Source organism: Oryx dammah, unplaced genomic scaffold (genome assembly GCF_014754425.2).
Source record: "Oryx dammah isolate SB20612 unplaced genomic scaffold, SCBI_Odam_1.1 HiC_scaffold_9, whole genome shotgun sequence".
Classification (NCBI taxonomy): Eukaryota; Metazoa; Chordata; class Mammalia; order Artiodactyla; family Bovidae; genus Oryx; species Oryx dammah.
The window spans coordinates 52,157,021-52,301,199 of NW_024070193.1; the positions used below are offsets into that span (position 1 = coordinate 52,157,021).

At 41.1% G+C, this 144,179-nt stretch overlaps 1 protein-coding gene and 1 pseudogene across 2 annotated transcripts; both read right to left on the reverse strand.

The window, feature by feature from the left end:
* Window positions 1–17,081: 17,081 nt before the first annotated feature.
* Window positions 17,082–87,942, reverse strand: LOC120867851 (programmed cell death 6 interacting protein). 2 transcript variants are annotated; one of them, XM_040246287.1, is made up of 18 exons: window positions 87,459–87,942; window positions 74,724–74,778; window positions 73,297–73,366; window positions 62,532–62,659; window positions 60,158–60,311; window positions 58,894–58,994; window positions 56,494–56,610; window positions 47,299–47,521; window positions 45,895–46,018; window positions 40,740–40,917; window positions 35,503–35,614; window positions 34,234–34,403; window positions 29,825–30,073; window positions 29,328–29,462; window positions 28,114–28,208; window positions 22,830–22,953; window positions 21,473–21,681; window positions 17,082–20,567 (listed from the first exon to the last, which is right to left on the reverse strand). In XM_040246287.1, exons 1-18 carry the CDS (start codon window positions 87,665–87,667, stop codon window positions 20,393–20,395), a joined length of 2,628 nt encoding a protein of 875 aa, XP_040102221.1. In that variant the 5' UTR covers window positions 87,668–87,942; the 3' UTR covers window positions 17,082–20,392. The 2 variants fall into 2 exon arrangements, with proteins under 2 accessions (XP_040102221.1, XP_040102220.1); XM_040246286.1 differs by having other exon boundaries at window positions 56,494–56,625.
* Window positions 71,162–72,578, reverse strand: LOC120867853 (annotated as a pseudogene).
* Window positions 87,943–144,179: the final 56,237 nt, after the last annotated feature.

The following is a 144,179-nucleotide window of genomic DNA, read 5'->3' on the forward strand; positions in this document are numbered from 1 at the left end:
TTGTCTTTGTGTATAGTCGGGGGAAGAGTGTCTCTGCAGGCACCCAGCCAGGTGGAGCCCCAGTGTTTACTCTGGTGAGTAAGCATCAACTCAGGCACATTCTGAAAGAGCAGGGACAAGGCACCAGGAGCTGTCGGGTCAATCATCCTGCCACGATTCGCTACGGAATCTCAAGCCAGTTAGGCTGCCACGTGTGGCTTCAGGCTCCCCCTGCGGAAGCAGGGGAGCAGACCAAATGTGCGGGGAGAAGCCTTTCGGCTCAGTGCCTATAGTAGCCCAAGAGTTACTGCAAGAGAGCATACCTGGACTCCTAGAAGGATATCCCTGCTTTGGGTAGCATTCCTTTTGGGCTTTGACGGCTGTACAGGGTATGAAGGAAAGAACCACGTGCAGAAAGAATGAAGGTCATCCTAAGTCATGAACACCTGTCCACCAGCCACTCTGACTTGAGCACTCTGATGAAGATAGCCTAAAGAGAAGTTGAAGCTCCATAGCTGGGCTACAGCTGAGCTCTGTAGTTGCAGCTCCACAGCTTCCCCAAAGCCCTTCCCACCTGGCCAGCTTAGACTCGGGGCCTTTCTTCCCGTTTCCCACACACATGCTCCTGTCTGGTTCCCAAGCCACCCACAGAGTCCTCAGCCTCTTGTGATACTCCACACTGCCCTCTCTCTCATCCAGTCCCACCCTCTCCCTGCAGGAGATGGCTTCCCTTTTTGACCTGGAAAACTCCCACCCATCCTTCAGGGCCCAGATCAAGTATTTTGAGAAAAAAGAAAGCAGCCCTGGGAGCTTTCAGCTAGTCACTGTCCCAGCTGCTACCAGTTAGGTTGCGATGTCCCCTCGATAAACAATTTCATAGAATATCAACACCAGTTGACAACTCTGACAATGATACCACGTGGATATCATACCTGAATAGAGGGAGGAACAGAGACACTGTGCAACCAGGAAAAGGACCACATCTCCGCTCCTGGGGCTGAAGAGAGCTGCCATGGCTTCTTTTTAAGAACGTCTCTATCCCCCACTCCATTCCTCCCGTCTCCTAGACGAAAGGTATTAAGACGCCCAGTCATCAAACTGCCCCTCTTTCTAACAACACTATCCCAGAATAGACCCCACTTCCTCGTACTCAAATCGCCAAACACAAGCCCAAAGCCACTGTGAAGTCCCTCCGAGCCACTCTTACCCAGCACTGCACAGTTCCCTGGGGTGCATGTTCTCTCTTCACGCAGCAGCTTACGAACCCAAGTCCAACTCCACGTGCATTCCTGGGGCCCTTGGCAAGTGGTTGGTGACAATCTCTTCCTCTTCGATCTGATCCAATCCAGCAGAGCTAATCTCCCCTCCCATTGACATCTACTATCTGGAACATTCTGCTGTAACATTTCTCCTCGGTTCCACTGTCTCACTACCTCTCTCCCAAAGGGCCTGCTCATTCCCCCGTGATGGGGTCCACGTCTCCCTCTGCACTGAACAGGTCCCTTGGGTGTCTTTGGAACAAATGCCCCAAGACCAACCACCACTGGGAGTTCCCTGGCAGCCCAGTGGTTAGGACTTGGCACTTTCAATGCAGTGACCCGGGTTCAATTCCTGGTTTGGGAAGCAACACCCCACAAGTGCCACACATGGCCAAAAAAACTTTTTTAATAAATATTCTTTTAAAAGACCCCACATCACAAAGCAGCATGGCTAGGCCTCTAAGAATCTCAACCCTAAGCACCAAAATGTTCCTAACTCTTCCCCTTTCCCAGCGCACACATCACGTGGAACCACAGGACGGGAATATTAGAAAGTCTTCATCAGCACTTGCCCTGCTGCTTCTCATTTTTGCCGTGTGCGCTCTTCTTAAATTTGCAACCTTGCCATCACTGCCGATGGCCCATCGAGGCCACGTCTGTGACTGGAACCTCCCCTGACAGCGAGATGCCACGTTATTGCAAGAAGAGGATTGCAATGGCAGGCAAATAGTAGGAGCACAAGTTAATGAGTTGAGAGCACCGAGCTCCTTCAGCAGCGGAAAGAAAGGAAGAGTCCTGAGAATTAAATCACATCCATAAAATGTCTGCAAAGAGCTGTCAGAGGGGCTGCTGGCAGCCTAGGGTTGAGGTTTACCATGCACCAGTAGCAGTCCCACGAAGCAGGCTTGTGGAGCACAGCATTTGCTGAAGTGCCCCTTTCTATTTCTTTTCCAGTTTAAACACATGGACATGCAGGCCAGCTTCACTTCTCCTGGCCCTGGCTCGACAGGACACCTCCAGGAAAGGCGGCCACAGTCCATCTTCCAAGGTTCTCTGCACGAAACTGCAACTGCTTTCACAAGGAAAACATGATTTTGCTCAGCCTTATGGAATGTGGAGCAAATTTTTTTTTTCAAAGACAGCTTAGGTACGGGTTTTTTTTTTTCCCCTTTCTGAAATGGTTCCCTATATGACAAGGGTAGTACAAACAACACTCACTCACCAAAATTTAAAATGAAAACTTCTTAAGTCAGACAGAGAGACAAATATCATATGATATCGCATATATGTGGGATCTTAAAAGGGTGATACAAATGAGCTTATATGCAAAACAGAAAGAGGCTCACAGACATAGAAAATGGACTGTGGTTACCAAGGGTGAACGGGAGTAGGGGAGAGATAAATTAGGTTAAGGTTAACAGATACACACTAATATATATAAAAATAGATAATCAACAAAGACCTACTGTATAGCACAGAGAACTCTATTCAAGGTCCCATAATAACCTATAATGGAAATGAGTATGAAAAAGAATATGACTATATACCTATAACTGAATCACCTTGCTGGATGCCTGAAATTAACACAACCTTGTAAATCAACTACACCTCAATAAAATTTTTTTAAAAAACAAAATGTCTTCTCTGCTCCCATTTCCCCACTCTCTCGTACAGTATCAGACCCCACAGCCCAGTACCTTGCTCTCATCAGAAAGGAAACAGGGTCACAGACACACAGGAGAGAAGGGGCTCAGCAGGACTCTCTGGAAGAGAAGAGACTTTTTCTTGTCGTCTCTTTTGCCATAGTTGAGGGGAGGTTGAAATAGAACAAAACGGCCCCTTTCTCTTTTTTTTCCAACAAAAATTAATTCTGCAGCCAGAGGAAGGGTTGTAAACCCTCAATAGTTTAAGAAACATGTGACCTGCAGAATCACCTCAATTTTGTCACCTGGAAAGTAGGGTTCTCTTACCTGACCCTTAACATCAAAGAGATGTTATAAGAAACATTCATACAATATCTTTAAAGTCCCTGTGATTTCTCAGAGGAAAAAAAACTGAATATGAGGTGAGACTGTCAAATATAGTGTAGGCATGTCCGAAAGTGAGTGAAACAAGTCTTAGCTCTCACAGCACCACTTGCCTTGCTGCTCAGAATGCCAGCCCAGCCAGGAGCGCTGGTGGCGGGGGCAACACCTGGGCTCCGGACGGGAAACTGCCCGGTGTCGTGTGTTTCTCTGCACCTGACCTGCACTGGAATCGGGGGCACACCTGGTTCCTGAACTTGGTCCTGTTTTATCTCACAGCACGAAGGGCCTTCAGGGAGTCAGAGGGAAGGGTTGGCCCTCCCACCCCACCACGCAGTTCTCCTGGAGCCTGAGCACCATCGCTGCCAACCCATCACCCCGCCATCATCACCAGCTACTCTCCATCACTCAACTCATACCCATCACCACCCACCGGACCACCATCACCCTCCCACCCCCACGAGCACATGCTAGTATTACCAACCAGGGTTCCTGGCCTTCCTCAATCAATAGAAATTGATCGGAGGCCAGACAAGAAGTTCAGACGAGGTTCTACTGGGAGCCCTGCTGCAGAAGAGGTGAGGCAAGAACCAGCAGCAATCCCTTGCTCTCTCACTCCCTTGGTGGGGCGGCGGGGTGGCAGGGGGAGGCGAGCTCACTCCTTACATGGCGTGAGGGTAGGGGTGTGTCCAGGGGTCAGACCAGAGGGGTGCTTAGATGGTTTGCCCACCCTTTAGGTGGTGTGTGCAGGGGGCATGCACAGTACCTGCTTTTGCTCCAGGCTCTTCAAAAGTGGCGGTTGGGTTTTTCCGTCTCTCTGTATCTTTTACCCAGAATTTGCCCTAACTGCAGGTGCGACACAGTTATTTTTAGCCCCACGTAGTTTCTTTGTATTTTGATGCTGGAGGAGAGGTGTGGCCAGGTACAAACGTGCATGTGCGCTCAGTCGTGTCCGACTCTTTCCAGCCCCGTTAACCGTAGCCCTCCAGGCTGTTCTGTCCATGGGCTATCCCGGGTAAGAATACTGCAGCGAGCTGCCATTTCCTCCTGGAGGTGATCTTCCTGATCCAGGGACCAAACCCGCATCTCCTCCTGTAGGCAGCTTCGTTACCACTGGCGCCACCTGGGAAGCCCGGCCAGGTGCAAGCACTGCAGCAAAGGGTCCCAGGCCTGTCTCCCTGTTTCAAAAACTAACCTTATACTCAGAGGGCAGAGAAAGACCAAGGAAAGAGGCAGCCACTCCAGGTGGGGAGGAGGCAGGCGTGACAAGCCAGGGAACTTACACATGAGGCGGGTCTGGGGCACCGCAGTCGAGGACATCTCCCCGCCCACCTGCCAGAATCTTCCAAGTTTAAACAGAGGCCTTAACATACACCATCCAGATGATCCCAATGCCCTACTCTCTCTCAAGGCTGTGTCCTTGAAACTGGCTCCCCTGAGGGGCCGTGGGTGGAAGGTACATCCCAAGGACAGGGGAAGATGGGAGGGGTCAACCTGTGAGGAGACAGGGTCCACGGAGCTGACTACTAGTCTAGACCGTCCAGTAGATCCATGCAAACCTTTATATTTGTCATCAGAGAACATTTAGCAAGTCGCCTAGGACAATAACAGTAATAATCATAATAGCTCATAATTCTGAGTACTCACTGCATACCAGAGACCATTCTAAGAGCTTTTCATGTGTCAGCTCATAATCGCTTCATGAAGGAAGTGTTACTGGACCTATTTTCCATCTGGGGGAGCTGAATCACAGAGGCCAAGTGATTGGCTTCAAGTCCTACAGCTAGTAAGTGCCAGACCCACCCAGAGCCCATGACCACCGTGTCACATTGTTATCCCTCCAAATAAATACAGGGCACGTTAGTGAAGGGCACTGGTTAAGTTCCCTGGGTTACTGGGGTACCCAGGCCAGAAAGACCAGCTGAAGCTGCAATCATTCATACTCTGGGCCATTTGCTCACCCCAAGTACACCACACACTCGAGGACAAAGCTATGGTCCTCAGTGATAACAGCCAGGCATGGTGCTAGCCACGTACACCCTTGGTTTTCTTCATTCTTACAAGAAACTCCTGAGGTAGGTATAATATCTTTCTCATTTTATACAAGAGGAAACTGAGGCTTGGAGCAAATATACAACCTGTCTGACTGGCATGCGGTAATACATCTGAAAGAACCATGTTCAGAGTGGTCACCTGGACCCAGTGTGCAGAGCTCTGTACGAAACTAGAAGCCACAGCCCTTGGGTCTCTGCTGTGGCTTCAGCATCCAGGATGGAGCCTGAAAGGTCAGCTACAGTAGATGAAGACACCCCATGCACGCCTGAAGGAAGGAATGACTGAAAGAAACAGCGGTGCTCATAATCAAAATAACAGCCAAATGTATCCAGGACATGGAACAACAGACTGGTCCCAAATAGGAAAAGGAGTACGTCAAGGCTGTATATTGTCACCCTGCTTCTTTAACTTATATGCAGAGTACATCATGAGAAATGCTGGACTGGATGAAGCACAAGTGGGAATCAAGATTGCTGGGAGAAATATCAATAACCTCAGATATGCAGATGACACCACCCTTATGGCAGAAAGTGAAGAGGAGCTAAAAAGCCTCTTGATGAGCATGAAAGAGGAGAGTGAAAAAGTTGGCTTAAAGCTCAGCATTCAGAAAACTAAGATCATGGCATCCAGTCCCATCACTTCATGGGAAATAGATGGGGAAACAGTGGTTGACTTTATTTTTCTGGGCCCCAAAATCACTGCAGATGGTGATTACAGCCATGAAATTAAAAGACACTTACTCCTTGGAAGGAAAGTTATGACCAACCTAGACAGCATAGTGAAAAACAAAGACATTACTTTGTCAACAAAGGTCCATCTAGTCAAGGCTATGGTTTTTCCAGTGGTCATGTATGGATGTGAGAGTTGGACTATAAAGAAAGCTGAGCACCAAAGAATTGATGCTTTTGAACTGTGGTGTTGGAGAAGACTCTTGAGAGTCCCTTGGACTGCAAGGAGATCCAACCAGTCCATCCTAAAAGAGATCAATCATGGGGGTTCACTGGAACGACTGATGTTGAAGCTGAAACTCCAAAACTTTGGCCACCTGATGCGAAGAGCTGACTCATTAGAAAAAACCCTGATGTTGGGAAAAATTGAGGGCGGGAGGAGAAGAGGGTGACAGAGGGTGAGATGGATGGATGGCATCACCGACTCAATGGACATGGGTTTGGGTGGACTCCGGGAGTTGGTGATGGACAGGGAGGCCTGGCGTGCTGCGATTCATGGGGTCGCAAAGAGTCGGACACGACTGAGTGACTGAATTGAACTGATACCCAGAGACACATGCACCCCAGTGTTCACTGCAGCATTATTTACAAGAACCAGGACCTGGAAGCAACCTAAATGTCCACAGACAGAGGAAAGGATAAAGAAGGTGTGGTATGTATAGACAATAGAATATTTCTCAGATACAAAATAATAATAATAATGCCATTTGCAAGGACATGGATGAATCTAGAGATTGTCACACTGAGTAAAGTCAGAGAAAGCCAAATATCATATGGTATCACATATGCAGAACCCGAAAAAATGGTACAAATGAACTTATTTACGAAACAGAAACAGTTACAGGTGTAGAAAACAGTCTTACCGTTACCAGGGAGGAAACGAGGGTGAGGGATAAATCGAGAGGTTGGGACTGACATATACACGCTGCTATAAATCAAATAGGTAACTAATAAGGACCTACTGTATTGCATTCCACTGAATACTCTGTAATGACATTTATGGAAAAAGAATCTTAAGAGTGGTTATGTGAATATGCATAACTAATCCACTTTGCTGTACACCTGGAACTAACACAACATTGTAAATCAACTATCCTCCAAAAAACATTTTTTTTTAAATCGTGCTGATATTGAACCAAAAGGGATGGAGTACCCATATTCCTAGAGATTATTCAATATTGTGATATTAAATAAAGCTAATATTTTATAGGGCTTCCCTGGTGGCTTAGACAGTAAAGAATCTGCCTGCAATGTGGAAGACCTGGGTTCGATCCTTGGGTTGGGAAGATCCCCTGGAGAAGGGAAAGGCCACCCACTCCAGTATTCTTGCCGGGAAAAGTCCATGGACAGAGCAGCCTGGTGGGCTACCATCCATGCGGGGTTGCAGGGAGTCGGACACAACTGAAGCGATTTCTCACAGAACAGCAATATTTTATAATTTTAAAATGTAATAACAGCCAACAATCCTTAAAGGTCAGAAGGGCAGGGAGAGAGAGCGAGCAAACACGTTAATTTTAGAGTCACTGTGGCAGGTCGCTGGAGCCCAGAGCCAGCCTCTGCGGTAGGGACCCCACCCACAACATCATTTTCCTCCAGTCCCACCCTATTTCTATGTTTGGGCAAGTGAGGGTTCACGTAGCTGTTCCTCTGACCCAGGCTCATTTGTAAAAGTGGCTGCTGCCCTTTACAATGAGACACTCTCAGACCTTCATTCTGAGCCCTTAAATACATCCAGTGACCTATGTGCTGACGTGTGTGGTCAAAGGACGTAGTGTAAAATTGTTCCCATTAAAATCAGCCCTGGGGTAACCACCATGTCACCAAGTTGCAGGCCTGCTGGGTCCTGGGATTTGTTATAGAATCATAGTCTCTCTGTGCCTATAAAGTTCCGGTTGTATAAAGCCCCTCCCAGAGTCTGGGGGAAAATGGATACACGTTTATGTGTGGCTGAGTTGCTCTGCTGTGCAACTGAAGCTATCACAACATTGTTAATCAGCTATACTCCAATATAAAATTAAAAAGTTTAATAGTAATAAATAATAAAGTCCCTCCCTCCTACTCCATCTGCCGCCTCTGCCCTCCGCCCCACACGGACAAGTGCAGCCACTTCCGACAGCCGCCGACTTAATGAAAACCCTTCAGCTTTGTTTCTGCCCTAGGAGGGTCTGTTCCTACCAGAACAACAAGACAAGTATACTCTCTGCTTCGTACATTTGGTTGTGTGTTTTGTTTTGTTTCGTTTGCAGGGTTGGGAATAGGGAGAGACAGCAAACAAGCTGTGGGCATTAAACAAGTTCTCATCTGTAGGAGACTCGGTTTTTCTTATCACATCTTCCTAGACTCAGAACACCTAGATGCCTCAGCTCATGGCGGGATAGCAGCTTTAGCACCTCATCACGGGGCCTCAATTACATTGTTAACAGTAACGAAAAAAACTGGAACCAATTTTAGAACAAGAGTTAAACGAGGAATAAGAAAAATCCCTGCTGGGATCTTTTAAAGCATTAGTTGGGAAATAGTTCCCTCCTGTGGTCTAAGTGGAAATTGCCGCTCTTACCCAGAAAGCTTTCCATGTATCTAGAGGTTAATACATTTTCTTGTGCTGCTGTGAACCAAATGGGCAGTCAGGCAAAGCCTATGGACCTCTTCCTAAATTCATAAGGCAAAATATATAGAGTTACAAAGGGAACCAATTCTATTTAGATTTATTTTCCAATTATTATAAACAAGTGGGGTCTATACTAATATTATACGTGCTTTTTTGACAGGAAATAACAAGACCTCATGGCAGGTCTATTTATCATAAATGCAAAGTAGTGATGCGTATAAATGATATTTTGAAAAATCAGTGGCAACTGTAATGCGATATACAAATACCCAGGATTTCGAGAAGAGATATATCACAGGCACCAGTAACACCATGCTGGTCAGGATTTGACCTTTTGTTGTCATTTGTAATTGGAGGAAATTCTGTATTTCAGTTGTGTGCACGCTCAGTCGCTCGGGCGTGTCCAACTCTTTGCTATGTTATGGACTGTAGCCGCCAGGCTCCACTGTCCACAGGGTTCTCCAAGCAAGAACACTGGAGTGGGTTGCCATTCCCTTCTCCAGGGGATCTTGCCGACCCTGGGATCGAACCCCATCTCTTGCATCTCCTGCATGGGCAAGTGGGTTCTTTACTATAGTCACCTGAGAAGCCATATTTCAGTGAGAGCTTAGTAAATACAAAGCTCCAAATTTTTCCCATTCTAGTAGAGGATTCTACTTCCTGAATTCCATCCCCTTGAGGACCCGACCCAAGTAGTTTATCTACCTTAATTTATTCATGGAGTGGTTTACCCTCAGGAGGCATGGAGTTTACCAGTTTTGTAGTATTTCAAGGGGAAATGCTAGTGTTAGCTCCAGGATGTGAGAACTGAGGAATCTGGATGAAACGGCCAGTGAAACAACACTACTCTGAAAAGCAGGACGCCAAGCTTCCTGTTGCATCCTGGCTAAACATGCCAGAAATGGAAGTGAATTGCAGCCAAATGGAAATAAGCCTGAAGCCATAGAAGTGCCAACACTTTCACCAAATTCTCCCCAAATGATGGAGAGTTTGTGCTCGAAACCATTACAACAGCCAGCAGCACCTACCCGAGCAGGTGTTGGGGACGGTGTGCTCCTTTCCTGCCATCAGGGAGGCAGAGGCTTACAGCCCAGGGTCCCGCCCAGAATCACACAGGACCCAGCCCAGGTCAGGCTGCTTCTACCAACCAGTCTTCAACCTCCGCTCAGTGCTGCCAGTGGTTTGTAAATTGGGGACTTTCGGGGTGAAATCAACAGCCACTGTGAGAAGGCCCCTGACCCCAGGAGACCCCAGTGAATGAACCCAGGGGTTAGCCAAGGACCTCAACTTGGAATGAAAAGTTGAGGGGGAAGCCTGTCCTCTGGGAAGGGCAGCTGTGAGCAGGACCCAGGGGTTAGCCAAGGACTACCCCCCAGTCGTGGAGAACGACCCAAGAGCATAACAACAAAGGACCCCTAGCCCAGAGTGTCTGACCCACTTGCCACAAGGCTCTCATCTACCAAGCAGTTCCACAGCATGTCCAGATGCATCCCTTCTCCCTGCTGGGCTCCCCAAACCTCACGTGGCTGCCCCTCTCCTACCCAAACCTTCTTGGGACCTCTGTTGCTAGCGGGGCTCTCTCGCTGCCACCCTTTCACACCCCTGGACTCCCCACACGTGGCCTTCGTCTAAACACTTCACTGCTGGGACTTCTCTGGTGGTCTAGCGGTTAAGAATCCAGGCTTTCCGTGAGCAACAACTGCTGAGCCCCTGCTCTAGAGCCTGCAAGCCACACCTGGTGATCCAGAGTGCCTAGAGCCAGCGCTCTGCATCAGGAGAAGCCACCACAGTGAGAAGCCTGCACAACACAACAGTTGTCCCCTCTCGCTGCAACTAGAGAAAGCCTGAGTGCAGCAACGAAGACTCAGCGCAGCCAAAATCAAAAAGAAAACAAAAGAATTGTGAGGAATAATATAACTCAGAAAGGAATAAAGAACATCTGAAAAAAAAGAATCCGGGCTTTCATCGCACAGGTCATGGGTTTGATCCCCAGTGGGAGAACTAAGATCCTGCATGCCACCAAAAAATGAATAAATAAACACTTCACTGCCCAACCGGCCCCGCCACTGCCCCCCTGCTACACACACACAAACACACAGGTGAAGGGGGGTCTCCTTTGGACATCTAGACACAGCGGGAACGGGGGGAGGAGATAAACTGGCTGATGGCAAGACTTGAGCTCATCTGCTGTCAGGAAAACCCCCAAGTGACAACTAACTGCAGAACCACCACAAACAACTGCTGAACAACCACAGACAAAAAAAGCCTGGAACCTACCAAAAAAGATCCCTAACTCCAAAGGCAAAGCCACGATGAGACAGTAGAAGGGGTGCTTTCACAATATAATCAAATCCCACACCCCCTGAAAGGGTGACCTGCAAACTGGAAAAGAATTCTGTCGCTGAGGTTCTCCCACAGGAGTGAGAGTTCTGAGCCCCATATCACACTCCAGGGGACTGGGGGTCTGGCATCGGGAGGAGGAACCCCGAGAGCATCTGACTTTGAAGGCCAGTGCGGTTTGAGTGCCACATAGGGCTAGGGGAAGCAGGTTGAGAGACTTCATTGGTTTTTTGTGGGGATTTTTGGTTTTGCTTTTTATGGAGGTTTTTTGTTTGTTTTTTGCCACACTGCCTGGCTTGTGAGATTTTATTTCCCCGACGACCAGGGCAACCAATGGATTGAACCCACAAACCCCTACAGTGGGAACAAGAAGCCCTAATCACTGGACGGCCAGGGAAGTTGCCAGAGACTCCACGCTTGGAGGGCATACGAGGCGTGTTGTGCTCTGGGACTCAGGGCAAAAGCAGTGACTCCAGAGGAGCCTGGGCTGCGCCTGCCTCGGGTCTTGGAGGGTGTCCTGGAAAGGCGCGAGCAGACACTGATGGTCGAGCCACGGGGAAGGCTCCTCAGCGTGAGCTCTCCGCAGGCCTCCGTTTGGGCGCTGCGACCTGGCGGGCACCCACAGCCCTTACTTAGGCTCCGGTGCGGGACCCTTCAGGACCAACAACCAACAGGACGGGAACGCAGCTCCATCCATCAGCAGACAGCCTGCCTAGAGTCGTCCTGACCCCGCAGCCCTCTCTAAACAAACATATCTGACGTCCCGGCCCAGCCCACCAGAGGGATGAATCCAGCCCCGCCCACCCGGAAGTCTGCAGGCCCCGGACCACGCCCACCCACCAGAGCCAGAGGAGCTACCATGCTGCGTCCTGCAGAACAGAGACCACAAACACAAGAAGTGAAGCAGAACACCACAGTTCCTGACAAAGGCACGGGATAAAACCCCAGAAGAAGAACTAAGTGAGGTGGAGACAGGCAATCTATCTGACAAAGAGTTAAGAGCAATGACCGTAAAGATCTGAGCCGAGATCTCGGATGAACACAGTGGAGGAACCAGCAGTGGTGTCCCATTGCCTCCACTCTGCAGGCTCCTTCTGGATTCTTGACCATTCCAAGCCCTCCTCGGCCATCTCACCAACTGCAAGCTCTGTCTATGGCTGAAAGCCTGTTTAATGTCCCAGGTCTCCCCCACAGCATGCAGTGGACTCGTCAGGACACTCTTTCTCAAGCAGCGTGTCCCTTACCTGCCTCACCTCGCTGTTCTTCCTAAGCAGGTCTCTCCCCAGGGTGCCCAGGCCACCCCATGAGGATGGGCCGAGGGTCACCCTTACACTTGGGATGCAGGCTCCATCCCGTTTCCGGAGGGTCTGAGACACATCCCCGTGTGTTGGCCTCTGGCAGAGCCTGGTTCCCCTCACTCACTAGTACCAGCTTTTACAGCATCGGTGCCTGGAGAAGGGGTGAGGGTGAGGGTGGGTCACACAGAGCTTGGGATGGGAGGTGCCGCTCATGTCTGTCAGCACCTGTCCTGAGTGTCCAGGTTCGTCTGTGAAGTCCAGAACTCTCTGCGGAAGGCCTTTCTGACATCTCCTGACCGGTGGGTGTGGACACTTTCCAGCAGCCCACTGTGTGTTTGCAAGGGTGCAGCCTCTGGAAGCTGAAGGGGAGTCCGCCTCGCCCACTGAGCCTCCTTTGTTCTGAGAGCACAGCCCTGGGGGCCCTGGGATTTCATTTACACCTATGGTTTCTCAACCACCAACCTGCTGCCTCACAGGAATGAGCCACGAGGAGATGCAGACTCTTCTCCTGGGACCAAGTTGGAGCTTCATCCTTCAACATCCACCGCTTCTAGTAGGCTCATTTCTACCATAGCATGCCAGGCTTCCCCACAACTGAGGCAGCCCCTTGGCCTGGGCCTTACATGGCATGACTGGGCTGGGGCCACCTTAGGATTCAAGCAGAGAAACATCAATCTCCTCAGCACTGTCTCATGGGTGCTTTACCTTCTCTCCATCCTGCCAACTGCGTATCTGACCAGCAGGTGAAAGCATTCAGATCACTCTTTTGAACACCAGTAGAGGCTTCCAGGGACTTGCCCAGTGACTCACAGGTAAAGAATCTGCCTGCCGGTGCAGGAGATGCGGGTTCGATCCCTGGGTCGGGAAGATCCACTGGAGGAGGAAATGGCAAACCCGCTCCAGTATTCTTGCCTGGAGAATCCCACTGGACAGAGGAAACTGGTGGGCTACAGTCCAGGGGGTCTCAAAGAGTCAGACATGATTGATCAAGAAGCTTCCAGGAGCCCTGCTATTTCTCCTCTCCAGTTCTCCAGTGGGGCTTCAGCCAATCCAACCAATTGAATGCAGTGTTGTTAGCAGAAGCGCCTTTCTAGAGTTCTAGACTTCACAGACAAACCTGGACACTCAGACCATGGGTGCAAGTATGAGTGGCATCAACATCCTTTGCTCTCCCAGAGATGGCCCGAATGCAGCAGGCAGCTATGAACTGAAGCTGAGCGGCACAGGTACAGAAGAAATACCTATTGACTGAAGTCCTTCATTTCCGACTCTGAGGCCCATCCCACAGGGTGATGAGAAGTTCAGTCTCAGCCATTACTGACTTCCCACACTAACACCCGAGCCAGTGGCAGGTCCTGGGTTACCTCTCCACGCTGTCCAGCCTCACGGTCCCTTCAAAGACGGAAGCTTCGCCTCATCTAGAGCATGACGCCCTCTGGGCCCGCTGTGACCTTCTAAAAATGCTGTCCTAAAACCTACCCCCTTGGGGATGTTGCCGCTTCCTTTAACTCCTGGCCCCAGAGACTGCAGCTTCTGCTCCCCACCCAGCAAACCAACCCTGGGCCAGAAACATGCAAAGTATTTAAGCTCCTTGTGGCGCTGAGAGGAGGAAGGAAGTGGGGGAACTCCCACAAATTCACACTTAGACCTATAGTTGTTCCCAGTTCAATTTCACTCTCCTAGAATATGAATTTCTTGAGGGCACAGCTGTATTCCCAGCACCTAGTCAATAGCCTTTTGATATTTAATTTTTAATTATTGGGGAGAAAAAAATGAATAGGTGAATGGATAGATGGGTGTAAGAAATGAGAGCAAATGCCCTATAAAACAAAGACGCCAGACTTCCCTGATGGTCCTGTGGCTGAGACTCTGAGCCCCTCCAGTGCAGGGGACCCGGGTTCCATCTCTGGTCAGGGAACTAGATCCCGCAAGAAAGCCTGAAGACCCTGAGTGCCGCAACTAACACCCAGTGCAGTCAAATAAGGAAATTTAAAAATAAAAAGACTCCAAGGGACAGGAGAAAGTCTAGAAAGCCTTTAACTTTTTTTTTTTTTAATTCTTATTGAAGTATATAGTTGCTTTACGATGTTGTGCTGGTTTCTACCGTATGACCCAGTAAACCCACTACTGGGCATATACTAAGAGAAAACCACAACTCAAAAAGATACATGCACCCCAATGCCCCAATGTTCACAGCAACACTATTTACATGGTACCATGCCCAGGACATGGTAGCAATCTAAACATTCATCGACAGAGGAATGGGTAAAGATGTGGCATGTATATACAATGGAATATGACCCTTTCCGTTTTTGTGGATTGTTTTGGTGCGGTTTTTTTGCCTTTAACTTTTCATCTCAGTGAGATCCCAGCTCCATCACCAGCCAGCCCCAGGATATTCAATCCTTCTGTGCCCTGTTTCCTCCTGCCCTGCGAAATGTAATTAAATTAGTGGCCACCTCAATATTGACTGCTCAACTAGAATAAGTTGCTGGATCTGAACTGCTTAGAAAAGGGCCTGGATCGTGGCGAGCACTCAGCAGACGTGAGCTCTTTTTAGCAGCAGTGACAGCACAGGGAGAGGCCGTCATTAGTTGCTCAGATCACAGGCGGCTGCTCAAAGAGCCCCAGCTCAGCTACTTGGCAGCCGTGTCACCACAGGCAAGCTACCCACCTTCTCCAAGTTGACTTCCCTGTGTAGAGTGAGTATGAATAAAAATACCAATTTCACGGGGTTCTTCTGCAACAAATGAATTCTTAAAGACTCAGTACAGTCCTTAGAACCAGTAAGCACATAGCTTGATGCTGAGCAAGTTGATACGTGAAATAAGAGGAGGCAACCATGACATCGATGAACACAGCAGCAGTGGACTAGAAACAGAAAGGTGAATTACTAAAGAGTGCATCAGAAAGAAAGATGAGGTTTGAAATGACAAAGTTCCCCAGACTGGAGACACAGGTGAAGACACAGCATCACAGGTTACTGGGAGCAGAAGCCACTGGAGCCAAAATTTGGGAGGAAAACAAACTTGAGCACAAAACAGCTTTATTCGTCATCATCAAAAACCAGAAGCAACCAAGCTAACAATCCAAAGATCATAATGTAAGAATACTACTACATTAACACTAAGTCCAAACACTGTTTACAAACGTATATTTAAAAAAAAAAAAAAATCTTCCTGGGGATGGGAAGGAAGAAAATAGTAGTAGTGTTCCAAATTACTAGAAAAAGAAAACACAATCCAAGCAATGAAAGATTGGAAAAGGAAACAGAAAAAATACTCAACTCCAAACACACAAAATGTCAGAAGATCACATAACCATATTAATAACTTTAACCAAGTTGTAAATTAAACTTTCCTCTTGGACTGCCAAAAAAAAAAACATAACTAATACATCCAGAAAGAAAAAACCAGCGGTATTAATAGTAAACTATATTAAAAAGTGAAAATGGAAGATGGTCATTACATATGAATTACATGGCTTAAAAATGTGTAGAGACTAAAACAGTTATAAATACAGGAAAACTTAAAAAGAAACACAAAGGTAATAGACTTGACCTATTTACCTGCTTCACTTGTTGTCATTGATTAAAAAGGACATAAGCAACTTTTAAGCAAAAAGGAAGGCTTTCAGGAGCCACAGAGCTGACACAAGCCAGGGTCCCTTGTGGGCAGAGTGCTAAGGCAGACAACTCGGATGTGACCCAGATGGATAATTAACTACAAAAGCAAGATCAGTCAGTGGATGAGGACCCTCATTAGCAGGGGCCAGGCGCTCTCTGGGGCACTGGCTCCAGCCAAGTTCCTGTCTGTACTCAGGCCAAGCCCACCCGCCCTGCAGTCATTAACAGCCCCAGCGCAGAGCTGCTTGTCGTTCAGCTGCAGGTGAACCCCAGTTCCAGGGAGGGTCCGTTAGATCCCCACTGTCCTCCCACCCCACGCACCTAGGTTCCCAAGCCCCTCAGGGAGAACTTGGTAGTCTCCAACCTAGAAGCCAGGTAAGTGAAAACCAACCAACAAAGATTTTACACGTATTAGGGATTCAGCTTCTCAACTCATTCCTGGAGCTAGTCTGTTCAACTCCAACATACCTGAGACATACAAAATCAACACATCCTCGGATAAACTGCGTATTCTGAGCTACACAGTAAAACAGCTGCATCTGATCTTGAAACAGGGAAGAAGCAGGAAGAAAATAAGAAAATACAAATGTTTTCAAAGATGACCACATTTCACCATCCCCTTTTCCCTGACCAATTGACTGTGGTAATCTTGCCAAACAATTCCAAAAAGTAACCCCCAAAATGACACCTGAGGAAGAGACTGCGCCATGCTGCGCTGAGTTGCTCAGTGGTGTCTGACTCTTTGCAATCCCATGGACTGCAGCACGCCAGGTTCCTGTCCATGGGGATGCTCCAGGCAAGAATACTGGAGTGGGCTGCCATGCCCTCCTCCAGGGGATCTTCCCAACCCCAGGATCAAACCCACGTCTCCCACACTGCAGGAGGATTCTTTATCAGCTGAGCTACCAGGGAAGCCTGAAGAAGAGATTACTCATCTGAAAGATCTGGGTTCAATCATAAGGGACGTTTGAAAACCATGATCATCTACAAGGTTGACAGCTGTAAGAAAACACTTAAACACTGTCGTCTTTTTTATAAGTCTCATGCGGTTAGTTCAAGTGGGTTATTTTTTTAATTTCCCAACCCACTGTTCAATGAAGAAATTAAGAGAAATATAAAAGCTGAAGGATAAATATTTTAAATAAGAATTCATACTACAAGGAAGTAAAAATCTTTCAACTTTTATTTCTAGGATACATTTCATCTGGACCCTTTTCTTTACAATTTTCCCCCTAAGAGAAATGAATACAATAAAAAATATAATCCAACTACCAGCAATGTCTGTAACCAGAAAAGAATCTAAAATCTCTGGTGTGATAATATAGGATTTCTTTTAAAAAATATAAACTTCATACCAGAAATAAAGCCTGAATATTCTCTTTTTCTTTAAAAATATAATTTTTCCTTCTTTGCCTTTCCATTTAAATCTTATAACCAACCATTTAGTTCTAAAGTCTATTTTTAAACTTGTAATTAAAATGCAGTTTTTCTCCTACTTTGTATCCTGTTCTGTACTGTGAAGCAACTAATAGCTGCAAAAGTGTCACACACACAAAAAAAGAGATGGCAGTAGGTTGTAGCCAGATTCTTCTAAGACATACTGATCATTAAAAAAAAAAAAAAAGCTCCCCATTAACAAACTGAAACCTACTTAACGAAGTGCATTTTGCCATGTTTATGAAACTAGAAATTGTATACAATGCACTTTTGCAAACTGTAAAGCTCTAATGGAAAATATTTTTTAAATCTGACTAGAAAGGTTGCTGACTGACACAGAAAATCAGTGACTCTTTTTCTCTAACTACTTATATTTGGGGAGAGGAAGACTAGAAATTGCAAAGAAGTTGGATACACAGATCTCACAAAGATTGACTGGCTTGCAATGGCATATGACTATTATTCTTAAATGAGAATAAAGACAGAGGGGCACAGGAGTACACCATTATTTGACACCAGACTCAGAAATCAAGCCATCTGTCTCAAACTAAGAGTAAGAAATATTAGTTTTTTTCCCCACTTCAGACCAGCTTTTCAGATCATTACTTACAGTCCATTTTAAAATAGCATTCCAAAGCCCAATATAAAGAAATAAAACAGCAAGAGTGTGCTTTAGGAAATCAAATAGCCTAACTATAAACACAGGTACAACATACCTGAACCAGAGTGACACTCTCCTTCCTTTAAATAAAAAGCATTATCCATAACTTTGGAGGGTTATTTTCTGGAACACAGAAAGCAAAGGATAAAAATGTTTGGCAACAAAAATAATTCCAGTGAGGGCTTCCTTGTTTGTTAGGATGAAAAACAGACGAAAGAAAAACTTTCCACATGTCACCCTGATGGAACTAGACAGCTCCATGAAGACACATCGAGCAACGAAGGACTGTGAAAACCTGGACACAGGTGGCCCGAAGAAAGTATCTGCATCCTCTAAAGGAGGAGGGAACAGACAAGAGGGAATGGGCAGGGAGCTGGGGAGGCTGCCACAAGGGTTTATGGAGACGCCTTTCCTAAAGTTTCTGAACCATCTTCCTGTGGCTCTGAGAACAAGCCCAGCCCAGCACAGGAAATGAGCTAAACAGCTTTGTAACTTCTTTTGGCCCTCTGATGCACTTACTCTTTTCTAATAGTGCCTTCTTTCCCCAAGAGAATATTCAGGCCAATTTTGTTTTTTGTTTTTTTCTGTATTAGTGAGAATTATAAACTAGCAATTTGGGATACCACTAATCTGAGTATCTCCTGTTGGTGATGGTACCTTGAATAATAAGGAGGAGGAACTTAAGTGCCATTTACATAAGAGTCAAACAAGTCCATGTCATATTCTGATGATTCCATATTAATAGAAGTCAGCTATGATATGTAAGAAACTATTTTGCCAAGGTTTCAACTACTAAACTTTAAAGCAATTTCAGTATTGCATGTAAAAGTTATTTATACTGAAGTAACATGCCTTCATGTTTTCTACATACAACAACAAAGTAAGATTTTTTTAAAATATACATATATTTTAAACCAATTAGCTCCCTTTACAATCACACCTTCAGCCCCACATTTAAAAATATAAACCCAAACTGTCAAATGAAAACAACAATGGACCAACTGACAGCATCATTTAAATGAAACAATAATTCAAGAAAAGGTTAGCATTAAAACTTTAAAAATAAGCATAAACAGATTCACTGGAATGCTGCTCGGATGGCTGGTATGTTCAGACATGAGCCTCACATAGAACAGACCCCATTGGGATATCAGACAACCCCTTCCTTTCTCACTTTCTCATTCCACGATGCACGTCTGTGCATTCCACCAGGCAAGTCTCACTGAGGTTTGTACAGCACTGAGTTATCCGAACAGCACAGACTAGTATTAAATACACAGCCTATTCCAGAATTGGCATATGCTCCCAACAATTGTTTTGTGTGCTCCGTGAATTATAAAACAGTCCAATCTTTTAGGAGCATAAAAATGAAAGGGCTTATCATATCTATTCATACACATTGTGCATTAAATGTTACTAGGTTAAGACAATAAGGTGGAAAAAAGGACAGAAGGGTACAGTAAGTTTTCTTTAAACAATTCCATTACATTAGACAGTACTGTTAATGACATGTATTTATTTTAACCAGATTATGAAAAAAAGAAAAAATTTTTTACCAGAATTTGTATTGATTTCTTGGAGAAGTTAGTAATAAAACATTAAATATACATATTCACTTAAATATTTGAAGAATCTTTGGTAGCAATTGTTTCTTCCAAATTATAAGATTTTTCAAAATAAATGTCAAAATTAATTTACTAATCAGCATATGAAAGATAAATTATGGTTATTATTCTTTTGGTTTTCCTATAAGATATATTGAACCTGACTATTAACTTGCATTAATCATGCACTTAACACAGGATCTGTTTAACTTATGTACACATGAAATCAGAGACTAGTACCAGGAAGAAATTAGACAGCAATGAGAATCAATGACAAAACATAACAATAACAACTGTTCTTAAGGAATTTATTTTTAAATTAAAAGATTTACAATGTTTTGATTATGCAAAATAGCGTAAGGAAAATCAAACCAAATCAATAAACCAATAGAGAAAGATAACTTAGTTTTCTTGTATATCCGTACTTAAACCATCGTTGTAAGCATCTGATGTTCCAGTCACGTACTTAAGTGTAATAATTTCAAATGTTTCACAGGTGGGTTTAATCTCTCATTTTCAACTTTTATGAACTGTAATGTAATTTAATTCAAATTCTATTATACTTAGTGTTTACACTGCAACAGCAGCAAATCGCCCAAGTACAATCAAGTGTGGAACTGGGGCACAGCTTCTAGCCGCAGACAGAAATTATACACTGCATTCAGTACAGTAGAGGACGTTATAGTAACCAGAGCGTAGAGTTTAGTACACTTATTGCAGGGTTGGTATTTCTTTCCCTTTGAACTGAACCAGCTGAGCTTCTGAGCTGACATATTACTGCTGTGGATAGTAAGACTGCTGTGGGGGCTGAGGGAAGGGGTATGAAGGCTGCTGGGGTCCCGGGTACGGAGCCTGCCCAGGGCTCTGGTGATACACTGGTGGATACGGCATATTATACTGGCCATACGCATAAGGATTGTAGCCCATGGGCATGGGCATTTGGCAATACCTGATGGGAAGAAGAACAAAAAAAAGCTAGATTGGTAAATCAAATACTAGAAAATGAACCATACAGTAATTATTCTAAAATGTTTTTTTCAAAACCACATTTTCCTCTATTTCTCAGTCCATTAGAGAACAGTGGAGAGAGAAAAAAACAGCTGTTCCTAGGTACTTGCTAGAGAAGAGTTCTATCCTGTTATTAACTGAAATGAAAGAAAAAAGTATTTAATACTACCCAAGTAAAGACTCTTGAAGGAAATAAGATTAAATATTCAACCATCACCAAGAATAAAAACAGAGACTCTTCATTTTACTGTGGCAATCAAAGTCCATTTCTGTTTCACAAGATTCAATGTTTACTGTGATGCTCATAGATTTATACTGGTTTCACAGGCTTAACATTTGGAAGATACAATTTACTTACTAAGTCTGGCAGACATCTTAAAAGGAAGTTAAATGTCTGGATTTTTAAGATTACAAAAATAACAAAGACACCTGATCTTTAAGTATATGCCATAATTAGGCAGATTCCTGGTTCAAGAGTTGATAGGAATGTCAAGACATCAGAGTACAGGTATGTGAAGAAGGCCTTATCAGTCTTCCTACGTCCAGAAAAGGCACCTATCTGTTTATCACCTAAATAAAGATGACCAAGGAAGCACATTCTGAATTCCATACCAAAGGTATGTTTACTGTAAACCCAACATGTAAAAACTAAAAACAAATTAAATAAACCTGGGAAATGGCTATTCAATGCTCAAAGTGACTATAACTTACTGTATTTCTATGTGAGCTGACAATGTAGCCTATGTGACACCTCCATTCAGAGAATGGGTGACCTTGTTTTTAAAAGACTAACCAGAGTTAGAAACATTAGCCAATTCAGTGGGACATACAGAGTTTCAGTCTTACCCGGGATACCCTGGATAGGTGGGGTACGGGGGTCCCTGGGCCTGAGGCAGGGGAGCTGAACCAGGAGTCTGTGATGGAGCTGGTACAGTGGTCCCAGTGCCTGCCGGAGCTGGGGCTGGAGCTAGAGCTGCAGCCGGAGCTGAAGCAGGAGTTCGATTTGCTGGCAGCACAGGAGGTGGAGGCCGGGCTGGGGGCTGGGGCTTAGTAGGCTGTAAGAAAAAGTCGGCACTGACTACAACACATGTCAGCTTTCTGTCAAATTGCTATCAATTAAAATGAATGAGAGCGTACGAGAAACTCTAGAATCCAACCGAATGTATTTCTAATTCCCATTCTTAAATGTGGGCTCACCACTCCAGGAATGTACCGTAGTTGAAAAATAATTCTCCAATTTGTGGATATTCCATAGCACTGCTCTTTTCCTGATGCCCAATATTTAATCATTTACTGCTCCCATCTGTGGTCACACATTTGAGGGAGGAGGAAGGAACGGGTCAGATAGTGTTTTTCTCTCTTATCTCCTCCTGGCCCCATGATTTTTCATATTAAAATTTCAAACACCAGAAAACTTAAAAGAGTACTATCATAATAATCACATAATTACCAATTAAATTCATTAATTATTAACATTTGGCCAATTTTGCTTTACCTATAATTATATTCTTATATTTATCTCTACATATTTGCAGGACCATTTGAAAGTTAAGCTGCAAACTTAAGGACACTAACCTTAAAGATTTCAGTATACAAGTCCTAATATTCTCCTATATAATCACAATACCATTTCACCCTGAGAAAATTAATAGTTGCTCCAAAATTAATAATTATTCCCTAGTATTACTGAGTATCCACCCTACATTCAACTTTCCTTATTTTTCATAAAAACACCTATAAGAGTTTTAACCAAGATCCAATTGAGGTTCATGTACTACATTTGATTATTAGGAGTCTTTCCTCTCTTTTAATCTAGAAGCCCTCTCCATCTACCTTTTCTCTTTCTATAATATTCGCCTTTAGAAAACCAAGACAAGTGTCTCAAAGAATGTTCCTGTTGTAGGTTGTCCAAGTGTTTCCAACAGCATGATTTAATTTATGGTTTTATCACTGTCTTTGCTATAAACTGGAAGTTGGTTCCAAAGACTTCATTAAACTCAAGGTAAACATTTTTTAGCAAAAATTCAGAAGTGATCCATGAATAAAAAATGCATACTCTTCATACTGCAAAACATCAGAAGGCTGCTCACCTGATCAAAGTGGTGCCCACCAGAGCTCTAAAGTCTGTGTTACCCTTCACAGCTAGCAAAGTGTCACAAACACGTAAAACTTCAATCTTAAAAGGTAATGGTTGCTTACTGACCGGCATGGTTCTTGGTGCTGGAGTTGGTGGCGTCGGTGCGTGCCCCGCAGCTGGAGAGGACTGATACGTGGGTGTTGGGATTGAAGGAGCACTAGGTTCTCTGGCAATGCTTTGTTGCAAGTCCCTTATTAAAGACAGAAGCATTAGAAATTAACACAATTTTGAAAACCAGCACCTGTAAAATACCAGATATTTTTCTTTCTTTTCTCCATGTATGAAACACAGAAAATAAAATCAAAACAATGATAGTATTTTAAAATATACTATGTATTTCTGTTCTTGGCAAGAACTAATTGAAATCATCTTTCTTCCTACTACCGAATAAAATAAAGTTAGTTTTTATTCTATTTCTGAAGATAAGGGGAAAAGGTAAACTTTTCCAGAGCCCATAATTATAGCCAGAGTAAGGAACATGTTAAACTGAGCAAGCGGTCCTAAGAAACTGCCCTCTCTCTAGTAAGAGGTCAGCCCCTAGACGAGAAACTCCTAACATAAAAATCTAAAAATGATCAGAAAACTACAACTGTTTGCAGTCTCCTACCTAATATTTTAATCACTGTATATCAGTGTTTACAGAAAACAATGAAAATTTCTTGATGAAAATTTTCTGAAGATATCCAAAACATGGCACTGAGAAACCTTATGTTAAAAGATACCTCACATAGGTAATCTCATTAAAGACAGATGTTGAAAGCACCACTAAAATACAGTATCAAAATTTTTTTAAAAATTTAAAGACTCCTCTGACAGTAAATTGGAATCTATCCCCAAATCCCGATAAACAGAACCCTAAAGTAAAATACACTCTTATGAAATATTTGGTACTGATCTACTTCTCACTGTGCTGATTCACAAGCACGGAACAACACAACATGCCCTCAAGTGTCTGCAGCAGGCCCTGCCGTCCTGATGGAACGATTCCAGCTAGTGCCCCCACATCACACTTTCTCTCTCAGAAACAATCCCAGTTGAAAGATAAATTAGACACTCCATACATAAAGAAAACAAACACACATTCATCAAGAAATCACAAATACTTCTTAAATGTTTATAATCCATAATAAATGCTTACAATATAAACTACAAGCTTTTAGCCCATATTAAAATTTTAAAAGGTCAGATTCTGAAACATTTAGTATGTGTGTCTGTATATGTATCCCATATATAGTAAATATAATACATTTAATAGTTTAAGTATTTTACTCATCTATAATTATCTTAATAATTACCTAATTAGTTGAGTATATTTAATCATAAATACAATATCTAACATGAATATAGATATAAAACATCTTTCTTTCCTTTGAAAAACCAGACACGGTTGCAGTAAATAACACATTTATAGGACAAATGAGAGTTTCCTAGCCACTAGATGAATTTCCTAGTCACTATATAAAACAAAGCTAGTAAATCACAGATCCATCTTTATCTGTTTCATGAACTGAGCTTCTCTACTAGACTGAATTTGAACCAAGAGTTCAACATCCTTGGGGGCCAAGGATAGGAACACAATCTGAAAAATAAAATTACAGACTACTTGATGGTGACTATAAAAAAAATTCAGAATCTCCATAATTATTTAAATTTGGTATAATTTTACAAAACGTAAATATATTCACTTGATTCAAAAACTGACAGACCACTATCTACAAATTCTCATTCCACCATTCACTCCCACAAACACACAGACACTATACTATTCTTTTTTTTTTTTTTTTACTTTATTTTACTTTACAATACTGTATTGGTTTTGCCATACATTGACATGAATCTTGTGTACACCCGTGGTGGATTCATGTCAATGTATACTATTCTTTCTTATGAACCTGTCCAGAGCTTCCTGATCAGAAATAAACCAATCCAAATGTTCATTTTTATTTTCTCCCTTTTTACACAAAAAGCATATTTTACACTAGTCTGTAATCTTATTTTTTTAACATAAATTATTCATCTTAGAGATTTTTGTATATTGGTAAATAGAAAACATCCTTTAAAAAAAAGTTGGATTAAATAATGTATGGGTCTGCAATTCAGACCTTACCGTGTCCTACAAAAGGATTGCCCCACTGTGCACTCCCACAGCAGAATGAGATTTGCTCCCCAAAGTGTGCCGATAAAGCACGCTATCAAACTTCCAAATTTTTCACAGTCTGAAAAATGGCATTTCAGAGTAATTTTAACTCATATTTATATTGAATGAGGGGAGGTATTTTTTCATATGCTTAACAGTCACTTTTATTTCATCTGCAGAATTTCTGTTCACACCCTTTGCCAATTTTTCTATTGGGTTTTTTCCCCTCTTCATTAGTATCTCAGAGTTCTTTATAAATTTAGTAAATTTGCCTATTGTCCCGGGGAATAAGTTTCAAACACTTTCCGCCAGCTTATTACATTTTGACTCTGCTGATCATGTTATGATGAACTTACTCTTTTTTCTTTAATGGCTTCTGGATTTTATGTCAGAATTACAAAGACCTTTCCTATTTCAGCTTCAATAAAAATTTCTCTTTTTCTTTTCATTTCATTTTATACATTTCAAGTATGATCTGTTTGGAACTTATTCTGTTGTAAAAATAACTTTCGTTTCCTAAATGACTAGGCACTTGTTTCTTAACTTCTATGATTTAGGATTCTTTTTTCTTCAAACACTAAATTCACTTAAGGATTTAAATCTCTTCCTATCTTCTGTCTTTAGTCTAATCATGTGCCAGTACTGTGTTTTAATTAGAGACAATATTACATATATTAAAATCTGGTAAATTAGTTTCTATTACTGTTATTTTTATGCAGTTTTTCCTGGCTATTCTTGACTTTTTTCACCTTGAGCTTTAGAACAACTTGTCTACTTTTAAACAAAAATGTGTTTGTTTTTTTTTTAATCAAAATTATGTTGAATGGATAAATTTATTTAGAACGGACATCTTCATGAAGCTGTCTCATCCTATCTAAGGACATGATATGTCTTATAACTTGCTCAAATCCTCTCGTGTCCTTGAATAGTGTTTCAAAGCTTTCTTCATACAGGTCTCATATATGACAAATCTATTCTTATGTATTTTACTTTCTCGTGACTATTTAACTGAGGTCTTTCCCTCCACTGTACTTCCTATGTCTTTACTTGTATGAATGCTATTGATGGCTACAAATTATTTTCGCAATCACCAATTCTTTTATTATTTGCAGAGTCTGGCTGCTGATTCTTTTAGGTTTCCAAGACGTACAATCATAAAATCTGTAAATAGTGACAGTTGACAATTTTTGTATCTCTAATCGCCTTTTGCCCAATGGTGCTGGCTGGTACTGCCAATATAACACTGAATAACAGCACTGACAGGTGGCACTTGTCTTTAGGGGGAACGTGTATAGTTTCTCATGCTTTTTCCTCATCTGTGAAGACCATCTTTTTCTCCTTAGATGTAAGAATACTAAACCAATCACAGTATTCATGGAATAACCACCCACTCCTTGGTCATGCTCATGTTCCTTCATTAGTTAATATCCTGGAGAATACGAACGGCAAGCATTTTATTTAGAACTTTCACATCCATATTCATAAATAAAACTGGTCCGAAGACTGCTCTGTTTTACTCTTTTCAGATTTACTTACTACTAAAACTAATTTGGGTTTCTTTTTAACCTCTAAAACCATTTTTAAAAGATTTTAAATATTTGCTTTTTAAAGGTTTAGTAGAAAAGCTGATAACAAATGGCCCGGCTCTGTCTTGGGGCTGGAAGGAAGTAGCTCTTAAGTTCTCCCCATTCTTCTACAACAAACTGTTTTAAGCATGGACAAATGAGAATAATGGTGAGGTCATCTGAGGGGCTCAAGAAAGGCTCCTGAGTAGTAGTCTCTGGGTTCTTCATATTCATCACTAATGACCACCTGACTTTGAATATACCTGAAGGACAGGCTGGCCGGATATAAAATCTTTGTCTTATATTTGCTTTCCTTGAGTTTGAATAGCAATCATTCCATTCTCTTCTAGCATGCAGTGATGCCAGCCTAAGTTTTTTCACCTTTTTATAAACTGAGCTGATCTGTCTGCCTGACTGCCTTAATAGTATTCTGCCGTTTTCTTTTTTAAATAATATTTATTTGGCCAGACCATGTGCACGTGAGATCTCAGATCCCCAAGCAGGGATCAAGCCGATTCCCCCTGTGTGAGGAGCACAGAGCCTTGACCACTGGGCCACCAGGGAAGTTTGGTCATTATCTTTGAAGGCTAATAATGTATATGCCTTAATACAAATAAGTGTTAACAGTTCTTACTCGTTTTTCCTGACCAAATGACGTATACCCTTTCAACAGGACTTATTCTAAGAATATTCTTGAGTAGTATCTTTAAGTATTTGTTCTGTTCACTGTTGGGGATTTTTCTTCTTTGAAGGGAATTCAGTTTTACATATGTTAGATCTTCTTTGCCCACCTTCTCTACTTTTTTTTAATCCTGTTCCTTGCTCTGGTTTCATTTTCTTTGATTTCTTCTTTGCTACTCTTTGCTCCTGTGTTTTCTTCCCTGTCTTTTCTTGCTTTGGCTCCTTCTCATTTCATCTCACATCTGTGATGGTTCTGTCCTCTTCCAATTGTGTCCTGATTCCTGACACTTCGTATTTGATGACCTCTTGTTTTCCTACCATCTTCCTTGAGTACTGGCTTTGTTTGTGGTAATCCTTAGTGATTGTTTCCTAACCTTTTTTTTTAAATTCACAGTAAAATTTCACCTGTTCTGTGACAATGTTATTCTGGTGAATGTTTTTCATCTATTAGTTTTGTTAAATTTTGCTCTCTTTCTCATCTTAATGGGTATCAATGCTGAGTCGGCCCTCCATTACTCCACACAGAGTGAGTCCTATGTTGCTTGCCCAGTAGGCCCTATAGAAAGTGCTTTTGCTGACATTTTCTGAGTAAATCCCCTCTCCCTCATGCTGTGCCTGCAGCTCCATTCAAGGACCCCATCTGCCTCTTCAAGGGAAACTGCTCGTGTTTACTGGCATTCGCTGAGATCGTCACATGAGCTGTGCTGCCATCACTTCTGTGACATCACTATTCTCCCTTCATCTAGAGTTTGTGCTCCTTTACATCCTGTTGTTCTTGAATCATGCAGCCGGTTGCTTGTTGCTTTGTAAACCACCACAGAGGAAATGAAGGAAATTGCTAACTCACACTGCCAACCCACCACAAGAGTATCCACATGTGATTTTTCTAAAAGAGGTAGCAAGACTATGATTTTTTTTTTAAGAAAAATACTTCAAAAGTACAATTTGATACAGAAAATAAACTTACTTTAAGAGTTCATCCCTTTCTGTCTTCCGTGCAAACACTATATCACTGCATTTGTTCTGGAACCTGACAAGTATTTCAGTCAGCTCATTGTAAAACTACAAGCAAAGAACAAACATAAGTGATAAACCAGAACAATTTATAATCTAAAAGGAACACAATTTAAAGCTCATTTGTCAATAACAGTTAAAGAACTAAAACCCTCTGCATGAGAGACAGTCATACCACTTAAGTCCAGTACCTTATTGTTAAATATGACCTAAAATATTTTGAAAAAAATAAATAAAATAATTGTTAGAAAGTGCTGTCACCAAAAATTCAGTGACAAGTTTCATGATCGTGAACAAGTTCCCAATTCCTAGAAAAAAAATCTACTACTTAATAAAAACAACCTATTTAGTGGAAATATTAGATTTGCACGTTCACTTCAGAAACGCAGGCATCATTTCAGAAACTTTTCAAAGGATTTCCAAAAGCACTCTGGAGAGTTTTCTCAGCTTACCTATTTCAACAAAGCATTTTAAATCAAATTAAAACGCCATTTTACTATCCTCTCTCTTTGGAAGGTTTTGGCAGTATTTCTATGCTCTCTTTAGAGGGTTTTACACTATACCTACTGTATTAAAATTGAGATAACTTTATTCAGTCATCATTGTGGAGTTAAAGTACCAAAAGGAATTACGTACTTGAAAAACTTAAAAAATCACTTGCTCCCCAAAATTGGTCAAACCAAATATAAGCATTTCCCCAAAAATATTTAAAGGAAAGGCTAGAAAATACTGAAACATACTCAGTAAGCACTCTAAGACACAAGCATATCACAAATCTATCATCACCTAAACCATCAGCAGAGACTGTGAAAGTCACACCAACCCCCTTCCCCATCACGTATCGGCTCTGACTACTCCTATTCCCTCATAACTCACTCAGGTTGGCCGACTTTCTATCATGGAACAAAGTATTGCTGATTTTTGCTAAATCCTGCTACCTGAAATGAATGTCTATGCATACTCATTCTGCAAAGTTCCCATGAAATCCACTGCCTTCATTAAGCTTTCTCCCACTTATAACAAAGCTCTCGGGGGCCAAAGTCATGAAAGCAAAAGAATTCAAGATGAAGAATGATTTGGTCCAATTGGAAATACCAATTAACTTCTCAAACTATATCCTCATGTCCACACTGGTCAGTTAGCTCTTATTTTTTGTGTGCTTCATACCTTTGTGCCCTCCTTCAAATTAGCCACAAGTTCAACAAAGTTGTCATACGCAGCAGCTAAATTCTTCAAGACTTCTTCTCTTAAATTGGCTTCATTGTTAGATTGTTTCATTTTTGAAAATTCCTGGTGTGAGACCTTATGAAAAGAAAGATTTATGCAGTTATATACATTTATGAAATTAATATCGCTCATGACATTTTTATTGATACTTTTCCAACTATGAAAATCACCTATGATTACATTGAGTTATTATTAGATATTTACCTAATATATTCCCTTTGGAGTAGAAAAGTACTTTATAGCTTTCCATTAGTAAAATTACCCCAAATTCAGCAGGCATGAAAATATAACCAACAGTTTACAGGTTTCTATTAATATGGAATACTTGCCAAAAACACAATCCTCAATTGATTTAGTCCAGATTATCCCTCCTGTATACAGATTATCCCTTCTGTAATTTTTTAAATAAAAATCTTACTGAAGTACATAAACTTTACCTGAATATTTTTAAGAAGTCCTTCCTGTTTCTTTAGAGATTCCTGGACTTTAGTTGTGAGACCCCCATAGATTCGATCCAGTTCAGTAACAGAAATAGCTTCTTCATTTATCACACCATCTTGAGCCAGAGCAGTCAGAAACTTGCTCGTCATGTCAAAAGTCACTGATTTCAGGTCGTTCTCCAGCCCCTCTCTTTCCTTCTTTACTTCATCAAGATTTGTCAATAAGGATTTTAAGACATTCACCACCTATACAATTCAAAAAACCAGAAGCCAATTATCAGAAGGGAATTACACTAAGGTTCACCAGGGTCAGGGAGAGATGATTTCTCAGAGAGCCAAGTATAATTCAGACATCAGGTTTACTTACATACAGACACTGCTGTACCTTTCGTGGTTCAGCCTGCAATGGCAGCAGCAATAATGAAAACAGATTTACTGAGCATTTATCATGCACCAGGCATGATCCTAAACACGTCACAGATTTAATTAATGTACTCCTTACAATATCCCGTAGAGTATGTATTTATTACCTCTATTCCACAGATGGAGAAACTGAGTCTCAGAAAAATTAAGTCACCGGCCTGAGGTTACACAGTTACTAAAGGAGCAGAGGTGAAACCTGAGACCTAAGTCTGCCTGACTCCAAACCACTCTCTAACCACGTTTATACTTTACTGTGTCCTCACGATGATGTAGAGGAAGATGTGTTTTGTCAAGAGATACCCTATTTTGCCAACATAGTGAGATTGAGAGAGGGAAACATGGAGATAAAAATAGAGATAACGAGACATGGAGACAGCACTCGAGAGGGGGAGAGAAAGAGAGAGACAGAAAGCTCTAAGTCATACACTGATTTTAAACCCTGGGAGAGAAAGAAGGGGTAGGTCCTATCTCTCTTCACATCATGAGTTCTGCCTCTCATTCAGTCCAGGCGGTCTCTGCCTAACAGCCACGATTCATAAATGCCTAACACCCCTATGTGGTAATAGTGTTTCAGGGTTCAAGTGCCTGCCCTCTAAGACCCTTGTGAGCTGCTCCCTTTCACTCACAGCTCTTCACACTTCACCTGGGCAACCCCAAGCCCCCATTCTGCTTGACCAAGAATGCTCAGAGCAAGAAAGTGGGGACAGTCCAAGAACCCCATCTCCACCCCTGACTCGCTTCTTACCAGCAGCAATTTCAGCTCCAAAGAGCTCCTCACCTACTGCCCGTGCCTAAGAAGCTGTCCTGCTCTGCAGTCCATGGCCTTAGTCATCAGCTCCTTGACAAGAGGGTCCAGAGCGACCGTCCCATGTGAAAACCAAAACCTGAGGAAAAGCCTCAAGTTTCTTCTGCATTTCAGCCTCTGGTAACCACCGTTTATCTCCTAGGTGTCCTCTCTTAAATGCAGAGTCTCTTAACATATTCTAACGTGACTCCCAGAGGTCTAAGAAGCATCAAACCACACTCTAAAAGGAAGAAGAGGGCAAAGAATCACAGCTGGATGGGCACAGCAAAGTCTATTAAAGGGGCCTAGTAGAATCTGACGTTAGACAAGCAGGTCAAAGTCTTGCTTGCAAATAACTTCCAGGACATATTATTAAATGAAAAAAGGTACAAAAGCATATACACTGTATGTCGCGTTTTCAATGAGAAGGGAAATCAGAATATAAAGCTATACACACACATAATATATTATGTCTGTCTGTGTGCATATGTATTTCTCACAAATACAAAAGCACTAAACACAGGCCAGACCCTAATGGAGACTGTTACATATACAGAGCAGATGGGAATAAGGTGGAAAGAACAGGGCTGAGAGCTCTCTACAGGAACCTCTGAACCATGAACACTCTTCCACCCATCCAAAACACAAAATTCAATCAAAACTGCAAGCCAGAAATGAAGGAATCTAGCTGTCCAGCGAAGTGAAACATGATGACATAGAAAAAAATATTTCAACTCTTTGATTATACTCCCTTAGTGAGTATCATGGGCTTTGTTACTGTATAACCAAGGACAGTTTACCTGGAAAATTCATCTGCAAAACAAGAATAATAATAGTACCTATATGTCAGGACAGTTGTAAAGACTGAAGTCAGTCCATATCAGTGCTTAATGTAATTTCTAACACAGGCTAAGTGCTCCATAAGTAGGAGCCATTATTATTAACTGTTGGTTATGTCTCATGGTTTAATTCTCTACTTTGCATGCACTGTGGACTAAAAAGGCTTAAGCATATAAGCACTCAGACAAGAACAGAGGAAAAATGAGGAACAGACCAAGAATTAAAGTATCCTTTATTCTGCTGAATTATAAGGATTTCTATAATCATGTAACACAGTTTGTGTTGAGGGATACAGTAGCATATATATTCGAAAAGGTTTTAATAGCTTTACCTCTTGATAAATTTAAATTGATAATGGAATCTCAACCTTGACTTTAACCCTATGTGAAGGTTGCTTGGCCATTAGGAAAGTAAGAAATGTCATTTTCTTCTATACGTATGTTATGCCTAACAGAAGTTCAAAAATTTTATAGAAGTCAAGTGAAATAAAGCTAGGGGAGAAATAGGAATATGCAGAATTAATTTTTTAAAAAATAGTCTAGTAAACAAAGCTGAAAGTCAGGACTATCTTGAAACAGACTGTATTATATAGTATAGAAACTAACATCCTCTCAGTACCTAAAAACAGCTGCCCAAACAGAACAAAGATAAATAACTAGATGGTTGGCCTCTTCAGAAAGAAAGAAAAAACAGGCCTAACCATTATGCTTTGAACTCTTAATAAAACAGGTACTTTGTATCACATTAATAATCAGCAATTCAAATGGCTGGGTGTTTCTCATAAGAACTCTGGCTAATGTGTCATCACTATGGTGACAACTATCTGAAGGAGCTTTAATAAATAAATGATGCTTGCCTTTTCTGATAAAGACACATGATGAATGAATATATACAGCACTGAAAATTGTTGCTTACCTCCATGCAGGAAATCTAGTTTCAATAAAATAACTTCATATTGATTGTCAAACTTTTCTTCCCCTATGTAATACTGTTCTGGATTAACAGAGCAGCTATTACAAATTAAAAAAAATTTTTTTTTTCCTTTTCTATAGAAAGCAGAATCAAAGAATGAAAGCAATTTAAGTTCTGAGTTGTGTATGTGCCACTAAAAAGAAAAAAGGGGGGACATTAAAGAGAGTTCTAATAAAACGAAAAGAAGCCAGAACATGCTGCTGTTCTATGGGTGTGCAGTCTCTGCTTTACAAATTTAATAGTTCAACCACCTTCCTTTTCTCCTTGACATCCTCAAAGCATCTGACTTCACAGTGGTCGTTCTCTCTGGCCCCCAACCAGAGATCCAGGGTCTGGGCATATCCCCCGACGCCGTCTTCCCTTCACTTCAGGGGCCGGTTTCCACTCAACCTCTGGTAGCTGCTCTGCATACACTCACTCAGTATTCTCGGATCCTTCTCCTGTTCTCCTTCCTGCCTGTCCACTGTTCTCATAATGTGCCAATGTCCTAAGAAGCCTCCTAGGCAAGGGGCTCCAAATGCTGGAACGTTGAGAAATGCGTCACCTAAAGCCCCCACACTTCTCAGTTTCTACCTGTATCCTGGGTATCTCTGTGTATGTCTCCCCTCCTACGCCTGCTTGTGAATGGGGAGTGAGGGCTGGCCATCGTGTGTACCGAGCACAGTGCCTTACACAGAGATGCCTGTCCATTAACTCTTGGCTGAATGAATACATGAAATGCTTCTGAGCAAAGACAGATGAGAAATGACAATGATAACTTGTGAGAACTACCGTCACAGGAAATTCACCTTTTTCAAGAAGCTTTCAGCAGTATCTCTTGCCCTTTGGCTTACTTTCCTGTGTGCTTCAGGGCCCCTATCTCACCTCACAGTGATCAGTCACACCCATCCCCTTAGGGTCTCAGCCAATCACGCTCCCATGAGCCTGTAACCAGTAGAAATACCATGCCAATGTGATCCACTTATTAACATGCACACCTTGACAACCCTCCCTTCAGAGGTAGTCCCAGGGAAATATGGTCGAAGGTGGCATATAGAAAGATGCAAGAAACAAAGAATGTGGTCAGAGGAGTATCTGGCCAATCCAGTCCTTCCCCCTCAAAGAAGTGCCTTTACTTCCAAGTTGCTCCCTTTTATCAAATTTGAATTAAACACTGTGAATATATACAGTACTGAGCTCACAGAGGAAACATTCAATAAATGGATAGTAATATAACGTTTACACAGTGTATATATATATCATGTCGCTCTAAACACAATCACCTCAGTGTACGTCATTTTTTTAAAAAAGGTCAGTAAGAAAAAAACTGGGCAATTCACCGTGTGTAATGGCCTGAACATAGCTGTCAGAAGCGGCCGGCCACCAACATCAAAGCGCACATCCTCACCTCACTGCCCTGCATCGTCTTCGCCGGGTTAGCAGAAGGGATGGCGGCATTCAGCTCTGGCTCTGGCTTACACAGAAGCGCAATGGTGTCTCGGTGAGCCTGGTAACGCTCCTTCACCTGTCCATCTGCTTGCACGGCTTTATCCAAAACGGTTCTGAAGTTGTTTCCCTCTGTAGAAGAAAACAATGTTACCAGAGCACAGTAATGATTTTAACAGTGAAGTACATAAGCTGGTTGTACTTTCAATTTTGTTCTCCAATTTTACCTGTCTCCCTGCCAGCCCCAAAGCACCAGATGACAGAAACTGAGCTCCTGTCAGTCTTTGCATCTTTAGTGTTTTATAACCTGAAAACACCTTTGTGGTTACAGTCCACTAAATAAAAGCCAATTGACATTAACCTTTTTCTACAACTCATGAATATAGAAAGATAACATTCACTCCAAAAACTGTTACAACTTATTTCAAAAATGTTCCTGTCTCAAAGGATCACTCTTTAAATTTGACTTATAAGAAAAGCAGATACATTTTTAGAAAATTCATAATAGTATTAAATACTTTTTACAGAGAAATAAAGCAAGTCTAGATATCGTTTATCTGAACAAGCACAAAATCTTTATAATCAAAGTCTTAAAAATAATAATTTGGCCTCAGGTTAATTTAAAACTCATCTTTTACTACCTGGTAGTATCACTACAATGGAGAAGGCAATGGCACCCCACTCCAGTACTCTTGTCTGGAAAATCCCATGGATGGAGGACCTTGATAGGCTGTAGTCCATTGGGTCGCTAAGAGTCAGACACAACTGAGTGACTTCACTTTCACTTTTCACTTTCATGCACTGGAGAAGGAAATGGCAACCCACTCCGGTATTCTTGCCTAGAGAATCCCAGGGATGGGGGAGCCTGGTGGGCTGCCGTCTATGGGGTCGCACAGGGTCGGACACAACTGAAGCGACTTAGCAGCAGCAGCAGCAGTATCACTACTAAATGAAATGAAATCATACCATATATTTATATAATATCTCATTTATCTTTTTTTATAATATGCAGAAAGCTTGGAACAGGAAGTAAGAGTTACAGGATCATTTTAATATTTTCACTTTCTTAAGAATCTGAACTTATCCTGTGAACATCCTTGTTATTTTTTATCTTACCTGGAACTGAAGCAAAACACCTGGATTTTCATATGGAGCCTAATTCAATCAAGCAAAAATTGTGGATACAAAATGAGAACTTACTCAAGTAAAAGTCATTTAGGGACACTTTTACCTGTTCTTAAAGGCTTATAGAGTTCATTGGATGGCGTTCTTTGCCAACGTTCCTTGAATTTTGCCCTTAAATCATTGTCAGTCGCTTCTTCTTCATCCAACAACCTTAATGACTTTTAAAAAGGAGGCAAAGCAACAGTGAAAGATCATTTCTGGTGTAAAAACCTTTAGAACATTTTTTAAATGATCATACTCAGTATAGGGGAGAATTAGTGAGCTAGGGCTATTCCTACAGCACTGGTCAGAATATAAATTAGTACAATAATTTCCACTGCAGAAATCCAAGTCATAATATACTGAACAAGACATCTTGTAAAATTTAAGGCTAAGTTAGCCATTACCTTACTCAGTGAAATTAAGATGACTAAGAGATTATGTACATCCATATACCAAAACTACTTTTAAATGAAGATTTTTTTCTAAGATTAAATAAACAGAAAGCCTTTAGAACTTTGAAGCCATAAACAAAACAAAGAGAAAACTGATTAATTCATACCAATAAAAGATTTAGACGTCAACCCAATACAACAAACTGAAAATTAACATTACAAAAAAAGGCTTTCAAATGCAAAGCTGAGAAAACAAGACAGTAGAGGCAGAAACCTAAGAAAGTGCTAATCCACCAATGGACTCAAGTGCTAGAGTCAACGGTAGCTGTTAATGCCTGACCATTTAGAGCAGAGATCTGCAAACTGTGTGTTAAACGTTAGAGTAAATATTTTAGGACTGGGGACTACAGTCTCACATATTCTTTTTTTTTTAATAACAATTTTCTAAAAGTGGTAAAAATCATTCTTAACTAGTGAACCATATAAAACAGGCCACAAGGTGGAGCTGGCCTACTGTCCATAGTTCACCAACTACACACTCTCTAGTGGCTCAGAGAGTGCATTTAACAGGAGACAAGAAACACAGGTGAGGCTAATATGAGTAGAAGATCAGATCAACGGCACTATCTTCCCTCAAATGGGGACTTCCAAATAGAAGACACACAGTGGATGAGTAACAAAAGGAAAACTGACCAACTGAAGGGAATTTGACCATCTGAACCCTGGCTCTATATAGAAAAGAAAAGAAGTATCACCTCAAGATTCCTAATCAAAAGCCTGGACTTAGGACTGGAAATGACTACCTGTATGACACAAACTCCTAAAATGAATTTCAAAATAAAATATTAACCACACATACACACACAAAAAACCCTCCAAAAGAGTTTTAAAATACAGGAAACACACAAACAAAAACACTGAAATAAGAGGAAACAAACCGGTATGAGAAAAAAATCAGGAAAAAACAACAAATCACAGAACCAAACCACAAAGACTACTGACCCTGAGATAAGATAAAGAATATAAACTAAACATATTTAATATGTTTTAGAGTATTAGTATGACAAGAGAAAGAAAATGAGAAGAACTGAAAAAGAGCCAAATAAAATTTCTGGAAATTAACGAAGTTATAAAATTAGGAAGCTAACTGATAGCTAAAAACCTGCTGGAATATAACTGAAGAGAACTAGTGAACTGGAAGATAGACCAGAAGAAATCAGGCAGAAGGAAGCACAGAGCAACAGAAAACACAAGTGGCTGGAAGATCCAGAAAATAAACTGAGAAGATTCAACATCAGAGATGGAGAAAGACATAATAATGACAATTGGGAAAAAGCAATATTCAAAGAAGTGAAAACTAAGAACTTGCCAGGATGGATGAAAGACACAATTTCTCAAATTCACTGAATCCCATGGAATATCAAGCAACTTAAATAAAAGAAAACCCATACCCAGACACATCATAATAAACTATAAAAAAGAAAACTAAGTATACAACTTTCATGCTGTTAAAAAGGGGGAGGGGGGAGAAAAAATGGAGGGAACTCAATAAAACCATAAAAAGTGAGGGTGAGGAGGAACCAAAGAAAACAGAAACCAAAAGAGAAAGACAAGTGTTGTAGAAAAATATGGTTCTAAATATATGAATAATTTAACCCTCCAGAAAGAGATTGTCAAGCTAAAAGTAAAGGAAAAATCTTATTACCATATGGTATTTACAAAAGACACAATCACAAAAACACACAAGTTGAAAGTCACACACACAAGAAAACTACAGACCAGTATCACTTATGAATGTAACTGCAAAATGCTCAACAAAATACTACCAAACCAGATCTAGCAGCACATTAAAAGAATTCTACACCATGACAAAGTGGGATAACCTAGGAATGCAAGGGTGGTTCACACTGAAGAATCAGTTAATGTAATACTTCATATTAGTAGAATGAAGGGAGAAAATCCATGTGATTATCTTGAGACACAGAAAAAATATTTGACAAAATCCAACACCCTTTTATGATAAAAACACTCAACTAATTAAGAATGGAAAGGAACTTCCTCACCCTTTTATGATAAAAACACTCAACTAATTAAGAATGGAAAGGAACTTCCTCAATCTGAGAATCTTCCTCATAGTTTTTCCATCTATGAAAAACTTAATAGCTTGACAGTGAAAAACTGGAATGTTTTCCCCGAAGATATCGATCAAGACAAGTCTGTGGACTCTCACTGCTTAAACCAGGATTGAACTAACTGGTGCAATTTCAGTAAGAAATAAAGGGAATCCAAAAGTGGAAAGGAAGAACTATCTCTAGTTGCAAATGATATGACTTTTTATATGAAAAATCCTAAGCAATCCATAAAATAACTATTAGAGATAAACAAATTTAGTAGAGTTGCAGAAAACAAAATCAACACACAAAATCAGCTGTATTTCTATACTCTAGCAATGAAGAATCCTAATAGGAAATTAAGATAATTCCATTATAACAGCATCAAAAAGAATAAAATAATTAAGAATCACTTTAATCACGGAAGTAAAATACTTATAAAATGAAAAGTATAAAACACTGCTGGAAGAAATTAAATGGAAAGACAGCCTCTGTCCATGGACTAGAAGCTGTAATACTGTTAAAGATCAGTAATATTCCTCAAACTGATCTAAACATTCAATACAATCCTCATTAAACTCCTACTAATTTTAGGATTTTCTACATATAAGGTCAAACCAAATCATAGTAAGACACCACTTCATAGCCACAAGGATGGCTTCTTTCTTTTTTAAGACAATTATGAGGGTTAGCAGGGATGTGAAATTTGGAACCTTCATACACTGTTGGTAAAATGTAAAAGGGCACAGCTACTTTTGCAAACCAGTTTCACAGTTCCTCAAAAAATTAAACACAATATTACTGTACAACCCAGTAATTCCACGCCTATGTATATAACCCAAGAGAACTGAAAACAGGTGTTCAGACATAACCTGTTCACACATAACAGCATTATTCTGAATAACCAAAAAGTGAAAACATCCCAAGTATCTATTCCTGATGCATGGATAAATAAAATACTTAATAATACATCCACACAATGGAATATTTAGCCACAAAAAGAAATGAAGTACTGACACGTGCTGTGACATGAATGAACCTTGAAAAGATGCCAAGTGAAACAGGCAAGCTTAAAGGCATGATTCCACTTATCTGCAATGTCCAGAATGAATGAACCCATACAAACAGAAGTCAGATTTGTAGTTGCCAAAAGCAAGGGGAATGGGAGAAAGAGGAGTGACTGTTAACTAGCACAGGCTTTCTTTTGGAAATGATGGAAATGTTCCAGAATTAGACTGTGTTGGTGCTAATACAATATTGTGAATGTACTGAAAAACCACTGCATCGTACACTTAAAAGAGATCAAAATGGTGAAATTTTATATTATGTGAATTTTACCTCAAAAAAAAAAAGAAAAAAAGACACATATAAGATAAATGTAGGTGATTTATGAAAAGAACCAATTAAATATCCTTATTCTGGAAATGAAAAATATGGGCGGAAATGCAATAGAGCAGCTGAAGAACACAAAAGGCAGAGCTAAACAGGAAATCAGTGAGCTGGAAGGCTAGCCTCAGACAGCCTCCCACACAGAGAAAAAGTAATAGAAACGTTAAAAGATGTGAAGAACCGACTCAGAAGCTTGCTATCAATCTAACAGGAATTCATTAGGAGAGAATGGAGAAAAAAGAATAACTGAAGAAACAGAACCCATGAATCTAAGATGGAAAGGATCCAACAGATCCCAAGCAAGAAAAATTTATCATTTAGAAAATAAATTAGTGGACACTTCAAATTATCTGAAAACCAAGACTAGAATTAAATTTGCTACCAGAGACATAAACACTGAAAAACATTATCAGCTTCACAACTTAATAACTTATAAAATGAAACTTCAAGCACAACAAAGAGAATAATAATGAGTCTAACTCATAAGGCTGTTAGAAGATAAAATAAATAAAAATACCTCATAAGAGAAGCAGACCACACACATACCACACACACTAATAAAGCTAGTTTTTCCTTAATTATGAGATGAGATTTTTTTCACATTAATATTTGTTTTATTTTAGTTAAGCCCTTAAGTAAACCTGGAAGGTATATATTCTCATTCCCAAGGTTCACACTATCATAGTATATAAGTACTCTGTCTTTGCCCCAAAGTATTTGGAAACAGTGTAAATACAACTTCCTCTGATAGTTAACTGAAAGATTGAAATAGCAGGGCTTAAAGCATTGATAACAGAAGTCACCTAAAAGAGACATGACTTCTCAACTGTCAAAGAACAAAATAACCAGTTTGAACACATTTATAGTTAAAGAAACAAATGTATCAAAAAGTAGAAAGAGGCAAAAGCACCTTAAAAGCAGAATAGCACTGGCAAATAGTTGACTTTACCCAACAAATGTTAGTGCTACATTCCTACTGATAAAATGCCCTTGCCATCTGAAGGTGAGCATGGTGGGCTTGGAAAACATATGATGGCCTAACTTCCTTAGTCTGATTCCTTGTTCACCAGAGACTGAATCTTTCACAAGAAAAAAAAAGTCCTTAATAATGAAAAAGTCTGAACAGTTTGTGTGATAGTAATTTCCCACAATATACTAACTGGTTTCACACAATGGTCATGTAAGTTTTATTAATGCGTACTTATATACCCTTAAGACATATGAACCCATTCTCACTCAGAATTCCTCTTGAGGCTGAAGGGCAGACTATGGGCCACAATAAATTCACCTGAATGATGAGTGCTACCCTGTGAAACCACAGGAAGAAGCCTCCTGTCCCAATCCCTGCTGGACACCAATGGGCCGAAGAGTATTTTATTTACCTGAAAAGCAAACCTCTTAAAACATACCTCGTCGAGGATTTCTCTATTTCTTTGTAGAAGTTCAGGTAGCTCTTTGATCAACTGATCAACAGTCTGGATGCCTCCCTGTTCAATCACAGATGTGGACTTGGTCAATATAGACTGAGGTACGGTATCTCCAGATATATCTTCAATTGCTGCTGGAAGATTAAGGGAAGCTAACACCCTGAAAAAATGAGATACTATGTCATCTAAAGGTCTAATCCTTCTTTCAAACACTAGCAGTGGAGTTATCACTCCAAAAAAGTGGATAAGCCCTGTAAATGGAAACATAAAGCAAAGACAAAGGAAGACCAGAAAATCAGGAATTGATAAAATTAAATAAAACATCATTAGAGAATTAAGTTAGATTCACAATTCAGAACTGAACGTCAAAATGTTTAAAAGTTACATTAAAATATACTAAATACCTTTGGCTCACTGGTTAAACTTTACTTCTTTCATCCTAAGCAATTAAAAGTCAAAAATTCTATTTTAAAAATGCGATCTTTTATCACACTCCTGATTGATATACTGTCAGTGACAAAAGAGAAATAATACACTAAATAGTTATAATTTCACATCAGTTCAGTCGCTCAGTCATGTCTGACTGTGATGCCATGGACTACAGCATGCCACGCCTCCCTGTCCATCACCAACTTGCACAGCTTACTCAGACTCATGTCCATTGAGTCGGTGATGCCATCTAGCCATCTCATCCTGTGTTGTCTCCTCCTCCTGTCCTCAATCTTTGCCAGCATCAGGGTCTTTTCCAGTGAGTCAGTTCTTCACATCAGGTGGCCAAAGTTTTGGAGTTTCAGCTTCAACATCAGTCCTTCCAATGAATATTCAAGACTAATTTCCTTTAGGACGGACTGGTTGGATCTCCAAGCAGTCCAAGGGATTCTCTTAAAAGTCTCCAACACCACAGTTCAAAAGCATCAATTCTCTGGCGCTCAGCTTTCTTTATAGTCCAACTCTCACATCCATACATGACTACTGGAAAAACTATAGCTTTGACTAGACAGATCTTTCTTGGCTAAGTAATGTCTCTGCTTTTTGATAAGCTGTCTAGGTTGGTCACAGCTTTCCTTCCAAGGAGCAAGTGTCTTTTAAGATCATGGCTGCAGTCAGCATCTGCAGTGATTTTGGAGCCCAAAAAAATAAAGTCAGGCACTGTTTCCACTGTTTCCCCATCTATTTGTGATAAAGTGATGGGACTGGATGCTATGATCTTAGCTTTCTGAATGTTGAGCTTTAAGCTAGTTTTTTCACTTTCGACTTTCATGTGCATCGAGAGGATCTTTAGATCTTCTTCACTTTCTGCCATAAGGGTGGTGTCATCTGCATAACTGAGATTACTGATATTTCTCCCAGCAATCTTGATTCCAGCTTGTGCTTCATGCAGCCCAGCTTTTCTCCTGATGTACTCTGCATAAGTTAAATAAGCAGGGTGACAATATACAGCCTTGATGTACTCCTTTCCCGATTTGGAACCAGACTGTTGTTCCATGTCTGGTTCTAACTGTTGCTTCCTGACCTGCATACAGGTTTCTCGAGAAGCAGGTCAGGTGGACTGTATTTCCATCTCTTTAAGAATTTTCCACAGTTTATTGTGATCCACACAGTCAAAGGCTTTGGCATAGTCAATAAAGCAGAAATAGATGTTTTTCTGGAACTCTCTTGCTTTTGCAATGATCCAACAGATGTTGGCAATTTGATCTCTGGTTCCAGTGCCTTTTCTAAATCCAGCTTGAACATTTGCAAGTTCACAGTTCATGTACTATTGAAGTCTGGCTTGGAGCATTACTTTGCTAGCATGTGAGATAAATGCAATTGTGTGGTAGTTTGAACATTCTTTGGCATTGTCTTTCTTTGAGACTGGAGTGGAAACTGACCTTTTCCAGTCCTGTGGCCACTGCTGAGCTTTTCAAATTTGCTGGCATATTGAGTGCAGCACTTTCACAGCATCATGTTTTAGGATTTGAAATAGCTCAACTGGAATTCCATCACCTCCACCAGCTTTGTTCGTAGTGATGCTTCCTAAGGCCCACTTGATTTCGCGTTCCAGGATGTCTGGCTCTAGGTGAGTGATCACACCACTGCGCTTATCTGGGTCTTGAAGATCTTTTTTGTATAGTTCTGTGTATTCTTGCCACCTCTTCTTAATATCTTCTGCTTCTGTTAGGTCCATACCACTTCTGTCCTTATTGTGCCCATCTTTGCATGAAATGTCCTTTGGTATCTCTAATTTTCTTGAAGAGATCTCTAGCCCTTCCCATTCTACGGTTTTCCTCTATTTCTTTGCACTGATCACTGAGGAAGGCTTTCTTCTCTCCCCTTGCTATTCTCTGGAACTCTGCATTCAAACGGGTATATCTTTCTTTTTCTCCTTTGCCTTTTGCTTCTCTTCTTTTCTCAGCTATTTGTAAGGCCTCCTCAGACAGCCATTTGGTCTTTTTCGTGGGGATGGTCTTGATCACTGCCTCCTGTACAATGTCACAAACCTCCATCCATTGTTCTTCAGGCACTCTATCAGATCTAATCCCTTGAATCTATTTGTCACTTCTACTGTATAATCATAAGGGATTTGATTAGGTCATATCTGAATCGTCTGGTGGTTTTCCCTACTTTCTTCAATTGAAGTCTGAATTTGGCAATAAGGAGTTCATGATCTGACCCACAGTCAGCTCCCAGGCTTGTTTTTACTGACTGTATAGAGCTTCTCCATCTTTGGCTACAAAGAATATAATCAATTTGATTTTGGTATTGACCATCTGGTGATATCAATGTGTACAGTCTTGTGTTGTTGGAAGAGGGTGTTTGCTATGACCAGTGCATTCTCTTGGCAAAACTGTTAGCCTTTGACCTGCTTCGTTTTGTACTCCAAAGCCAAATTTTCCTGTTACTCCAGGTATCTCTTGACTTCCTACGTTTATATTCCAGTCCCCCAAGAAGTCCACAATTACAACTTGCTGCTGAACAACCGTCGTCAGGAAAATGTTGGATCCCACTAAAAAAAGATACCCCACGTCCAAGGGCAAAGGAGAAGCCCCAAAGACGGTAGGAAGGGCAAAATCACGTTTAGAATCAAACCCCATACCTACCAGACACACTCAGAGGGCTCAAACAAACCTTGTACACACCAGGACCCAGAGACTTACACCAAAACTTAAACAGGACTGGGGAAACAGACTCTTGGACGGTACAAACAAAATCTGTGCACACCAGGACCCAGGAGAAAGGACCAGTGAGCCCATGAGAGACTGACCCAGACTTCCGCATGAGTGTCCAGGAGTCTCCAGCAGAGGCATGGGTCAGTGGTGGCCTGCTGCAGGGTCAGAGGCACCTTTTTAAGGAGGTCGCCATTATCCTCATTACCTCCACCACAGTTTGGCCTCAGGTCAAACAACAGGGAGGGAACAGAGCCCCACTCATCAACAGAAAATTGGATTAAAGATTTACTGAGCACGGCCCTGCCCATGAGAACAAGCCCCAGTTCCCCCCTCAGTCGGTCTCTCCCATCAGGAAGCTTCCAGAAGCCTCTTACGCTTCTCCATCAGAGGACAGACAGAATGAAACCCACAATGAAAACCACAGAAAACTAACAAAACTGATCACATGGACCACAGTTGTCTAACTCAATAAAACAATGAGCCATGCCATTGTAGGGCCACCCAAGATGGGCAGGTCATAATGGAGAGTTTTGACAAAATGTGGTCATTGGAGAAGGGAATGGCAAACCACTTCAGTGTTCTTGCCTTGAGAACCCCATGAACAGGATGAAAATGCAAAAAGATAGGACACTGAAACATGAACTCCCCAGGTCAGTAGGTGCTCAATATGCTACTGGAGATCAGTGAAGAAATAACTCCAGAAACAATGAAGAGAGGGCGCCAAAGCAAAAACAATACCCAGTTATGGATGTGACTGGTGATGGAAGTAAATTCCGATGCTGTAAAGAGCAATATTGTATAGGAACCAGAAATGTCAGGTCCATGAACCAAGGCAAATTGGAAGTGGTCAAACAGGAGATGGCAAGAGTGAACATCAACATTTTAGGAACCAGTGAACTAAGATGGACTGGAATGGGTGAATTTAATTCAGATTATATCTACTACTGTGGACAAGAATCCTTTAGGAAAAATGGAGTAGCCCTCATAGTAAACAAAAGAGTCTGAAATGCAGTACTTGGATGCAATCGCAAAAACGAGAGAATGATCTCTGTTCATTTCCAAGGCAACCATTCAATATCACAGTAATCCAAGTCTATGCCTCGACCACTAATACTGAAGAAGCTGAAGTTGAATGGTTCTATGAAGACCTACAAGACCTTCTAGAACTAACAACCAAATTCACATCATCTAGGCATAATGTCAAGAGGACATAGTTGATATACATATTAATACAGAATTTCCATTTGTTTTGTTTTGTGGCACAGCAACTATTATTATATTATTTCATTTACATAATGAAATCTTATGCTCCCTTCCTGCTGGAAAAAGAATAATGAGGTCAAAACTTACTTATTCATCAAAATTAAAAACATGAAAAATCAAACAAGACTAGGGAAAAAAAACTCAGTAACGTATCTGACAAAAGATTTACCTCTAGAATATCTAAAGAACTCTTTAAAGATTATTAAGAAGAAAAATGAGCAATAGATTTCAACACTTCATGAAAGACATGAAGGGCTAATAAGCACATGAAGAGTTGCTCAATATCATTAGTCATCAGGGGGATGCAAACTAAACCACAGTGAGACACTGCTACAGACACACTAAAATAGCTAAAATCAAAGAGACTGACAATGCTAAGTTCTGACAAGGTGCCGAGAAAGAGCACTTCTCAAACGGCTCAGGGACAATGACTATGGAAAACCATCTGGCCATCACCTGTAAAATAAACATACACTAACTATACAACTCAACAATTCCGTAATCCTAGGTTATTTGCTCATGAGAAATAAAACATGTCCACACAAAGATGTGTACATCCATGTTTGTAACAACCAAAATGTCCATTTCTTGGGGACACTATATATTTGCTGTTTCAAATACCCTTAACATTCAGTTCTAAGCTCAGAAAAGTACAATGTTCATAAATAATCCACCAAGAAACATCAGAAATTTAGATAAATTTATGAAACTTAAGCCCTACTTACCCATTTGCCAAAGTGGTAGCTTCTCTCATCTGAGCAATTGATCTATTAACTAAATCAGCTTTCCTCTGATTATAGGCAGCCAAAGACTGCTGGACTGACACAGGAACCATCTTCTCAAACAGATCTAAAATGAGGAATCAATTTCAATAAAATTTTCAGACAAAAACTCAAACTGTAAAGTGACTATGTATATCTCCTTTCCAATATTCACCTTAAGAGTCTTCAAACATTTAAAGAACAAAACTAAATCTATTTAAAGGACAATGATAAAGAGAATTTTTAGAACACTGTATTCACAGGGAATGATAATGAAGGCTTTTCCCAGAACTTAATTTTCTTAAAGATGTGTTTATCATTAAGTTTAAGGGATCTTCGGAGAAGAAAATCTACACAAAAGAAAACAATACTCATTCATAGATAAAATTGACCATAGTACCATGGTTTCCAGCTCTACCACTTCCTGGCTCTGCAACCTTGAGCAAATGACTTCACCACTCTGCCTCAGTATACTCAGCAGTCAAATGGAGATAATAACCACACCTGCTTCACATAGCTGCTGTGAGAAGTAAATGAACTAATATTTTAAAGTGCTTAAGAGAGCTTTTGGCACACGGTAAACACTTTGAGCTTGTTAAACAGAAGTAAGTACAGCAGTCCCATGGTGTCCTCAGGGGACTGGTTCCAGGCCCCTCAGTGGGTACCAGACTCTTGAGGATGCTCAAGCCTCTTACATGAAATCGCACAGTGTCTGCATACAGCTTACACATATTCTCTCATACACTTTTAATCATTTCTAGCTTATGTGTAATACTTAATACAATGTGAACGCTATGTGAACAGTTGCCAGAGTACTGCAAATTCAAGTTTTACTCTTTTTGGAACTTTCTGGAAATTTTCTCCGTGAATATTTTCAGTCAGCAGTTGCTTTGAATTCATGGCTGTGGAACGACAGATACAGATGGCCAACTCTAAAATAACCATCCAATAACTTAGAAATATTAGATCCCTGGGGTCTCAGCTAGAAGCTACCATATATTGCAAAGACCTACAATAGTCAAGGATATGATGACATTTACTTATCTGATACAACCATGACTCCAGAAGCTTATATGCTTAGTCATACTTATATACATTTATTTTTAATACCAGAATCTTAAATAACAAATGTTAACAAAAAGACAAGTGCTCATTTAAGTCTTTATAATTACTCAGTTTCAAGTTTTCTGACTCTGTTGTATACTTTATGCTTTACTACCATTTACTGTCCATCTTAAAATTTCACTTAATATGAATAAAATTATATTCAAAGCATACAATTGCAACTATGTGATTTTAGCTACAAAAAATAGATTAAACTGGAGAAAAAATAAATAACACTAAAGTGCCTCTGAATAGCTGACATACCGGTGAATTTCTGGCTGATGGGTACATTGACTGGAGTAGATTTCACAAGTGTGGCTTTGCCAATAGGGTCTAGATCTTTAAGGTCTGGAACTCGATCATGATAGATGAAGTCATTATCCTTCTTTGCTGCAGTAAGGGCACGGTTGATTCTGTCACTAAATTCCTTCACGTTGACATATTCATCATAGCGAGATGCCACTGTTTTTATCAATTCTGCTGCATGCTAGTAAGAAAATGTTAAAGAAAAAAAAAAAGTTTTCTTTTTTCCCAACAAATATCCAAGCTTTGGTTTTATTTTAAAAAAATCTTTAAAGACTAGCATTACTAGCATTGTGATCAACAGAACAATCTAGCAATTCTCTTATCAAGAAATACCAATATCAAAAATGAAGAATACACAGCAGACACCCCTCTAAGACATGAACGAATTACCAAGAGAAAGAAGAAACCAAAACTATAAACTGACATTGAGGAAAGCTGTCTCTGGCTGCTGGGTATTTCTGTATCCAAAGGACTAGCAATTAAAATGCATTAAAAGCCCTCAGGGGAGACTTAAGACGGGGTCTTGAAACTACCTAAGACAGCAAACTAGAAAGAAGAAACATCCCCTTCACCGCCCCACTCCCACATGAAGGCAGAAACCTCAAAGGGCTACATGTGGGATGAAAGCGGTGGGTCGGGAAAAAACTCTGCAACACAGGAAAACAACAAAGCAGCATGTCATGTCCGCAACAATCGGAATCTTTTCTTTAAAACTTGCCCCTGTGACACAAAAGATGAACGTAAGCCTTACATAAACTTAGGGCTCAAATCACTTAGGTGATATTGGGTGCAGTAACACCAAATAAAATAGATAATTTGAGGATAGATAATAATAATTAATTAAAATCTAAATAATAGATTATTGAGGATAAATGCAGTAATATAATGTTTAACATTTGACAATTTGTCAGAAAGATATAAACTCATAAATGTTGTATTTGAAAGCCTTTATGTTAGGTAGTTAGAATAGGAAACAGGAGTCCAGAATGGTGGTGGCTAAAAGACAAGGAAGGGAAAAGCCTACGAAAACAGAACAAAGGAAGGTCCGAGGACCGGAGTGAGGACCTCAGGTAGAACAAACAGCACCTCTGGCTAGCCCAATTTACATAGGGCAGGCCCAGGCAGAAAGAAAAACATATAAAAAGAGGAGCCAAAGGGCCCTCTCTCTCCCTGGGGCGCTGGGGCACATGCCCTTGAGTCTCGAGGATGGATTTTCCTGCTATTATCTAAATAAAATAGAGTATAACACAGAGCTGTAACACTGATTTGTCTAAGAGCTGTAACACAGTCCCTTTGAGACCTGAGAGCTATAACACAGTCTGTCCAAGACCCAAGAGCTGTGACACACCGAGGGCTTTAATGTCCATCACTCCAAATCTTTGTTGTGACGAGACAGAACCGAGGAGCATACACTCGCTTGACATCTATGTAAACAATTATAATAAAAACCTGATAAATCTATCCATTTTATTATTAGAGTGGATGATTTTAACACTCTTTGTTTCAGCAATAAATGGACTAAGTAAACCAAAAATGGTTAAGATTACAGAAGTTCTGAACAACACAATTAATGAGATTTATCAGACATGGAGAACCCTGGACTCCACAACTAGAGAATATATAATAGTCTCAGGCTTATAAAGAACATCTGTAGTGACCACATGAAGACATAAAAGCAAAAACACCAAAAGATAAAAAACCTATTTATGTAATTCTCCAAATAATAAATTTAAGTTGAAAAAAATCAAATTATCTCACAGATGTTGCAAAATCCTTTGATAAAATATTCACTCTTGACATTTCTTAAATCTTAGTAAAATACAAATTAATATCCAGTTCCTTATATGTTAAAATCTTAACCCTCAATGCTGATATCATGCTTAGCAGAAAAATAAAATATTCCTAGAGTTGAAATAAAACAAAGATCACCAGTATCATCATGAACATTGACCATGTAAAAATAACCAGACAAAAGAATGAAATTAGAGGTGTAAAATTTAGAAAAGAAAAGGAACAATTTATTATTTACAGGTGATATATTTATTTGCATGCCAGAAAAATCTAAAAGAACCAACTATTCTAAGTAAAAGGTAGTTTAGATACAAAATCAACATAGAAAATACAGATAAACCACCACCAATCTGGAAAGATAACCAAAAAATAATCCAGTTACTAGCAATGCAAAGAAATCTTAAAATATTTGTGCAAGATTAATATGAAAGAGAAATAAGGATAACCAAAACAAACAAAAGCTACATCTTTAGTGTAAACTAGGAGATGGGAAAACACACAAATTTAAACCACTTTTTAAATCTGTACACCAAATTTGACTTGTAAATGTGATCAAACACTCTCCTTAATAGCAAAATCGGTATTAGGAGCAACAGAGCAGGAGAAACAAGGGAAGGCTAAGGGCCCACCCTGAGGGGAAAGTGCTTAGTTAAGCAAATCTGAAAACAATGAAATGCAATGAGGTGACAGCTGCCAGCTGATGATAAAGGAAAAGCCAAACGGCCTCCTGGAGCCACACAAGGGTCAAAGGAAAAACGGAATACTGAGGGGCCTCGACCAAACAAGGCAGATAACAACAAGAACAGGGATACTGGGTAAGCAGAAAAGAGGGCAGAAAAGTGGGGAGGAGGAAAAGGGATGAGCACTCGGAAAACGTCCACAAAATACAAACTGTTACAGCAGATAAACCACCTGGAAAAGCAAAGGCACAAAAGTGGAATCCTTCCTACACCAGGCTTTGAGAACCAGAGCGGAAGGGCCCTACACAAGAAGGCTTGGAAAGATACCCGGTGTTCCCCCACCCAGGAACCTCTTCAACTAAAATCAAGCTCATTCAAACACAAGTAATCAAAAAGGCATTCCATCTGCCTCAACACAAAGAAACCACGAAGAAAAGGGTGAAAATGAGCAGTGTAACTTTTCAACAGATAAGGAAAAATCACCAAAGAAAACGTTGCCATAGGGAATACTGGTGATCCAGTGGTTAGGACTCTGCACTTTCACTGCTGTGGCCCCAGGTTCAATCGCTGGTCAGGGAACTAAGATCACGCAAGAGACAAATCAATCAAACGCAATGTGAGGACTATACATGAATCCTTATTTGAACAAACTATAAAACCACATTTTGGAAAAAAATCAAAGAAAACTAAATCAGGTCTGGGTAGTATTAGGTTACTAGTTTACGAACTGGAACTAACTGTACTGGATAGGATGACACTGTGGCTTTAATTTTTTTAAGTCTTATCTATCTTAGAGGCATATACTGAAGTAACTTAAGGATGAAATGATACATGAGATAGCTGTAAATACATCAAAAAAATAAGAGGAAGGGGGAACAGATAAGACACAGAGAAAATACTGATAATCACTGAAACTGGTAATAGATATTTGATGACTCTTATTTATATATATATATGTTTGAAGCTTTCCATAATAAATACTTAAATAAAATTCATACAGATGAATAGGCAGGAACAATCAAGAAAATTCAGGGAATGAGAGATGATCACCAGCAATTAGGTATTAAAACATTCTAAAGTGTCAATGATTCAAATGGTATAGCTGGAACATGAACAGATAAAACAGGCCAATATAGCAGAATAAAAATAGACCCAAATACATATGAAGGATTTAGTAAGTGATAAAGTCAAAATCTCAATGCAATGGGGCAAAGAAAGTCATTGCAGTAAACGATCTGAAGACAACTGGGTAGCCATTTGGAAAAATAAAAATTGCATCCATCCTTCACATCACCTATCAGGATAGACTCCAAGTGGATCAAAGATCCAAGAATTGAATATAATATACAATGAATTACAGATGTACTTATACTCTGATGTTAGCAATTCCATTTCCAGGAGTTTAAGATATACCTGCTGCTATGGACTGAACTGTGTCCCCACCCCCACCCCCTCAAAATTTGTATGTTGATGCTCTAACTTCCCAAGAGATGGTACTTGGACATGGGGCCTTTGGGAGATCATGGAGAAGCCACGAGGGTGAGGCCCTCGTGAAAGGACTAGTGCCCTTGTAAGAAGAGACACCAGAAAGCATGCTGTCTCTCCCTACCATGAAAGTACACAGCAAGAAGCCAGGCTAGCAGTATGTAAGCCCACCATCCTGACACCCTCAGATTTCCAGCCTCCTGAACTATGAGAAAATAAATTTCTGTTGTTTAAACCACCCAGTCTATGCTATTTTGTTATGGAAGCCTGAGCTAAGACAACTACTGAAATACAAAATGCCACATTCACATAATTAATCACTGCAGTGTGGTTTGTAATAACAAATCTTGGAAACGCGCAAGTATCCAGCAATAACATGTGGTTTATATAGTGAAGTACAATGTAGCTCCAAAGAGACATGAGAAAGGTCTCTTTGCTGTTGTATGAAATGGAGAGAGCTTCAATACGCTATATGAGAAAAATAAGATGCACAACACTACACAGAGGATGTACGTGCTCAGCTGCTCGGTCATGTCTGACTCTTTACGACCACAAGGACTGCAGCCCGCCAGGCTCCTCGCTCCACGGGATTTCCCAGGCAAGAATACTGGAGTGGGTTGGCATTTCCTACTCCAAGGGATCCTCCCAGCCCGGAGATCAAACCCACAATTCCCGTGTCTCCTGCACTGGCAGGTGGATTCTCTACCAATGTGCCACCCGTGGCATACAATCTCTTCTATAAAGAACAGGAGAGTTAAGACTGTGCATTAAGTGTGCCTGCCCGTGTGTACATATCTGCTTCTACTTTCAAAGAGAATTAAAAAAAACATTGAAAGGATTAAATAAGAAACAAACGAAAATTACTCATGAGGCAGTGGGGGAAAAGGCTGTAGGGAGTAAAACAGACGGGAAAAGGTAGAGATCGGCTAAGTGTATGCCTGTTTTCTCCAATTGTTATATTGAAAATCTTCAAGTTCACAAAAAAATTAAAAGAACCGAACAATTGAGAAAAAACTCCTCCTCTGGCAAGTTTAACAACTGTTACCAATTTTGTCATATTTGCTCTCTTTCCCACATATACACAGTGTACCTTTTCTTTTTAAATAACTATTTGAAACTGAACTTCAGACATCACAACCCTTCATCCCTAAATATCTCAGCACGTATCTAATGAGGACACTCTCCTTAATACCTACAAACTAGTATCTAACAGAGAAAAAGCAATACTTTCATAAAATCAGTTTTATCATCTTATTAGACTCCTCATTAATGAATTAAATAAATATCTGGTATGTATCCAGTTTATCTGAGTCACAATTTTACATCTATATAGAGGCACCCCTCAGTATCTGTGGGGGATTGGTTCTGGGACTCCTCACAGGCACTAAAATCTGAATGCTCAAGTCCCATAGTTGGCCCTCTGTACCTACAGATTCTGTGTCTGCAGATTAAACATAGTACACGACCAGCAGTTGGGTGACTCCACAAATTCAGAAGCTGCCAGTATGGAGAGCCGAATATTTATTCATTGAAATACACCTGCATATAAGTTGACTTGGACAGTTCAAATCTGTGTTGTTCAAAAGGGTAAACTGTATTTTTATGTCTTTTTTAAAATTGAGCCTCGGTAGCTTTAGAGACTCACCAGGACGATCAAGTAGACCCATCTCCTAGAGCCTAATGAACTACATTTTCCAAGAAGCGCACAGCTCATGAGCTGTGTAAGCCCAGGTACAATTTTTCTTGGCCCCAGAAGTGAATCACCCACAGCAGTTTTCCCTTTGCTATCTTACCTATTGCTGTGATATTCCTGAGTCCTGCGATTTTGTTTTTTATTTCTGGCTTGCTCATGACTAAAAGCTTTCCCCCATTACTGTTAACAATGACTGCAAAACTGACTGAACGGTGCAACCATCAGGTACATGGGGAATTCTGAGCAGAAGACTGCAGAGAATATGACTTACTGTTCATGACTTTGTCTGCTTTGTTCTCTTTGCCTATGTCTCAGCTCAAATCAAGTAAAAAAATTATATCTCATGCCTAATGGAAAGAGGAACAGCCCCTAGAGACATGAATCAGTAAGTATTTATGTTGTTAACTTCTGACCTATGACTAAAGCTGTGTAATTGAAGCTATACACTCTTCAGGTGTATAGCTGAAAAAAGTGTCTAAAAGTGAAAGAAGTCCTTATCTCCTGTGTGAATCTGAAATAGCTTCCTTTTTCCAAAGAGGTTTTAAAAATTAGATTAAAATTTCAAAAGGAGATCTTATATAACTGGTTTATAGAGAATACTCATTTGAATATAAAAGTTCCAGAATCTCCCCAAAATAAAGCTATACTTCTGTAAAACAAAGACCAGTTTACCATCTAGTCAGTACTCACTGAAGTGGCTGACCAACAGTGGACCCTGAGAGAGGAATTCAGGATGAAAAACAAGATGACGCCCTCCTCACGCTCTGGAAAAACAGGCCCCTCAGACAGATGTATATCTCAGGAAGAATGTTAATGAATCCAGATTCCTGTATCTTCCCATACACAGAAAAGCACTAAAATCATTAATCTGGGATATCTGTTCTTTGTGAATCTTTTACTGAAAGGTTTGCTTGACTGGAGGTATTCTCTCATCAAAATCAAATATGAGCAGGTTTCTCCCCTACCTCTTCAGAAAGTTTCCTCAGAGCTACTGAGAGGCCATCTCCCAGGCCACTGCTGCTGCTGCTGCTAAGTCGCTTCAGTCGTGTCCAACTCTGTGTGACCCCATAGGCGGCAGCCTGCCGGGAGCCAGCATGAAGAATCCCGCCCATGGCAAAGGTCATGAGGAAGGAAGCCAGACAAAACGCAAATGCGTGATCTGGCTTCAGGGGTTCCCCCTGAGTTTTCCTGAACATCTACCCCCAAAAACCAGAGTCGGCCTGATTTTATTGTACTGTGCTTTTCCACTCTTCTGACACTCTCAGGAAAAAGTTAACTTAGGGCTTCAGTCTTCTGCATTTGAAAGGAGTGTTTCAGCTCAAACCCCCTCTGATGGCTCTCTAACTTGCCTTACCCGGACTTTTACAACTACGCATGTGATAGTTTACAGCCCCTCAACTGTGAGAGGCAGGGGAAGCCTAAAACATAAAGTCTTTCAAAGAGTTAAAAGTTATTAGAGTACTGCTGGTATAGGATTTCATTATTGGGCCAATGCCTGTTGCTAAGTTCCCATATCTCTTATCCACTGTATACCTGGGAGCACATTCGTTAACATAGTTAGAATGTAAGAAAAAACAAGTGTAGCCTTGAAACTGACCACATTAGACTTTTGAGCTAATTGGTTCTTTCTTTGTTGTAACTTACTGCACCTTTGCTTCCTGAAAATGTAACTGTTTGATACTTTCTGAGGCTGACATAGATTAGAAATATAAAGAAAAAACACTTCAAGGGAAAGTAAGTTTTCTGGTTGAGCAGCCTTTATCAAAAGAGGATCTTAGAATGTTTCACAGGCCTCCAAGGCCAGAAGATAATGTACACAACATCATTTGTGGGAAAGGTATAAAGCCCTTTTAAAAAATAAAGTTATTAGGGCCTCGATCACCGAAGCAGCTTGGTCTCCCCATGTCTTCTTTATTTTCTGGCTGAATTCCCATCTGGGGCGTGGAGGCTCGCCATGTCTACTTACTTGCCCTGGCTTCTAAGACCCACGCAAGAGGGAGCCCAAGGCAGGGCACCCTCCACTATTCAAACAGGTGCCAGTGGCCTAACGTAGATGGTGCAAACCTCTTGTCTCGAGGTTTTATTAGTTCTCCACGTAAACCAAGTTATTCAGCCTCTTTTCTCCACTAATTTTCCTACTACACTATTCTTTCCTAATCTAATCTTATATCTCTAATTAAATAAATCTCTCCTCGCCAACTCCGTCCACCCTTTGAATTCCCTGGATCCACCGGGGCTGGACCCCGACAGCAGCCCACCAGACTCCCTCGTCCCTGGGATTCTCCAGGCAAGAACACTGGAGTGGGTTGCCATTTCCTTCTCCAATGCATGAACATGAAAAGTGAAAGTGAAGTCGCTTAGTCATGTTCCACTCTTAGCAACCCCATGGACTGCAGTCTACTAGGCTCCTCGCCCAAGGGATTTTCCAGGCAAGAGTACTGGAGATCCCAGGCCACAGTCCTCCATAAAGTCCCTGAATAAAACTTACACTCCAACTCGTATGCTGTGATTTTCTTTCAGTTGATACTCCGGATACTTTAAATATACTACCCTGAAAAAAACGTTCCCTAGAAACCCCTTTCTCAGAAGCATGTTTTCATCTGCTTTCATATGATGCTAAGTTACTACAATCAAAGTGAATCCCTGGACAAATAAATGTTTGATAATCTGAGTGTGCCTTTCTCTGATTTTGTCAATGTGGAGTATAATACAAGCATATATTTTATTTTTTTATAAAACTTGGGTTTCTCTTCTCATGAAAAGACTAATTACACTTAACTTCCTAAGATTTGCATTATATCTTCTAATACTAGTCCGTACTTAAATTTCCTTAACAGTCCTCTTCCTACTATCCGCTGACCAACTCTCAAACTACAAACAATTCGTATAACACCGCTCGCCCCTGCTGCAAAGCTGCCCCAGATGTCATAGCAAGTTACTCACACACGTAGGGCAGATACAGCATAGAAGGTAGTCTGCTGATTACAAGATCTATTTATATAGATTACACCTGTCCTTCTCAAACTATGGAACTGTATGACCCAATTATAGACCAAGGCTATGCCACAAGTTAAGCACTCCACATCCTTTCTGGATCATGAAAATTAATTTAGACTATTTTATACTAAAATAAACATGAGTAAATAAAAGAGAACTGAATGAAAGTTAACATGAAATTTTTAGATAAAATAGGAAACTTCAAAAAGCACACAGTAGGTATGCTGTGCTGTGCTCAGTTGCTCTGTCACATCGGATTCTCTATGACACAGTGTACTGCAGCCCATCAGGCTCCTCTGTCCATGGGATTTCCCAGGCAACAACACTGGAGTGGGTGGCCATTTCCTTCATAGCATAAAAAATAAAAACAATCACCCATCTTCATGGACAGGTGAAATCAGTGGGAAAGCTTTTTATGAGCAAACTTTGGAATCTCACTAAAAAAAAGAAGAAAAAGGAAATCCAAGTTATTCACGTGACTTAAATATTTATTTCTAAGAAACTCACCTGTAGCCGTGCAATCTCTTCTCCAAATTTCTTCTGCTGTTTTGCCAGGATAGACTGGTGGTACTCAGCATAGGCCTGCATGATACAGTGCTTTGCAGCCAGGACAGGAAACACCTCCTGGAAATAAAAATACTGACCAGGGAGAGTCCAACCACACAAACCACCACAGACAACATGGGATGCAGGAAGAAAAAGGAAAAGGAGACAGAAATTAGAATCACCCCATTAATAGTTTAGAGATAGGTTAGTCATTAGGTGTAAACAGAGAAGACCACATGATTTTGCGTGGACTGGATTCAATGAATTCAGGGGTTTTTTTTCTTCCAATTAGAATTAACAATTGGGTTTTTTAACTGTTAAATGTAGCCAATTTAGGTTTTTATAATTCTCTTTAAGCCATGAAGTCAACGTTTTGTTTACAAAGAAACAAGGAAAGCATGCATTAGAAAGAGAAATAGAATGGACATTCACAGAGGAACATCAAGCACAGGGCTTTAGCAGCTTTCTTGTGAGCCCTTACCCAGCTCTCAGTTAACTAAGACACCATTACTCACATATACTAATGAAACTGCTCTATAGCTGACTGTTTCATCATGTTTAAAAGACAAAAGACAGTGAAGTAAGTTCCCACTTAAATTCACAATCTAAGAGAATTTTAATAACAATGAATTTTAGCCATATAAAACTTACTCAGCATCACATAAAGACTAACATTTCAATACCATACACTCAAAAACACAGAGCAGACAGACAGAGACACTAAAATGATAAAGCGTTACTCTGCCCTAATTTGCTTTGAAAAAAGTTCCAGCCAAAACTGATTTTAGAAGATCCAAAAACAAGAACCAAAAAAGCAGTAGAGGGTCTTCCAAAATATCAACTCCTACCCTCTAAGCGCAATGTTTTTAGGAAGTACATGCCATTTAATACCCAAGAAATATACTAGACAATCACTGTCTAGACAAAAAAATAATAATAATAAGAGAAATGAAAACTGAATTACTACCTTGTTTGCTTTCCTGTCTCCCAGTGAATAATTTCCTAGCTTCCTGGGTCACTACTTGCAGATATTCCAGTTTTATAACTAGAATATGAAAATACCTGATGAGCTTTATTAGTCAAAAGGCAAAAAGAAAAGACATCTAAAATCTCAAACTGCACTCATGCCAGTTCTCAAGGTTAAGTCTGGAGCAACTGGGTACTTAAACAGGAGATTTTTCATGGAATACCAGGAGTGGTGCAGAGGTAGTTTCCAAGTCTTTGTAGGTGACACTGTCTTCTCGGCAGGACAGGACTGAACTAACGGCCCCACAGGATTTAACAGTACACTGGGCAGCTGATCACGAGGTCTTTCAGATGAAGAAAAGGTGAGAGGAGATCCCAAATCTCTTAACAGCAACACTATTACTACCCAAGAGTCCTAGGCAAATTCTTCTACTGATCTCTTGGTGAATTTTAAATCTCCAGCACACTTCAAATTCCTTGATGCTCATATTCTGCTCATTCTCAACACTCATATGTTGATGTACTTTCGTGCTTTTTTATTTTGCCACAAAATTGTCTGCAATTTCATAATTTATAAAGATTCCTGAATGACTTATAAATCATTTTCCCTAAAAGAAAGCACGCAACAAATACCATTTGCTAGCATACAGACAAAATGAATTCCTTGAACATTTCTGAAAGAGAGCAGTTGACTCTTAAGACATTTCAATCTGTAAGCTCCTGTTTTTAAGCAGACTGAATTTACTTCTCAGTCTAATTGTCTGCTTTATCATTTACAAATGCTCGTCACTGACGAGTCTCTTCAAATGCTGCTTCAGAAAGGTTAACATTAAAACAATTAATACTTCCTGCGACACGAGGTTTTAGACGGCGGTTTTCCTGAGCTGTACAACAGCAGCCCAATTCTCTGTCCCTGTTGGCAAAATTCAATTCTAATCAAAGCACGGGGTGAATTTGTTAAGTTTCCTTTTCCTTTTGTCTTTGTGTCTGTTTGTGTGCTTTAAGATTCATCTTTAAGAAAACAGGACAATAATTAAAAGGGTAAATGATCAACATGCTCAAGTATCATGCTGTACCAAAGGACCAATGATCCAAAACAATGCCCTGATCTGACAAAATTACTGGAGAAAGGTAGTCACCATTTTCCAGAAAGAGTTTTAGCTTGGAAAAATAAATTTTGTAAAGAACAGAAGCAAAGGCATTCGCTAAATATGAAAGAGAAAGTGTCATGCATCTTAAATTAAAAACTATTTCTACAAACATATTCTCCAAATGCCTCCCCTTAAATTTCAAATCTCTTTAGAAATCGTAACTTTCAACTTGCTTAAGACACAAAAATGTCCAAATAGTTCCACATGCAAAACAACCAAGTATTTACAAAAAACAATAACTGACCTTGGGGAGAGTATCTTTGTACTGACATTGTTTAAAAGCATCACCAAAATAATCTGCAGCCTGATTAGCCAATTTAGCTATGATGGCATCTTTCATTTTATCTGGAATAAAATATTAAATTGATCATTTCAATGAAAATAAATATAAAATAATCTGATATGTCATGGTAACTCAGTGAGGACATTGAGATCACAAGTTTACACATTTGTCTTACAAAATCCTTGTTGATGAAACTGATTCTCCTGTGTACAAGTTAATTATTCCCTAGGCAGATCTAGAGAGTTGGAACAAATGAGCAGCTGTCAGAAGCCAAGGTGCATGAGGAGTGGAGAGTGACTGACAGTACCCTGTGGCATTTCTTTGGGGGGTGGGAATGTTCTAAAGTAAGACAGTTAGGGATGGCTGCAAAACTCTGAATACACAAAAACCAATGAACTGTATATGTTAAAAGGGTAAATGTTACTGCATATGAATTCTATCTGAGTATACGCTGTTATCTTAAAAGAAAGCCTTTTTCAGTTCGTCTAGCTTCCACCTGCTGGACTGCTCTCACGTTCAGCTCCTCTACACTTGGACGTTCAGTCCTTGTTCTTCTCTCTCACACTAACTTACACGCCTTAGAACAAGTTCCTTATTCCCTCATTCGCAAGGCCAGGGACTACTGGGATGGCTCCTCCTTGTTAGTTGAAGTCTAGTTTAAACAAGGAAATTCTTCTTGACTGAAGAATCTAAAAACAGCATGACTCCCCCTACATCCTTATCCCACACCCAGACCAGCAGTCATCATCACATCTTATTTTGTTTATAGCAATTATCTCTCTAAAATTACCTTGGCTACTTAACTTCTTGTTTATCATCTCCCCCATGATAAACTGCAAGCTTTCTAAAAACAGAAATCTTCTCTGTCTGCTGACTCCATCTAGAGCCTATCACAGGGACCAGTGTACAGCTGTACCCAGTAATTACAATATCTGATGAATGAATGAATTTTAAATGTTACAAACCTACATAATTACTACTCCAGGATTCAGTGTTTTAAGATGATAACTACACATTTCATAAAAGACTTCAGAAACAGCCTACATTCTGAACTATGTGTTTGTACCACCTTCAGGTCAGAAAAGCAAAGTTGAAATTTTTCGATGAACCACGGGTCAAAGATGCAAAGATGAAAGTTCTACATTGAACATATTATAATCACCTTATTTTAAAAGCCTGTCACTTCTTTTCCCATGCAACAAAATGGAGAACAAAGTGGAATTACCTCTTGCGGCTTTTAAAAAAAACACTTCTTGGGCCTGGGCCAGCATGATAAGGCTGAGGGTCCCAACAGTGTCTGGAGATATGTCCACAGTGGGCTCTCTATTCAAGGCAGATAAAACGGTCTCTTTAATGTGTAAAAAGGCACCACTAGCAAACTAGAGGAAGGAAAAGGAGAATTTCATTAAAATCTGTAAGAACTCAGCAAGGCACAAAACCACTTCAAATGTTAACTCAGTTCAACTGTTACTGTATTTAAATTCTTATATTATGAAAAACAGACCTAAGACGTCTCACCTACCAACAATAAGAATATTTTTCTAAAAACACTACAGAATAAGATTTAACATGCATTAGACATTCAACAGCAACAAAGTAAACTGATGTGACAAATTGATTCAACTTTTGCAAATACTTCCTCAAAATACAACATGGGAACAGAGGCAGGTATATTATTAAAATGTTTTTAGTCCTAAAATGTTCTTGCTTCAGTCCCAAACTCATCTCTCAAATAATTAAAGAGTACTGACACCTAGTCCTCTGGGGAACAGCAGGACGATCCAAGGCTAAGGATCTTTTCTTTGGCTTTCAGAGCTCCCTGGTAAAACGTTTCCCATCAGATTTTTCTTCTGTTATATTTTGCTTAGCTTCCCAGGTGGCACAGTGGTAAAGAATCCACCTGCCAATGCAGGAGGCACAAGAGACATGGGTCCCATCCCGGTGTCAGAAGATCCCCTGGAGAAGGAAATGGCTACACTCCAGTGTATCTTGCCTGGGAATCCCACAGAGAGAGGAGCCTGGTGGGCTGCAGGCCATGAGGTCACAGAAGAGTCAGACACAACTGAGCACTGCACTGAGGTTAACACGGAAATAACTTTGCATTTATGAAACAACTGACCCTGGGAAAAAGAAAGACATCAGTCTGGGACTGAAAGGAGCTGTGGGTTATGCAGTTAAGCTACACAGACCTAACTCAAGGTTAAGCTGTACCGAAGTGAACATCACACCTGCTGTAGTCAGAAAGCACCACAAAACTAGATGGATGTCTGCAAGGAGCTGACACGCTGAGTAAAGTTAACAGAATCACACACTACAAACGCAAGGGATCTGGTCTCCCATTCACAAATAAGGACTGGAGAGCTACAGAGATTAAAGCACTTACCCAAGGGCAGAGTGTCTTGGCAGCAAATGGCCTGGAGAGAGACTTGGACTCTCCTTCCCTCACACTAGGGGCCTTGCTGTGAGTAGGAGTGGAATGTACCCTCAGTCATTCAGGATGCCCTCTAAGATCTCGCATGCCAACAACTGGAGTTTACAATGAATAGAAAACTAAATAAAATTTTAATTCATTTTCACATTTTAAAAAACCTGCCGCTTATAGCCTCACAAAGGAAAGGTATTTGCATCAGGATTGTCATCTGTGCCCATCCAAAACTGGGAGCATGTTGTGTGGTTAAAGCACACTTTCCTCTCACTTTCTTAGAACAACATTCTTCAACTCCCCTAAACAATGGAAAAGACCAAACTCCACCTCTGAAACAAGCAAACTTCAGAACCATGAGAGACAGTACAAGGACCATTTGGGACTCCCTAAACTTAGAACACCTGAAACCCCAGGGACCACTGCATTAGCACTTCTGCCCTCTGGTCCCCTCGTCTGGAAACGAGAATGACATCATGCAGCGTGCATCACCAAGTGTGCTAGAGAACATGAACGTACTCTGTAAATGATAAAGCCACATAAAACATGAAAACATAATTATAGATTACCACTTCACAATAACCACTTATTTTTCCTTAAGTTGAAGCATAAAAAGCTGAGTCAACAATACAGTCACCAAATAAGAGGCCATTTTAGTAACTGACTGTATGTAAAATCTACACTTAGTTAAGAACATTACATGTCTGACCACATTTAACTATGACCTCTTCACAAGTCTCAGAGGTAAAATTTTCTTGCCAAGAGATCTTCATTTTTGTGACACTGGTGAAATTTTAACTCTCTCTCGCTAAGAAAAATTATGCAAAAATAAGGTACAAATATTTTAAATGAGGTCACGCATTTAAAAGGGACTTGCCAAAGATTTTATCTCAAACAATTAATCATTTTTTCTCCCAACATTTATTGAGCCTTTATTATGTGCCAGGCACTGTGCTAGGTGCTGGGTGTACAACAGTGAGGAAAAACAAAGCTGGGTTTACAAGCACGTTCTTTTACCTAAGGACTTCAAAAAAATGTATCAATTCATTAAAAAGTACATTATTTTTCAAGGAAGCATCTGTATGTAAAGAAACATTTATAAACCCTAATCGCAAATGATTTTCAATTCAATCCAACTCAGTATTGACAGTTAGGTAGTAACTGCTGTTCTGCGTACCTGATAATGTTTAGCAGCGATTTTCAATCCTTCATCATTATCCAGGTTCTGTTCTGCTGCAATCTGGCTAGCTAAGGCTGCACAATTGAACAACACACAGCTCTTTTCATATCCTAAGCTTGCAAGAGCTGTAAAAGATTGAGAAGGAAAAATTCATCAGATTATTTTTTTTCTAAAGAAATGAATGTTTCAAAGAGAAATACTATGACCTCTATCCCACTGGCTCTCACAAAAACAAGTTTCCAGACCTGTTTTCTCACCCATAATCTTCTCCCATATTTCTAGCTGCCCTGCCAGACATCTATTTCCACAACAATATTCTCATCACCTAAAATTCAAGGATCAATAAATTCATCTTTCCTTCCCTTTACATCCACACTATTAGATTCAAAATGAAAAGTCATTCTCACGTCATTTCAAATTCAATTCAAATAAATTCTTCCCATTTTTCCATCAGCTCTCTCAAAATGATACCTTCCCATGACATTCAAACCAGTTTCTCACTTGGTACAAACTCCCACCTGGCCTTCTGTGTCTCACTTCCTTATGTTAATAATGTATCTCTCAGAGGACTAGAAGACTATCTGGTTAAAATACAATTCTGACTAAGACTCTACACATCTCACATCAATTGGGACAGCTACTATCAAACAAAATAGAGGACTTCCCTAGCGGTACAGTGGGTAAGAATCCGCCTGCCAATGCAGAGAACACACAGGTTCAATCCCTGGTCCGGGAAGATTCCACATGCCATGCACGGAGCGACTAAGCCCATGAGCCACAACCACCAAGCCTGAGGGCTGCAGCTCCTGAAGCCCACGTACCTGGAGCCTGTGCCCCACAAGAGAGGCGCCGCAATGAGAAGCCCACTCACCCAGCGGAGAGCAGTCCCGCGCACCCCAACTACTGAAAGCCCCCTCGCAGCAACAAAGCCCCCGCACAACCAAAACTGAGTAAAGAGAATCAAAACTGAGTGGGACAGTTGTCAGCAGGCATGTGGAGAGACTAGGACCATTGTGTACTTTGGTGGAGATGTAAAATGTTGCAGCTGTGTGGAAAACAATACAAAGATCCCTCAAAAAGTTAAGAAATAAAATTACTGCATAATCCAACAATTCCACTTCTGAGTATAAACCCAGAAGAAATGAAAGCAGGGTTTAGTCTCAGGGATATCTGTACATCCATGTTCATATCAGAATGATTCACAGTAGCCAAAAGGAGGAAGCAACTCACGCATTCACTGATTCATGAACAGAAGCAAAACATGGTATAAACTTACAATGGAGTATCATTCAGCTTAAAAAAGTAGGGAAATCCGATCACATACCATAGGATGGATGAATCTTGAGGACATTACACTAAGCAAAACATGCTAGTCACAAAAAGACAAACACTCTATGATGCCACCCACATGAGGTGTCTAAAGCAGTCAAACTTACAGAAACAGAAGGTAGAATGGTGGTCACCAAGTACTGGGGAAAGGGTGAAAAGGAAAGCTGGTATTTAAAGGGCAAAGAGTTTCAGACTGGCAACATCAGAGCGTTCCAGATACGTTTCACAGTGTGAATACACCTAACACCTCTGAACTATATACTTAACATTGGCTAAGACCAGGAATTCCCTGGTAGTCCAGTGGTAAGGACTCGGTGCTTCCACTGCTGGGGCCCAGGTTCAGCCCCTAGCTAGGGAACTAAGAGCCCACAAGCCACACAATGAAGGGGAAAGAAAATTTTTTTTAATTGGTTGCTGCTGCTGCTGCTAAGTCACTTCAGTCATGTCCGACTCTATGCGACTCCGTAGATGGCAGCCCACCAGGCTCCCCCGTCCCTGGGATTCTCTAGGCAAGAACACTGGAGTGGGTTGCCATTTCCTTCTCCAATGCATGAAAGTGAAAAGGGAAAGTGAAGTCACTCAGTCGTGCCCAACTCTAGCGACCCCATGGACTGCAGCCCACCAGGCTCCTCCGTCCATGGGATTTTCCAGGCAAAATTGGTTAAGATAGTATATTTTATGTTATGGTTTTTTTTAAACACATATACACACACACACAAGAAGAACAAATTCAATCATAGTCGCATTCAAGATCTCACATAATGTGCCAGATACTGAAAACCAAGCAAACTAATCATAAGGCTTCTGACAAAACCACTGAACAAACCACCCAGGAAAATCAAAATAACATTACAGCTATGTGTTTGTGCCATACAGAAGTGTCATAAAGTAAAACAGTTGTTATGTAGCACTTTAGTAGTCTCCCCTGTAATTACAGCCAGCTTTTAGCTTGCCCCCAACCTAATTCTAGCCTCTGCAGCATAAAGCAGACACACACACCAGCTACTCTAGCCTCAGTTCAGTTCAGTCACTCAGTCACGGCCGACTCTTTAGGACCCCATGGACTGCAGCACACCTGACTTCCCTGCCCATCACCAACTCCTGGAGCTTGCTCAAAGTCATGTTCATTGAGTCAGTGATGCCATCCAACCATCTCATCCTGTCGTCCCCTTCTCCTCCAGCCTTCAATCTTTTGCAGCATCTTTTCCAATGAGTCAGTTCTTCCCATCAGGCAGCCAAAGCACTGGAGTTTCAGCTTCAGCATCAGTCCTTCCAATGAATATTCAGGACTGATTTCCTTTAGGATGGGCTGGTTGGATCACCTTACAGTCCAAGGGACTCTCAAGAGTCTTCTCCAACACCACAGTTCAAAAGCATCAATTCTGCAACACTCAGCTTTCTTTATGGTCCAACTTTCACAGCCATACATGACTACTGGAAAAACCATAGCTTTGACTAGACAGACCTTTGTCAGCAAGGTAATGTCTCTGCTTTCTAATAATATGCTGTCTAGGTTGGTCATAGCTTTTCTTCCAAGGAGCAAGCATCTTGACCTGCATACAAATTTCTCAAGAGGCAGGTAAGGTGGTCTGGTATTCCCATCTCTTTCAGAATTTTCCAGTTTGTTGTGATTCACACATTCAAAGGCTCTGGCGTAGGCAATAAAGCAGATGTTTTTCTGGAACTCTCTCGGTTTTTTGATGATTCAACAGATGTTGGCAATTTGATCTCTGGTTCCTCTGCCTTTTCTAAAACCAGCTTGAACATCTGCAAGTTCACGGTTCAACATTCTGCTGAATCCTGGCTTGGAGAATTCTGAGCATTACTCTACTAAGTATGTGAGATGAGTGCAACTGTGCAGTAGTTTGAACATTCCTTGGCAATGCCTTTCTTTGGAACTGGAATGAAAACTGACCTTTTCCAGTCCTGTGGTCACTGCTGAGCTTTCCAAATTTGCTGGCATATTGGTGCAGCACTTTCACAGGATCAACTTTTAGGATTCAAAACAGCTCAACTGGAATTCCATCATCTCCACTAGCTTTGTTCATAGTGATGCTTCCTAAGGCCCACTTGACTTAGCATTCCAGGATGTCTGGCTCTAGGTGAGTGATCACACCATCGTGATTATCTGGGTCATGAAGATCTTTTTTGTATAGTTCTTCTGTGTATTCTTGCTACCACCTCTTTTTAATATCTTCTGCTTCTGTTACGTCCATACTACTTCTGTCCTTATTGTGCCCATCTTTGCATGAAATGTTCCCTTGGTATCTCTAATTTTCTTGAAGAGATCTCTAGTCTTTCCCATTCTACTGCTTTCCTCCATTTCTCTGCACTGTTCACTTAAGAAGGCTTTCTTATCTCTCCTTGCTGTTCTCTGGAACTCTGCATTCAGATAGGTACATCTTTCCTCTTCTCCTTTGCCTTTCGCTTCTCTTCTTTTCTCAGCTATTTGTAAGGCCTCCTCAGACTACCATTTTGCCTTTTTGTATTTTTTTTTCCGTGGGGATGGTCTTGATCACTGCCTCTTGTACAGTGTTACGAACCTCCATCCATAGATCTTCAGGCACTCTTGTCTATCAGATCTAATCCCTTGAATCCATTTGTCACTTCTACTGTATAATTGTAAGGGATTTGATTTAGGTCATATCTGAATGGTCTGGTGGTTTTCCCTACTTTCTTCAATTTAAGTCTGAATTTGGCAATAAGGAGTTCATGATCTGAGCCATAGTCAGCTCCCAGTCTTGTTTTTGCTGACCATATAGAGCTTCTCCATCTTTGGCTGCAAAGAATATAATCAATCTGATTTCAGTACTGACCGTCTGGTGATGCCCATGTGTAGAGTGGTCTCTTGGGTTGTTGGAAGAGGGTGTTTGCTATGACCAATGGCATTCTCTTGGCAAAACTGTTAGCCTTTCCCTGCTGCATTTTGCACTCCAAGGTCAAACCTGCCTGTTACTCCAGGTATCTCTTGACTTTCTACTTTTGCATTCCAGTCCCCTATAATGAAAAGGACATCTTTTGGGGGTGTTAATTCTAGAAGGTCTTGTAGGTCTTCACAGAACCACTCAACTTCAGTTTCTTTGGCATTCGCAGTTGGGGCATAGACTTGGATTACTGTGATAATGTACAGCTTGCCTTGGAAATGACCAGAGAGCATTCTGTCATTTTTGAGATTGCACCCAAGTACTGCATTTCAGACTCTTATTGACATATAATGGCCATTTGAATTCACCCATTCCAGTCCATTTTAGTTCACTGATTCCTAAAACATCAACATTCACTCTTGCCATTTCCTATTTGACCACTGCCAATTTGCCTTGATTCATGGACCTAACTTTCCTGTGCAACATCGTTCTTTACACCACTGGACTTTACTCCCATCACCAGTCACAGCCACAACTGGGCATTGTTTTCGCTTTGGCTCTGTCTCTTCATTCTTTCTGGAGTTACTTCTCCACTCTTCTCCAGTAGCATACTGGGCACCTGCAGACCTAAGGAGTTCATCTTTCAGTGTCATATTTTTTTGCCTTCTCATACTCGATTGACCTGAGTCTGAGTGAACTCTGGGAGTTGGTGGACAGGGAGGCCTGGCGTGCTGTGATTCATGGGGTCGCAAAGAGTCTGACACAATTGAGCGACTGAACTGAACTGAACTGTTCATGGGGTTCTCAAGGCAAGAATACTCAAGAATACTCTAACCTACTTTCTTAGATAAATGTATTAACAATCTACAATAACCAGGAGCAGAACACACAAAAAAATTAAGATCAAGGTGAACTAAAATCTGAACCCAGAATAAACAAAAACAATTCCCGTAATAGAAAGCAACATTTCCAAGATCCTCATGAGCATCCTTAAAAGAGACTCAAAGACAGTACATCCATAAAACAAGTACAGGATGTTATTAAAAAAGAATAATCCATGAAGAAGAAAAAGTCCCTGGAAATGAAAATTTGATTTTTCAAAAGAAAGGTTAGAAAATATCTAAGCAGCCCATAAAGAGGGAAAGAAAGGGAAAATGTGAAAGTTTTGAGTGAGTAGCTCAGAAAAGCAGGCTCAATTAATTCAGTATTCCAAAGAGAAGAGAGGGAAGAAATGAAGAAATTATCAAAGAAAAAACATAATTCTAATTAATTCAACAAATATTAATATATATGCAAGCCAGTATAGCTGAAAAAAGCGGAGACAAGGGACAAAATGGGAGGCAATGTTGTCAGGGAGGTAAGAGAGTCAAGTTTTGCTGCAATGCTTTCGTGTTTACTCTGAGGGAGGCGGGAAGTAAACAGTTTTGAAGAGAGGTGCACTCAGCCCACCCGGGGACAGCAGGCAGCAGGGAAGCAGCGCTGGCAGAAGGCAGGAATGAGGACAGTCAGCTGCTGCAACAGGCGCAAGGGGTGACTGGCTCCAAACAGAGGGGACAGCAAAAGTGCTAAGAAGTGACTGTAGTTTGAATAACTTTCACAGAAAATCTGATAGGATCTGCTGGTGAATTCACTGAATGTGGGGAATGAAGTGAAACAATTTCAAGAATGATGCCAAGCTTCTTGACATAAGCACTAGGTGCCAGTATTTCAAACCAAATTCATGTGAGAACAAACCACAGACATTTTCACCCAAGGAGAGATGCAGATCTTTGACCTTTTCTAAGACAGTTATATAAGAATATATTCCAGGGACTTCCCTGGCGGTCCACTGGTTAAGAATCCACCTGCCAATGCAGAGGACACAGGTCTGATCCCTGGTCTGGGAAGATCCCACATGCCACGGGGCAACTAAGCCTGGGGGCCACAGCTACTACAGCCTGCACACCCTAGAGCCGGTGCTCCACAGTGAGAGAAGCCACGGCAAGGAGAAGCCCCCACTCACCAAGCTATAAAAAGCCCGCACACAGCAGGACCCAGCACAGTCAAAACTAAAAATAAAACAAAAACAAACAAAAAAAGAATATACTCCAGTGAAGGAGGAACACACAATATTCAGAAAACAATGATTCTAACCTAAAGGATAATCGTTATAGAGCAGCTTTAGACAGCAAACAGCTCACGCTCAAGAAAGAACAGAAGACACCAAAGGGAACAGAGGAGCCACTCAGGAAGAGGGGAGTCGAGAGAGATAAATAATGAGACTGAGAGTTTGCAGAATCTTGAGACTATGATAAAAGCACAGAATGTATGTGTTGGTGGAGCAATTAAAACTTGTAAACATACACACAGAGCCGTACAAGTGACAGTGTAAATATGAAAACAGCTCATCCAATATATGACCATCAGTTGACTTCAAGAAGAATGAAACATACTCCAAGCAACAGATAAAAGTAAACTTTTATATACAAAATATATATCCCAGCCGATTATATTTCCCATAAACATTATCATCCCAGGTCGTAGTCTGCCATTTTATTTTCACCATTTCTTATCCAGGAAGCAGCAATCACTTTGGGTTTTATACAGAAGGTGTCCTAAGGAGACCAACTCTGGAGCCCCGAGTTACATAGCAGCTCTCACCTGTAACATGTCTTTTATTGGATATTCAGGGGACACAGGTCTACATGTCAACAAATATATATTTGTATTATCATTCTTAATACTTTAAATTACACAATATTCTAAGGAATGGGCAGCCCATGCTTCATTTACCCTAAACATTATTAATGGACATTTAATCCGCCATAACTGCTACTAGAAATGCCTTGATCTCTACCTCCTGTTTTATATATGCACTCAATTCTTTTCCATCCCAGTTCCTCTAGGATCTTAGTTCATCAACTTTACCTATCTCACTTAAGTGTCTCCTAGTTCTATTGATACCTGCTCCTTATTCCTAGCCAAAGAATCTGCTTGTCACAGCAGCACTGGAAGTCCTTTTCTTGATCTTGCCTCTCTCTCAGCATAATGATCCCTTTGTTCCCAAATCGTCACTGCATATTTTCTGAACTGAGCTGTTCAGCACCCACATGTTGTTCACATTTCCTAACTTCTGGTCCACTCCTCAACCCAACAAAACCTGACTTCAGCCCGCCCTAGGGAAACTTCTTTCTCCTCCTGTGTTGTGCTGTGCTTAGTTGCTCAGTCGTGTCCGACTCTTTGCGACCCCATGGACTGTATCCCACCAAGCTACTCTGTCCACAGAGATTCTCCAAGCAAGAATACTGGAGTGGGTTGCCATGCCCTCCTCCAGGGGATCTTCCCAACCCAGGGATCGAACCCAGGTCTCCAGCATTGCAGGTGGATTCTTTATCGACTGAGCTAGAAAATTTTACAACCTTCTTTGACCTCCACCACAACTCTGTCAACGATGTTTCAACATGAAACTCACATGCAGGCATTTTCAAAGAGATGAATTACAGTGGCCCACCCTGCAATGTCCTCCTTTCACATCTGGCATACTGTATCTTTGTCTGTAAATACAATCAGTATTTCTAACATTTTCCCCAGGTAGCTGCAACATGCAGCCAGGTTTGGGAACCACTGGACTGCAAAACCTCTGAAACTCTTCTGCACAACCTCTGAAACTCTTCTGGAATTCAATCCTGTCTCTATTTTCCCCTGGTTCTTCCAAGATCTAAAAGCCTTTTCTCAACCTCATTCCCAGCAAACTCTTCCTCTTATTTCCCCTGAAAGCTATACTCCCTAGTTTGGCTTTCATACTTTTCCGAACCTACAATCTACCAGAGAAGACAAATTTATTATCTTTTAAGGAAACTGTTCCTAAATCTACGTCTCCACCTCTTTTGAGTTTTAAATAAATTACATCTAAATGCCAAAGAGAAATTTCTACCCAGATATAACACAGAAAAGTCAAACTTGACCTGTCTATTGAAAAGAATAATTATCCGCAGGTCAAACCAAGTTACAAATCTTGAAGTCAAGCATCAACTCCTTCTGACAGAGAGCCAGCAGGTCCATCAGTTCTCACCTCTGAATCCTCTCTCAAAACCATCCTTTCCCCAACCCACGGACACGATACTTGGTCTAATCTCTTCAACTGGTAATTCTCCCTTACCAGTTTAATGGGTCTGTTTCTCTCTAGTCTCTGGATTTAGGCCTTTTGAGTCATATCTAGTTTCATTAAATCTTAGAAAGTCATTCATCTTTCTAAACCAGTTTTAGTAAGAATAGTGCCTTTTCTCACTGTGCTGAGAGGGAATTTAGTTAGATAATATGTATAAAGGCCTTTCACAGTGCCCAGGTATAATAAGCTATGAGGGAAGAACACAAATTGATAGCACATTTGCAGCTCTTCACAATCTACTCTCCAATGGCTTCACCCTCCAAAATCCCCAAATCCCCCATAGTTTCTTTTTTTTTTTTTTCCTGTAAAATCATTTTATTTTCTGCAAGGTAAACATTTTTCTTAGGCATTGTTACCAGAACAACCTCTTTGTAGGGTTTTATAGTTTGGAATAACTATATATTTTTTTTAAAATTGTATTTATTTTATAGAGTTGTAATACAAAAAATGATTTATAGGCTATATTTTTTAGGAAGAAGTTACTAGACTATATTCCTATTGAAGAAACTTTCCTATTTAAATCTATGATATGGAATGAAAAGATGATTAAAAAGTCTTCTGATCAAAAAGCTTGAGATCATCAAAGGAATGTTTAGTTTCCTCCACAGAGAGCCACCAGGATTTTTTCATAATCTCCTTTGGTTTCATCCAGGATGGCTTGACAGAGAGATGCCATACAACTTCTGATAGCATGCTTTGATGTCATTCATGTCGATTTCAGAGCGGGAAACCATAATCCTGATCAGTGTCTTATGACGAGTTCCAACACCCTTCATAGCCTGATGGAGCTTCTCAGCAAAGAACACTGGCTTGTTTGTCGCACACTTCACAATAACTGTGAGGCACTTCTCGATGTCACCTTTCAACTGCAAGTCCAGAACTTTGTTCATGTCACCCTTACTGTGCCTGGAATCTTTCTGAAACACTCTGCGAAGACGAGGCGAGCTCCTGGTGTAAGAATGGCAGTGAGCACATTCGAATCTGTCCCTCTTCTTCTTTCTCCTGCTTCCTATAAGGCCCTGGCATCTGAATCAGCCAAGTCGCCATTTACAGCAAACTCCTCAGATCGGTCACCCTTAGCAAGAGAAAGCAAAGCCTTCTCATAATCTCCAGATGTGTCTGAGGCGATGTCTTTAGCCAGATCTCTCTTCAGTTCTTCTCTATAGACTCTGTTAATTTCTCTGATTTCTCTGTTAGTTCTTGATGCCAGAATTTCATTCAGAGTGTCTTCATCAGTCCCAAGGCCCTTCATGGCAGCACGGAGCTCTTCGGCACCAAACTGGACTGGAGTTTTCAATAGAGCCAAAACAGCTTCCTCAAGGTGACCGAGGAGGGCTTTCTTCAGAACTTCATCCAGGGGCTTTCCTTTCTCCTGCAGATAGGCTGCTTTGATCTGCTGACGCTGTGCATTGTTTCTCTTAGTCAGAATTTCAATGATGGTTGCTTCATCCACACCTTTAACTGTGATTGCTTTATGCAAGGCCTCAACATCCGAGGATGGATTGAAGGTAGGATAGGGGCACACTGCTGACCCAGGACCACCTTTGGATCCTTTCACAGTTTTAATGTATTCTTGTTCTTCATTTTCAATAAACCAGGCCTGCTTGAGGAATTCAGATACCATTGCCATTTTTGAAGGATCTTTTTGTTTTTTTCACCTCCCTACAAAGAACTAAAGAGAGAGTCTCCTCTGAACGGTTTGTGGTCCCCAAATCCCCCACAGTTTCAACTCTTAGCAATAATTATATTAATATGTATTAATACAATAACTTATACTATATGACACTGTTATATAATATTATATAGTATATATCCTATAATGCATACACATTATAGTTATATGTAATATTATTCATTGTAGCTAATATTTATTGAGCCTTGTTCTAAGGACTTTACATGTATTCCACTCATTTAACAATCCCACTTCAGAGATGAGAAAATTAACACACAGAAAGATTAACATGATAAGCTTGTAGATAAAAAAAGCCTTCACTCTTCTGACTTTTGGTTATGATATTCTACCTGTAACATTATTTTCTACCTGGAAAAAACAAATTCATCTTTCAAGGATTCATTCAAACATCATGTGCATTCAAGAGCAGAATTAACTACTTCCTTGTCTAGATGCCCATAAGTTTCTTCAGAGATTAGTATACTTCACATTATACTTTAAAATGATCAGCTATCTTCCAACCAGACTGAATACAACTATGTTGTTCAGTTTTAAAACTAGCAGAATGCCTGGCAAGACGTAGGCTCTCTACAAGTATTTGGAAATTTCATTAAAAGTTGAAGTTAAAAAGAAAACGAAACATAAAAATTTTTATTTACAAAGAGTCATTAGGAGAGCAATTTTGGAGACTAAAACAACCCAAAATAGTTAGAACAAATTTCCTGTCATTTTTATTTAAAGATTACATACCCAATTTTACCGATCCTCCAAAAAGTGAACCTTTATCAAAAGCATCCTTCCACGTAAATGTCAAGCAGATCTTGATAGAAAGAGGGGGAAAAAAAGAAAATTATGTTACCTTCCTGAATCTCATTAACTATTCTCTTTCAAAAAAAATCCACAGTGAAGAAAAGGACAAAAGCTTCAATCTGTCTAAAACACTGTCTTTTCTAACCAGCCAACTCCTTTTCCTTTTTGTGAGCCATGAAGTGTTCTTTTCTGGAAGGAAAGTCCGGGCAGCAGGATATCTGCAATGTCGCTCTCCAGCAGTAATCACACACACACTATCTTCTCCAGGGCACACGGCCTTCCTCGTCCTCACAAATGCACAATGACCTGAACAGAACAGGCACTTGAGGAGGAGGATTTCCAGGATGACATAAAATTTTATTTCTTCATTTGGGTGATGGCTAGACGTGTATATTCACTTCGTGACGACTCAGGCTATACACCATTTGTTAACTGTTCTGTGTGTGTTTTATACACGAATAAAAAGTTTACTTAATTAAAAACTGCATCTCACTCTAAACTATTCCACAGTGTGAAGGTTAAAAAGAACTTAGCCTCTTTTAAATTATGTATTGCAATCCAATACAAAATTTTTCAACTATGGCTGAGAGAAATTTTCAATACATCTGAAAGGAGAGACAGTAACACAAGTAACTCCCATACACACATCAGTCTTCTGCCCTTCCCCGTTCATCTACCCACACTTTCCAATCCAAACACCAACACACACATACTTTTTCTCTTGGGGTATTTTAAAGCAAGTCTCACCACATTACTTGACTTGTAAAAACTTTATGCTTATTTTGTACAAACTGTTTTAAAATTTAGAAATGTCACAACAATTAAAAACTTTTAACAAGTCTCCCAAATATAAGTGCAAGAAATCATCAGCACTTTCAATGTCTATCTTTAAAGAGAAAGACTGACATTCCTACAGGGTAACACCTAATCAGAACAGTATTTGCAAGTTTATATACAAATGCAACTTGGGCAAATAATTTTTAAAGCACATAAACTGAAATTAAATACGTTCTGAATCATATAGTTTCCTACGTTATTCTGTAAAAACCAAAGCAAAGGACATCACAGATTATCTTGGTCCATACTTCCTACAGATAAAAAATGCAGGAAGAAAAATACAATCCAATGCACTACCTGATCACAGAAGTGACTCAGGAACGGCATAAACAGAATTTCCAAGAGACACTTCAAAGCAGCACAGATTCATAACAGATGGGCTTAAAAGTTTTTCATTTTAAAAGTGTTATAAAAACCTAGAGATAGTGAAGAGGCACCATTTATTTTAATAAAATACCATGGGTAAGAGGAAATGGGTGATTTACCATCATCACATGTAACTTTAAAACAAATTAAAATTAATGACTTACCTGGTTTTCAGAAAATGGAAATTTGGGTTCAATGGAACAGATCTGATCATAGTATCTGAAAAGGAGAGCAAATTTGTTTATTTTTACTTTTGTTTCCCTTGACTGAGGAGGCATAAAAAGATATTACTAAGACTCATATCAAACAGTGCATTTTGTTTTCTTCTAGAAGTTTTATGGCTTCAGCTCTAACATCTAGAAGTCTTTAATCCATTTTGAATTTATTTTTGTCCATGGTGTGAGAAGTAATCCAGTTTTCCCAACACCATTTACTTTAGAAGCTTTTTCCCTATTGTATAGGAGATCAGGCGTACAAATGTCTAGTGGAAAATAAATGAGCCACAGATATGGAATGTACAGTGTGGGGAACGTGGCTAATAGTTACGTAATGTCTTTGTATGGTGGCGAACAGCATCTAAACATACTAGGATTACTTTGAAATGTACAGAAATACTGAATCGCTATGCTGTGAGACAGAAACTAACACAGTGTTGTGGGGCAATTCTACTTCAAAAACACACACACACAGAAAAAGAGATCCGATTTTCGGTTACCAGAGGTGGGGACTTGAGGGAGGACGAACTGGATAAAGGCGGTCTAAAGGTACAAACTTCTAGTCATAAGGTAGCTACTGATACCAGGGCTGTCAAACACAGTGTGATACATACAATTAACAGTGCTTTATATATTATATATGAAAGTTGTTAAGAGGTAAATCCTAAGTGTTCTCACCACAAGGAAAAAGATTTCTATTTCTTTAATTTTGTATCTATATATGATGATGGATATTCACTAAACTTAAAGTCTCACCAGTTCATGACTTACATCAAATCCTTATGCTGTACTACACCTTAAACTTACACAGAGCTAAGTGTCAATTGCATCTCCATAAATCAGGAAGAAAAAGGAACAATAAAAAATAATTAATCAATATAAAAACCAGTCAAAACCTATAATTACCAAAGCTAAATATTACACACATTTATATAAATACAACTGGTTTAAGAGTATACTTAAAATTATGCATGCTTACTTTGAGTGGCCCACAAATTACATTTCAGTCAGCCATTTTAAAATTAACATAGTCTTTTAACGTGTAAACCTGTAGCTAAAATGCATGCAATGAAAAAACTGTTAACAAAAAACTCTTAGCACCAAAGAAAAATATTTGTCTACTATTGTTGTCTAAAAGCAAACTAACCTCTGCCTAGGTAACCAATGCATTTCTTAAAATATTATTTCCTATTCAGGTAATTGTTTACATCCACTGGACAAATTAATACCTCTGGTAAACTACTGATTAAAAGCAGGTTTGCTGCTGCTGCTGCTAACTCGCTTCAGTCGTTTCCAACTCCGTGCGACCCCATAGACGGCAGCCCACCAGGTTCCCTCGTCCCTGGGATTCTCCAGGCAAGAACACTGGAGTGGGCTGCCATGTCCTTCTCCAATGCGTGAAAGTGAAGCGGCTCAGTCGTGTCTGACTCTTCGCGACCCCATGGACTACAGCCCACCAGGCTCCTCCATCCGTGGGATTTTCCAGGCAAGAGTGCTGGAGTGGGGTGCCACTGCCCAGGTTTCAGTTCAGTTCAGTCGCTGAGTCGTGTTCGACTCTTTGCGACCCCATGATCGCAGCACGCCAGGCCTCCCTGTCCATCACCAACTCCCGGAGTTCACTCAGACTCACATCTATCGAGTCCATGATGCCATCCAGCCATCTCATCCTCGGTCGGCCCCTTCTCCTCCTGCCCCCAACCCCTCCCAGCATCAGGGTCTTTTCCAATGAGTCAGCTCTTCGCATGAGGTGGCCAAAGTACTGGAGTTTCAGCTTTAGCATCATTCCTTCCAAAGAACACCCAGGGCTGATCTCCTTCAGAATGGACTGGTCGGATCTCCTTGCAGTCCAAGGGACTCTCAAGAGTCTTCTCCAACACCACAGTTCAAAAGCATCAATTCTTCGGCGCTCAGCCTCCTTCACAGTCCAACTCTCACATCCGTACATGACCACAGGAAAAACCACAGCCTTGACTAGACAGACCTTTGTTGGCAAAGTAACGTCTCTGCTTTTGAATATGCTATCTAGGTTGGTCATAACTTTCCTTCCAAGGAGTAAGCATCTTTTAATGTCATGGTTGCAATCACCATCTGCAGTGATTTTGGAGCCCAAAAAAATAAAGCCTGACACTGTTTCCACTGTTTCCCCATCTATTTCCCATGAAGTGATGGGACCGGATGCCATGATCTTCGTCTTCTGAATGTTGAGCTTTAAGCCAACTTTTTCACTCTCCTCTTTCACTTTCAAGAGGCTTTTTAGTTCCTCTTCACTTTCTGCCATAAGGGTGGTGTCATCTGCATGTCTGAGGTTCTTGATATTTCTCCCGGCAATCTTGATTCCAGCTTGTGCTTCCTCCAGCCCAGCGTTTCTCATTATGTACTCTGCATAGAAGTTAAATAAACAGGGTGACAATATACAGCCTTGACATACTCCTTTTCCTATTTGGAACCAGTGTGTTGTTCCATGTCCAGTTCTAACTGTTGCTTCCTGACCTGCATATAGTTTTCTCAAGAGTTGAACAGTTCTATGAAGAACTACAAGACCTTTTAGAACTAACACCCAAAAAAGTTGTCCTTTTCATTATAGGGGACTGGAATGCAAAAGTAGGAAGTCAAGAGACACCTGGAGTAACAGGCAAATTTGGCCTTGGAGTACGGAATGAAGCAGGGCAAAGGCTAATAGAGTTTTGCCAAGAGAACGCACTGGTCATAGCAAACACCCTTTTCCAACAATACAGGAGAAGACTCTACACATGGACATCACCAGCTGGTCAACACCAAAATCAGACAATCACTTAGGGCCCAGAATTTTCCCTTCACAATTTACCACAGTCAGTCATGTATTAATCAGTTCTAAACTCCCTAAGAGCAGGAACTGGATCTTATTTGCTAAGCTTCATTGCTAGCTCCAAACAAAAGAATCAGCAAAATGCAAAGTTTCCAAAAAGCAACCTTTTTATCTCTGAAAAGCAAAACCTGAGATTCTGTTTTGAGAACAAATAGGAACTACTAAAGAATACGTCCATAAAGAGACAAGCAAATACAGAGACTCTGAGGCCACAGAGCCCCTAAGAGCGAGCCAGCATAGCAAGGGGGCCAACAGGGCTACAGAGCAGGGCTCCCCACACTTGGTCTTTGGGCTTCCCAGGTGGCTCAGTGGTAAAGAATCTACCTGCCAGTGCAGGAGACGTGGGTTCGATCCCCGGGTTGGGAAGACCCCATGGAGGAGGAAGTGGCAATCCTCTCAGGCATTCTTGCCCGGAGAATTCCACAGACAGAGGAGCATGACGGGCTACGGTCCACAGGGTTGCAAAGAGTTGGATATGACTGAGCACATCCTAGGCCTTGCCAGAACAAAGGCAAAAATCAAGGCTAATATGCAGGTACCTGTTACCACAAAGAGAAAACATCTGCCCTGCCCTGCACCCTTTCCACCTGCTTGGGCCACCTCAGATGATGGGATCTCTAGGGGCAGATATCTAACTACCATCAGCTGAAGTTCTCTGAAGGAAGAGTATTCAGTCAGGCGGTGAGAAGCCCAGGAGACAGAGGTGGGTAGTGGTCAATGCAGTCAGTTTTTATCTCTGGCCTGGTGACACTCAAATTATGGCATGCCTTCCTCCCTTGCCAGAGTCCAGCCATCTCAACCTGGACAGCTGGCAAGAGATAAGGCGACGTGCTGAGTCACCAATTCCTGGTTCGAGATTACAGCATTCACTGCCAAGCAGAACACCCAATGTGTAGTGACACCTAAGCAAGTCCTGGGCAGCAGTGAGACCTGGCTACCGGCCAGGGAGGCAGACACAGAAAATAAAAGGGAGGACGGGGCACAGGGGAGCACCCTACCCAGCCCTCCAAGGCTCCCAGTGCCAACCCGCTAGAGAGTGCCCCAGACCATACAAAAGCAGCTGGGCAGGCCTTCATTTGCTGCCCTCTGCTCTAAACTGGAAGCAGCAGGAGGAGATGAAAATACTCGCTCTGCAAATGGATCAAGGAAAAAAGAAAGGCTACAAAGAACATACCAAATTTCTTTATATCTATTTACTCCAAAGCTCTTGGGGTTAACTCTCAAAATTTGACTTGTGTGGGTAACAGTACATTTATATCCTACATTTAAATGCCTAAAAGCTACGTGATGAAATTCTCAAAGTAAAATAAGTGTCTTAGGATAGGTTGGCTTCCTTTGTGGTTGAGACGGTAAAGAATCTGCCTGCAATACAGGAGACCCAGGTTCAATCCTTGGGTCGGGAAGATGCCCTGAAGAAGGAAATGGCAATCCACCCCAGTATTCTTGTTTAGAGAACTCCATGGTGACTGCATGGTATGGCAAAGGGTGACATGACTCTGGCATGAACCAGGAGTTGGTGACTCAGAAAGTTGCCTTATCTCCTGCCAGATGTCCAGGCTGAGATGGCTGGACTCTCTGGCAAGGGAGGAAGGGCTTCCCTGGTGGCTCAGCTGATAAAGAATCTGCCTGTAATGCAGGAGACCTGGGTTCAATCCCTGGGTTGGGGAGATCCTTTGGAGATCTACCCACTTCAGTATTTTGGCATGGAGAATTCCATGGACTGTGTAGTCCATGGGGTCACAAGGAGTCGGACATGACTGAGCAACTTTCATTTTAGGATAGGTTATATAACATGAAATTTAAGTATGAAAAAAATGAAACATAAGTTCAGTAGTCACTGGAAATCATTAATACCTGATTTTATAGTATGGAGTAAACTCCACAAAGAAACTTAACTCTTCTCAAAAGAAAGGAGACATTGCTAACCACAGGTTCAGTTCAGTCACTAAGTTGTGTCCGACTCTTTGGGACCTCATGGGCTGCAGCATGCCAGGCTTCCCTGTCCATCACCAAAGCCCGGGGCTTACTCAAACTCATGTCCATTAAGTCGGTGATGCTATTCAACCATCTCATCCTCTGTCGTCCCCTTCTCCTCCAGCCTTCAATCTTCTCCAACATCAGGGTCTATTCAAATCAGTCAGTTCTTCGCATCAGGTGGCCAAACTATTAAAGTTTCGGCTTCAACATCAGTCCTTCAAATGAATACTCAGGACTGATTTCCTTTAGGATGGACTGGCTGGATCTCCTCGCTGTCCAAGGGACTCTCAAGAGTCTTCTCCAACACCACACTTCAAAAGCATCAATTCTTTGGGGCTCAGCTTTCTTTATAGTCCAACTCTCACATTCATGCATGACTACTGGAAAAACCATAGCCTTGACTAGACAGACCTTTGTTGGCAAAGTAATGTCTCTGCTTTTTAATGTGCTGTCTAGGTTCATCATAACTTTTCTTCCAAGGTGCAAGTGTCTTTTAATTTCATGGCTGCAGTACCATCTGCAATGATTTGGGAGCCCCCAAAAATAAAATCTGTTTCCATTGTTTCCCCATCTATTTGCCATGAAGTCATGGGACCAGATGCCACGATCTTAGTTTTTTAAATGTTGGGTTTCAAGCCAACTTCTTCACTCTCCCCTTTCACTTTCATCAAGAGACTCTTTAAGTTTTTCTTCACTTTCTGCCATAAGGGTGGTGTCATCTGCATATCGGAGGTTACTGATTTCTCCCAGCAATCTTGATTCCAGCTTGTGCTTCATTCAGTCCAGCATTTCTCATGATGTACTTTGCATTTAAGTTATATAAGCAGGGTGAAAGTATACAGCCTTGACGTACTCCTTTCCCAACTTGGAACCAGTCTGTTGTTCCGTGTCTGGTTCTAACTGTTGCTTCTTGACCTGCATACAGACTTCTCAGGAGGCAGGTAATGTGGTCTGGTATTCCCATCTTTTGAAGAATTTTCCACAATTTGTTGTGATCCACACAGTCAAAGGTTTTGGTGTAGTCAATCACGCAGAAGTACGTGTTTTTTTGGAATTCCTTTGCTTCTTCTATGATCCAACGGATGTTGGCAATTTGATCTCTGGTTCCTGTGCCTTTTCTAAATCCAACTTGAACATCTGGAAGTTCTCAGTTCACATACTGTTGGAGCCTTGCTTGGAGAATTTTGAGTGTTACTTTGCTAGCGTGTGAGATGAGTGCAAATGTGTGTTAGTCTGAGCATTCTTTGGCATTGCCTTTCTTTGGGATTGGAATGAAAACTGACCTTTTCCAGTCCTGTGGCCACTGTTGAGTTTTCCAAATTTGCTGGCATGTTGAGTGCAGCACTTTCACAGCATCATCTTTTAGGCAATGAAATTACTCATTAGTATATGAGATTACCCAGCCTATAAAAACTAACCACACCACATTTTGCAGCACTTGCTCTCTTAATGGCCCACACTCTGTCTGTGGAGCATGTTTTTCTCTGAATCCCAGTAAATCCATTTCTTACCTATCACTTTGTCTCTCACTGTGTTCTTTCTACCACAAGGCATCAAGAACCTCAACTTCATTCGGCACTAAAACCAGGTAGTGTGGGTTTTGGCTGGGTTCAAGGCCCAGCACATGGGTTCTAGTCCCAACCTGAGACGGTTTCAGACACACAGCACATGTTGGAAAAACAGGAGCTACAGATTCTTATTTTGCAAATATGCAGAAGTGTTTTTTATATTCTCTAGTACTTTAAAAACTCAATAGCTCTAGAGCAAATATCTAAGAACTCAACTTTTTAAATCTCATGGGGAAAAAAATAACAAATGAATATATTTCTTTTAATATACCAAAGATAAAACAAATTTCCATTCAGTTCAGTTGCTCAGTCGTGGCCAGCGCTTTGTGTCCCCAAGGACTGCAACACACCAGGTCTCCCTGTCCATTACCAACTCCCGGAGTTTACTCAAACTCATGTCCATTGAGTCAGTGATGCCATCCAACCATCTCATCTGTTATCCCCTTCTCCGCCTGCCCTCAATCTTTCCCAGCATCAGGGTCTTTTCAAATGAGTCAGCTCTTCCCATCAGGTGGCCAAAGTATTGGAGTTTCAGCTTCAACATCAATCATTCCAATGAACACCCAGGACTGATTTCCTTTAGGATGGACTGGTTGGATCTCCCTGCAGTCCAAGGGATTCTCAAGAGTCTTCTCCAAAAATTGTAATTAAAAAAAACTTTTTAGGGGGATGGTATGGAGACCAAGAACAACCAATCCACATTAGGAAAGTGATACCGCAACACAAACTCACGTAAGCCATCCAGTTCCAGTTAGTACTGAGGGCTGGGCAACTCCAAGCCCACCAACCAGATTCAGAAGATCAGAGAGCTCGGCCAGGCATTGATTAGAGTCAGTGGATGCCTCCTGCACCTTATTTTCACACTTCCTTCTTTGCCCAATCTATCTCATGAAGAATCACTCACAGAAGCACTGCTGCAGTAGAGTATGGCAGCAAATTCCCTCCAGGTTTACAAATAATGAAAACAGTCCTGACAAGCCATTTTATTTATCAAACAAAGATTTTAACTCTTCCTGTTAAATTTGTGTTTATTCATTTATGTAGCATAAATAAAATTAACTTAGCCAAACTAAGGTCTGGCAACTACAGGTACTCCTTGAGATCAAAGGTCAAGTATTATTTATCTTTATATCCACCATACTTGATTTGATTAACAAATTGTAGCAATGTCATTAGGGCTAACATTATCTCAATATCTTCACCACCAATCAGAATGTAAGCAACAGCTGAGAAGTAAAATGGAACAGCAGTATTTTCTTTCTTGATTTATAAAACACTAGTGCTTGGGAAAATTTCCAGAAATTATGAAGCTAGTTCCATCAAGTTTATTTTACAAAGAAAAAGACAGTACCATAATGCAGCAAACTATTAACCCACAAAAAAGTGACACACAAATTTAGAAATTTTACAAAATCTATATAAAAGACTCACATTAAAGAAAACTAAAATTACAAATTATTTTTAAAATGTCCACAAGAATACTACATACCAAAACCAGTTGGATCAGATTCAGAAAAAACATACAGTCCTAAAATAGATGTATTAGAAAAACAAAAAAAGATGAGAAGCTAATCATCCTATACAAAAAGAGGAAAAAGAAACAAGTGAACGACAGCAGAAAACCAAAAATTAAGCAGACTTGGTTTAAAAAAAAAGATGGCTCTGAACTTTCAAGAGATCTGATTGGGGGGTGGGGGGTAATCATATGCAACATCAGAAACAAGAAAAAAATTGTAACAACAGGTTTTGAGAATAAAACACTTTTCAGGATTCATTACTCATTAAAACTCTGAGCTTCCACTGCAATGCGTGAGGGTTGATCCCCGTTTGGGGAACTAACATCCCAAATGACAGGAGGCAAGACCAAAAAAAAAAAATTTGCAAGGACTTCTGTGTGACAAAAGATAGCATAAACATAAGAGACAAAACACAGATTTAAAGATGATATTTGTACTATAAATAATAGAAAAAGGATAAATTGCCAGAAAATGTACAGAACTCTTAAAAATCAGTGAGGAAAACACAATGTAGAAAATGGGCAAAAAAAAGGACATGCAATTAATTTACAGAAAAAGAAAAGTGGCCAGCCAGCAAACAGAAAATGCTGGATCTCAGAGATATCAAGGCAATGCAGCCTAAAACTGGGTACCATCTCGCAACATCAATTCAGCAAAAAGCAACTTATTTAAATTATTAATCAGTGACTATTCCTGAGGATGTGGAGGGAAAAAAAATTACTTGCCAAGGAGAATGCAAATTGATATAAATACAGAAGAAAGATGAAAATGCGAATACCCTATTTGCTAAACAAAGAGATCTGAATAAACAACCTTCTCTACTCCCTCTCTCAAACTTCCACTGGAAAGGCAATAAAATTTAAAAAGATGTAACTGCACTAGGACAGAAAGAATGGGAAAGGGCACAACAGCATACAAGAAGTTCCAATGAAATTTTCTAAAAGGTGAAAGAAAAGTGAGTAAATGAAGCAGACAAAGCTGAAAAATCTAACTGCCTGGAGAGAAAGCAGGAAAATTGTAAAAAGAAGCCAGACAGGAAACTTGAGGGGACTTTCCTGGTGGCCCAGTGGTTAAGATCTGCCTCCACTGCAGGGGATGTGGGTTCCGTCCCTGGTCATTTGAAGATCTTTGGAAGAAATCTTGAGGCTCCCAGACCCTCCAGTAAGAGGACAGGCTCACTCTCAGGAAAATGTGCAGGACAGCAAGCACAGCTCAGGTGGGCACCGAGAGCAGCTCAGTGGGGACAAAGGTAACTGAGAGCCTATTGAAAGTGAAGCCAAAGTGTGAGTTTCTCAGACGTGTTCTCTCAGATTCTCTGTCCATGGGATTCTCCAGGCAAGAATACTGGAATGGGTTGCCATTCCCTTCTCCGGGGATCTTCCTGACCCAGGTCTCCCATGTTGCAAGCAGACTGTTTACTGGCTAAGCCACCAGAGCCTACTGATGGTGCTAATCGTCTACTTCATTACCTATCCTTCCTTCCTAAGAAAATCACTTATTTTAGCTGGGTATATGCATGCCCTTAATAAAAATTCCTCTACCCCTCCTACCCTTCTGAGATGTGGACATACATAATGGCTAATAACATAAGAGGAGGGTGTTGTGGGGCAGTTTTCAGGTAACATTCTAAAGGCTGAGCTTTCTGCCTCCCCCCTCCCTCCCTCCATTCTCTTGTCTAAAAGTTGAGTATAACTGCTATCTGGACCCTGGGAACGAGGACTCTAGTTTTTACAGAGTGGATACCTGAAAGGAGCCTGAGCCTGATGGCTGTGCAGTACTTAGTCATTCAATCATGTCTGACTCTTTGTGACCCCAGGGACTGTAGCCTGCCAGGCTCTTCTGTTCTTGGGGATTCTCCAGGCAAGAATACTAGAGTAGGTTGCCATGCCCTCACGGGATCTTCCCAACCCAGGGATCAAAACCAAGTCTCCTGCATTGCAGGTGGATTCGTACAGTCTGAGCCACCAGGGAAGCCCAAGAATACTGGAGTGGGTAGCCGATCCCTTCTCCAGGGGATCTTCCTGCCAGGAATCAAATCGGGGTCTCCTGCATGGCTGAGCTACCCAGGAAGCCCATAACAACCCTAAGCTATCTAAACTACCTCTCTACCAACTTTTTACACAGGACTAAAATCATAATTTAACTCACTGATAATCTGAGATCTCCCACATACAGCTGAATTCAACCCTCATACAGCAACATATATGATATAAAACTAAAATAGACTGACACAGAAAACTCCATACATGAATGCTGCTCACCCTCCATTTTTTCAATCAAATTTCAGAAAGCTGACAACCAGGCTTTTTCATGGAAGGAGACTGTAAGCTTTCTCTACAAAGAAATTAATCAGCACGAAAGACTGGTATAAGCTGGTTATCTGGAGCTTCCCTGCCCAAAAAACCATCCCATCTGATCACCTAGTATAAGATTCAATATTTACTGAGGCACTCCTAACCAATTTGTACTTAAAGTCACTTTACAAAGGATAACATTCACTTTTAATATTACAACACATAAACATGCATTTTAGGAAATTTTAAGAGTTCATCTAAAAACAAAAAGACAAGTCCATTACTGGACCTATATATGTAGAGCTGTGTGCCAGTACTTACCAAGCTAGTTTCTATTCTTTAGGAATTAACTTAAATCTTCTTTTTCAAAAAGTTTATTAAGTTAAAATATGTAAATTAATGCTCAGTTTATACGATTATCGAAATATAATTATTAAAAGCAAAATATTCTGCATAATTGGATGAACCCTGCCAATAACAGGATGCATACCAAAGCTACTTTTGTACATAGCTCCATTATAAAATGTAATACACTGTATTAATATCTATCAGCTTACCCTAACTCCACTGGAAAAGCAAGAATGTGCTAACGTGCGGATAATGCAGAGACAACTAAAGAAAGTTTCAAACAAACTATCTCTGCAAGAGCCCTAAAACCTAGGAACAGTTGTCACATTTACGCCTGGGAAAATTTACTAAAAGAATGCACAAGTGAAAAAAGTTTTAAACCTCACATTACCAATATTCACTATCCTTTCTCGTCTATCAAGTCTCTGAAGACTCCACTGCTCCTTAAGTGTTGAGACCAAACCTAATGCATTGTTTTCATTATACCATGACCCATGCTTTTTAAATACTGCTGCTGCTAAGTCGCTTCAGTTGTGTCCGACTCTGTGCGACCCCAGAGATGGCAGCCCACCAGGCTCCGCCATCCCCGGGATTCTCCAGGCAAGAACACTGGAGTGGTGGACTGCAGTCCACCAGGCTCCTCTGTCCATGGGGATTCTCCAGGCAAGAGTACTGGAGTAGGGTGCCACTGCCCTTTCCATTTTAAATACTACTGGTGAAAAATCCTCACTGAACGCTACTCAGGTCTAGGTAAGAATTGCTTTGGAAATATTAAGTACATTAATATAAAGAATGTCTAAGCATTCATAGGTTAACTTTTCAAAAAGCTTATACTAAGTATCAAGTTAATGATCTTCGAAACCCAAGTCTTATCTTTTAAAATTTACCACCAAGGGGTCGTAATCTATTCAGGACCCTCCTTCTGGAAAACTGACTCCATAATAATGCTACTTTAATCCATGCTGCACGGAGAAGTTAAACCAGCAGAGTGACTCAGAGGAGGGCGATTAGGCCATTTCCCACCATTGCACATGGGCACAAGCCAATCCAATCAGAGGCTTCCGTGGACTTTCGCCAGGGCGCAGGAGAAAAGCACTCTTGTGTAAGATCCTGACTGTTACGACCACCGTAATTACAGGAGAGCCAGTGGTCATCTCTCCGGATTACAGGAACAAAGCTCTCCTAAGAGGAAAACATCCTGGAGGCAGAATCATCTCCAGGAATGCCTAAAACTAAGGAAGCAATATCCGTCGCCTTTTCAGTTAGTGAGTTTAATCTAAGCGGCTCCTACTTGCGTCCTAACATAGCTGTGTTTTTCCTGTGAACTGAGACTACATTAGACATAGGAAATATGATTAAAAGGTGGGCGAAATAATATTTTTTAACTATAAAGTGCTATAAAAATGTCCTGCCATTCTAACTGGAAAGTTCTACGGAAAAAAAACTCTCATTAAATACATCCTGAGTTCAGTAAATATTTACTAAGATAACAAATTGACTCCATTATGTGCATACCTGTTTGGGAACAAACTGATTAAAAGGAACCTATCTGGACCGTTCTGTCCTTCACGTTTAAATTTTAAATAATGGCAGCTCCTAACCAATGGAATTCTCCATCTGTCGTTAGGATGCGATGAACTTAGGAAGAGGGCTCATTTCAAAGTGGACAGTATGGAGTAAGTAACAAACCTGAGTTCCAGAGCCCCAATTCTGCCACTTCCCTCAAGCCAATTACTATTATGAAATTCCAACCTGGCCAACAAAGTTTTGCGGTGATGCAAAAATGGAGGAAGGGAGGTGTCTCACAGACAGCACCCCCCCAAAAAAAAAAAAAGTGAAGAAAACTAGTTCTGGGTAAATGTGGCGAGAGCGAGTGAATACGTGGTGGACTGTTCCTCCCAGGTGGCCGGTCGACCGGGCCCCGGAGGACCGCGGGCCGCGGCGGACAGCCAGGGAAAGCGGCTAGGGTCACCGGGGCCTGCAGCAGGAAGGAATGCAGACCACACCTACGCGCCGGGCCGAGCCGGGGTGGGGCGGCCGGCCGGGCCGTGGCTGTGAAGGAGTCAGGAAGGGCGGAGGAAGTAAGGCAAGCGGCAGGCCGCCGACAGCCTGCCCCTACCCGGCCCCAGGCCCACCTCAGCAGCGTCTCGAGCGCGCCCTCGTGCTTGTCCAGCGGGCGGCCCAGCGCGGCGCGCCGCAGCTTGCTGAGCTCCTCGGCCGCGCGGCAGTACTCGGCCTGCTCCTCCCCGCCGCTCGGGTACGTCTGCTGGATGAACTTCACCAGCGGCTTGGCCAGGTCCACCTCCGAGGTCTTTTTCAGCTGTACTGAGATGAACGCCGCCATGGCGAGCGCCTCGGCCGCCCTTCGGGCCAAAGACACCACGGGACGGCGACGACGGTCAAGGCGCGCGGAGTTCCGGGCCGGCGGCCGGGCGGACTGAGCGGCTGACGGACGTGCGCTCCGCTTGCGCTTCGGGTCCGGCCACTTCCGGGAGCTCCGGCGCAGGCGCACTGCGCGCGCCGCCCGCGGTCACGTGAGGGAGTCGGGGAGCCGGCTGCTCACCTGGGCCCCACTCGTCCGGGGCTGAAGGTGCCAGCCTGCCCCACCTGTGGAATTTTCTCTTTCCTTCTACTGCTTCGGCAGTTGGGCCGAAAAATAACTTGCGTAAAAATGACTTCCTGCACTCGAACGATTTCCCAGGGAAGTACTCTTATTACGGGCACTGACGCGAGTTTGCGGCCACCTGCCCAAGACCCGGCTGCTTCAGGGTTATTGTGACCTATGGTGATTCAGTCGGCGGGGTGCTGTGCACAGATGCTGTGTTCACAGTGAGTCGAACAGGCAAGGCCCTTGCACTTGTGCAGCTTACTGTCAGGTATGGACACAGATACTAAGGCGGACCAAAAAAGTATCTTGGGGGTCTTCCCAGGTGGCGCTACTGGTAAAGAATCACCTGCCAATGCGGAAAAAGTGTCTTGGTACAAAAAGCAAGGTGCTTGGGATGTAGGGTATGAAGGTCCCTCCAACGAAGCTAGTTTAAATAATTACAGTTATTAAATAATTAGAGACAGCTTTTCTGAGGAAGTGAACTTTAAAAGACCTGCAGTTTGAGGGACTTCCCCTATGGTCCAGTGGTTAAGACTGCATGCTTCCACTGCAGGGGCCTCAGGTTGGATGGAAGATGCCAAGTTAAGTGGCAAAAAAAGTTAGTTATATGAAGTACATATATTTAAAAAAAGGGGGGGGGCGTACAGTTTGATAAGATGCTTGACGTTAGGAGGAAGGAAGAGAAACGGAGAAAGTAGTGGCTGGGGAGAGTCTCCCAGACCAAGGGGCAAAGGTCCTAGAAGGTAAGCACTTCCGCTTCCCGTGTTTAGGGAGTGGAAACAGCGTGGCAACAATTTTAAAAAGCAAGCAGAGACTGGAGGAAATTAAAGTGGAAGAGTAAGGCACCAAATCTTTCAGACCATTGTGAGCCAAGTTGAAGAGTTGTAATGTAGAATAAGTAGGAAGCTATAAATGGCATTTAAGCAATGGTGACATGATACCATTCATGTTTAAAAGACCATCCTGTGCATCAACCTCGTTGGTTGTTGTATGAAGTATACAGTATCCTCATCTGTGATCTAGTCCAGTCAAAAATGTTTAACTTGACTGTCGGTTCTTTGCATCTAACACAATTTATGAGAAATGCAGGGGGTAAAAGAGCAAACTAAATGATACCATACAAAGTAACCAAGCAAATCCAGAAGGGGGAACATTCTGCAGAAAAACTGGTCCCATCTCTTTAAAAATTTAGAGTTGAGGGGAAAAAGCCCCTGCTCTATAAAAAGAAGTATGAGGGACATAGGGTCCAGGTTGAATCCTGATTTGAACAGACTACCTATGAAATTTCAGGACAACCGAAGAAATATGAATATAGATGGACTGAATATGAGCTGGAAACACAGTGCCATGGAAAGGTGGAGTTGGTTAACTGAAAAGGGCAGGTCACAAAACAATACATATGTTACAATATCTCATTTTGATTACAAAATGCACATATGTACATTTATGTAGTATGAAAAAAGATCTAGAAGGATTTTACGTAAGTTGTTAGTATTGCCAAAACTTGGCCATCTCTTCACAGAGACAGGGAGACAGAGTTTTTGGTGAAGTAGAAAGAGTAGCTTTTATTGCTTTGCCAGGCAGAGGGAGCCACAGTGGGTTTCTGCCATCAAGACTGTGTGACCCACTGTGGAGGGGGTAGTGAGGAGTTTTACAGTGGCTAGGGAGCAGGGTGTGATCAGCTTAGGGACAGTTCTTGGACTAGTTGACATCAAGGTGAAATTTCAAGCATCATCAGTTCAGTCTAGAGCCCATGTTCTTGTGGTCAGCAGTTTTCATCTGGAGGGAGTCTGCTTCCTGTTACAAAATTTAGGAATATGTGTCAGGCCTTTATCTATATCTTTCAGGAAACTGTGAGTTCAGTGATTCTGCCATGTGGCTGAATTATAGTCTAAATTGTTACCAGTTCCCCAGCCCAATAGCTATTCTTTGTTTCTACATCTTCACATTTCCCAATCATTAACTCTTGAGTCAGCCTTTTACTTCAGAAGAAAAGGATGCAGGGGCTTGTACACGATTTCATTAGCAGCTGTACTCTTTGGAAGTGAAAATGTTTACATATTTTTGTTTATTTTTTATTTTCTTTATTTTTGCTATCTTTTGTGTAATATTTTTAAATTCATTGATTTATCTGACTGTGCTGGGTCTTAGTTTGGGATCTTTAGTTGCGGCATGCATAGTTTCAGTTGTGACATGTGGGATCTAGTTCACTGACCAGGGATCAAACCCGGGCGTGATGCACTGGAAGCACAGAGCTCCAGTCACTGTTCAGTTCAGTTCAGTTCAGTTCAGTTCAGTTCAGTCGCTCAGTCGTGCCTGACTGTTTGCAACCCCATGAACCGCAGCACACCAGGCCTCCCTGTCCATCACCAGCTCCCAGAGTTTACCCAAACTTACCTCCATTGAGTCGGTGATGCTACCCAGCCATCTCATCCTCTGTCGTCCCCTTCTCCTTCTGCTCTCAATCTTTCCCAGCATCAGGGTGTTTTCAAATGAGTCAGCTTTTGCATGAGGTGGCCAAAGTATTGGAGTTTCAGCTTCAACATCAGTCCTTCCAATGAATATTCAGGACTGATTTCCTTTAGGATGGGCTGATTGCATCTCCTTGCAGTCCAAGGGACTCTCAAGAGTCTTCTCCAACACCACAGTTCAAAAGCATCAATTTTTTGGTGCTCAGCTTTCTTTATAGTCCACCTCTCACATCCATACATGACCACTGGAAAAACCATAGCCTTGACTAGATGGACCTTTGTTAGCAAAGTAATGTCTCTGCTTTTTAATATGCTGTCTAGGTTGGTCTTAACTTTGCTTCCAAGGAAATTTTCCTTCCACTCACTGTACCACCAGGGAAGTCCCCTTTTGTGTAAGTTTTACAGTATATATACTGCTTTTGTTATAGAAGTTTGTTTGGCAAAAATTTCTTTAATTTTTTAAAATTTATTTCAGTTAAAATGTTCTGGGTTAAAATAAATAAAATAGCCATGTAGAGAATGCATTAGAGGAAGGCACGGTAGAAGCAGGGAGCCAAATCATAAGACCATTTCAGAAATTCAGGCACGAGATCATGAAAACTAGCATTAGCAGTAGTGAGCCAGGCTCCCAGATTTGGGGCCTGAACCTCTGAGCTGTCAGTGGGTTCATTGCCTGATATATTAAAAAACAAAAAACAAATGAGAAATTTCTTGGCAGTCCCGTGGTTAGGACTCCGCTCTCACTGCCTAGGTCCCAGGTTTTTTCCCTGGTCAGGGAAGGAAGATCCCAGAAGCCCCATGACGTGACCAAAAAGAAAAAAAAAAAAACAAAAACTGATGGATAATCCACTGATGGGCTCAGAAGATGGAAAGTGTTTATACCAAGCCTTCAAATGGAGTCCCTAAACTGACAATTGGGTATATGAGATTCGAGCTCCAAGAAGACATCTTATTTGGGTATCAACAGTGAGCATACAAATTAATTGTAAACCTCTGGGACTAGAAAGGAACAGAAAGAAATTGAAATAGATCAGAAGCTGTGCTGGGCTGGGCTTTGTCACTCAGTCGTGTCCAACTCTTTGAGACCCCATGAACTGTAGCTCAATACACTCCTCTGTCCATGGGAATTCTCCAGCCAAGAGTACTGAAGTGGGTTGCTATGCCCTCCTCCAGGGGATCTCCCCAACCCAGGGACTGAACCCAGGTCTCCTGCATTGCAGGCGGATTCTTTACCATCTGAGCCACCAGGCAAGCCCAGGAAGGAACACAAATCAAAATAGATCAGAAGCTGTCAGGAAATACAATACCAGATTATGTTTTTCTTAAGACAGAAATAGAGTATTTTGTACACTGGCTGACAGGGCTGATGCACTGGGGAGAGGAGGAAGATTCAGAAGAGCTGAGGGTGATCAAAGGAGCCAAGTGCATGAAAAGAGGGGCACAAAGTGTGACCAGAGCAGGGAGGGTCCAAGAAGAGGGATTCACTGTCAGAAAGATGAGCGGTGTGTCCTTTGTGGAGGCAGATGGAGGGAAGAAGGAAATGAACATTGGTGTGGCGGTCTGGCATTGATCCCAGGAAGATTAAATTGATCTTATCTGATAGAACCTGATCTATCTCCGTATATCTCTCCAGCTTTATGTTTGCTGCTTGTTCCTCATTTATTCCTGTCTAGTCACATTGGTCTTAGTTCCTCAAACTCTTAAGATCTTTCTTTCCTCATGTGACCTGGAATACTTGACCCCTTTCTTCGTACGCTGGAAGAAATGCCTCCTCTCCAGCACACCATCTAAATTAGAACCTCCACCCCTTGTTAAGGTCCAACTCAGCCATTGTTTATTTGCTTCATAACACTTATCTCATAGCAAGTATTTTGTTCTTGATTTGATTTTTTCTGACTATTATATAAGCTCTTTAAGGGCAAAAAATTTTTGTGTTTGTTTGTGTACTATTAATCTCCAGCTCTTAGCACTTGGTAGGCAACTCAGTGAATATTTTTGAATGAGTGAACGAGTTTCACTGCTTGCAAAAAAGAAAGAAAACAAAAAATCAACTATCAAACTAACACACTTTCCATGGACTTCCCTTCAGTGGTTGGGACTTCATCTTCCAATGCAGGGGGTGCAAGTTTGATCCCTGATCTGGGAACTAAGATTCTCACACGCCTCTTGGCCAAAGAACCAGAACACAAAACAGAAACAATATTTTAACAAATTCAATAAAGACTTAGAAAATGGCCCATATTAAACATACACACACACACACACACACACACACACACTTTCCCCTCAATAGCCTGTACCCTCATTTATTAGGCATTAGGCCAATGGCCAAAGAAGGAGGATATATAAGCATAGGCCAGCTCATGGTCTGATAATAAACAATTTCAAAAATCTCAGCATCTTAATAAACATTGTTCCTTGCTCATGCGGAGTCTTCTGTGGAACCAGCAACTCTCCAGGGTAGGTAGCTGACCTCTAAGCAGTGTCTCTATAGTTCAGACTAGCTTGATCCCGCAGTTCATCCGTCTCACCATGAAACCCGTTTCAAAGGGGCAGAGGGGACTTGTCACATCAGCAGCTGTCCACTGCCTCAGCCCTTTCACTTCCATTACCTTTCATTGGCTAGAACGCCTCACATGACTCCATCACACCAGGAGCGGTGGTCTTTTGTATGCCCACAAGGGCCCAGAAAACTGGATGTTAGGGAGTCCTAGTGATGCTTTCTGAAGATGTTTCACTACTTCCAGACTCACTTATGATAACATTGATTTTCCATCTGTGTAATGCTAGGTCACTTCAGTCATGTCCAACTCTTGGCAACCCACTGGACTTAGCCCGCCAGGCTCCTCTGCCCATGGGATTCTCCAGGCAAGAATACTGGAGTGGGTTGCCATGCCCTCCTCCAGGGGTTCTTCCCGACCCAGGGATCGAACCCATCGTCTCTAATGTTGCCTGCGTTGGCAGGCAGGTTCTTTACCACTAGTGCCACCTGGGAAGCCCTCTGTGTAATGAAACTCCATATAATTTCTTACAGTGTATCCACAGTGTAACATTTTGGGGAATATTAATAAATTTTTCCTGCCTGATAATCCCTGGTTCTGGTCTGGCCCATCATTACCCCCACTGCTGAACTAATGGAAATCATCCTCTTTGGATAGACAGAATCCTGCTGAAAAGCTTTAAGTTTCAAAATAGAGTCTTTCAAGTCCATGTTGAAACAATAGCCTGAAAGTAAGTGCTTGTGGTTTTTGGAAGAAGTGGAAGCCTTGTGGAGGAAAAGAGAAGCTTATAAAAGCCAAGCCCAGAAGACTGTAAGAAAGAGTTTTTATAGTAAATGAGAGAGTAAATAGGATAAGGATTTGATGTAAGGAAAGTCCATGCAATGCAAGAAAGAGAAAGCCCTTTTTGTTGCTGAGAGGAGGAGTCTAAGAAAGTGAAGGACAGAAGGTAAAGGAGGTGTCCTCACTTCCTTATTCAACACTCTCAGGGTACACTTTTAAAGTGTTGCAGGGGGTCACAGGAGGTGACTTAGAGGGAAGGAGGCATGGAATAGAAATGTTCAAATAGACTTGCTGAAAGCAATAACATTAAGGATGGAGGGAACTTCCCTGGCAGTCCAGAGGTAAAGACTCATCACTTCCACTTCAAGGGACATGAGTTTGATCCCTGGTCAGGGAACTAAGATCCCACAAGCCCCATGGCATGACCAAAAAATATATTTTTTTTCCTAAAACCAAAAAAATTAATAAAAGAGCAAATCAACCACACAGGCAGAAACATAATAAAAATAACAACAGAATAAATATAGCACAGAATGATATGGCAAATTGAGATCAAACCTAACAGTCATGTAATAAATGTAACTGGGTTTAAAGCAACATCAAAAGAAAAAATATTTAGATTGAATCAAAAGGAAAACCCAAATGTGATGGATTGTAAAAACTGGCTACAACTTCTCCCTTCGACTATGACTTTGCAGCGTGGTGTTATAGATCATCTCATCAAGAACTGGAGTCTGTTTCTCCATCCTTCTGGAGAAGGAAAAGGCTACCCACTCCAATATTCTGGCCTGGAGAATTCCATGGACTGTATAGTCCATGGGGTCGCAAAGAGTCAGACATGACTGAGCGACTTTCACTTCACTTCACTTCTCTGTCCTTAAGTCTGGGTTGTTGATATAAATTGCTTCAGCTAATAGAGCATTAGTAATTGTGATGCAAACAGACACCAGCCCTCAGAGCTTGTCCTTTCTGACTGCACTAGAAACGTGTCCTCCCTGTGTGTAGGCTAACCTGCTGGATTATGAAAGATTGGCCCAGTCATCCCCCTAGCCCTCACCAATGGTGTGCTAATCATCACGTGTGGTGTGCTAAGTCACTTCAGTTGTGGCTGACTCTGCTACCCCATGGACTGTAACCTGCCAAACTCCTCTGTCCATGGGATTCTCCAGGCAAGAATACTGAAGTGAGTTACCATTTTCTCCTCCAGGGGATCTTCCCGACCCAGAGATCAAACCATAGGATTCTCCAGGCAAGAGTACTGAAGTAGGTTGCCCTTTCCTCCTCCAGGGGATCTTTCCCACCCAGGGATCTTACCCTAGTTTCTTACATCCCCTGCACTGGCAGTCGGGTTCTTTACAATTAGCGCCACCTGGTAAATTAGGGGCTTTTAGATCATTTGGCATCAGCCAACCCCCAGCTGAGGTTAGGTATGTGACCAAGCCCATCAGGTTTGCTGAGCCAGCCTAGACAGCAAATCCCCAACCCACAGAACCATGAGCTAAACAAATGACTCTTGTTTTAAGCTACCAAGTTTCATTACAGTTTGTTGTGCAGCAAAAGCTTAACTAATACACTAACATGCCACATACAAGCTACACCTAAAACAAAGTGGTTCAGAAAGGATAAATAGACAAAGATACACCAGCCACATGAAAGCACTAAGAATGCAGAAGTTCTTATCTTGATATCAGACAATTGAAGCCAAAAAAAGAGATTTAAATATGATTAAGGACACTTCATAATGCTAAAGAATAAAATTGTTCAGAAAAAAAAAAGTACCTAAAACGACAATATAGCTTTTTAATACCTATGTATCAGGTAACCCAAAATATCTATGTATCGAACTAATAAATTTCAGTCTTTTGGTCAAATGCTTGAGTAGTTCAGAGAATTAAAAGGAATATCACTCAGCGATGATGCAAAAAAGATACATTTGGAAGTAAGGTAGGTGGGTTAAATCCACTCTGAATAATATGTAATACTATGTAATGTAACCTCATTTTAAGAGATGTGGCCTTGAAAATTATAGGGCAGATGAAAAAGTATATATTTTCCACTTTGTGGTTAGGCTGTATTCTCTATAAAAAGTAATATTTGCCTTTGGGAGATGGTGATTCAACAGTCCCCTGTAGAATTACTTTTGTTTCGTAGAAACAAAAAGAATCTCATCTGCAACTCGGAGTAACCTGGAGTTAATCCCCCTGCCTTGTACTTTGTAGGATCTGAGTAGTCCAAGTTCTCCACCCTGCCCTCACCCACCACACTCCCTCCCAGGGTCTTCCACTAGCCCTGTGGTTCTCAACTTCGCGTAATTTTGCCCCCAGGAGACGTTTAGCAATGTCTGGACACATTTTTGGTTGTTACAACTTTCAGGGTAGGGGAGTGCTACTGTTGGATAGTGGGTGGAGGCCAGCGATGTTACCTCCAACACACAAGACAGCCCCACACAACAAAGAGATGTCCTGCTCAAAACATCAGTTGTACCCAGGGCGAGAGTCACTCTTGAAAAGCGTGTGGTCATGCAGTCAACCCTCTGTATCTGTGCATTCCTCATCTATGGATTCAACCAATAGTAGATCGAAAATATTTGGAAAAAATTTTCCAGAAAGTTCCAAAAAAATAAAACTGGGATTTACAACAATGGCCACTGTTTACATAGTGTTTATGTTGTGTTAGGTATTATAAATAATCCAGAGATGATTTAAAGTATATGGTAGGGGACTTCCCTAGTGGCTCAGTGGCTAAGACTCTGTGCTCCAGGGCAGAGCATCCAGGTTTGATTCCTGTCAGGGAATTAGAGTCCACATGCCATTAACTAAGAGTTCGTGTGCCAAAACTGAAAAGATCCTGCATGCCCCAAAGAAGATCCCACATGCTGCAACTAAGACCTGATGCCAAACAAATACATTTTGAATTTTTTAAATAATAATTATTAAATAAATACTTTTTAAAATAAAGTATATGGTAGGATGTGCATAGGATATATGTAAATCTACACCATTTTAGATGAGGTACTTGATCACCTCTGGATTTTGATGTACATGGGGGTCCTGGAACCAATTCTCCATGGATACTGAGAGACCACTGTAATCTGGTGGACTTTGAGGTTATCCTGCTTCTCATATACCTTCACCCATTCCCTTTCTCTAAGTATCCTAGTCCTCACCTGGGTATCCTCACTTCTCTCTGTGTCCTTTTTTCTTTTGTCCTCTGTCTTAGGCCTTAATGGATAATGCTGTGGCTTAGGCCTTAGCTCATTACTGCAATCCCATCCTCAAGCCCCAGTAATTCAGAAAAAAAAAAGTTGACCCAATTCTGGCTGCTGAGATATAAAGAGGTTTGTCAGAGGTCTCAGAGAAGGAAAGTTCTTTGCTATTTTGAGAGAATTTCTGAAAGTGACCTTTCCTTCCCTAGATGTGGATGAGGGAGCATGTTTCTGTACGTCAGGGTTCTTTCTTGTCTGCAACAGAAATGAACTGTGTATAGTTTAAGCAGAAAAGAATGTATTAAAGGATATGTTGTTGTCGTTCCGTTGCCCAGGCATGTTTGACTCTTTGTGACCCCATGGACTGCAGCACGCCAGGCCGCTCTATCCCTCCTCATCTCCTGAAGCTTGCCCAAGTTCATGTCCATTGCATTCGTGATGCCATCCAGCCATCTCATCTCCTGACACCCTCTTCTCCTTCTGCCCTTAGTCTTTCCCAACATCAGAGACTTTTCCAATGAGTCAACTGTTAGCATCAAATGACCAAAATACTGGAGTTTCAACTTCAGAATCAGTCCTTTCAGTGAGTATTCAGGGTTGATTTCCTTTAAGATTGACAGGTTTGATCTCCTTGCTCTCCAAGGGACTCTCAGGAATCTCCAGCACTAAAGTTTGAAAGCATCAATTCTTTGGCGCTCCATCTTCTTTACGGTCCAGCTCTCACAACCGTACATGACCACTGGGAGGACCATAACCTTGACTATATGACCTTTGTCAGCAGACTAATATCGCTGCTTTTCAACACTCTGTCTAGGTTTGTCATAGCCTTCCTGCCAAGAAGCAAACGTCTTCTGATTTCATGGCTGCAGTCACCATCCAAAGTGATTTTAGAGCCCAAGAAGAGGAAATCTATCACTACTTCCACCTTTTCCCCCTCTATTTACCATGAAGTAGTGGATGCCATGGTCTTAGTTTTTTTTAATATTTAGTTTTAAATTGGATATCAGTTCAGTTCAGTTCACTCACTCATTCGTGTCCAACTCTTTGCGACGCCATAAACCACAGCATGCCAGGCCTCCCTGTCTATCACCAACTCCCGGAGTTTACCCAAACTCATGTGCATTGAGTCGGTGATCCCGTCCAACCATCTCATCCTCTGTCGTCCCCTTCTCCTTCCCTCAATCTTTCCCAGCATCAGGGTCTTTTCAAATGAGTCAGCTTTTGCATCAGGTGGCCAAAGTATTAGAGTTTCAGCTTCAACATCAGTCCTTCCAATGAATATTCAGGACTGATTTCCTTTAGGATGGACTGATTGGATCTCCTTGCAGTCCAAGGGACTCTCAAGAGTCTTCTCCAACACCACAGTTCAAAAGCATTAATTATTTGGCGCTCAGCTTTCTTTATAGTCCAACTCTCACATCCATACATGACTAATGGAAAAACCATAGCCTTGACTAGATGGACATTTGTTGCCAAAGTAATGTCTCTGCTTTTGAATATGCTGTCTAGGTTGGTCATAACTTTTCTTCCAAGGAATAAGTGTCTTAATTTCATGGCTACAGTCACCATCTGCAGTGATTTTTGAGCCCCCAAAAATAAAGTCTGACACTGTTTCCCCATCTATTTGCCATGAAGTGATGGGACCAGATGCCATGATCTTAGTTTTCTGAATGTTGAGCTTTAAGCCAACTTTTTCACTCTCCTCTTTCACTTTCTTCAAGAGGCTCTTTAGTTCTTCTTCACTTTCTGCCATAAGGGTGGTGTCATCTGCATATCTGAGGTGATTGATATTTCCCCCAGCAATCTTGATGCCAGCTTGTGCTTCATCCAGCTCAGCGTTTCTCATGATGTACTCTGCATAGAAATTAAATAAGCAGGGTGACAATATACAGCCTTGACATACTCCTTTTCCTATTTGGAACCAGTTTGTTGTTCCATGTCCAATTCTAACTGTTGCTTCCTGACCTGCATACAGGTTTCTCAAGAGGCAGGTCAGGTGTTCTGGTATTCCCATCTCTTTCAGAAGTTTCCACAGTTTGTTGTGATCCACACAGTCAAAGGTTTTGGCATAGTCATGAAGCAGAAATAGATATTTTTCTGGAACTCTCTTACTTTTTCCATGATCCAGCAGATGTTGGCAATTTGATCTCTGGTTCCTCTGCCTTTTCTAAAACCAGCTTGAACATCTGGAAGTTCATAGTTCATGTATTGATGAAGCCTGGCTTGGAGAATTTTGAGCATTACTTTGCTAGCGTGTGAGATGAGTGCAAATGTGTGGTAGTTTGAGCATTCTTTGGCATTGTCTTTCTTTGGGATTGGAATGAAAACTGACCTTTTCCAGTCCTGTGGCCACTGCTGAGCTTTCCACATTTGCTGGCATATTGAGTGCAGCACTTTCACAGCATCATCTTTTAGGATTTGAAATAGCTCAACTGGAATCCCATCACCTCCACTAGCTTTGTTCATAGTGATGCTTCCTAAGGCCCACTTGACTTCACATTCCAGGATGTCTGGCTCTAGATGAGTGATCACACCATCGTGATTATCCGGGTCATGAAGATCTTTTTCGTACAGTTCTTCTGTGTATTCTTGCCACTTCTTCTTAATATCTTCTGCTTCTATTAGGTCCATACCATTTCTGTCCTTTATTGTGCCCATCTTTGCATGAAATGTTCCCTTGGTATCTCTATTTTCTTGAAGAGATCTCTAGTCTTTCCCATTCTATTGTTTTCTACCAGATATATTGAAGGATATATCCAGTGGCTGACACTCCAAGCTCCCAATGCAGGGAACCTGGGTTCAGTCCCTGGTCAGGACTGAACATGCCGTAACTAAGACACAGTGCAGCCGAATACATAATTTTTTTTTTTTTTAATATCAGGACCTTCATGGAATCTCTGGGACAGCCAGAGAATCCTAGGACACAAGGCAGAATATGTCCTATTGCTCCAGAGAAAACACTACTGCTTCCCCACTGTGTGCAACCCTGCTGGTAGAGAATGTGGGACCGTTAGGGATCCCACCTGAACCCCCCCCCAACTGCTGCCTCTGAAGGTAGTACTGTCACTTCTGCCAGAAGAGTCTCTGTGTGGTTTTGCATCTTCATGTCACCAAGAACCATTTGAATATATTGGCAGAGCTATAAGAAAGGCTGGGAAACAGAATTTTTGAATTCTGCATTGGTGAAGCAGGAATCAAGAGATGGAGAAATTCCTCCCAACCCCAGGAAAGGTTTCAAAGGTGCCTTGCAGCCAATAAGAATGCGTATGTCCACTATACCTTGGAAGCTGTTGGCAACCATCTTGTGGCCTTGATGGAGAATCAACCTTCAGATGAAACCGATATGCCAGAGGTCAGAAAGGAGAGCCAGAGGGAAACGGTCAACAGTGATGTCACTGAGATGCTGAATCAAACCGGAGCTAAGCCCACCCTGTGTCTTGAGATCTAGGTCCATGGTCTAGTAAACCCCCAGCATTCTTTAAACTGAATTTCATGTTACTTACAAAGAAACGCATCCAAAATGATGCATAAACAAAAATAATTGGAAAGTATTCCTAAGTTCTTAACAATGGAATTACTAGATTACAGGGTATGGGCATTTTACATTTGGATGTATGTTAATAAATTACCTTCTAAAATTTTACATTAATGTTTGTTTCCACTAACAGTTTATGAGAATTTCTTTACACCGTCACTAACACTAAGCTTTATCCTACTTTTAAATATTTATTAATCTGTTCAATGAAAAGTAGCATTCATCCATTACACTTTTAGTCTTTATGTTTAATAAGTAAAATTAAAACTAAGTTAGATACTGATTTTTATCCTTTGACCATTTTTCTATTGAATTATTCATCTTTTTCTTTATTATAATGATTCTTTGTTTATTAAGAAAATCATTCTTTTGTTGTATGTTTTGCATTATCGTTTTGTCTTTTGGTATGTTTCTCTGTTTTTAATATGCAAATTAAACTGGTGTGTCTTTGGCCATACCACCCTGAATGCACCTGATCTCAGAAGCTAAGCAGGGTTGGGCCTGGTCACTTCATGCGTGGGAATGTCTGGTACTATAGATTTTTTTTTAATGCTTGTGTTTTTTTATTGGCTGTGCTGGGTCTTCGTTGCTTCATGGGCTTCTCTCAAGTTGCGGTGAGCAAGGGCTGCTGTCTAGTTGCCACGGGCAGGCTTCTCACTGTGGTGGCTTCTCTTGTTGCAGAGCGTGAGCTCTAGAGCGTGTGGGCTCCAGCCGCAGCCCGTGAGCTCAGTAGTTTCGACTCCCAGGCTCTAAAACACAGGCTCAGTAGATGTGGCACACGGGCTTAGTTGCTCCTCAGGATCTTCCCAGACCAGGGATTGAACCTGTGTCTCCTGAATAGACAGGCAGATTCTTTACCGATCAGCCACCAGGGAAGCCTGGTACTGTGGTCTTTAATAATACACATATAAAGCAGATATACATGGTACTTATGTATACTGGTATCACAGACGGTAAAGAATCCTCCTGCAATGCAGGAGACCTGGGTTCCATCCCCTTGGGAAGATCCCCTGGAGAAGGAAATGGCAACCCACTCCAGTATTCTTGCCTGAAAAATTCCATGCACAGGGGAGCCTGGCAGTTTGTAATCCATGGGGTCGCAAAGAGTCGGACACGACTGAGCGTCTTTCACTTTCACTTTCATGGTAGGCTCAGGAAGAGAGTCCAAAGGTTTAATCTTGCTGATCACTGGCTTTAATAATGAAAGATGGATAAATTCAGTAAAGTTGCAATATACAAAATCAGTATGTAAAAATCAGTTGCATTTCTGTACACTAACAATGAACTATGGGTTAAGAATCTAATTTTATGATTATCATAAAGACAAACACTTAGGAAATAAATTTAATGAAGGAGATGAACAATCTGTACACTAAAAAGCTACTAAACATTGATAAAAGAAGCTTAGGAAGACGCAAATAAATGGAAAGCTATTTGGTGTTCATGGGTTGGAAAATGAAGATTGCTAAATGCCCCATACTGCCCAAAGTGAGATATAGATTCAGGGCAATTCCTATCAAAATTCCAGTGGCATTTTTCACAGAAATAGAAAATCCTTAAATTTGGAACCACAAAAGACCCTGAATAGCCAAGCAGGGTGAAGTAAGCCAGACAAACACAAATACTACATGGTACCACTCCTATGTGAAATGTAAATTTTAAAAATTTAACAAGAGTTGGGCTTGTAAAATAGAATGGTGGTTGCTAAGAGAGAAGGGGACAGTACGAACAGGTTGGTAAAGGGTGCAAATTTCAGTTATAAAGTAAGGCCTGAGGGTCTTGTGTGCAGCATGGTGACTATAGTTAATTGTATGGTATTGTATGATTGAAATCTGTCAAGAGAGTAAAAATTAAGGTGTTCCCACCACCCCCCACCGCCTGCAAAAAAGGATGACTGTTCACTAACTAGACGGTGAAAACCTTCTCACAGTATATATGTATATCAAACTGTACACTTTAAAAATACTACAATTTTGTCATTATTTTTCAATAAGGGTGGAAACACTGAAAAATAAGAGATACAAAAGGACAGAATTGCGCTTCCCTGGTGGCTTAGGAGTATCTGCCTGCCAATGCGGGAGACACAGGTTTCATCCCTGGTCCTTGAAGATCCCACGTGCCACAGATCAGCTAAGCCCTGTGCACCACCACTGTTGGGCCTGTGCTCTGGAGCCCAGGGGCCGCACCTGAGCCCACGTGCTGCAGCCACTGAAGCCGGGACTCCCTAGAACCTGGGCTCAGCAGCAGGAGAAGCGCACAGCCTGCACCTGGAGAAAAGCCTGTGCAGCAGCAGAGACGCAGCACAGCCCAAATGAGTGACTGGACAGAATAAAATTGCTGCAGTGCCCACAGACCCCAGTCTCCTGCCTCCGCCCCACAAGCTGTCACTATTGAAACACAGACGATCTGCTATGTCACGACTGGTCACAAGATGGAGTTACTGAAACCCGACTTGCTCTACCAGTTTGAGGTGGCAAACTCAAAGGGCTCTTTCTCCTAGGACACACCGCTGATGCTTCAGGGAAATGTATAAGGGCTGAGCTAGCACCTGTCCTCCTAGCCAGCAGCGTTGAGCACAGGGGAGTGGCGCCGGTCCCCGCCCTCCATGGTGAATTTCTTCTGGATGAGCCTGGTGTGTTTTGCTGCCATCCCAGGTCGGGGATGCATCAGGTGAAATAGTAAACCTGATCCTCCCAAAGAATCAATGTCAGGATCTCACTAACTTCCTCCCCAGAAGACTCCTTAGTCTTTGGGGAAATTTGCTGACCCTTTCTCTTCAACCTTCAAACTCCTCGTACCTAAAGGACACAGTGAGAAGAGCAGCGTTAGATTCTACATATACGTGGTTCCGTGCAGTGTTCGTCCTTTTCCGTCTGAGTTGCCTCACTTAGGATAATGTCCTCGAGGTCCATCCATGTTGTCACAAATGGCAGGATTTCCTTCTCTTATATGTCTGAGTAACATTCCATTTATATATAATAAGAATGTGATCATCTGGGGGGAGGAGCATTATTCTGCCTACTATACCAATCACCTTGTTTCCACTAAAATGAGGGGGTAATCTGGGAAACAGGGAGACATGGAAAACAGGAAATAAGAGATTCAACAGAGGAGGGCAAAGGAAAGGAGGCTCCATGATGATGATGAAGCCACAATGTCCAGATAAGTGCACAGGAGATCTACTGACAATGACAGGTTAGACAGGTGGGTCAGTGGTGGTCCTCGCCATGGTTCTGCCAATGGAACTTACTCTTACATAGATGAAACTTCACTAAACAGAGGATAAATCTAAATATAGAAATGCAGATCAAGGGCCGAGGGAATCTAACCCAAAAGAAAAAGAGAATTCCAAGACTGACATCAGAAGAAAGTCCTGGATAATCGTTGTGCAGAACATCTCGAGAGCAACCAACAGAGACAAGAAAAGGAAGTTTTGAGGAAACATTTCCCCAAAGACTGAAACTAATACATTTCCAAGCAATTAACATATCCAAGAAAAAAACCTAGAGGGAATTCCCTGGCAGTCCAGTGGTTAGTACTGTGAGATTTCACTGCTGGAGGCCCAGGATTGGAGAAATAAGTTCCTGAAAGTCATGTGCTGCAGCCAAAACAAACAGAAAACCAAGAAGGGAAATCAGATGAGGACTTCACTGTCTAATAGCAGTGGAACTGGCTTCTTCAGACCAACCCTACCACCAAAGACAGATAAAACAGCTGCACAGAATACTGAACAACCCTTCTTAGAGCACTAATGGTCTAACAAGATACCAAGGTAGACCGAGGAGAGAATGGAACCTGGAAGGTGAGCATAGTATTCATGTCACTTACATTGTGGGCATTTGCTCATCTAAAGGAGTGGCTAAGTTTTTGCATTCTTGAAAGCTTCCCAGAACTAGAGGCCACCCATTGAGGGTGAGGTACCCTGGTAAACAATCTCCTGCTTTGGATCTCCTGCAATCAAAGGATTGCACCCTAGAGGTCAGAGTAAATTGACAGTAAACCAGCCTTCAAACAGCTTGTCATGAGCTTCTAATTATGGGTAGCCCCCAATCAAAGGAAATGGTAACCCACTCCAATACTCTTACCTGGAGGATTCCCTGGGCAGAGGAGCCTGGCAGGCTACAGTCCATGGGATCACACAGAGTTGGACACGACTGAGTGGCTGAGCACACATACACCAAATCGAAAGCTTTAAAGTCAGATTAAAGTGATCCTAGGTTACCATGGGGTACCAGGAGCCTGAAGAAGCAAGTGAAAGTCCTCTCACAGAGATAACATAATCCTGATGTTATTTCTATAACTCATTTTTGAAATACATTGTTCAGCACACAATCAAATATAACTAGACATGAAAGGAGCCAAGATAAAATGAACAAGAACAAACAGAAATAACTGACATTAGACACAACCCTAGAGGCTTCCAAATATTGGAATTATCAAAACAAATGGGACATCCCTCGTGGTCCAATGGCTAAGACTCCTCCCTCCAAATGCAGGGGACGTGGGTTCGATTCCTGGTTAGGGAATTAGATCCCAAATGCCACAACTAAAGATCCCAAATGCCACAACTAAGATCCGGCACAGCCAAATAAATAAATACATAAAAATAAACATTAAAATGAAGACAAAAATAAAAATGACAAAAAACACAAATAGTGAAACAAGTGTACTTCCTAAACAAGTGTACCTGCTAAAGAATGCAAAACCCACACTGGAAATTTTCAACAGGGAACTCTAAGAAGTTGCAAACCACATTTATAAAAGAACCAAATAAAATTTGACAAGAGAAAAATACTATATAAACCAAATTTAAGATAAATGAAGGAGTTTACAAGCAGATAAACTGGAAGATACGTTAAAAACCTAATCATAAAACATGACAGCACTCTGCTGGGAGTTACGTTTGCGAATATCTAATAATATAAACACTGAATATTGATTTGACCAGATATTATAACTATATTCAGAAGATGAAGGATAGTAAGAAAGGGAATAACACTATCAGAGAATAAATTTGCATGTACCATAGTAGATGGAAGTTGGTAGATAATGTCTAAAGTAGCATTCAGGGTCTTCCCTGGTGGTCCAGTGGTTACGACTCCGCTTCCAATGCAGATGGTAGGGGTTTGACCCCAGGTTGGGGAGCTATTTCAAATCCTGAAAGATGATGCTGTGAAAGTGCTGCACTCAATATGCCAGCAAATTTGGAAAACTCAGCAGTGGCCACAGGACTGAAAAAGTCAGTTTTCCTTTCAATCTTAAAGGAAGGCAATGCCAAAGAATGCTCAAACTACCGCACAATTGCACTCATCTCACACACTAGTAAAGTAATGCTCAAAATTCTCCAAGCCAGGCTTCAGCAATACATGAACCATGAACTTCCAGATGTTCAAGCTGGTTTTAGAAAAGGCAAAGGAACCAGAGATCAAATTGCCAACATCTGCTGGATCATGGAAAAAGTAAGAGAGTTCCAGAAAAACATCTATTTCTGCTTTATTGACTATGCCAAAACCTTTGACTGTGTGGATCACAATAAACTGTGGAAAATTCTGAAAGAGATGGGAATACCAGACCACCTGACCTGCCTCTTGAGAAGCCTGTACGCAGGTCAAGAAGCAACAGTTAGAGCTGGACATGGAACAACAGACTAGGTCCAAATCAGAAAAGGTGTACGTCAAGGCTGTATAGCGTCACTCTGCTAATTTAACTTATATGCAGAGTACATCATGAGAAACACTGGGCTGGAAGAAGCACAGCTGGAATAAAGATTGCTGGGGGAAATATCAATAACCTCAGATATGCAGATGACACCACCCTTATGGCAGAAAGTGAAGAGGAACTAAAACGCCTCTTTTTTTTTTTTTTTTTTTTTTGGTGCCAGAACCCGGGATCGAACCAATAAAACGCCTCTTGATGAAAGTGAAAGAGGAGAGTGAAAAACTTGGCTTAAAGCTCAACATTCAGAAAACTAAGATCATGGCATCTGGTCCCATCACTTCATGGGAAATAGATGGGGAAACAGTGGAAACAGTGTCAGACTTTATTTTTTTGAGCTCCAAAATCACTGCAGATGGTGACTGCAGCCATGAAATTAAAAGTCTCTTACTCCTTGGAAGAAAAGTTATGACCAACCTAGATAGCATATTCAAGCAGTAATGAATTTGCCAACAAATTCATTGCCAAAAAAGATCCGTCTAGTCAAGGCTATGGTTTTTCCAGTGGTCATGTATGGATGTAAGAGTTGGACTTTGAAGAAAGCTGAGCACCGAAGAATTGATGCTTTTGAACTGTGGTGTTGGAGAAGACTCTTGAGAGTCCCTTGGACTGCAAGGAGATCCAACCAGTCCATCCTAAAGATCAGTCCTGGGTGTTCATTGGAAGGACTGATGCTAAAGCTGAAACTCCAGTACTTTGGCCACCTCATGCGAAGAGTTGACTCATTGGAAAAGGCCCTGATGCTGGGAGGGATTGGGGGCAGGAGGAGAAGGGGACGACAGAGGATGAGATGGCTGGATGGCATCACCGACTCGATGGACGTGAGTCTGAGTGAACTCTGGGAGATGGTGATGGACAGGGAGGTCTGGCGTGCTGAGATTCAAGGGGTCGCAGAGAGTCGGACACGACTGAGTGACTGAACTGAACTGAACTGGGGAGCTGAGATCCCACATGCCTCTCGGCCAAAAAAAAACAAAACATAAAAGTAATATTGTAACGAATTCAATAAAGACTGTAAAAATGTCTTTTTTAAAGTCACATTAGAAAAATTGTTTAATCTTGACAAAAATCTTTAAAAAATTAAAGTGGAATGTACATATTATTACAAATAGGTACAGACATAAATGCAGAGAAGACAGCTAAAGGAGTAAAAATTAGTTGCTTCTAGAGAAGAGGAATGAAGAAACTAGAGAGAGATGGGAAAAGGGCTGTATTTTTGTCATAAGCTTTTGTAGTACTGAAAAGGAAAAACTCAGGCATTGCTGTCTTTCCTATGTAGTGAAAAACTCAGTTCTTCCCTAGCATGTCCTTATTCCTTGCATCAGCTTTACCTTCAGAGAGAACACTTCTGACTCTTGTGATCATCAGATATGTGAGTTCTTTCACCACCACAAGCCAGTCTTCAACAGCTGTATGTCCTACAGCTTAGGTCTAACACTATCTACCCGAAGATAGCGTCAGATCCTACATATCAAGGGCTCAGTCCCGTAAGCCTGCTCCCATTGATAGGGACAGAGTAAAGGGACAAAGTAGGTGATTAAATAGTTAATCCCACTGCTGCTGCTGCTGCTGCTGCTGCTGCTGCTGCTAAGTCACTTCAGTCGTGTCTGACTCTGTGCGACCCCATAGATGGCAGCCCACCAGTCTCCCCCCGTCTGTGTGATTCTCCAGGCAAGAACACTGTAGTGGGTTGCCATTTCCTTCTCCAATGCATGAAAGTTCTAGGTCGTGTCCAACTCTTCACGACACCATGGACTGCAGCCCACCAGGCTTCTCCATCCATGGGATTTTCCAGGCAAAAGTGCTGGAGTGGGGTGCCATTGCCTTCTCCATATGTGTAGTATAGGTTTGGACAAATAAGCTAGTTTTCCCAAGAAAATTAGAAATGTATTTATTATCCTCTATGTTCAAAAGAGAACTTTCAGATGTACAAACTGGGTTTAGAAAAGGCAAAGGAACCAGAGATCAAATTGCCAACATCCATTGGATCATAGCAAAAGCAAGAGAATTCCAGAAAAACATCTACTTCTGCTTCTTTGACTACACTAAAGCCTTTGACTGTGTAGAACTGGTTTCCACAACAAACTGTGGGAAATTCTTCAAGAGATGGGAATACAGGACCACCTTACCTGCCTCCTGAGAAACCTATAGGCAGGTCAGGAAGCAACAGTTAGAACGAGACATGGAACAATGGACTGATTCAAAATTGGGAAAGGAGCACGTCCAGGCTGTATACTGTCACCCTGCTTATTTAACCTATATGCAGAGCACAGCATGAGAAACGCTGGGCTGGAGGAAGCACAAGCTGGAATCAAGATTGCAGGGAGGAATATCAGCAACAACCTTAGATATGCAGATAACACCACCCTTATGGCAGAAAGCCAAGAGGAACTTAAAAGCCTCTCGATGAAGGTGAAAAAGGAGAGTGAAAAGCTGCCTTAAAACTCAGATTCAAAAAAAACTAAAATCTTGGCATCCAGCGCCATCACTACGTGGCAAATAGATGGGGAAAAAATGAAAACAGTGACAGACTTCATTTTCTTGGGCTCCAAAATCACTATGGATGGTGACTTCAGCCATGAAATTAAAAGATGCTTGCTTTTGGAAGAAAAGCTATGATGAACCTAGACAGCATATTAAAAAGCAGAGACATCACTTTACCGACAAAAGTCTGTCCAGTCAAAGCCACGGTTTTCCCTGTAGTTGTGTACAGATATAAGAGTTGGACTATAAAGAAGGCTGAGCGCCAGAGAATTGATGCTTTCAAAATGTGGTGCTGGAGATGACTCTTGAGTCCCCTGGACAGCAAGGAGATCAAACCAGTCAGCCCTAGAGGAAATCAACCGTGAATATTCATTGGAAAGACTGGTGCTGAAGCTGAAGCTCCAGTACTTTGGTCACCTGATGTGAAGAGCCGACTCACTGGAAAAGACCCTGAGGCTGAGAAAGACTGAGGGCAAGAGAAGAAGGGGGCAACAGAGGATGAGATGGTTGGATGGCATCACCAACTCAATGGACGTGAGTTTGGGCAAGCTCTGGGAGATGGTGAAGGATATGGGGTCGCAAAGAGTCAGACACAACTGAGCAACCTAACAACAGCAACAAATGTTCAAAAGATACACAAAGGTGCTAAGTTATCTTTCATTAAATTGGCTGACCAAGTGAAGAAATACAGTTAAGAGAATCCACCAAACTTGGGTCCTACTCCAACTCTTTCACAGTAACTGAGATACATACAGCCATATAATACTGGGCAACGTTATCTCTTTTATATATATATATATATATATATATATATATATATATTTGGCTGCTTTGGGTCTTGGTTGTGGCACATGGGGTCTTCATTGTGGTGCACCCACTCTCTGGTTGTGGTGTGCAGGCTCTGAAGTGCACAAACATTACTTCTGTGAACCTCAATTTCCCTTTCTGTAAAATGGTGTTAGTATCTAACTCATATTGTTGTTGAGGATTAAATAAGATAATTTATGTTAACTGTTCAGCATGGCCCTTAAATATAGTAAATGTTTAGCAAGGCCATTAAATGTGGTTACTGTCATTAATAATCAATTAATGATTTTTTCCTTTAATGTTTTTTTTTCAATTTTTTCTGTTAGTTATTGACCTGTTAATGTTTTTTTTACATCTTCTTGGGTTAATTTTTGGAAAGGGCTTTGGTTTTGATATCAGGCTTGGAATTTTGAGCTCAACTACAAGCAGCAGGCCAAAAGTTAGCAGAGAGAGAGAGAAGGAGGCCAAAGGAATGGAAGGAGTAATTGATGAACCAGAGTCTACAGGGAGAAGGGAGTTCAAGCACAAAGATCTATGTGTTGAGCAAACACGCACCTCTACTGAGGCTGGCACAAAGGGATGGATTAGTGTAGAAGGTATCAAGTATGCAGGAAGGAAGAAAAAGAGTTTCATGTTAAATGAACATTCTGATTATTCAACACAAAACCTTTACGTTACATTTTATGGTCTCAAACACTGTGAAAATGCATTTATTTCTCTAAACTATAGTGCAGTTCAGTTCAGTCGCTCAGTCGTGTCCGACTCTTTGCGACCCCATGAATCGCAGCACGCCAGGCCTCCCTGTCCATCACCAACTCCCAGAGTTCACTCAGACTCACGTCCATCGAGTCAGTGATGCCATCCAGCCATCTCATCCTCTGTCGGCCCCTTTTCCTCCTGCCCCCAATCCCTCCCAGCATCAGAGTCTTTTCCAATGAGTTAACTCTTTGCATGAGGTGGCCAAAGTACTGGAGCTTCAGCTTTAGCATCAGTCCTTCCAAAGAACAGCCAGGACTGATTGATCTCCTTTAGAATGGACTGGTTGGATCTCCTTGCAGTCCAAGGGACTCTCAAGAGTCTTCTCCAACACCACAGTTCAAAGCATCAATTCTTTGGCGCTCAGCCTTCTTCACAGTCCAACTCTCACATCCATACATGACCACAGGAAAAACCATAGCCTTGACTAGATGGACCTTTGTTGACAAAGTAATGTCTCTGCTTTTTAATATGCTGTTTAGGTTGGTCATAACTTTCCTTCCAAGGAGTCTTTTAATTTCATGGCTGCAATCACCATCTGCAGTGATTTTGGAGCCCCCCAAAATAAAGTCTGACACTGTTTCCACTGTTTCCCCATCTATTTGCCATGAAGTGATGGGACCGGATGCCATGATTTTTGTTTTCTGAATGTTGAGTTTTAAGCCAACTTTTTCACTCTCCACTTTCACTTTCATCAAGAGGCTTTTTAGTTCCTCTTCACTTTCTGCCATAAGGGTGGTGTCATCTGCTTATCTGAGGTTATTGATGTTTCTCCCAGCAGTCTTGATTCCAGCTTGTGTTTCTTCCAGTCCAGTGTTTCTCATGATGTAGTCTGCATATAAGTGTTATAATATTGTACTTCAAAGTACTTACTTGTGACTGATGTAAAAAAAAAAAACAAAAATACGTGCGCTTCCTAGAGAAAGTAGTGTGGGGAAAATATCCAGAAGATTGTGCCACACACTGAGAGAAAGTAAAGGCTAATTCGTGAGCACAAACCAAAACATTTCAGCAAATCACATCACCTTCTGGGTGTTTTCATCATATCGATAGAGAAGATCTCTGTAGAAATAGAATCACAAAATATATACTATGGTCTTGCTATATTTATTAAATAGACAATTTTACTGACAAAAATACTTACAGAATGGACATTGTTTTATTATATTCAGAGTAGAAAAACTAAAAATGCAAGAGAAAGTTTGTTACTTTACATGAATATGTCATGGTTAAGGTGGCCACTTCTGAGGTTTCCTTGTGCATGGATTACCAAGCATCTAAAGATCACATCTGCTAACGAAAAAAGCAGATTCCATGACTGTATCAACTAAATGTTAGCTGGGAAATAATTTCTTGTTATGTGCAAGTTATAGGTCATTTGTTATATATGTTATATAAGAGAATCTTTATCAACTAAATGTGAATTAGGGAGTAATTCCTCTCTATGTAACAAGTTCTTATCAATTTTGCAGTTATCCATAGTGAATGAGAAAGTAAGCAATTAACCAGTGGAAGGAATGGATAGAAAATGGAGACATTTTGAATAATTGAAAAGACCAACCCCTTTCTTTTCATTTAAGAGTAAAGACTTTCTTAAAAACCCAAATTATAAGAAATTAAGTCTACTCATTTTCCATATGTAGTGGTAGCCTAGAAGATATTCAACACATATCGAACCTTAAACTTAATCATAGAAAAATGTCCCATTATAATGGAAAAAGTATAGGAGGGAGACAGGCAAAATTGGGTTCAAATACTAACTCAGTTACCTACTATCTGGGTGACTTTAAACAGGTTTTATTTAAGTTGTCCAAGCCTCAGTTTCCTCAGCTAAAATTTGAGCATAGAAATACTTTCCTCACAAGACTATTTTAAGGACTTAATTAAAATGACAGCTATTATTAAGAGGAGAAAATAGATTCTTAAATCTTAATTGAGTATCACTTTTCTTAACTTTTCTTTTTTTATGGTTTTTCATATATACTACTAGCTGCTTTAAAAATCTTTTAAAAATCAATTAAAGCAGGATCCATTAATTACAATTTCTAAAATCTTCAGGTAAATTTTCCTATAAAATTGGCATATATAATTTCATTATGTACTTCCTGTATGTTGATTATTATGAAAAAAATAATTTTTTCATGATATCTTTAGCATTAAGAGGTAAATTACCTTTTCAAAGCTATAGTTTGCTAAACTACTTTTGTGATAAGCAATTATCAACTTGTTATTCTACTATGACAAATCCTGTTGGTCCACTAAACCCTGTTTTAAAGCTTCAGATGGATCAATCCTGGCCTTGTGTACCATATTGATGTAACTATTGCTGCATAACAAATTACCCCCAAATTTAGTGGCTTGAAACAATTTAATTGATTATCTTACAGTTCCTATGGGTGTCCAGGCAGAGTCACCATGTTTTTTTTATGACTGAGCCTTGGGAATCACGTACCATCTCTTCTGCCATATTCAGACCAACCCTGATACACTGTGGGAGGGGGCAACGCAAGATGGGAATACCTGGAGGTGAACATTACTGGAAGGCCATCTTCGATGCTTGCTACCCTCCCTCACATACAGGAGTAAATGTTCTGAAGAGATGCTTGTAACAGTGAAACTGCTTCTAAAGGCAGAGCATTTTGCCTTATACATAAAGACGCTCAATAATTAATTGAATAGATAAAGATTCACTCTTATAAACTAAAAAGAAAACAATTAAGTGAATAAATCCTTTTTTTTTTTTTTTTTTTTGCCTGAGCTTGGATGCTGATTGGGTACCATGCACAGTTTGGCCATCTGTGTCTTTCAGATGGTGGTCAGCAGGAGTGAGGAAGATGGTTGATCGTCAAAGGTTTTTACACTAAGGAGAGATAAAAGGAAAATATGGCAGAAAGTCTCCATAGCACCTGGTAGCTTCAGTCTTGGGATGTGGTAATCAAGGAAAATGGTCTTTGGAGGACACCAGGGACATCACAGTAAGAGGTAATACCTGAGGGACTTCCCTGGTGGTCCAGTGGCCAAGACTCCATGCTCCCAATGGAGGGGGGGCCTAGATTTGATCCTTGGTCAGGGAACTAGGTCCTGGGCTTCCCTTGTGGCTCAGCTGGTAAAGAATCTGTGTGTAATGTGGGAGACCTGGGTTTGATCCCTGGGTTGGGAAGATCCCCTGGAGAAGGGAAAGGCTACCAACTCCAATATTCTGGCCTGGAGAATTCCATGGACTGTATGGTCCTTGGGGTTGCAAAGAGTCCAACACGACAAAGCGACTTTCGCTTTCACTTTCTTTCAAGCTCAGTCTTTCCTCTGCCCTGTCCAGTCCACTAATGAGCCCATCAAAGGCACACTTCATTTCTGTTACAGCGCTTCAGAGAACTAGATCCCACATGCTGCAGTGAAGATTGAAGATCCCAACTGCCACAACTAAGACCCGGTGCAGCCAAATAAATAAATATTTTTAAAAAGGGACAATACCTGAAAATGCACAACAACCAGCACATCAGTTCCTCCTCGTGAATGTCTTTCTAGTTGTGATAGATATATTGTCCTCCTATTTTCAAGACTTTATCAGATACACCCATTTTCCTCTCTACAACCATAGTCCTCACTTGCAGGAGGCTGAGGGGACCCATCCCAAATCTCAGACCTGCAGAGATGATATTTATTGCAAACAGCCTCTCAAGCTAAAGCCAGTAGCCTGTGGAGGAAGCAAAAATGATCAGTTTCCCAAAAGCCTCTATCTTGGGAACAGTCCTGATAGTTCTTATCCATCTGCTGCCTGCCAAGTCACTTCAGTCGTGTCCAACTCTGTGCGACCCCATAGATGGCAGCCCACCAGGCTCCCCTGTCCCTGGAATTCTCCAGGCAAGAACACTGGAGTGGGTCACCATTTCCTTCTCCAACGCATGAAAGTGAAAAGTGAAAGTGAAGTCGTTCAGTCATGTCCAACTCCTAGCGACCCCATGGACTGCAGCCTTTCAGGCTCCTCCATCCATGGGATTTTCCAGGCAAGAGTACTGGAGTGGGGTGCCATTGCTTAATATTTATTTTTAGATGAATAAATAAAATAATGAATGAAAGTGCCCACATATGAACTGAAGTTTTTACATTATTTGGTGGGAGACTGAGTCAAGCAAGGATGTGTATAGGGACTTCTTCAGGGTATCAGCCTGATGCCTTTCCATTCAGACCCAAGCTTCCTAATGCCTTGCCCCATCTGTATGATGAAGAGCTGGCATGATTTTTCTTCTTTTGAACTCTAGCCCCCAAACAATGAAGCTTATTAATGGATGGTTACTGACTATGAAATGGTGCCACCTTAATGATTTAGTATCTATAAATTCCCAGGTGCTAAATAGCTCAGTCAAGTCTGACTCTTTGCGACCCTATAGACTATAGCCTGCCAGGCTCCTCTGTCCATGGCATTCTCCAGGAAAGAATACTGGAGTGGGTTGCCATGGCCAACTCCAAGGAATCTTCCCCACCCAGGGATCAGACCCACGTGTCTTACATCCCCTCATTGGCAGGCAGGTTCCTTACCACTAGCACCACCTGGGAAGCCAGTAGTGATAAAGAATAGTCACTAAACTCTTTAAGGAAAAGGCTGTCTGTCTTCTTCATCTCATTCCCTGCTGACACACAGCAGGCACTCAGCAAACATTTCTTGAATGAATAAATGTTAGGCCAGCTATTTCTTCTGCTCTGCCAGTACAGTTTCCACAACTGTTCTGTGCTGTGCCATGCTTAGTCACTCAGTAGTGTCCAAGTCTTTGAGATCCTATAGACTATAGCCCGCCAGGCTCCTCTGTCCACATGGATTCTCCAGGTGAGAATACCTGGGGAGTAGGTGGCTGTGCGCTTCTCCAAGGGATCTTCCCAACCCAGGGATCAAACACAGGTCTCCTGCACTGCGGGGGGATTCTTTAGTGTCTGAGCCACCAGGGAAGTCTCTATAACTAGTTTACCAGAATTGGAACTGGACTGGAAAGCTCTTATATCTTTTGAAAAAAATAGTGTTGTTGATGTGAAAAGAAGACAAAAACATAAACCAAACTAGGAAGGGTGAGGTGGTGAGAAACTTTTAAGAAGTTTAAAAATTGATTTAGTTAATGACAAGCCACGTGGTAATTATGAATGAAGTTTATAGCCAAAGAAATTATGGAGTTAAGACAGAGACGAGGTAGTTCAACCAGTTTCAGGAGCTTTAAAGTAAACCGTGTCGACCTGGCCTCAGGAAAGATTGTGAAACTGGATTGGTCTGTCTGTGTCATCCCTAGACCTCAGCTCTTTCCTTCAGCCCTTTTCCAGGCTGACAATCCCCTCAAGTTTTCTCCACTCCCTTCTGCCCAACTTTTTTTTTTATATTTCAAGGAAAATACAGTGGTGGTAGGTTGAAATTAGCTCCCCAAATACCTCTAATTCCTGTATTTCAGTGGCCTCAGGACAGATTTCCCAGGCTATAAACAGTAAATGCATCACCAATGATTTGAAATAAAATCCAGTATTTTTCCTAGAAGAGATGGGGTTTCTTGCCTTTATTTCCTACTCTGTTTCCCAGAAGTTTGCTTCTTGAAAGCCCAGCTTCCTCCTTAAGTAGTGTAGTTAAAACTTGACATGGATTGGTTAAGGGAGGCAGCGCAGAGAAGTATAGCTTTTTAAAATGTTTGAGTTCAGGGATTTTTCAATATGTAATCAATAGCTCCAAAAAAACATTTACTTAGTCAAGAAAGTAATCCAATGCAAACAGAATTGGGTATTTCTTTGGGCAATTTATTTAGAATCTTTGGTCCTTTCATGATTCAACCTGCCCTTTTTAAAACTATGAGTCACCATGATTCTCATTCTGACCAGTATTTTTCTGCTTCATTGCTTGGAGGTAAATGAGTATTGCATTGTGAATCCAGCACATTTTATCTCGTATACTACTAAAACGAGTTATTGAAGGCTTGATAAATTGCAATGCTGCAGCATGACTAAGACAGCCTTTTCATATTGTATGCCTGGATCTGACCTCTAGAACTGCTGCAGCCATCTTGTGGCCATGAGGAAAGGGATTTAAAAAAATTTTTTTTGCTGAATCTTGAATATATGTTTTCAGACTTGCTCACTGCATAACCCTGAGCCTGCAATATTAGCAAGGAATCAGAGCAACTGCTTCCCCAGAAGAAGGAACCAGAGCAACTGTTTTTTAGAAAACTAGTCAATCAGTAGAAAAGCAACCTTGTGAGGAATTTGTGACTGTACTATCTAGACTCAACAACCTGACTTGGGGCATAACAATCAGCTGTGCCAAGCTCTACTGTAACTAGCCAGCTTAGAACTTGCAATCAAAGGAGTTGTTGAAACCAAGAAATCATTACTCTCTGTGAAAACTTGTGACTTCTGCCTTTATAGGTCCTGCCCTTGCCCTTGAGAGACAAGGGACCCTGTCGTCAGAGGCTGTTTTCTCTCTTTTATACCTGTTAGATAAGTAAGTCCTGACGACTTCATGCTAAATTTGTCTCCAAAGTATTTTTGGAGTATGAACACTTCACTCTGCCTCAGGATCTTTGTTTCATTTTTTAAAACAATTTTTTTAAGTCTTTATTGAATTTGTTACAGTATTGTTTCTTTTTTTTTTTTTAATGTTTTTTGTTTTGTTTTGGCCACTAGGCATGTGACGTCTTAGCTCCCCAACTAGGGATTGAACGCCTACCCTCTGCACTGGGAAGGCTAAGTCTTAACCACTGGACCACCAGGGAAGTCCCTGTTTGTTTCTTTGGGGGGCAGGTCAAAAGTGATACACTAAGGATGGCATAGCAAGAAGACAGCAAGAACCTGGTTCCTTGGAGATGTCCTTATTTTACTAACTTTGGAGCCCTCATGCCTCTAGCATTTTTGTTATGTGGTATAATAAATTTCCTCTTTTGCTTCAACCACATTGAGTTGGGTTTTCTGTTTACTTGTACCAAAAGTAAAATAACTGATATAACTTCTCTCATTGTTCTTTTAAAAATAGTGCTCCTGCCTTATCACAGGCACCCTGACCCTCCTTGTTATATATTTATATCTTTGTTTACTTGTTCACAGTCAGTGTCTCCCACCAAAATATAAGCTCCACGAGACAGGGAGCTTGGTCTGTTCAGATGCCTGTCTAGAAGTTCTAGCACATTACAAATGCCCATTAATATTGGCTTAGTAAATATTTGTTTAATCCATAGAATTATATATGGTCTCCAATAAAGTTTTCTGGAAGGAAAGCCTGAGACAGGGATGCACAAGCATGTTATTTGTTGAAGGCGTGCTCTTTGGAGAAAGGTAATGTGGGCAGCAGGGTAAGGCAGGAAGAGGAACTCAGGAGGAATGTGGTCTCAGCTGCAGTCTAGACTTGGCCTGCCCTGGAGAGCTCTGGAGCAGGAATGGCACCACAGAGTTGCTACCATTTTGAAACAAGGGAGTAAGCTTATATTTCCCACCCAAATTAAAGTCATTAGTTATTGACTACGAGCTGCTTGGTTGAGGTGGAGGAGAATGTTGTCTCCCGGGCAACTCAATTCCCATCCATCCAAACGCAATTCTCCAGCAAGCATGCTAAGTCGCTTCAGTTGTGTCCAATCCTTTGTGACCCTATGCACTGTAGCTTGTCAGGCTCCGCTGTCTGTGGAATTTTCCAAGCAAGAGTACTGGAGTGGGTTGCCAAGCCCTCCTCTAGGGAACCATCCTGACTCAGGGATCAAACCTGTTTCCTGCATCGGCAGACAGGTTATTTACCCATTAAGCCACCTGGGAACCCCCAGTTCTCCACAGAAGGGGCCACCTGTCAGTAGTTAGTAATCAACGGTCACAGCCCCTGGGGGATGGGTGTGCTGGGCTTGTAAAGGGAATCTGAGTGGGACACCAATAGTGTTGACAGAGACTTCCCTCATGGTCCAGTGGTTAAGACCATGCTCCCTGTGTGGGGGCGCTGGGGACAGGAAGGGGGCAGATCCAATCCCTGGTCAGAGAACTACATCCTGAATGCCACAACTAAGGCCCAGTGCAGCAAAATAAATAAATATTTTTTAAAAAAACAGTGTTTACAATATATATCTAGAAGAAAAAAAAAAACCTACAGAATTACTAAAAACTTTTAGAAGCAACTGTGGAATTCATGAAAATGGAAAGTTATACACTTTGTACATAAAAATGAGCAACATATCCCTAATCAATACCTCTGAGAAAATTTAGTGGAAGAAGCCATTTTATTTTAAAAACTATAAGCTGATCAACTGTCTTAGCATTCATGAATAAAAAATGTATAAACTTGAATGAAGAAAACTTCAAAATTCTGTTTGGGAAAAAAAAAATTCTGTTTGGGGACATGAAAGAAGATAAGTAAATTGAAAGACATAACTTTTTTTGGATCAAGGGACTAAATATGTTAAATATAGAAATTCTTCCTAAATTGTTATCCCAATTCAATCCAATCCCAATTAAAATACAATGGATTTTTTAAATCTCAAAAAACAATTCTATAATTCATGGTAACCAGGAACATTCGAAACAAAGTATGGATGGGAACTGGTCCGACCACAAATTGAAACTGTAATAATGAAAGTACTTAAAAACTTGCAAAGAAATAGGCAGATCCATGAAACAGAATAAAAGGTGCAAAATAGATCCCAATACACATGGAGAGTTAGTTTGTCATAAAGGTATGTCAAATTGATGGGGAATGAGAAATTATATATACTGCATCAAAACAACTAGATTATATATATATTTGGGGGAGAAATACTGAATCCTTATTTCATTCTTTAACCCAAAATAAGTTCCAGAGGGAGCAAAAATGTTATGCAACCAATGAAAAACAGAAACTTCTAGAAGAAAGCATGGGAACATATATTTGCTATTGTAGAATAAAGAAAGCCTTACTAAGTAGTACCGAAAGTCCAAACCATAAATCATAAACAGTCAAAGGTCAAATGACCAGGAAAAATATCAGCAACGTGTTTGACAAGCTAATGTCCACACTGAAAAGAGCTCTTATACGGCAGCTAGTTCAGAGGAAAAGAAAAACTAATGATCAATAAACTCATAAAGAAAGGCTTAACTTCAGCCACAGTTAAAGAAATGCAAATCTAAATAATGGAAGATATTTAACACCTTTTGGATTGGCAAAATTGATAAGTTTAATGGTATCTAGTTCTAACAAAAGTGTGGGAAGGTGGGGATGTCCACATAGGATTGGTAGTATTATAACTAACTGGACTTTTGTGTACGTGATTTAGGGTTGCTGTCAGTGGAGAATGCACATATGCTTGGTCAGTCAAGCTCACTGCTAGAAATAATCCAGATCATACCTGCCAAAGTTCATCAAGATAGGATGTATACAGGTGTTTAATGAAGCATCATTTATAGTTGCAAAAAAAAGAAAACAAACCTGGACATAGTTAAATTGCAATTAATAGGATATGAATAGGTTATTGGTGTAATAACTAATAGAAAATACTCTGCTGTCTTTTTTTTTTTTTTTGCTACACAGTTTGCAAGACCTCAGTTCCCTGAGCCTGGGCCCCTTGCAGTGGAAGCATGGAGCCCTAACCACTGGACCGTCAGGGGATCTCCTTGTAGTCATTTTTTTTTAAAGTAGGAAGTAAATTGAAAATGATATGAATGGTGGGATTGTTGCTGTTGTTCAGTTGCCAAGTCATGTCCGGCTTTTTGTGACCCCCCTGGACTGCAGCATGCCAGGCCTCCCTGTACCTCACCATCTCTGAGAGTCTGCCCAAGTTCACGTTCATTGAATTGGTGATGCCATCCAACCATCTTATCATTCTCTATCACCCTCTTCTCCTTCTGCCTTTCAATCTTTCCCAGCATCAGAGTCTTTTCTAATGAGTTGGCTGTTTGCATCGGGTAGCCAAAGTATTGGAACTTTAGCTTCAGCATCAGTCATTCCAGTGAGTATTCAAGGGTGATTTCCTTTAGGATTGACTGGTTTGATCTCCTTGCTGTCCAAGGGACTCTCCAGAGTCTTCTCCAACACCACAATTCAAAAGGCGTTCTGCCTTCTTTATGGCCCACCTCTCACATCTGTACATGACTACTGGAAAGACCAGAGCCTTGACTACATGGACTTTTGTCAGCAAAGTGATCTCTTTGCTTTTTAATACACTGTCTAGGGTTGTCATAGCTTTCCTTCCAAGAAGCAATCGTCTTCTAATTTCATGGTTGCAGTATTTGGTTTAATTAACTAGTGTTTTTGTTATTATATTCACCACTCACAGATTAGAGTACCAGTGAAATGTGTGCATGACATTAAGCTCCCTAAATACATCCTTTCGGTTCATGCCTCAACATTGTCATGTAAGTATCACAGTAGTGGCAAAGCAAAAGCTATCACAGACTTGTATTTGGGGACAGAATACAACAGTGGTTGAGAACCCAGACTGTTAATAATCTAGCAGTACGTAACAAGTTACTCAAAACATGACAGCTTCACCAATAAATATTTTCTCATAATTTCTGTGGATCAGAAATCTGGGAGTGGCTTAGCTGGATGGTCCTGGCTCAGGGTCCCTCTTGAGGTTGCGGTCACACTGTTAGCTCTGACTGTGTTCATTTCAAGGTTCAAATAGGGCTGGAGAGTCTGGCTTCGAGTTATCCCATGCCATTGTTGGTGAACCTGAGCCCTGGGCTGGCTGCTGGCTGGAGGCCTGCATTCCTCACCATGTGGGACCCTCCATGGAACTGCTGGACATGGCGGCTGGCTTCCCCTAGAGGCAGGTAATTCAACAAAGGGAGAGTCACCCAAGACAGAAGGCACAGTCCAATCTCAGAAGTGACAGAGCATCTTTTCTACCATATGCCATGGGTCTCACAGATCCACCCTGGTGTAACATGTTGGGGAACTTACACAGAGGATCAATATCAGGAGGCAGGGCACAGGGCCCCCGGGAGGCTGGCAGTCAGACTCCAAGGTTTAAATCATCCAATCACATTTGCCTCAGTTTATACATAGGGAAATGGGAATAATAAGATTATCTGCTTTTAAGGACTAAAATAGCTAATATATTTTTTAAATTAATAATATATTTAAGATAGTTATGAATGAGTTATAGGACATCTGGCATTGGCTTTAAATACTTCAGGAAAAAAATTTGAGGGAGAACAGTGGTGGTAGATAAAACATATAGGGCAAAATGTTAAAATGTTGATGATAATGATTTTAAATCAAATAATCGTGCTACATCAAATGAACCTATCTACAAAACAGAAAGAAAGTCACAGGGGGAACAGCCTTGTGATTGCCAAGAGTCAGGGAGCAAGGATGATGCGTTGGGAGTTTGGGGTTGGTAGATGCAAACTCAGAGAAGGCAATGGCACCCCACTCCAGTACTCTTGCCTGGCAAATCCCGTGGACGGAGGAGCCTGGTGGGCTGCAGTCCATGGGGTCACTAGGAGTCAGACACGACTGACGCGACTTAGCAGCAGCAGCAGCAGCAGACGCAAACTATTTACATTTAGGTTGGATACACAACAAGGTCTTACTATATAGCACAGGAAACTATATTCAGTATCCTAGGATAAACCACAATGAAAAAGAATACTTTAAAAAAGAATGTATATCAATGTGAATCCGCCACAGGTGTACATATGTTCCCCAGATTTATGTTGGTGTATGGTAAAACCAATACAATATTGTAAAGTAATTAGCCTCCAATTAAAATAAATAAATTTATATTAAAAATATATATATATACTCTGAAGAAGGAAAAATCTTAAAAAAAATAAAATAAAAAGAATGTATATATAACTGAGTCCCTTTGCCATACAGCAAAGATTAACACAGCATTGTAACTCAACTATACTCCAATTAGAAAAAGAACAGTAAAAAATGGTGTGCAAGGCATACATAGAAGTTTTTTCATGCTTCTTATTTCTTAAGCTTAAAATTTCCCATAATAAAAGGTTACATAATAAGCTGTGTTTTTTTTCTTTAATTAATTATTATTTGACTGAAGTCTTACGGAGAGCATTAATGAATAAAACTGGTATTTTTCATTGTAAAAAAAAATAAAATAAAAGGTTACATAATTCTCTACATAAAATGTTTATAGCAGTAGCCGAAACTTAGTAAACACTCAGTGCTAAGTCACTTCGGTCGTGTCTGACTCTTTGTGGCTCTGTGGACTGTAACCCACCAGGCTCCTCTGTCCATGGGATTTCCCAAGCAAAAAAACTGGATTGGGTTGCTATGCTCTCCTCCAGGGGATCTTCGTGACCCAGAGATCGAACCCACGTCTCCTGCAGCTCCTGGACTGCAGGTGGATTCTTTACTGCGGAGCCACTGGGAAGCCTAAGCACTCAAAAAAAAAAAAAAATGCTGGTTATTATCGTTCTGTGTTCAGCTGGTATAATTCTCTACATACTGGGTATTTTATTTATTTATGGCTGTGCTGGGTCATTACTGTGCGGGCTTTCTCTTAGTTGCCACGAGCGGGGGCTACTCTTTGTTGCTCGGGCTTCTCTCACAGCTGCTTCTCCTGTTGCGGAGCATGGGATCTGTGTGTGCTGGCTGCAGTAGTTGTAGCATGTGGGCTCAGCAGTCCCGGTGCATGGGCTTAGTTTCCTGTGAAATCTTACCAGACCAGTGATGGAACCTGTGTCTCCCAATTGGCAGGTGAATTCTTTCCCGCTGAGCCACCAGGGAAGCCCCACCCTGGGTCTTTTACACATGTATCATTCTGGATGAAATAAGTTAACTGAAGTCTTTGCAATGCTTCCTTAAAAATTATCATTCCATTCAGCTATAATCGTTTTTTCTACTAGGGCCCAAGTAACCTTGCAGCCGCAAAAATGAAAATAAAATTTCTTAGATCTTGTATAGCATAAGCCTACCCTATGAACCACAAGAGGGAGCCCATGTCCAGAAACAAACTGAAAGTAACAAAAACTTCAAATGCACTTAATCACTAAGTTGAAAGGAGTCCGCTTTGCAATATTCTGGAGCTGTATATCAGGGTAACCAGGAAAGGCAATAGGAAAGGCGTGTATGATCAGTCACACGGCAGGTACAGTCCTGGGAGGATACCTGGGTGGGCCACCGAGAGGAGCTGAAGTGAGACACTGCTCGTTTCAGCCTGCCTCAGAGTGAGCGTGAAAAATCACACTCACACACTGCTTATAAATAGATCATTTGAGATTTGCCTCATTTTTATAATCTAGGACTCAGTTGCATTAATTTTCAACTTTGTAACCCAAATTCCACTTTGTAACAAAGCTTTGTGAAATATGCGCCAGCTTGGCTATTTTGAGACAAAAACACTTTACACTTTTCTCATGTCTTCTAATCACTCAACATTTTTTTTCCCCTTTTATAAATACTGACTTCCATTACAGAATTATGGACTTTGGTGTTCTCTGTAGGATGCAATTTTCCTCTTAATATTAATAAATAGGAATTTGGCCAATCTGTTTAGAGATTAGGATCTGACTTGGTTAGAGTAGAGCCCTTTTTGCAAACATTCAGTATATCAAGATCTAACTGTAGTGCACAACTGAGTATGGGAAACATGTTAAGTCCCTGTCAGTGTTACCCCTATTTATTTTTGTTTTTTGACTGTGCAATGTGAAATGCCAGATCTTAGTTCCCTGGTCAGGGATGGAACCTGTGCCCCCTACATTAAGAACGAGGAGTCTTAACCACTGAATCACCAGGGAAGTCCCACCTCCATTTACAACTGGACATGGAACAACAGACTGGTTTCAAATACAAAAAGGAGTGCGTCAAGGCTGTATATCGTCACCCTGCTTATTTAACTTCTATGCAGAGTACATCATGAGAAACGCTGGACTGGAAGAAACACAAGCTGGAATCAAGATTGCCAGGAGAAATATCAAGAACCTCAGATATGCAGATGACACCACCCTTATGGCAGAAAGTGAAAAGGAACTAAAAAGCCTCTTGATGAAAGTGAAAGTGGAGAGTGAAAAAGTTGGCTTAAAGCTCAACATTCCGAAAATGAAGATCATGGCATCTGGTCCCATCACTTCATGGGAAATAGATCGGGAATCAGTGGAAACAGTGTCAGACTTTATTTTGGGGGGCTCCAAAATCACTGCAGATGGTGACTGCAGCCATGAAATTAAAAGACCCTTACTCCTTGGAAGAAAAGTTATGACCAACCTAGATAGTATATTCAAAAGCAGAGACATTACTTTGCCGACTAAGGTCCGTTTAGTCAAGGCTATGGTTTTTCCTGTGGTCATGTATGGATGTGAGAGTTGGACTGTGAAGAAGGCTGAGCGCTGAAGAATTGATGCTTTTGAACTGTGGTGTTGGAGAAGACTCTTGAGAGTCCCTTGGACTGCAAGGAGATCCGACCAGTCCATTCTGAAGGAGATCAGCCCTGGGATTTCTTTGGAAGGAATGATGCTAAAGCTGAAACTCCAGTACTTTGGCCACCTCATGCAAAGAATTGACTCACTGGAAAAGACTCTGATGCTGGGAGGGATTGGGAGCAGGAGGAGAAGGGGACGACCGAGGATGAGATGGCTGGATGGCATCACTGACTCAATGGACGTGAGTCTGAGTGAACTCCGAGAGTTGGTGATGGACAGGGAGGCCTGGCGTGCTGTGATTCATGGGGTCGCAAAGAGTCAGACACAACTGAGCGACTGAACTAAACTGAACCAGTTTTCGCAAGTTAACATCTAACTTTACAGTGTTGTGAGATATCTAGGCCCTAATCAGTTGCTAGCCAAAGTTACACTTTCTGAGAGACATGATCTCAGGAGAGTTTATGAGAAAATGCTCTAATATGGAGACTTCCTTGGTGGTCCAGGGGTTGAGACTCCTCACTCCCACTACAGGATGTGCAGGTTTGATCCCTGGCTGGGGAACTAAGATCCCATATGCCCTGCAGCCAGGAAAAAGAGGATCCCCTAATCATGGATTTGGCCTCTGTCGAATTTCTGGAAATTTTTCTCTGTACACCACCATATGCAACGCTTATAACTATATTTGGTATGGAAAAATAAAGGATAGAGACAAATGATATGCTTGGTTCCCTTACCCTTCATCCTGGGATGAGCCTGGGAAAGCAGATAAAAATCTACTCTTCCCTCACTTCCTCTTTGTGTTCTGGGGACTCTGGTCAATGAACGAGTCCAATGTTTAAAGTTGTGGATTTTTCAAACAGGAGGTCACCTAAATGCAAGCCAACTATTTCATGTGGTGCTTGTCAAAAAAAAACCCAATCTGTTCCAGTACTGGAGGAAAAATTGACTAACGTTGTCCGAAACTGGAGTCTTGCTAAGTATTCTGAAGGCTAACTTTTACTGTTTAAATTTTGGCATCCGTGCTGGATTTAGAATCTAGACAAACAACAAAAAGAGACCATTCTGTAATATTGATTTTTTAAATTGTTTTTCTTTTTTAATACTGACATATAGATTTCAAGCAGTACAGTGAGTTTGTAGTAGACACCTACAGGGTCTACATCCCTTTTTCTAATTTAGTTCCTTGGCTGCTTGAAAAATTGATTGCTAATTCCTCAGAGTGGCCCCTTTCCTGGAGAATTGTTGTTATTTGGTTGCTAAGTCGTGTCTGACTTTGCCACCCCATGGACTGCAGCACGCCAGGCTTCCCTGTCCTTCACCATCCCCTGAAGTTTGCTCAAACTCACGTCCATTGAGTCGGTGATGCCATCCAACCATTTCATCCTCTGTCGCCCCCTTCTCCTTCTGCCCTCAATATTTCCCAGCATCAGGGTCATTCCCAATGAGGTGACTCTTCACATCTTGTGGCCAAAATATTGGAGCTTGAGCTTCAGCATCAGTTCTTCCAGTGAGTATTCAGGGCTGATTTACCTTTAGCCAATAGAAGCCCCTTCTCCTGAGAGGATACTCCCTCCTCCTGAAGGCAGCTCACAGCCAAAGACAGATTGATAAGGATACAAAAGCCTGGACCTTCTGTCTCAAGGTACAGTTCACACTGCAGAGCTCCTCAAGGTGTCAGGCAGAAGCTAGACTCCAGGTAAGACACATTCTCACTTAGTTTTTTTTTTTTTTTTCTTTTACCTTTTCAAAAAATGTTTCCTTATTTATTTTACGTTTGGCCGTGTTGGATCCTCGTTGCTGTGAGTGGGCTTTCTCTAAGTGCGGCAAGCTGGGGCTCCTCTCTAGCTGTGGTACACAGGCTTCTCCTTGCAGGGGCTTCTCTTGCTGTGGAGCGCCGGCTCTGGATTGCATGGGCTTCAGTAAGTTGCAGCTCGCAGCCTCTGGAGCATGGGCTCAGGAGTTGTGGCACAGGGCTTAGTGGCCCCCTGGTAAGTGGGATCTTTCTGTGTCCCTCCCTGGCATTGCAAGGCAGATTCTTTTTTTAATATTTATTTTTATTTATTTGGCTGTGTCAGGTCTTAGCTGCTGTGTGTAGAATCTTTAATTGCGGCATATAGGACTTAGCTCCCAGACCAGGGATCAAACCCAGGCCCTCTGCATTGGGAGCGTGGAGTCATAGCCACTGGACCACCGAGGAAGGCCTGCAAGGCAGATTCTTAACCGCTGGACTACCAGGGAAAGCCCTCTTGCTTAGCTTTTGATCCCTGCCCTTTCCTTGAAAGCACATACTCAAGAATCCCTATTTCCGCATCTAGGAAACATGACATAAGTCAAGAGGATAAAGGGAAAACTAAGCTTCCTTCCTGCGTCTCTCCTCCAGGCATCCAGTTCACTCATAAGAGGTAACCAGGGTTGCCAGTGTTTTGGATAAACTAACAGAAATATAAAATAAAAATATACCTGAGTCTCCTACATTGAGGTGAATTCTTTACCATCTGAGCCACCAGGGAAGGCCATATATATCACATGGACATATAAATTAGATGTATGAAACATGCATGTTTGTGGGTTTATTTTTGTTTAATATAAACAAGTGGTATCACTGTCACTGTTTTGCATATTTATTTGAAAATATATGTTGGAGATGGTGCCTAGCCAGTAAACAATGCTGTTTCACTTGTGGAAGCTGTTCAATATTCTGTTGTAATTAGGAAATTGGTCCCCTAATTATGAAGGTTGTTGCCATGTAGCGCTTCCCTAATGGCTCAATGAGTAAAGAATCCGTCTGCAGTGCAAGAGACACAGGAGATGCAGGTTCGACCCCTGGGTGGGGAAGGTTCCCTGGAGAAGGAAATGGCAACCCACTCGAGTAGGCTTGTCTGGAAAATCCCATCGACAGAGGAGCCTGGAGGGGTGTGGTCTGTTCGGTCACAGAGTCGGGCACGACCGAGCTCAAAGCAGATGCTGAGGTCATTTCCCAAGTCTAGGTACTAAAGAAGTACATATGGGGACGCTATAGTGAATCCTGTTTTGTGTGAAACATCATAAATTATGAATACTGTTATAGGGACTATTCTCATTAGAGGAATTGCTGGGTCAAAAGGTACATATATTTTGCCAGATATTGCTGAAGTGCTTTCCACAGAAGTTAAATCAGTTTTCACTGCCATGGAAAATATGTGGAAACGGCTGTTTGTCTAACCCTCCCCAACACGATGTGTAACTATTTGTCTTATATTTGCCAATCTGACGTGTAAAAAATGGTATCTTTTACAGTAAATGACACTATGCACATATTTATATATTTAAGAGCCATTGGTATTTCCTTTTGGACACTATTTATGTTCTTTTCCACTTTTATACTGGATTTTGCTATTTATTATTAATTTGTAGGCACTCTATATATTAGGAAAATTAACTCTCTGTGATGTAAATATTATTTCCAAGTTTATTAGTTACCCTTTTCCTTTCTTTATGAGGTTTCAGTGCTATGCAGAATTCTGTCTTGTTTTTTAGGTAGTTCAATATATAAATCTGTTGCTTTATTGTTCTTGATTTTTATGTGTTCCTGGGCAAGTTCTTCCCTGGTTCGAATTGTTTTGAAAATTCTCCCACATTTTCTTCTGATACTTTTATAAGTTTTCCTTTTTTTAACATTTAATCTAATGCATTTGAAATTTGGGTACAAATTGAAAAGAAATAATGCAGTTCTTTTTTTTCAGATGAATAGCGAGTTATCTCAATATAATTTATTTAAAAACCTATCTTATTATTTCTGTCTAGATACTATAAAAAATAAATGTTGGACTTCATTAATGTTTTTCAGGACTTGTGGAGATAATATGATTTTGCTTTTCCTCTAGTAAGTGGTAAATTATTGAACAATCCTTGCCTTCCTGGAGTAAATACCACTTAATGAAGCTGTATCATTTTTTATATTTTTATTCATTATTATTTTTAATTAAATAATAATAGGCTGTGCTGTGCAGCATGCAGCATCTTAATTCCCCAACCAGGAATTGGACTCATGCCCCCTGCATCGGGTGTGCAGAGTCTTAACCACTGGGCCCCCAGGGAAGTTCCTATATTATTCTTTTAATGTGCTCCTTAATTCTGTTTGGAGAAGGAAATGGCAGCCCACTGCAGGATTCTTGCCTGGAGAATCCATGACTGAAGTGACTTAGCATGCATGCAGGCATTAATTCTGTTTTGTCGTTATTCTTCGTCACTAAGTTGTGTCCGACTCTTTGCAACCCCATGAACTGCAAGGCTTCCCTGTCCTTCACTATCTCCCTAAGTTTACTCAAACTCATGTCCAGTGAGTCAGTGATGCCATCCCACCATCTCATCCTCTGTTATCGCTTTCTCCTCCTGCCTTCAGTCTTTCCCAGCATCAGGGTCTTTTCCAATGAGTCAGTTCTTTGCATCTGGTGACTAAAGTATTGGAGCTTCAGCTTCAGCATTAGTCCTTCCAGTGAATATTCAGGGTTGATTTCCTTTAGGATTGACTTCCTTGCTGTCCAGGGGATTCTCAAGAGTCTTCTCCAGCACCACAGTTCGAAAGCATGAATTCTTCGGCACCCAGCCTTCTTTCCAACTCTCGCATCCATACATGACTACTAGAAAAACCATAGCTTTGACTATATGGACCTTTGTTGGCTTAGTGAAGTCTCTGCTTTTTATATAAATACTTGTAAGATATATTAAGCTATAGTTTTAGTTTTAGGTAATATCTTTGTGGTTATATTCACTTCATTAAACATTACCAAGTCTTTTCATTACACGCTTTAGAACACAGGAGCACAGAGTCATTATTTCTTAAGGTTTGGTAGAAGTTTTCAGTGAAAATGTTTGTGCCAGGGTGGTTTGGGGGGAGTAGCTCTTTAATATTTCCCCACATTTTTCTATGGTACTCAGTCTATTTATATTTTCTATCCATTCTAAGGTCAGTTTTGGCAATTCCTCATTTGAACCAGGTTCTCAAATTTCTTTTCTAGTAATATACAAGATAGTCTCACCTTAATCTATTAACTTCTCCTGTATCTGTATTTAACTTTCATATAAATTCTTATTTTATATATTTATGATTTTACTCTTTTAACTTCAATTAAGTTTAAAAAACGTTAATTAATCTTGCTTTATTTTTTTGAAAAATTCTGTTTGGGATTTATTTCTCAGATCTGCCACTTCAAAAAAAGTGTTAATTTTGCTTTTATATTTAATTCATTAATTTTTATAATGCTAAGATTATTTTCTTGTGTTTTTCTAATTTCTTGATTTGAACATTAATTCTTTTACTGTTAGTCTTGCTTTTTAAAAAATTAATGTGTTAGAACTTAGTACTTTTGTATGTATCTCAGATGTTTTCCTATATGAAATTCAGTTACAGTTTCACTTTCAATTTCCTCTTTAATCCAAAAATGTTTAAAATGTTTATGATTTACTGATATAGTCATATTATTAATTTCTAATTTAATTATATTAGGTAAAAATAATATTTTCAAAATTAATGTTGCCTATATCATTTCTATTTTTGAAATTTATTAACTTTTAAAAAATCATATTTTGTGAATATTCTTGGTCACATAAAAAGATATATCTTAATATGGAGAGTGTGGAGTTATATAGGGCTTCCGAGGTGGCTCAGTAGTAAAGAATCCTCTTGCCAATAGAGGAGATGGGGGTTCAATCCCTAGATCCCCTGGAGGAGAAAATGGCAACCCACCGCAATATTCTTGCCTGGAAAATGCTATGGACAGGGGAGCCTGGCAAGCTACAGTCATGGGATTGCAGAGAGTCAGACACAGCTGAGTGACTGAGCACGCATGCTCAATAGGGTTATTTATATAAATTAGAGCCTTAATATGTTTGAATCCTTGGTGGAAAGACACAGGAAAAAAATACCATTTTAAAAGATGGTTTTAATACTGCTTCATTGTAGAGAGTATTATGGGAACACTGTTCCTAGGGTTTTAGGGAAAGAGAAAATATTGTTTTAAAATTTATAGCTCTAATGTTTGTCTTTTGCTTTGTAGGTTGTAAAAGCTGTAAAGAGTCTTTTAAGAGCTGTTAGTTGATACAAAAAACCCAAGATTTTGCAGCATGGCTGATTTAGGAGTAGTAACGATTGATGTACAGGGTTTTTTCTTTTTTTGGCTGTGCTGGGTCTTCATTGCAACACCTGGTCTTTCTCTAGTTATAGCACCCAGGCTCAGCGGCTCCACAGAGTGTGGAATCTTAGTTCCCTGACCAGGGATCAAACCCATGTCCCCTGCATTGGAAGGCAGAATCTGAACCACTGGACCACCGGGGAAGTTCCCAGATATACAGTTTCAAAGTTCCACTTTCTCTGTACTAACATTCACTTATGTTAAAACTTTCAGTAACCCTGCTATATGGAGTGTTTGGGGGCAAAAAAGGAGAACTTTGTGAACACTTGAGGTAGTGGAGCGCTGCAACCACCAGGAACAATTACAATACAAGCAGTGGTGACCAGCAGAAAAAGACCTGGCTTTGGTACTGAGGCTTGAGACCTTAAGGTGCCATTCAATAGAGAAATTGGGTTCAAGTGTAGGTTAATTCAGAAATAGACTTGACATACCTTCTCCTGGAATATACTGGAAAACACAAAACATTGAAAAGAGAAGCTACAGCCTGCTAACCCACGGGTTGGGACAATCTATCCAGCAGATATTTATTTCATGTCATTGTAAATAATAAAAGCTCATTGTTTTATTGAGTACTTGCTATTTGCCATCCACTGGCATTGGGCTGATGAATATATACATTAAATGAATTGTTGTGGTTCAGTCGCTAAGTTGTGTCTGATTCTTTGCAACCCTATGGACTGAAGCACACCAGGCTTTCCTGTCCTTCACTGTCTCCCAGAGTTTGTTCAAACTCATGTCCATTGAGATGAGATGCGATGCCATCCAATCATCTCATCCTCTGCCCCCTCCTTCTCCTCCTGCCCTAAGTCTTTGCCAGCAGCTGGGTCTTTTCCAGTGTCGGCTCTTCCCATCAGGTGGCCAAAGTATTGGAACTTTAACTTCTGCCTCAGCCTTTCCAATGAATATTCAGAGTTGACTTCCTTTAGGACTGACTGACTTGATCTCCTTAAAAACTTTGGATATTGTATTTAAAACAAATAAAGACAGCTTTGAAAGATGGAGCAAAGAAAACAGAATAGTTAGGGACCTCAGAACTCAAGGATCCCTGTGTATTGAATTCCGGAGGTTTTCTTTTTCTCTCATATTCTCAACTGGGTCCTGGAGAAGCTACCAATCTAGAAATCCCATGTCGACCAAAAAAAAAAAAAAAATCTAAGAAAAATTCATTCTTTCTAGCCAAAGGACAGGAAAGGAGCAGTCTAGTAAGACTGAGAACTTGTAGACAATAATGGCCCTAGGGTCGCGAAGAGTCAGACATGACTGAGCAACTTCACTTTGACTTTTCACTTTCCTGCATTGGAGAAGGAAATGGCAATCCACTCCAGTGTTCTTGCCTGGAGAATCCCTGGGACGGAGGAGCCTGGTGGGCTGCCATCTATGGGGTCGCACAGGGTTGGACACGACTGAAGTGACTTAGCAGCAGCAGCAGCAGTCAAATGCCTCAGGAATAACAGGCCCCATCCCCACGCTTGTCAACAGAGGTTGAATAGAGAGCCTAAACTTCCATCCTCATCTTGCTGGCATGAGGCACCCTCCTCCCTGTGTCTGAATGATGTCAGAGAAGGTCAAGTGAGGAGTCAGGACTTTCATCCTAACCATTCTGTTCAAAAGCCCTCCATCCTCCACAGCTTCACGCAGAGAACTTGGCTCCCACTCCACCTGGCAGTGAAAGACAGAATCCCACTCCCTCCAGAGGTGTGGTGTCGAGCAAACCTGCTGAAACTGAAGGTTTCAATAAGACACAGGATTTCGTAACATAATAACCAAGATGTCTGGAACTAATTTAGAAAAAGAAACCCTACTCCCACGAATCAGGAAAGTCTCCACTGGAATAAGAAAAGAGGGTCAAACAGATGGCAAGACCAAGATACACAGATGTTGGAACTAGCCGATAGGGGTTTTAAAGAGTCCATCATAAAAAATGCTGCAATGAAAAAATTTGAACATGCTTTAGACAAGTGAAAAAGTGGGAAATTTCAGCAAAGAAATGGAAACTATAAAGAAGAGCCAAAAGAAAATTTTAGAACTGAGAAATATAATAAAATATAAAAACTTCCTGGAAGGGCTCAATAGCAGACAGGAGAATAAATCAGTGAGTTTGAAGTGAGATCAATAAGACTTATCCAATTAGAACTACAAAAAGAAAATAAACTGAAAGAAAAAAAAAAATGAAGAGAACCTCAGGGATATGTGAAATCATAACAAGTCTTTCCAGAGAAGGGAAGGAGTGTGAGCCTGAAAAAGAGCTCAACAAAATAGTGGCTGAAAGTGTTCTGAACTTGGCAGAGGATATTAACCCATAGATTCAAGAAGTGTTGAATCCCAAACAGCATAAGCCCAAAGAAATACATGCCAAGATTGATCCTAACCAACTTCTGAAAGCTAAAGACAGAAAAAAAAAAAAAAAAAGAGAGGAGAGAGAAGTGATGTCTACAAGTAAGTAGAGTAAAAACAATTTGAATGATGTCAGATTTCTCGCCACTCAGTGCAGCCAAAAAAACCAAAACAAACACCACCTATCTCCTTTTGTAAGCTTCCTTCTGTTTAAAGAATTTCCATTAACTATCTTTTCAGGTTTAGTCGGATGTTGACAAATTCTTTTAGTTTTTCTCCATGAGAATGTCTTGATATCCTCTTCTACCTGAAGCATATTTTCACTAAATGTAGAATTCTGGATTCACAGTTCTTTTCTTTTAATGCTTCAAAAATGTTGAGTCACTTCCTTTTGGCCTCCATGATTTCCTTCTCCAATGCATGAAAGTGAAAAGTGAAAGTGAAGTCGCTCAGTTGTGTCCGAGCGACCCCATAGACTGCAGCCCACCAGGCTCCTCCGTCCATGGGATTTTCCAGGCAAGAGTACTGGAGTGGGGTGCCATTGCCTTCTCCCCCTAGTGGGAGGGAGGGGCTCAAAATCTTTGTAACTGGCTCAGCAGCAAAGAATCCTCCTGCCAATGCAGGAGAGTTCCATCTCCAGATCCCCTGGAGAAGGAAATGGCAACCACTCCAGTATTCTTGCCTGGGAAATCCCATGGACAGAGGAGCCTGGCAGGCTGCAGTCTATGGGGTCGCGAAAGAGTCGGGCCTGACTTGCGACTAAACAACAGCTAAAGATCCTTAAGAAAATGTGGCTTCATTTTATTTTAACTTCAGTGTAACTTTGACAGATAAGCTATAGTTGCATTCTTAGAGATCTTAAGCTGTCACTTATTCTCCAGGTCTAGATAGCTAGCCCACTTTCGATGAGAGATCATTTCTAAAAATTCTAAAAAGACATGGTTATTTATTTCCTTTCATTTTCTATTATTTATTTTGGCTGCACTGGGTCTTCACTGTAGCGTGTGGGGTTCCCTAGTTGCGGCACACAGGCTTAGTTGTGGATGTGGGATCTTAGTTCCCCAAACAGGCATCTAACCCAGGCCCCCTGCACTGGGAGTACGGAGTCTTATTCACTGGACCATCACAGAAGTCCCTCAAAAGAAATGTTTAGACTTCCTCACTACTTCTATTTATTGTCTGAAAGATTTTACTATTTGAAGATTGATCCTAGTTGCAAACCATTCTCTCCCAACATGGGGTTAAATTTTAGTCTCCTGTATTTTGTTTTCATTTGAGTTGGGAGACTATTGACCTTCATGTTTATTTTTAAAAGTAATATTTTAGAGGGTGCCATTAAATCATGATTGCATTAGTTGGGATTCTTTTGGTTGTGAGTAACAGAAACCCAACTCAAATTAGCTCAAACAGTAAAGGATTGCGTCTACTTTCAGCTGTAGCTGGATTAGGGGCTCAAACACTGTCTACAGGGGCTCATGTTTTTCTCCTACAATCAAAGGTTATGTCTGTATCTCACGAGACTTCCCTGGTGGTCCAGTGGTTAAGAAGCCACCTTCCAATGCAGCGGATGCCGGTTTGATCCCTGCTTGGGGAACTAGATCTCACGTGTCATGGAGCAACTAAGCTTGCATGCCACAACTAATGAGCCCATGTGTTCTGGAGTTAGAGCAGCTAGGGAAGCCCAAGAGCTGCTGTAGGGTAAGGGAGTTAGAGAAGCTGAGGTTTGGAAAAAGACGGAGTGGGCACTTTACAGGAACAGATCACCTTTAATGAAGCGAGAAGGGGCAGCAGTCAGATTCGTGAGCGGCTGCACTGACCCGAGAAAAGAGTAAGTATACAGAGGCATGTATGTGGAAAGCTACTGTCTCAAGGGGCCTGTTCTTCTCCAAGGTTGTTCCGAGTAGTTATCTCTTAAATGGCTGGGGCAAGGAATTCTGGAGACCGGCCAGAGGCTGGACCGGCTGGGAGCTGGCGTAATCAACCTTAATGTCCATTTTTTTCCTTTGGATGAGAGAGTTCTTTGTTTTGCATAGAATGGTGGGGAGAACCCAGAGGGGAGTTTTAACTCCAGGCTATTTTGAGCCGTGTAACTTTCCTTCAGCTGGAATGAAAGATCCCGCATGCTGCAACTAAGACTCAACACAGCCAAATAAATAAATAAGTAAACAAATAAAAAGCTAATTAAAAAAATTTTTTATATGAAAAAGCAGTATCTATATCTCAGAGAAATCTCTCCAACGTGCGGGGAAATGAAGTCTTAATTGAAAACTGCATTTGGCCTAGGTTAGTTCAGGTAACTGTTCGTCTAAGTCAATTAACGTTCCTAGGGAAATGAATGGCCAGACCTGGTCACCTGTGGGGGAGCGAACACTGACAATCTCACCAGACCCACTTGATAGGACTTCCCCACAGGAAAGAAGCAGTCTGGTATCAGAGTATGAGGAGAGAAATGCAAATTACACCCCAAATGATAGATGCCCAACAGATGTCTAGCTATTGTGCTTGGCAATATGAGTACAGAAGTAATCAAACACAGACACTACCCTCAACGGGCTCATTTCCCCCAATTTTCTTCCTTTTCTTTCCTTTAACAATTTAGTAAATGGCTTTGCCTCATTTGTAAGGTGCTATTCCAGACTGGAAAGGCTTCCCTGGTGGTGCAGAGGTTAAAGTGTCTGTCTGCAGTGTGGAAGACCTGGGTTCGATCCCTGGGTTGGGAAGATCCCCTGGAGGAGGGCACGGCAACCCACTCCAGTATTCTTGCCTGGAGAATCCCATGGACAGAGGAGCTTGGTGGGCTACAGTCCACAGGTCGCAGAGTGGGACACGACTGAGCGACTTCACTTTTCACTTTCATTCCAGACTGGAGCCTATCTGAAAGGTCTTTAAGATCTGGGAGTTTCTGTTTCAGATTTATACTCAAAAAAAATTCCTGATCATCCTGGGACTTTCCCATTCACTGTGAGAACAAAAGCATTTAAAATGAAAACCATTATTTATCTAATGTGTTGTAAGGAAAATATAACTGGTAAAACCAGAGACTCCTCTTATTAAAAAGAAGTAATGCATGATTAAAGCAGTGCTGAGGAAAAGAATTCCCATCTAGATTCACCAATCATGACATGGGTGTTCCTCTGACATGTCCACACATGAGATGGGCATACCTTACATGTGTACGTCATTCACGCTCACTCCACCCATCCCAGGCGCCTGTAGAGTCAAGGTCTTTTTCAGATACTATTAAGACTTGGATTACGCTTGGATGAAGGGGTGAGGAGGGAAAGGGCCTATATGAAACTGCAGAGGCCAAGCCATACTATCTAATTTGTCAACTCCTTCATTTTTAAGAGTCACCATTTATAACATGAGCAATCAATGCTTATATTGAAAAGAAAAGAACCTGAAACATTGATTGGTCTATTCTCTTGCTTCAGGGACAGATCTGTACGTGATTTAACTATGCAGTTAATCCTCAGGCAATAACATTCCAGGTACCTTCCGTAATTCATTGCATTGAAGCCCATCCCTAGGACTCAACCCAGAACTTGGTTGGGCTGGGAACAAAATGAGGCATAAATGAATGGGAGTATTCATGAGTGATAGAGAGAAATAGACCAAGAAAATTACAAAAAAAAGTTTTTGGAATGAAAACAGGATTCTTTAAAAAGTTATGTGATTGGATTTTCAGGTAAACATGACGGATGAACCACATCTATTTCTCTGCTCCATCCGGAAAACACACCAAACTGACAAGAGTCCAACTTTTTTATTGCACCACTTGAAAAACAGTGAAATATAGTTAATGTACAGTGTTGTCTTAGTTTCAAGTGTACAGCAAAGTGCCTCAGTTGTATGTGTGTATATGCGTGTATATATTTCCATAAGGGCTTATAAAACCCACATGAACTTTTTGGCCAACCTTAGTTCAGTTCAGTCGCTCAGTCGTGTCTGACTCTTTGCAACCCCATGGACTACAGCATGCCAGACCTCCCTGTCCATTACCAACTCCCGGAGTTTACTCAGGCTCATGTCCATTGAGTCGGTGATGCCATCCAACCGTCTCATTCTCTGTCATCCCCTTCTCCTCCTGCCTTCAATCTTTCCCAGTATCAGGGTCTATTCAAATGAGTCAGTTCTTTGCATCAGGTGGCCAAAGTTTCTGCTTCAGCATCAGTCCTTCCAATGAATATTCAGGACTGATTTCCTTTAGGATGGACTGGTTGGATCTCCTTGCAGTCCAAGGGACTCTCAAGAGTCTTCTCCAACACCACAGTTCAGAAGCATCAAATCTTTGGCACTCAGCTTTCTTTAGGAGAAGGCAATGGCACCCCACTCCAGTACTCTTGCCTGGAAAATCCCATGGACGGAGGAGCCTGGTAGGCTGTAGTCCATGGGGTCACTAAGAGTTGGACATGACTGAGCTACTTCCCTTTCACTTTTCACTTTCATGCATTGGAGAAGGAAATGGCAGCCCACTCCAGTGTTCTTGCCTGGAGAATCCCAGGGATAGGGGAGCCTAGCCTGGTGGGCTGCCATCTATGGGGTCGCACAGAGTTGGACACATCTGAAGCGACTTAGCAGCAGCAGCTTTCTTTATGGTCCAACTCTATACATCCATACATGACTACTGGAAAAACCATAGCTTTGACTAGATGGACCTTTGTCAGCAAGGTAATGTCTCTGCTTTTTAATATGCTCTCTAGGCTGGTCATAACTTTTGTTCCAAGGAGCAAGTGTCTTTTATTTTCATGGCTGCAGTGATTTTGGAGCCCAAAAATATCAAGTCTGTCACTGTTTCCCCATCTATTTGCCATGAAGTGATGGGACCGGATGCCATGAACTTAGTTTTCTAAATGTTGAGTTTTAAGCCAACTTTTTCACTCTCCTCTTTCACTTTCATCAGGAGGCTCTTTAGTTCTTCTTTGCTTTCTGCCACAAGGGTGGTGTATATTCTTTTTTCGGATCCTTTTCCATTACAGGCTGACATTGACGCTGAGTATAGCTCCTTGTGCTCTACAGTTCATCTTTGTTGTTTAACTATGTTATACACAGTAGTTTGTGTCTGCTAATCCCAACTCCTAGTTTATCCCTCCCTCACCACCTTTTCCTCTTTGGTAACCATAAGTTTGTTTTCTATGTCTTTGGGTCTCTTTCTGTTTTGTAAATAAGTTCATGTATATCATTGTTTTTATTCCACATATAATATGACATTTGTCTTTCTCTGAGTTGAATTTTTAACAGCTTTATTGAGGTATATTTGACATACAGTTAACTACAGTTGACCCTCTGTATCCACAAGTTCTGTATCCATGGGTTCCACATCCGCAGAGTCAACTAATATGAAAGTATTCAGAAAAAATTTTCTTCTCCAGAAAGTTCCAAAGAGCAAAACTTACCTTATTGCACTGGCTAGTATCTCCAGTGATATGCTGAGTAAAAGGGATAGTAAACACACTTGTTTTGTTCCTGATCTTAGGGGAGAAAGCATTCAATAATTTTGCCATTAAACATTATATATAATTAAATATTTTATTAGCTGTAGGTTTTACCAAGTTGAACAAGTTCTCTTTTCTTTCTACTTAACTCACGACTAGATCCTCTAAAAAGTTATGTGGTTGGATTTCTAGCTGACCATCTTTGATTGAGTACATAGATTCATCGGCTCCTTCCCAAATCCTCACCAAAATTATCATATACGATTTTTTTTTAAAGATATAGACTCAAAGAATAAAAAACAAAAGCCAAAATATTGACAACCAAAAAACCAGACTTAACAGCACTGCAAAAGCTGAGAGCCTACTTACTTTTCAGTGGTGAGGGGAGCAATTTAGAACAAACTTAATCGAAGGGCAAAACCCTCCAAAAAGACTTGAACTCAGAATAAGTAAGGAACAAGTACTGGGACTTCCCTGGTGGTCTAGTGGTTAAGACTTCACCTTCCAATGCCGGGGATGCAATTCACTCCTTGGTGGGGGAGCTCAGATCCCACATACCTCACAACCAAAGAACCTAAACAGAAAACAGAAACAGTAATGTAACAAATTCAACAAAGACTTTAAGAATGGTCCACTTAAAAAAAACTTTCAAAAAAAAAAAAAAAACTTTAAAAAAGAAGAACCAAGGGTTTCCCTAGTGGCTCAGTGGTAAACAGTCTGCCTGCCAAGGCAGGAGACATGGGTTCAACCCCTGATCCAGGAAGATCCCAAAGCCATGGAGTAACAAAGGCCTTGTACCACAATTACTGCGCCTGTGCTCTAGAGCCTGTGAGCCACAACTACTGAGCCTGGAGCCCCTGGCCTGCAAGAAGAGAAGCCCCCATATTGAGAAGACCACGCACCGCAAGTGGAGAACAGCCCCCGATCATCACTCATCTAGAGAAAAGCTCACGCAGCAACAGAGACCCAGCACAGCCAAAAATAAATAAATATAATTCTATATACATAAAAGAAGGACCAAGCACTTCCAAAGGTAGGATGAGAGTGTGGGAGGATTGGCTGATTATATGAATAAGAAGCAGTTAAAACAATAGTTGAGAAACAGAAAGTCACTTTCTCCACCTGGTGCCACCAGAAGGCTACCCTTCCTCCACAATAGCATAATACTGGAGGCTCAGATACTGAAAAAACTGAACCAAAGAGGGTATGAGGCAGAGCTGAGGGCAGGGGTAAAGCGCCACAGTGAGAAGAGGGGAATTAATTATAGTATAGATACTGAATGAGATCAGCAGTATCCTTTCCCTGCTGTTTTGTGAAAACCAGGCTCATGCATCTATATTAATTCCTCAGGCTATTGTAGCAAAGCACTGCAAATTAGCTGGTTAAAACATCTCTGGTGGCTCAGACGGTAAAGAATCTGCCTGCAATGTAGGAGATTTGGGTTTAACCCCTGGGTCGGGAAGATCTCCTGGAGAAGGGAATGGCTACCACTCCAGTATTCTTGTCTGGAAAATCCCATAGACAGAGAAGCCTGGTGAGCTGCAGTCCAAGGAGTCTCAAAGAGATGGACACGACTGAGTGACTGACACTTTCACTTTCACTTTATTGTCTAACAGTTAAGGAACTAGAAGTGGGAAAGCAAGGTGTAGGCGGTGCCATGCTCTCCTCAAAGCTCCTAGGATTCTTCCTTGTCTCTTCAAGTTTCTGATAACCCGAGGTAGTCCTTGGTACATAGATGTGTCGCCGCAGTCTCTACCTCCATCCCCACATGGTGGTTATTTCCCTGTGTGTGTGTCTCTATCTCCTCTCATAAGGACACGTCATATTGGATTAAGGGCTCACCCTACACCAATATGACCTCATCTTAATGAATTACAACTCTATTTCCAAATAAGGTCACATTCGGAGGTACTGGAGGTGAGGACTGCCACATATCTTTCTGCAGAACACAATTCAATCCATAACTGCATTCTAGGCAGGAGGTTGAAGGATTACTCTCTGAGAAAACTGACCTAGTCAAGAGGAACAAATCTGAAGATCCTGACATTTGGTGAAGTACAAATCAAACATCCTTGCTCTTGCCTGATCACCCCCCTAGTGCTCTGATCCATACATACAAAGCTTCCAATATATTTTTGTTATCCTCCTACTAAATAAACATTTAAGGACACATGCTGTCGTGAAAGACAGAGATGAAAAAAAGGAAATTCAGGTAAATAGAATATGCAGGAAGCAGAAAAAAATCTGTAAGAACCTTAGAGAAATAACAGAAGTTACATCTATGACACAAGAACAGATTTCTTAAAAGTACAGTAAGAGATTTAGAAAAAGCTCTTGGAAATAAAAATAGAACAATCAGTATTTTAAAATTCAATAGATAGTTTGGAAAATAAAATAGAGGAATTGTCCTAGAAAGTAGAATCAAAATAAAAGATATTTGAAATAAAAGGAAAAAAGGATATGAAAACCAGTGAGTGGAACTAATCCAGAGAGTCTAATGTCTAACAAATAGTTCTGGAAAGAAAGAGCAATAGAGGTGAGAAATTTTTCAAAGAAATAAGTTACCTTTTATCTTTGATGCTCTCTGCTGTGTTGTTCCATATCCCCAAGTCGTTACATCAGTCATTGAGAGATGGTTATTGGAAGCTTAAAATTAGTAATGAAAATAAAACAGAGGCAATATTGTAACAAATTCAATAAAGACTTCAAAATTAGTAACCTAAATACAACCACTAAGGATAACTTAGCTGTTCTAGGCACTTACCAACATCATTTGTCTGACCTAGGCATAAATTTAATCTTTTGAAAATGAGCAGTAATTGGAAATTTCAGAGCACCAAGGGACTAATAAACTAGTCAGATATTCGGCTACTCCTTTTTCTCCATGGCAGTGTATCTCAACCTTGTCTACACATTAGAATCACTAGCAAAGCTTTTAAAACTCCAAACCCCAGCCACACCTCAGACCACATAAATCAGAGTCTCTTCAAGTGTGACCCAGTTGTTGTATTGTTAAAACTCCTCAGGTGATTCCAATGTACTGCCAAGGTTGGGAACCATTGCTCTTTAATAATCGTAATGTCCAACATTCAGATAATACCACATTGGTTTCAGTCTTTTTAAAATAATCTCAGCTTTCTACTTGTAAGATGTACAAGCAAAATGTGATCTTCTACCTCTTTTTAGAGATGGTGTTGGGGAAAGGGAGATTTTCCCTCTCCGCAAGTCACCTGCTTCAAAGAAACAACCCCATATAAAACCTCTCTTTAAGACAATAAAGATGAGCAGGGATAATATCTAATCATAATTTTTTTACCCATGTGAGCTATGTTCTATAAACAAGTCTCTTTCTGTTCTTTAACTGCAATATTAAACAAAAAGTTTGTTTCGTGTGCACAGCAAAGTAATTCAGTTATACATGTATCTATTCTTTTCTCAAATTCTTTTCCCTTTTAGATTGCTACATAATATTGAGCAGAGTTCCCTGGGCTATACAGTAGCTTCTTGTTTGTCCATTTTGTTTTATTTCCTTTTAAGATTTTTTGATGTGGACCATTCCTTAAGTCTTTATTGAATTTGTTACAATATTGCCTCTGTTTTATGTTTTGGTTTTGGGCTTTGAGGCATGTGAGATCTTAGCTCCTTGACCAGATCAGGGATCAAACCTACACCCCCTGCATTGACAGTGTAAAGTCTGAACCATTGGATTACCAGGGAAGTCCTGGTTATTTATTTTAAATATAGCAGTGTGTACATGTCAATCCCAAACTCCCTAACTGCCCCTCCCTCACCCCTGCCCTGGTAAGGATAAATTCATTCCTCTCACTCTGTGAGTTTATTTGATAAATAAGTTCTTTTGTATCTTTTTTTTCGATTCCCCGTCTAAGTGACGTCATGAGATATTTGTCTTTATCTGACTTACTTCACTCAGTATGATAATCTCTAGGTCCATCCACGTTGCTGTAATGGCATTATTTTATCTTTTTTAATGGCTGAGTAATATTCCATTGTGTACATGTGCTATATCTTCTTTATCGATTTCTGTCAATAGAAATTTAGGTTGCTTCCATATCTTGGCTAAACAGTGTTGCAATGAACACTGGGAGTTAGCACTTAAAGAAAAAAGAACAGTTTTAATGAGATATAATCTACATACTCGGAAAGTCACCCATTTAAAGTGTACAGTTCAGTAGTTTGGGGTATATTTGCAGAATTGTCATCACTACTAACTAATTTTAGAGCTATGTAGCTAATGGGTCTTGTTAGAAACATAGGGGAAGAGACCAAGACTACAAAAACATCATTCACAGTCGCAGTTTGAGTAACAAACAGGAGTAAATCAAGTTATCATCATAAAGCAAGCATATCCTCACAACAAAGTTCATGTCAAAAATTAGGCTTGGAGAGCTAGCAGAATGAACTGTTGGCAACATTTATTTTATTAAACGACACTGTCGGACATAGAAAATAAATTGCCATCGTGTATGCATTCTCACAGATATTTAGCTCTTGAGTTGGTCAAAACTATGTAAGAGCAGGAGGGAAAAGTGCTCTTGGCAGATATGAGGGGAAAGTGCTCAAAGGCGTCTTGTTTTGTTTGTTATTGCAAACCCATGTTCCAAGAGAACATTCTGTGTTTTAAGTTTGAGGCACCTCACCTTCACCTCTGACCTCCTCTGGGGCAGAGAGGAGTGACCGGCTCTTCTCAGGTGCATATCAAAACCAGTCCTCTGCTATACAGTAGGTCCTTGTTGGCTTTCCATTTTAACTATGCCAGTGTGTACCTGTCCATCCCAAACTCCTTAACCATCCCTTCCCCCAGGGAACTCTGCTCAATGTTTTGTGGCAGCCTGGATGGGAGGGGAATTTGTGGGAGAATGGATACATACATATATGTATGGCTGAGTCCCTTTGCTATCCCTCTGAAACTATCACAGCATTGTTAATCAGCTATAATCCTGTACAAAATTAAAAGTTTAATTTAAAAAAACCAATCCTGAAAAGCTGTGAGAAGAGAGGGACTTCCCTGGTGGTCCAGTGGTTAAAACTCTGTGCTTACAATGCAAGGGGCGTGGGTTTGATCCCTGGTCAGGGAAATAAGATCCCACATGCCACATGGCATGGCCAAGGGAAAAACTTTTTTTAAATCTATGAGAAGAGAGAGTTTGGTGTCTCCATTTCCAAGTGTTCTCCACGCAGTAGCCCTGGGAAGCAAGACAGGCAGGACCGTGTGGACTCCTAGATCCTTGGTCCTTGGTTGATTTTCACAAGTTGTTGCTTTACCAGTGGGAGAAATTATAGGTGTGTGCAGTGTCCATGATACCTTGGAACTCACAGGTACAGCGTATTCCTTTTATTTAATATCTGTGCTCATCAAGGAACCTTTTTTCTCCTTGTATATGAGGGCTTTCTGATTCTCCAGGAAGTCAAGTGTCTCTAAAAGTTTCTGCAATCTGTTGTTCAGTCGCTAAGTCGTGTCCTACTCTTTGCAACCCCATGGACTGCAGCACGTCAGGCTTTCCTGGAGGCTTCACCATCTCCTGGAGTTTGTGCAAACCCATGTCCATTGAGTCCGTGATGCCATCCAACCATCTCATCCTCTGTCATCCCTTTCTCCTCCTGCCTTCAATCTTTCCCAGCATCAGAATCTTTTCCAATGAGTCAGCTCTTCTTATCAGGTGGCCAAAGGATTGGCGCTTCACCTTCAGCATCAGTCTGTCCAATGAATATTCAAAGTTGATTTCCTTTACTACC

What these genes read in the sequence shown, in the direction of transcription:
- LOC120867851 (XM_040246286.1), bottom strand. Translation starts at nt 87,667, where the DNA reads ATGGCGGCGTTCATCTCAGTACAGCTGAAAAAGACCTCGGAGGTGGAC. An exon ending in TCGCTGCTAAACATTATCAG is followed by an intron (nt 60,312 to 62,531) that starts GTACGCAGAACA and finishes TCCTTCCTCTAG; the next exon opens with TTTGCTAGTGGTGCCTTTTT. An exon ending in CATCAGCCAGAAATTCACCG is followed by an intron (nt 46,019 to 47,298) that starts GTATGTCAGCTA and finishes TCCTCATTTTAG; the next exon opens with ATCTGTTTGAGAAGATGGTT.